The sequence below is a fragment of the Pinus tabuliformis genome, chromosome 5_1 (genome assembly GCF_031772625.1).
Source record: "Pinus tabuliformis cultivar Carrire ecotype Pingquan chromosome 5_1, CPIR1, whole genome shotgun sequence".
NCBI classification, from domain to species: domain Eukaryota; kingdom Viridiplantae; phylum Streptophyta; class Pinopsida; order Pinales; family Pinaceae; genus Pinus; species Pinus tabuliformis.
Window position 1 is genome coordinate 643,561,585 of NC_142305.1, and position 144,179 is coordinate 643,705,763.

At 39.5% G+C, this 144,179-nt stretch overlaps 2 pseudogenes across 1 annotated transcript; both read left to right on the forward strand.

Moving 5' to 3' along the window:
- Nucleotides 1-5,261: 5,261 nt before the first annotated feature.
- Nucleotides 5,262-5,821, forward strand: LOC149166635 (uncharacterized; annotated as a pseudogene).
- Nucleotides 5,822-7,862: 2,041 nt separating this feature from the next.
- On the forward strand, nt 7,863-94,431 carry LOC149166636 (protein COFACTOR ASSEMBLY OF COMPLEX C SUBUNIT B CCB1, chloroplastic-like; annotated as a pseudogene). Its single transcript, XR_016260891.1, has 4 exons — nt 7,863-8,286; nt 8,427-8,551; nt 93,866-94,018; nt 94,132-94,431. The product of XR_016260891.1 is annotated as a protein COFACTOR ASSEMBLY OF COMPLEX C SUBUNIT B CCB1, chloroplastic-like (transcript).
- The last annotated feature ends 49,748 nt before the right edge of the window (nt 94,432-144,179 follow it).

Below are 144,179 nucleotides of genomic sequence, written 5' to 3' on the forward strand. Positions count from 1 at the left end.
GATACCAAACTTGATCTGTATATGTATGTGCTTGAGGATTATGTAAATTGCAAGTGTATAAAATGAGTTTTTATGGCTCTTTAAGTTGAATTCATACACACATTAAAACATTAATTTAACTCATAAATTGCATAATATTGCAGACAATACCACCATAATAGTAAACACAAAACATCAAGTGATGAAGGAGTTCACCCCTCTTGTGCTACGTCTCCTGGGCCAGCTTCCAATGCTTGGGCCTATATCATCATGCTCATAAAAATAACGATTACATCAAGTTATAGTTCTCAAATGGATTCAATAACAACTCCAATGGCTTAAGAGTTATCAAAAACCCTTGTCTAGCCTATTTCTGCTCCCAAAAAGACCAAAAACCGAGAAATTTATGCCACTTTCTCTTTTTTACCCAATTCTGCAGTTAATCTCCCTACAATTCGTCCCAAACCCAACACGGGCGCCCCAAACGCGAAAATGCTCCTCCAAACTTCGCTCAATTCTCGCCCAACGGGCGAAATTGTAGGACCATAAATTTTGCGAATAAGCCCCGAAATCTGTGCTCTTGGTCACATGGACCCCCATACGGCCTGGGGCTAGCCCCTGCGGTTGGCGGCCAAACTAATGGTTTAGGATAACCGTCAAACCTGATCACATGAGGCAGTTAGGGCTCGATGGCTTCGGAGGTGGGTGATTAGTTGATAGTTTGGAAACCCGTTCACATAGGGTAGAGTATTAACACCGACGGTTTCAGTGTGGTGGTTACTGCCACGGGGCGAGAGTTATGATAACCATGCGGTTGTGGTGGTCACAAGCGGGGGTTACCGCCACGGGGGTGGGCCAGGGTCTAGTCATGGACCCCCCCTGCCCGCGGTACCGTGGCACGGGGGTGGCCAGGGGCTAGGCCCTAGCCCGATCTCGCCAACACAAATGCACCAATGTTAAATTCACGTAGTTGGAAAATATAATGAAAGGAGCTTGGGTTCAATAGTCCTTCATCAAGGTAAACTCAATCCAATACATGGATCTAAATGCATAGGGGGTAAATCGGGCCAATCTCAAAGAGAAATGTCTGGTTCTGGTGGCCGACACACAATAATAAGAAATTTAATATTGGAGTTGTAGTAAAATTGAAGAGGAGGAAAGAGAGGAGGGAATTTGATGCATAGGGCTGGAAACAAGACTGAATTATAAGCAACAATGTTCCGACAGAAGTATGGAAGACTGAAGAGGTGGAATGGCAGAAACAATGGAGCGCTAATTAAGGTCCCAAACTATATGCATCATGGATACATTTATCACCAAACAACAATTAGTAAATCTGTGTACATTACAGGTACTGCAGACTATCAAATAACACAAGTAAATATGTAACTATGCAAGTACTTCTCACTACTTAGAAGCAAACATACAACCATGAATAAGAGTGAAACCGACAACTTCATTACACTATTTCAGAGGGAGAAAGAACATACATGAAGTGATATACAGAGGAGAAAAACATACTGCGCATTGCTCTGATTGGAATCACCAAAGAGTTTCATTAATCCTCAAAATGAGTCCAATTCACCAGTCCATTACATTTAACAATACATAGCTCAAGTCCCTCCTGAACAGGCAAATAGAACCAAAAGTGGAATCACAGAATTCGGACCCCTCGGGTGCAGAATTCCAGAACCTCTATTAAGTGTTTCTTCCATATTTATAAGGAGAGGGGGAGCTTTGAATATTAGTTACAAAATATCTCAACTAAGGGCCAACTGTCTGATCAACTGGCTATCTCGGTGTGCGATAGCTCTGCTGCCTAAATGATTACAAAGGATTTGATTCCTTTCTTGAAAATACACAGAAATACAGAATAAGCAGAAATAAAGAAAACAGAAAGATGACTGAGGAAAATATCTCCCTATTGTTCTTGTGATCGCCCTTGATCAGGCCACGTCTTTGCCATGATGTGCCTCTCCTGCTGCTCGACCGGTCCCTGTCCCTTTCGCCTTAACTGATTGACTTCACCACTCTATAGAACTGGTAGTGATCAATGGTGGTTGCTTGTCACAGAGCAGAAGCAGAGATTGACCGGGAAGTCCTTCATTGTATGATCAAGTTGAGCTCCATGCTGAGCCATTAAGCCTTCCTGAGTCCCATACCTCCATTTACTCTCTAAAGACGTGCGAAGCAGTCAAATTCATTTCTGTGACCATTGTTGTCCTGACTTTCTTATGGCAGAGGCTTCCACAAGATTAGCCCATATCAATCTCCAACTGCTCCATGCCTCCATTCAATACCTCAGTTGCCAACGTATCCATCCCCTTTCCTTCCTTTATTAATCCACTGGAACTTAGTCTGCCCCGTGAAATGATCATAGAAGTGTATAGAATCTCAAGCTATTCGGGGACTTTAAACTGAACATACTTGACAAAATTGTGAACGTCGATTTCCTTTGGTCCCCTTACCTTAACCCCAGGGCCTTAGGTGGAAACTGCATGACAGAGGCCCAAGGACTCAGGGCCAAAGCCTTTAGGGGATTAAAACCCTTTAGCTGGGATGAGGGCCGATTCTTTGAAACATTACATCACTAACGGTCCCCATGTGTAACACATGGGACCACACACTTATGCGCTTGGGCCCCTTTGAAATATCAGAATTCAGAGATTGGGGATTTCACAACCTTGCCTTCGGTTGCACCCCCCAAAACTTGCGATATGCGACATGTGACATGGCTTGGTCCACATGGAAAGAGGATAAGGGAGGGCTAGTGCGAAAGCTTTAAACATATAAAACCTTTGCTCTGCTTTATAGAAACCTTTATTAACCGTTCGCACCCAACCATTGATCAAAATGCATAAAACACACATATTTATGTTGCTCGCCTCTTACCACTTGTCCACATCACCTTTGGGCCCACAATATCGGGATTTTCCCTGATATGTTGATTACATGTTGCTCCATTGTTGCGATCACCCTTTTACAATGCTCAACCCTGCCTTTGGTTCTTCAAACTATTTGTGACCATGGGCCAACCCCACATCAGAGCCCCTCAATCGGAGGTTTTAACTTGATGCAATGATATTCCTCAACCTGCAATCACCGATTTGTGACCTGACATCATCCTTAGCCACGTGTCACCCTGTGAGTGGTGACACGTGTCACCCTGTTTTTCCCTCTTTGGACCCTTGAAAATCCCAGATTTGCATATCACGTGTCCTCCGCACTGCCACATCATGATGACGTCAGATGCCACGTGGCTTTAATGGGACCAATAGTATTCCGCCACGTGGCCTTTAGAGGAGAGAGAAAAGGCCGGCTGCCCTTGGTTTTTTGCTAAAATCCTTTGTTAATTTGTATTAGGCCCTCCCCGGTGCTTTAACACTGAAGGCATAATATCAAAACCTTATGTGACATTGCAAATTTAAAAGGTTGTCACCTATTCGATCGCTAATTGCGATGCGCCGATCTCTTGGACCTTCGACATGCGGGACCTACAATATATCAGAGCTCTGATATTTGATGCATCGATATACCATGACCTCCGATATTGTGATCGCCGATGTGATGGGACTTCTAATTTGTGACATCTCCCTAACCTCTGATATTGCGATTGTCGATGTGCCGGGACCTTCGATATGCTCTTCTTTCTTCATTTCAAAGGCAACAAAACCCTTCAAATTCAACATGCCATATATTCTGATCTAGAGGTCCATTTTTGGACTTCCGCATACCATTGGAAAGATTATTTAGAGAACTATCGATGGAGAGGGTTCAATTTAGCTTTGAGTGCTTATGTGGCTTGGAAGATGGCTGCAAACCTCTCTGCTCTTTTGCACACTTTGGGCAGCTGAAAACACATTTTTCAGTAAGTGACAACATGTACAATGGTGGTATAATACTACCTATCACATATATATTAAATTGTCCCCATTTTAGATTCTTTATGGATATCTTGTTCCTATTATCTCGTACTTTTTGCAAGATAAGTCCAAAGTACATGTAATAGAGTCACATAAGGAGAAGCCTAAAGAAACTTTGACAATTCTTAAGGAAAACCTTCAAATGGCACAAAACAATGTGAAGCAAAAAGCGGATCAACATTGAAGTGAAAGACAATTTGAGGAGGATGATTGGGTATTTTTGAGACTAAAACCTTATATGCAATTTACTTTGAAGCAGAAAAAGGAGAATAAATTAGCTCTAAAATTTTGTGAATTATACAAGATTATTTATAGGATTGGACAAGCGGCACAAGAGTTATATTTTCCTTCCTCATGCATTCATAAGGATTATCATGTATCTTCACCTAACACAAGTTTTGGGACAAACTATGCTAGTGAAAATAGAACTACCACAAGTAGATAAAGGGAAGTTGAATCTTGAACCAGAAAAAGTTATATATCATTGTTCTCTATTTCTTTAGAATAGAATCATTATGAAGTACCTAATTAAGTGGAAGAATATGCCTCTAAAAGAAGCCACATGGAAAAATGAGCAGTTTGTGAAGAAACACTCTTAATTACAAGCTTTGAGGGAAAAACATTTTTAAAAAGTGGGGGGCCATGTTAAGGGCCTAATAAATGTTCATTATTAGTTTATTGTTATATTAGCAGATAAGCTAGAAGCATTCATTGTACCCTTTCATTATAATTGTATCATTTATTTCCTACATACACACACAAACACCATTGAGACCTAGTATTAGGATAATCATATCTTGCTTTATATTCGATTCATTGTAAAAGGAGGTTCCCCCCAAAGTGGGTTGTATTCATTGACATTTATCTATTTTAAGATGATTGGTTCGTAACAACGTAAGTTGAGACGAGTAGTAGGAAGATAAATTAAGCCATTGATCAATGATTCCTTGTAGAAGAACTAACTACTCTTTGAAAAATTTAATCTTAATTGAATTTATAACACCACCCACATTCATAATTTGATCGATGTCTTTTTACCTACATTTTTAAATTAAAAATAATGTTATTTAAAATTATACATTGAGCATAATTACAAATTTAAGGGAAAAATATAAACTTAATTATTTTCTTTATTATCAGATCATTGACTACACAGTGAATAGTTTAAAATTGCATAAATTTGAAAATAATGTGTGCCCTAATCATACCATTTCTTTTTTAATAGTTTAACATGAACATTTCCATTTTCAAAATTTCAAAATTAAGGCACCCACTGACAAAATATTGATATGATAGGGTCCTTACACAACATTTGTATTATTGATGTGAGAAGCTTTGAGTTAGGTTATACGCTTATTGATGGCTAAAACCTTACATCATCTCACCATTTCCATTCCGCTTGTTCTTCCCATTCCTTTGAACCACACTTAAAATGCATTCATCATTTTCATGCTCACCAAGCTAAATTCATACTCTAAATCTAATCTTAAGCACAATTCTTTCTTCTCGAATGCCATAGTTACGAATATCACAAGGAGTAGACCATGTTAGCCCAATGCCTCCTTGTCCAAAGTCGTCCACATTTTTACACTTTCAAAGAACATTGGATACTTCAGAGTGAGTTATTACAAGCATTCTACCAGGTCCAAGGTACTCTAATTTCATCATCCTTTAATTAGCAATACCTCTTATACAAATCTATGGATGGTTTATAATAGATCCACAAAATTGGGTAGAAAGGATAGTTGGTATATTGAAAATAGTTATCGGCATTTGCCATTCATTGCCAAATTGTGTAAAAGATATTTATGGTTACAAAGGAAGATGAGAAGCCACCAAATCAGATAGTTGGAGAGGTGATATTCTTCTTCGCACTAAATAATTTTGTGGTATCTAATAGAGGTGACATAATCACATAGCCATTTTTTTCCTTTAGCTTATTTCCAAGGTAAACGACAGACGTAGATAGAATAATTGATTTTTCAATGCTTATATTTCTTGTAAATCTTAGGCTAGTCAGGAAATTATTATTATTATATCATTACACATCTCTAGGGGTGTACTAGAAAGACCAAACTTTCTTTGATTTGGATGCCGCATTATATCTATTTTGCCAAAATTGCCCCAGACTTGAAGGGATAAACTATTGGAACATTAGGAATTCAGGGGAGATATACTTTGGTACAAGGGTAGAATATTTTTATGTCCTCAATCAAAATTGAAGCAACAAATATTAAACAAGTCCCATGACTATCCAATGACAAGACATGTAGGGTTCCATAAAACATATCAAAGGATAAAAATTTTTTTTTTTTGGGAAGGAATGAAAAAATATATTGAAAAATTTGTAAGAGAATGCCAAGTTTGCCAAAAAAATAAAGGAGAGATAATAAATCTCCAGGGTTACTTCAACCATTACACATACCTAATCAAATATGGGAACATATATAAGTGGGCTTCATTACAGGTTTGCCATAATATGATGGTAAGGATGGCATTTTTATGGCCAAAGATATATTCACAAAATATTCATATATTTGTGGAATTCAATGTACATATACAAACGAAGTGGCGGAGGTGTTCATGAAGGAAATTCATAGACTTCATGATTTTCCTAAATTAATAGTAAGTGACAGAGATTTAGAATTCATAGAAATTTTTTGGAAAGAATTATGTAAGATTAGTGTAACAACACTAGCTATGATTTTAACATATCATCCACAAATAAATGGTTAAACAGAAATAGTTAATAAATGTTTAGAGATTATCAATGATGTTATTTTTCTAACAAGAAATCTCAATGGATGAAGTGACTTCCTTGTGTTATAATACTACCTATCACACATCTACTAAAATGTCTCAATTTGAGGCCCTTTATAGATATCTAGTTCCTAATATCTCATACTTTTTGCAAGATAAATCCATAATATAGGCAATAGAGTCACATATGGAGAAGACTAAAGAAACTTTGTCAATTCTTAATGAAAACTTTCAAATGGCGCAAAATATGATGAAGCAAAAGCAAATCAACATCAAAGTGAAAGACAATTTGAGGAGGTGATTGGGTATTTTTGAGACTACAACCTTATATGCAATTTGCACTCAAGCAAAAAAAAAGAATCAAAATTTGGTTCTAAAATTTTATGAACCCCTTAAGATTATTCACAATAGTGGACAAGTGACATAAGGGTTAGATTTGTCTTCTTCTTGCATTTACAAGGATTTTCATGTATTTTGCCTAAAAAAGGTTTTCAGACAAACTATGCTAGTTCAAACAGAACTTCTAAAATTAGATGAAGAAAGGAGGTTGATTCTCAAGACTAAATAAGTTATAGATCACCATGCTTTATCTTCTTCAAAATATAACTATTATAGATTATGCTCTCCATAAAAAGCTATACTAGAAAATGAACAATTTATAAAGAAACATCATCAATTACAAGCTTTAAGAACAATTTTTTTTGAAAAAAAAGTGACTATATTAAAGTTATAATAAACATTTGTTATTACTTTATTATTATATTAATAAATATGCTTACCATTTCATTATAATTGTAACTTTTATCTCATATATATACCAATGAAATCTATTCTTAAGATCATTATATCTTATTTTTATATTGAATCCATCGTAAAATATTATTTGTAAAAATATTTTCTCCCATTTATTAGAAAATATACTTGATTCCTAACTTGAAAAAATAAATTTAGAACAATGCGAAGATAAATCTAAACCCAAATCAATCTTAATAAATGTTATAACACCACCCTCATTTTAAAACTAAAAAAATATCCTTTTATGTCAGAAACAAAACATTACAAATTCAAGGGGAAAAACTTGACTTAATCGTACTCTTTATCCTTGACTACACATAGTGAATAGTTTAAAATTGCAAAATAACGCGTCCTAATCACGTCATTTCCATCTTCAAAATTTCAAAATAAAGCCACACACTGACCGGATATTGATACGATAAGGTATTTACATTACGTCTGTATTGTTATGTGAGAAGCTTTGATTGAGTTGGGTTTTAAGCTTATCGATGGCTAAAACCTCACCTCGTCTCGCAATTTCCGTTCCCCTGGTTCCTCCCATTTCATTCAATTACACTTACAATGCACGCATTAATTTCACGCCACCAGGCTAAATTCATACTCCAAATCCAATCTTAAGCACAATTCTTTCTTCTCGAATGTCAGAGTTCCGAATCCCGCGAGGAGCAGACCATGTCAGCCCAATGCCTCCTTGGCCGACGTCGCCCCCATTTTCACACTTTCAGAGAACATTGGATATTCTGAAGCAAGTTACTACACCTCGCTGGGCCTTTTCCTTCTTTCTCTGCCCGGCCTATGGTCGCTCATCAAGCGTTCTACCAAGTCCAAGGTACTCTAATTCATCACCCCTTTAATTAACAATACCTCTTATGCAGACCAATGGGGGTTTTATTATAGATTCACAGAATTGGGCATTAAGTATATCTGGTATACTAAATATGGTTATCTGCATCTGCCATTGATCGACAGATTGTGCAGAAGACATTTATGGTTACAAAGGAAGAAGGGAAGCCACCAAATCTGATAGCTGGAGAGGTGATGTCCTTCTTCACGCGGAATAATTTTGTGGTAGCTGATAGAAGTGACACAATCACGTAAGCCATATTTTCCTTTTATGTTGATTATTGCCAAGGAAAACAACAATCTTAGATAGAATATTTGATTTCTGAATGCTTATATCGGTTGTAAGTCTTACGCTAGTCAGGAAATTATTATTGTTATAGTACTACACATCCCGAGGGATGCACTAGAAAGACCAGGCTTTCTCTGACTTAGGTGCCCCGGTTTATCTATTTTGCCAAAATTGCCCTGGGCTTGTGATGAGCCTTCCATTTAAAGACTGTTCTTACAACTCCAGAGGGATTTATTAGAGTCTGGTGTCAAGGAGGTGGCCTATTCTGGGAATACCTGCCAAGATACAAAGATCAACAACGATAGCTCAATCAGCTAACCACGATGGTAATAATGGGCAGAACAGGGAGCAGCAGATGTGAATTTCCAGCACACCAGCAATACAACCATGTCTTGTCAACACAGTGACTGTAACAGGAAACAGTGTGGTAAACTGGCATAAATAGAATCCCCAAAACAGGGCAGAACCAAGTTATGTCGTGTAAACCAATTAAAGAGTAAACTGGTTTTTCGGCGGATTCTAACAGTTCTCAAAGATTAATGCATGTTCAAAACCGCCTGCTACTCCCTACATCACTACCGGGGAAAAACTAATCTATGTTCATAGAAAAGCTGTGTGCTCATTATGGACATTCTGGACCTTTCATCTTCATGAAGAATGACTTGATGCGGCTCACTATGGCTGCCCGCTAATTTTTCAGAGCACAGAGCAATTGAAAATGGAAGCACACAACATGCGAATAAACCGAGCACACAATGGGGATAATAAAGAGCTTAACAGTCCATTAATTAGAACTTAAAAGCATTTACATACATGCCACAAAGGTCACTTTTGCTGATACAAACTGTAGGCCAAATTGCCACATCAAGATGTTAAAAGCTAGCCACTGGTCCGAGTCTCAGTTGGGTTTACAAAATAAAGGAAAATCAGCATTTACTCACTGGTTGCCTTCTCTTCTTCTCTGATTCCATTGCCTTCTTCCCAGACCTCCGTCTCTTCCTCCTTTTCCAAAATGAGAATGCCGTCCCCCCAAAAATGAGAATCCACAATGCCTTTGTGCTTCCCTCCAATATCTCCCTTTCACCATTAATATTTCCTGAATGGCTGACCAACCAAAATTTAAGACTTCATTCAATAATTTGTGAATGATTAGTGGTTTTTGTCCGGGGTTTCTCTACCACTCATCTTCCTCACTAATTATTTTATTCATTAATAAATATATTACCTTTATATTGTTTTAAAGGCTTCAGGAGCAGGGCCCTCACCTCCAAACTCGTTGCATTCTCACTTCTCCATAGCCGTATACTTCTCCAACCCGTACCATTGATTCAAAGGGAGATCAATGATCGATGGACTCCCAATGTTTTAACCCCCTATATGAACTTGAGAGATCGTGAGCTGTTGATCTGGAATGTGATTGGATGGCTCATGCATCTTTCCCTACCTCTTTCCTCCACACTTGAGTGCAACTGTCAAAGGATGCTCCTGCATCAGGTTCCTCACGTGAAAAACAAGACAGCTTTTGTTCACAAAACTGTTATAAGATTCAGGCAATGGCTGAATGACCTGGTCCAGCACTGCCTTTGAAATCCAAGTGACTTCTTCCATGCCCTTGACTCCCAATGAACTGGATATTCTTTGGTCTTGGCAGTTTGAGTTCTCCTGTAATTCTCTCTTCCAAGATCTTTGTGATATATTCTTGTTCCTGTTACCCGCCAAAAAGTGGGTAACCCCATAGGAGAAATGTTTTCCTTCTTTTTACAGCCAGCCAGCCAGCAGCCCTACATTGCTCAGTACATGATGTTATGCCATGATCTTCCACCATTTGCACCGTTCAACATGCAAAGAAAGCAAGCACACAATGGGGAAAATAATTTAATAAACAGCGTAACAGTCCATTAATTAAAACTTCAAAGCATACTCAAACTTGCCACAACGGGCACTTCCACTGATACAAACTCTAGGCCAAGTTGCATGAGTACAACTGCAGATGGAAGCCCTTACATGAGGCTGCTGAGATAAAAAGAAAGGTGATCTCCTGCTCATGAGATTGTTAAAAGATTTATGCAATGGACAAGTGACTCGAGCTTTGTCTTTGAAATCTGACTGGCTTCTTCTTATCCCTTGCCTTTTCAATGAATCAGATATTCATTGGTCTTCTTGACTTTGAGTTCCACCTGCAATTTTTGTTCTAAGGTCTCCACGATCTATTTTTGTTCCCTCTTTGGAATCTGCTCCTTCTGTTGGTTTTTGTAGCATCAGATAGGTGTTCTAGTCTCAGTTTGTGTCTAAGAGGCTAAGGAACACGAGATCTCCAAAACCCATAAAAGGTTTCAGAAGAATACACCTAGAGACCACTCAATTAAATTAATTGATCGATAATTAAAAATGCCCAAGTCTAACTTAGGGAAATCGATTAATTAAAGGGAATTAATTAAGGATGATCGAGAATGCTCTAGAGACTCACATGGATCGAGTCTAAGATGATCTTAGCCGTTGATGAGGATTTAATCATGGCCGTTGAAGCTCCAACGAGAGATTATAAGAGCAGATCGATGGGACGAGGAAGAGAAACAAGTGAGGGACCAACTTATCTAGGGAGTGCGAATTTCCCAGTGCACTATGATTCAGTGAGGAAAGAATTCAAGCCAATGGAGGAGCATCGATGATTGAGGGGTAGCAGAGAGAATTTCGAGGAAATTTTTAGCAGATTTCCAGTGCCGGAGAGGCAAGAAATAGGGAGGCTGAATTGTTCTGTAGAAAAGCCGTCTAGGCAGCACAAGTGAGCCAGAAACCCCAGTGCGAGTGCCAAGAGAAGTTCAGAGGCCAGATCTGAGCAAGGAAGGTGGCGTGAAAATTTTCTAGAGGCACAGGGATGCTAGATGGCCTATTGGGAGGCAGTGCGAGCAGTCAGTAGGCAGTGTGAGTAGGCCAAAAGGAGGTTAGTTAATTTGTAGAGGGAGAAATTTTTTTCACCCAGAAATTTTGTCAGTATATTTTCGGAGGATTGCCAGTAAGGCATCTAGATTTATTGTACTTGGATTTTTACTGTTGCATAATAAAACATAAACCCTCATTTGTTGCACTGGTTTTCCCTTTGGGGTTTGCATGCAATTTTGGTTTATTTTCCACAACATATTTATTTTATTGTGAAGATTGCAGTAGTGAACTATTCGTTATTTGCCATTAGTTAATTAGATGAAGATAAATAAACTGCATTAGTTAGAAGACTAGTTTCTAGTTATTGCATTAATTTTCACATAGTATTAAAGCGTGTCGATTAGATGTAAAGCTCAAAGGTGAAAGATCAGTAGATTGTGTAGTTTCAGAGGGAGATTTGAAGCACAGGGACCAAATCTGTGCAGTTTCCATTTAGGGGTGCGAGTTGCAGAGGCAAAGGGTTCGATTTCTAGATCCAGCTCGGGGAAAAGATTGAATAGTCTCAAAAACAAAGTTTACACGCAGTGGATTTGCCGATAAGCAATTCCCGTGAGCAGATCGTTTGATTCATTGAGCAGATCTATTAAATTTGGGTGCAAAAGGTTTGCAGTAAGGGTTGCAGCTGTAGATTTGCACAAGGGTGGAATAAAAAAAGCGAACTGAAGAGAGAAGATTTTTCAAATTTCCGGTTGTAGGAGGTAGTAACAGACTTGCCAGTCCAACTAGTGTGAGTTTCCTAGTTGAGGAGTTGTAGGAAGTAAGAGTGTTGGAGAAGGATTTTCGGAGGCAAGTAAGGCAAATTGCACATTCCAATGAGGGATGCGAGTAGTAGAAGGAAGGCCGAGCAGGAAGGAGAAGTTTTAGCCTCCAGATTACTTGAGCTTCACAGAGATGGCCACAAAAGGATTCAGGGATCAAAATAGGCTTGACAGGGCCTCTAACTTTGGTGTATGGAAGGCTAGAATGGCGTTCTTGTTAGATGAGCTTGGTCTGAAGGAGTATGCAGAGAACAATGTTGCCGAACCTACAAATCCTCAACAACAAGCAACATTCAATAAAGAAATGGCCAAGGCTAAGAGGATGATCCTTGATGGGGGTTGGTATCATATTGTTCTACATGTTGTCACATTAAAAACAACAAAGGAAATGTGGGATGCCGTAGTCAAGCTGTATGAGAATCCATCAGAGAATCGGAAGATGATTCTCAAGGAGAAGTTGAGGACCACCAAAATGCAGAAGGGAGAAGGCGTTACACCCTACCTCACCAGGATTTAGAATGTCAGAGATGAACTTGCAGCTGTTGGAGAAAAACCATCAGATAGCAAGCTAGTCAGAATAACTCTCAATGGTTTCACCAAGGAGTGGCATACTTTCGTCCAAGTTATTTCTGAGTGAGATATGCTACCTGCATGGGATCGTCTGTGGAGTGACTTCACTCTGGAGGAGATGAGACTCGGCCTTGGGAATGGTTCTACCAGTAACAACAACAACGGATCGAAGGAGGAGGAGGATGAGGAAAACGTGGTCCGTGCAAGTAAGGGAAAGGCGAAAAAAGGTCTTAGCCAGGGACCATGCTCAAGAGGAGGTGAGAGGAAGAAGAAGGATTTGTCGAAGATCAAATTCTTCGGGTGTGGTGAGTATGGCCACTATGTCACCCAATGTCCTCAAAGGAAGAAGGACAAGAAGGCGCAACAGGAGTAGACAACAACTTCAACAGATATTTTTGAACTAACCGCTTGATTGGAGGAGTTTGCATTGATACCAACAATACCTATAGGAGGAGGAGAAGCTTGATATCTATGCATATCAAGTAATGTAGGGTCTAGCGTAGGTGCAACAAGGAGATTAGTCATATTAGTTCCAGATTGTTGCAGCAGGACCATTACCTTTGCTACAGGGGCTCACAGTATCACATTAGCAGGATTCAGTGTTAGCAAAGCTAGTTGTAGTCAGATGCTCAGATAGACAGTTGCAAAGCTAGTTGTAGTAACGTAGTGTCAACAGATTGCAGTTAGATAGATAGTAGCAGAGCTAGTTGTAGTCAGATGATCGAGAGACAGTTGTAGAACTAGTTGCAATGACACAAGCAGTTGTAGGATGCAGGTGCAGTTCCAGAAGATTCCAAACGCAGAGCTACGTAGTCCAGTTTCTAGTACATGGGACAGTGCGAGTTGCCAAGAGGGAGGAGAGAGATTTCCCATAGGGAGATTGAGACTCAAAGGGAGTCTAGCTTCAGAAGGAGCAACCCTATGGAAGCTAGTGCTTCAGGATTTGGGGAGATCAGACTCATTATTATAGTAGTTGTAGGTTGTAGCAATAGTGCAGAGATAGTAACAGAGCAGTAGCAGCAACAATATGAGTGGATAAGAGTTTGTGCAGTAGCATGGTGGACATTATCCTCTTCATAGTGATTTCCAGTGATAGGGAGACTGGTCAACATGGAGAAGTGGAGAAGATCAGTTAGACATCAACACCGCGGGATTGTTAAGGTGTAGGAGAATAGTGTTGATGTGGAGAGAGAACACCTTCATTGCTAAGAGGGAGTGTTGGTTTTTGTAGCATCAGATAAGTGCTCTAGTCTCGATTTGTGTCTACGAGGCTAAGGAACACGGGATCTCCAAAACCTAGAAAAGGCTTTGGAAGAAAACACCTAGAGACCACTCAATTAAATTAATTGATCGATAATTAAAAAATACGTAAGTCTAATTTAGGGAAATTGATTAATTAGAGGGAATTAATTGAGGATGATCAAGAATGCTCTAGAGACTCACATGGTTCGAGTCTAAGATGATTTTAGCCATTGATGAGGATTTAATCATGGCCATTGAAGCTCTAATGAGAGATTATAAGAGCAGATCGATGGGATGTGGAGGATACACAAGTGAGGGAGAATTATCTAGGCAGTGCGAATTTCCTAGTGCACAATGATTAAGTGAGGGAAGAATTCGAGCCAATGGAGGAGGATCAATGATTGAGGGGCAACAGAGAGAATTCTGAGGAATTTCTCAGGAGATTTCTTGTGCCAGAGAGACCGAAAACAGGGAGGCCAAATTGTTTTGCAGAAAAGTCGTCCTGGTAGTGTGAGTGAGCCATAAACCCCAGTGCGAGTGCCAGGAGAAGTTTGGAGGTTAGATTTGAGTAGGGAAGGCAGATCGAAAATTTTCCAGAGGCACAAGAGACTAGACGACCCAGTTGGAGGCAGTTTCAGGGCCTGTTCAGGCTTGCGTAGGCCAGCAGTGCGAGCATGCCAAAAGGAGGCCAATTAATTTGCAGAGGGAGAAATTTTTTCTCCATAAAATTTTCCAATATATTTTCCAGAGGATTTCCAATAAGGCATCCAGATTATTGTACTCAGATTTTTACTGCTGCATAATAAAATATAAACCCTCATCTGCTGCATCAGTTTTCCCTTCGGGGTTTTTTTGGGGACATTAGTCCAAAATAACCATGTTAATTGTGTGCGTGAATTTCTCAGTTCCAGTTTATTTTCCGCAACATATTTATTTTATTGTGAAGATTGCAGTAGTGAAATATTCGTTATTTGTCATTAAATTAATTAACTGAAGACAAATAAATTGCATCAGTTAGAAGAATAATTTCCAGTTATTGCAATAGTGTATTGTTCACACCTTCCAGTGTATAGTTTTCTCAAGTTCATCCATAGTACCCTCATAGAACTCATACAAATCTAGTACATTGAAAGTGATGAGATATCCAAACTCTTCAGGGATTCCAACACATAAACATTATCAACATTGTTTCTTTAAGATCTTGTAAAGCTCAATCTTCTTCATTTGCAGCTTGTTATGTGCCTTGTTACCCACCATTTTGCGGGCGATATCGCTAGGAGAAATATTTTTCTCCAAGATGGTCCTCAGTTGGCAGCCAATAACCCCTTGTAACCACCAACTAGCTCATTGTGACATTTCTCAGCGACTTGAGCCAGCCATGTGGCCCCTCACCCATTTGCCATGATCGTATGTTTGAAGGTGGGCCTCCCGAACCTAAAGGTACGCCTTGTCATTTGGTAATTGAGTATTGTAGTTTGCTTCTCATGGACACATATGGGCATGGATTAATGGGGGGATTCGACGAAAAGAATGGGTCAGGTTTGTGCCCTTGTCCCCTAGACCCCTTCTAGATATTAACCTTGCATTCTAGTCTCGTGGAATCTCTTTTACTGACCATTTTGCTTTAGGGACGGTCTTTCATGGGAAACTTTGATTTTGGTTGCGTGGTCTCGCTCCCTTATCTGCTCATATTACCCCCTTTGCACTCATTATTTCCCCATTCATCATTTCTCCTGCCTGGGTCCACATTCCTCCACTAGGTCCACATAGGGTTAGCTCGCCCCTTCCCCTTGCCCACACCTTGGGCCAGGCTTGGAATGACGCCTTGGAGGTTGATGCAACTAAAAAGAAAGATAAAAGCATAGTTGACCACATTCAACAAGAAAATGTACCACAAAATGCAAAAGATGGTTGGGACAAACATATTTAGCATGTGGGCAAAATCCAATACATGAGCTCTACCCCATCCTCATGGCCATCACCCTGGTTCCTACAGGTTCTATGAACCTCCTTCATCATATAGGAACCCATGATTGTCCCAACCCCTGGTGGGCAATGAACCGCCCTACCTTTAAAGGGGGTATTCACTGTTATATCTTATACATCATGTTCTTACCCATTGAGTTTGAGCAGTTAATCAAAGAAAATCATAAAAGACAAAAGGAATATAAATAAGGGTGGAAGAATCAAGGCCGGGGCACCTCATGTACCACCATTGCTCCCTCCTATACATTATAAACCCAAGTGTGGGCTTCCCTTTTATTAGCTACCCTTGTACCCTAGCATGTGGCCTAGGGCTGCCCCTTCTCATCCCTTACTTCTTTCACCTATTTGTCACATGCCATCACCTTTTGAAAGATGTAGCTTGAATATATTATTCCCTTTAGAAGCAGAAACCACCTAATAGGATTCTTGGTTAACGCCATTTGGTGTTTAGGAGACATTGGCACATCCCGAAGCCCATTATGGAAGGGCAGACCATTGTGAAGTCCCCACCTATGGTCCATGATTGGTAAGCTCATTTATTTGATTTCTCTAATGACTTGAGATGGTCTCCATCTTGGGTTTGGTCTCCTTATATGGGGTCCTAATCCTCTAGAGGGATACATTGGCACATGTAGGGTGTGTGTTGAGAGCCATGGGCCTCCACAACAACAGATAACAATCCATGGATTCCCACAGCTATTCAGAGACTGCTCATGGTTCACTTATTGGATGAGGAATATGCACCTGATCCATCATGACCAGCTGGCCCTAGATTTGCACCATACACTTAGCAGATGATCCAAGACTTGCACGATGATGTGGCATCACCTACACCATCATCCTAGCCCTTGTAGGCGATCTACAAGCATCTTCGATTTGTTTGGAGACCCATGAGGACACTTGTGTGCCCCCACATGTAATTTGGGGCACCAAAAGTTATTACAAGGGGCCAACCTCTTGTGCATTGATTTTGAGGGTCCTACTCTTCATTATGGCACCCATGGACCTCATTAGGCCTCTTAGAGGGCCCTACGACATGCATAGATTATTATTTGACATCTTGAGAGGCTCATTCTTTCATTTATAATTTTATGAGGTAGTTTGGTGGGCTTGTCACCAAAAGTTGGATTATTAGAACATTATTTTATTTTTGGGGCTTATGTAGGCCAAAGAGGCTAATTTGAACTCCTCATTAGTGTATAAATACAAGTGAGATGAGTTCAATATCTTATCATCACTTTGGATTGGATCTCTTCTCTCTCTTGAGAATTTCACACTTTTTCTTAGTGGATGAATTGGAGCTTTATGGATGAATTTTGATGTGTGGAGTTGGTCTATCTTGTTTTGGAGCTTCTCTATTGTCAAATTGTTGATGGTTGGATATACTCTATTACATGTAAGTACACGCTCTTAATGATATTCTTGTTTTACTTTGTCATATACATTGTACTGGGATTTTTGCTATTTTAGGGCTAATTGCTGCATGCATTTACTGCTTCAATTATGGAATTTTGTTTCTATATAACATCTCCCAATGAATGGGCCATGTGATATGAATGAAATCTCCTAGGGTAATTCTCTCAACGAATTTATCTTGATAAGCCATCACCTTTTTCACATCGAAGTATAAAAGCTGCAGGATTGCTTCTCTTTGACCTAAAGGGCTAGCGAAGTAGTCTTGAGGCCTCCTTGATTGGGAATCAAAGGTTCTCACTCGTTTTCATCATAGACTCCATTCTCCCAAGACTAGGGCACTGATCTAGCAATAGGTAGTCACCTAAAATCATACCCTTTTCACCTTTTCCTAGGTATAGCCAAATTGGGTCACCTAGGGCATCATTTTCCTGGAAAACTATCCCTCCAAAAAGTTCGATCTCCTAGCCTCTCCTGCGCTGGTGTCTCCTCAAGACCTCCTCCAAATTTGAGGCCATTCCGACAGTGGAGTTGTGAGAAAATCCAAGCCCTAGCTCCGAGATCAAACTTTGCCCTAGCATCCCCAAGGCTAGTGCCTCATAGGATCAATTCAACACCTTTAAGTGAAAATTCTTTCTTTGATCCTTTCCCCCACCTTGTCTAGGGTAAGAACATCATTGGTTGCCATATTCTTTCCTCCTATCCTAGACTGGGTCCACTTGGTCCCGTGTGGTCCCATTCCTTTGAAAAGACAATTCTTCAAGAACCATCCAGGATACCAATTTCAATAAGGATTTTAGGGATTGGGAAACTTTTTCACGAATCATATCCCTTAAACCTAACCCTTAAATCCTCTCATTCCTCTCCTAGAAGTCATTGTACCTTGCTTAAAAAGCAAGCAAGCTCTATCCTTCAACCTCTTCTGGAAAGGAATCATTTGGGTCACAACACATCCATTCATTGATTTATCTTTCATTGGTGACTCCATAATATACCGGGTCTCCTCCCATCGGTGAAAGTTCGTAAATAGTAGGGAGCCTTAGTTGAGGTGACAATGGGCTAAGTCTCCATTTGTTGCCCTTGGTCTAGCATTTTCCATTTAGGGATCCCCTTTAGGTACCCTGCTAGTTTGAGTGGTAACATGCCCTTTGGGAACTTTTTCTTCCTCAATGGCACTTTGATGTACTAAGACAAGGTCTCCCTCCTTGAATTTCTTCATTTTTCTTATCAACCCCTTGCTTATACTCTTGGCTACTTAATTGTAATTGTTGCTGCGTTTGCTTGTGCACTTCCTTCATATGCTTTACAAATGAGTCTACATCTACACTCCTCTTGCTTGCTTCAGATGGACTTTCCAAATTTGTTACAACACTTGGTGACCTTCCATTTACAATTTGGAAAGGACTCTTTCCCATTGAGCTATTTACCAAGTTGTTGTGCTCAAATTTTGTGTGTGCCAATACCAAATCCCATTGCTTTTTCTTCTCTCGGACCAAACATCCTAATCGATTTCCTAGGTTTTTGTTCACTTCCTTAGTTTGCCCGTCATTTTATGGATGATATGCAGAACTGAATTGCAATCTCACCTCAAGCTTCTTGCACAAGGTCCTTCAAAAACAACCAATACACTTGCTATCCCTATTTGAGGTTATGCTCCGTGGAACCATGTAAGAGAACAATATCTCTAAAGAGAAAAACAACCATGTTTGTTGCATCATTAGTTTTTTTATAGGGATAAAGTAATCCAAGAATGCTCGATCACCAATCCATGGTTCTTTCATGGCTTTCCAAGTTTCAACAAAAAATGCATTAGTTTCATACAAATTTGTCATTCCTTCCATTGTACATGTTGAAGAATCTAGGGCAAAGTAGTGTAGTGTGATTCTTCGTTACTTTGATAACAATTTGTGGAGTATTTTTACTTTTCCTTATTAGCTTATTCTTCTTCTTCTTCTTATTAGTGCATTTGTGTGTACTTCATCAAACTGCTACCAATTCATAAAAACAAGAACACAAGATGTTGGCTTTCTGCCAGGGCCAAAACCTCTCTTCTCTTGAGAGGAAAACCCTTTAGTGAATTTCTCTTATTGAAGCTTCTATTGATAAATGCCAAACCCTAGACCCTTGACTAGAAGATCCTCCAAGCACAAGTCAAGTCCTTTCAAGATCACTTCCTCTTGCAGCTCTTCGTCCTCTTCCTTTCAGTGCTTTGTCTTCCTCTTTTCGACACTTCTTACGACAATTATAGAGACCTTAGATTGTGTGTTCTAGGCTGATTCTTGACCTCTTTTTCCTCCGTTTGAGATGGATTCTTTCTACCTTAGGATGATGACCTTCTAGCCTTCCAATCGAACCTTTTTCTCTTGAGTATTCACAACTATTGCAGACTTAGGGCAGCAGCAATGCAGCCCTAATTCTTCGCACGTGCGGAGGATTCTCTTCACTAAACCATGTTAGACTTGTCTTCTACCCTTCGCTTGCATATCCTTCTTCCACGCTTGAGAGAGAGGCCTTGTAGGCCTAGTTTGCACCCAAAACAATGAGATATGGTGAACTGTAATTTTCTACTGCTATGGCCACAGGCAGACCCTTCCCCTTTCGCACGTGTGGCTGTGAGTTTACCCTAGAGACAGTCCTTAATCTTCGGCTTCTTTCTTCCTTCCTTCGCTGCCCTAGGAGACTTCTTTCGTCCTTTTTTTGACCTCTTTTTTGCACTAATTTCAGAGTGAGTGAGTTCGTTGAATTGGAGTGGACAACCTCTATAAATAGAGGATTGTCCCTCCTCTTAGGCCGACTTGTAGAGTGGACTTTGAATGGTTCTTTGGTGGAGTTGTATGCTTGAATGAGCTCCTTGATGGTGCCATTGCTTGGAGGAGACTTGTGACTTTGTTTGGAGGTCTTCCTATGACCCTAATACAAATTCATAGAAGGTGTAACATGCCCTTAAGGTCTTCAACCTTTTCTTTTGACTATTTGTCTCAACTATAGCACATTAATTAGTGATAGACCTATTTCAATGAGCAAGAAACTCATTGACATATATTATAAAAATAATATTTCTTTTCTTGATTAAATACAAATATCAAAAGCACATTTATGAAGACCGATCCTAATTACATTTCCATCAAACTCCCTCTTAACTAGGGAGGTATTCATACAACATTACAAGGTGTTTGGTTATTATCAATCTTGAAGAATTCACATAAGAGAAAACGGATTAGCAATCCATCTGTTATAGCATCATATCCATCAGCATTGTCATAGTGCAAGGCCTTGACTAACAACTCCATCTCTTTACAAGACCATGAGCTACAATGCTAGCGAGACCAATGATTTATAGACACCTTCATCATTGTCTCTCAAGGTACATACCCACCCGAGTGTTCTCCGAGTATGACCTTCTAGGACTATTCTTATTTTGGGTTCCCAGCTGTCAAAGAATATCGGTCCTCTTGCCTACTCTTGTCTTGGATGCCCTACACATCCTCAAAGAGTATCAGATGCTAGATGATTACCTAATCCTCCCATTCTTTCTTCCCAAGTGAAGACAAGAATGTTGTGTCTACATTTCCATTCATGGCCTTCATCTAGACTTACGACTGTTAGTCCTAGTCTAGTGCATGACCCATGAAATGGAAAACACAATTGTCACTCCTTTGTGATCAAGGGTGATTCAAAACTCCCTCTTGGTCAGGGACCTATCAGAGCTCCCTCTTAACTGGGGACCCTTTCCTTCATTAACAACTTCTTCTTTGTAGGTCCTTCGATTGCTTGATCTCCTTCCTTTCTTGATGTCATGAAGTCTTTGTTCGGACTTCTTCTAGGTAGGGCACCATCCATCGATCACTTTCCTCCCTGGTTTGTCATGTCATGCTTCCTTCGTGGAAAGTGGCTTTCTTGTCATTCATTAGGTTTTCTTGTCATCTTGGCTACTCTTTTGTCATCTTGTCCATGCTTCAGAATATTCTTCTCATGGATGCTTCATTGTACTTGCATGTTTACATGCTTTGACCTAGTAGCCCATCATGACTTCATCCTGATATTGCTTCAACATTTCTTTTTCTTTTGTTGGATGGCTTCTTCATCACGACATCTCTGTAGAGTAGAATCAATTATCTGCACCTTTTATATCTCCAAGGCCTTCATAGGTGTCAAGGGTCCTTTCTTCCTTTATCAGAGTTGTCCTGCCTTCTTTCGGGAGATATCTTTAAAGTATATTGTGAGACAGTGATTCTCTGTGATCATGGTGTTCTTCCACATGCTTGATCTCTTTCTTCATTTGCTTCTTATCAGATAGATAGGTCAACCATCTAATGCTTCCTGTGAGAGCATTCCTTCATTGCTTCCTGGACTTGTCAGCATTTCTTCTTGCTTCTCAGTCAGCAGTCTTATGCTCCTTATGTGAGCATATTCTTTTGTTGACCTTCATTGCATTGTAGTACATGCCTTTGAGCATGTTCTTGGTGAAAGAGATTCTTTCATGCTTGATCATGTTATAGAACTATCCCATGACTCAATAATATACAAATGATAACATGACTAAACTTTAATGCATACATACCTCATCTTGATTCTCCTTTGATCATCCTTTGGTGTGGCCCTTCTTGCTTCATCTTAGCTTGCCTGCATATCATCCTTTTCTTGAATCCCATGAATGGGATTCCCAATGAGACATCTGCTTTGGTCCATGAACCTTCTTTTGAAGATTCCATCATAGGATCTTAAAGATCCTTGCCTTGCAAATGTTTCCTTTCTTTTGATGATGGAGGTCTTCTAAGATTCTTAATCATGATCAATTTTCCTTTCATTGTGGATGAGGTCCTATACTAGGTATGCTTCTTCTACATGAATATTTTGAGCTATAATTATCATTCTCCTATATCCTAGAAGATATTATACATGCATTTTGTTCTTATTATAAATGCTACATCTTCATGAGTATCTAGAACTCTATGTACATCATATTGCTAGATTCTAGGGGATGTTTCTAGCCATGCAATTTTAATTTATTCCTACATGCTCCTATCCTACTCAAAACTTTGAAAGAAGTCTAGAAGTAAAGAGTTTGACCTAGTCATAGTAGAGATCCGGAGGATCTTCCTTCTTTTGCTTCTTTCCTTCTTCTTTCATCTCTTGAGTTATGTGAGCTTCTTCCCTTTTTCTTTTGTGGTTGTTGCCCTTCTTAAGCTTAGGACAATTCCTTTTGTAGTGTCCATATTCTTGGCATCCAAAACATTGGATTTTGGACATGTCTTTGTTGTTTGTTCTTCGTGGACCAAACTTGCCAAATTTACCCTTTCTCTTGGCCATGGTAGCAAATGCTTGCTCCTTTGATCCCACATCTTCCTTTTCCTTAAGTCTGGTTTCCTCTGTTCTGCATAGAGACCACATTTCACTGAGAGTGGTTGCTTCCTTCTTGGCATATATGCTTGAAGTTGCCCCAATCCTTAGGTAGAGCATTGAGTACTATAGTTGTCATCTCTCTGTCAGACATGACTTCCCCAAGCTCTTGAAGTTGATCTCTCATTTCAGAGATTTTCATGAAGTAGGGAGCTATTCCTTCCTCTGTTATCTTCATCTTGTATAATTCATTCCTTAGAGATATTACTTCTCTGGTTGTAGATACCGAGAATAGCTCTACTAGCTTATCATAAATTTCTTTTGATGTCTCAAACTTGGAGACATAAGGAATGAGAGAGTCTTTGATTGATTCTATCAGAATCCTTTGAGCTCTTGTCTCATCCTTATTGTACTTGGCTAAGGCTTGAGTCTGTTCCTTAGCAGGGATAGTGATATTCCCTTTGACATGCTCTAGGAGTTCATTCTCCTTGAGTAGTAGATCAATCCTCTTCTTTCATGCAAGAAAGTTATTGGTACCTACCAATTTATTGCTTTCCTTGCAAAAAGACATTGATATATATTCAGAAGGGGACATGTACTTACTTGATAGATTTTGAGATGTAATGGATTTGCTTCCTCCTTGAAGGCTTGATGGCTTGTCTTCCTTGGATCTTGATGTTCTTCAAGTGGACTTGCTTGATGACTTGGAGCTTGATGTAGGTCCTGCTTTAATTAGCTCTTCTTTGTAGGTGCCTTTATGTAAGGCTCTTCTTCTAGCTTTGTAGACCTCCTTGATGAATGATGGATTGTAGACCCCTCTTGTCCTTGAAGTGATTGAGACTTCTAGGCTTGATGCTTCAACATTGCATATGTCCTTCCTTGATAAGTGTTCTTGAGTTGCCCTTTCCTTGATGTGTCACCTTAGCTCTGATATCATGTTGAAGAATCTAGGGCAAATTAGTGTAGTGTGATTCTTCGTTACTTTGATAACAATTTGTGGAGTATTTTTACTTTTCCTTATTAGCTTATTTTTCTTCTTCTTCTTATTAGTGCATATGTGTGTACTTCATCAAACTGCTACCAAAACATAAAAACAAGAACACAAGATGTTGGCTCTCTGCCAAGGCCAAAACCTCTCTTCTCTTGAGAGGAAAACCCTTTAGTGAATTTCTCTTATTGAAGCTTCTATTGATCAATGCCAAACCCTAGACCCTTGACTAGAAGATCTTCCAAGCACAAGTCAAGTCCTTTCAAGATCACTTCCTCTTGCAACACTTCGTCCTCTTCCTTCCAACACTTTGTCTTCCTCTTTTCGACACTTCTTCTGGCAATTGTAGAGACCTTAGATTGTGTGTTCTAGGATGATTCTTGACCTCTTCTTCCTTTGCTTGAGATGGAGTCTTTCTACCTTAGGATGATGACCTTCTAGCCTTCCAACCGAACCTTTTTCTCTTGACAACTATTGCAGACTTAGGGCAGCAGCAATGCAGCCCTAATTCTTCGCACGTGTGGAGGATTCTCTTCACTAAACCATGTTAGACTTGTCTTCTACCTTTCGCTTGCATATCCTTCTTCCACGCTTGAGAGAGAGGTCTTGTAGGCCTAGTTTGCACCCAAAACAATGAGATACAATGAACTATAATTTTCTGCTGCTATGGCCGCAGGCAGACCCTTCCCCTTTCACATGTGTGGCTGTGAGTTTACCCTAGAGACAGTCCTTAATCTTCGGCTTCTTTCTTCCTTCCTTCGCTGCCCTAGGAGACTTCTTTTGTCCTTTTGTTGACCTCTTTTCTGCACTAATTTCAGAGTGAGTGAGTTCGTTGAATTGGAGTGGAAAACCTCTATAAATAGAGGACTGTCCCTCCTCTTAGGCCGACTTGTAGGCCGACTTGATTGTCTGTTTGTAGGCTGACTTGTAGAGTGGACTTCAGATGGTTCTTTGGAGGAGTTGTATGCTTGAATGAGCTCCCTGATGGTGCCCTTGCTTGGAGGAGACTTGTGACTTTGGTTGGAGGACTTCTTATGACCCTAATACATATTCATACAGGGTGTAACATGCCCTTAAGGCCTTCAACCTTTTCTTTTGACTATTTGACTCACCTATAGCACTTTAAATAGTGCTAGACCTATTTCAATGAGCAAGAAACTCATTGACATATATTATAAAAATAATATTTCTTTTCTTGATTAAATACAAATATCAAAAGTACATTTATGAAGACCGATCCTAGTTACATTTCCTTCAACAGTACAAGCTCCACTATCCTAATAATCAATAATGTTGTCCTTCTACTCAATGTGTCAACAACTATATTGGATCGCTCATACCTGTGCTTCAACATGAATGAGTAACTTTTTTAGAATTCCATCTGCTTCGTATGCCATTGATGTAATTTTGCATTTTTTATATATATTATTGTACTTGATGGTTGTTGTAAAGGACAAATTCTTTGGGCAACAAGTATTGCCTCTATTGCGTTAATGCTTGAATGATGGCATAAATTCCTTGTCATAAACTAACTATTTCTTCTTTGCATATTTCAACTTCTCATTGAAGAATGTAATGGGCTTGTCCTCTTTGTTGGAATTTCCACGCACTCTAGGTTAGGTTTATGCCCTTGCTAGGAACACAAATGCACTAGAGATGCCCAACTTTAAACTACTTTTCACAACATAATATAACAACAATAAGATCAATAAAAATACACAAGATTTATGGCCCAAACGTGTTCCTTATTTGTCCATTAATAAGAAAACCTCAGGGCTCCCTTAGGCCCTTTACAAACCGCAATACAATACTAATATAATATCAATCCTTTGACCAATACAACTAGGGTTGAGGCCTAGTCGATCAGGCTCTCATCTGTCGAACATACAAATAAAATTAGTTGTCCTTTTCCTACAAAACACAGCCAACAAGATACTTACTCAACTGGGCTAGTTCCTTTCGACCACAGACCTCAATATCACGTGATGTCCTTGCTGTAGCCCTCTTCCTTCATTGCTATAGTCTTCTTTTATCCCCATGGTCTTCTCCTTTAGACCTTTGTCACCTACAGTATTTGATCAGACCTTTTCTAGGCCTGTTACAGTCCTCGACTTGCCTTTACCAACCCTTCGCTAGGCCCTACCAACACTTGCTTAGCCCTCCTGTAGCCTCAGCCTCCTTGATCTCACTAGTTGATGCTACTGTGGCCTTGCGGTTACTCAAACTGCCCTAAACCACCCTTGATTAGCTTCCTTAGTAGCCCTACAACCCTCGGTCTCCTTCTTATAACCCTCTGCGGCCCTAACCGAGCCACCCTGTGCCCTCGGTCATCCTGCACAACCTCTAGTCCAACCTCGACCTACCTATCCTTGGATACTGAGGTCCTAACCAGCTTAAACTTCTTTCTAGCTTGCGGCCTTTCCCTAACCATGCTATGACCTTCACAAAATAGACCTTTCACACTGCGACCAACTCTAAACAGTCTTGAAGGCACTCGATCCTACTTAAATCACCTTCAACTTGTTTTACAAAACACAGAACAGATCTCTTTGCTGCCTAAACCAAACTTGTCCCTTCAGATCTAGGCCTTGGCCTCTTCTTTCAACCTCAAATAGCTGTGGCTAGGTCTTTTACTCGACCTCCTTCTCCCTTTTGGCAACAACTCCTTTAGCTAACTAGATCATAGAGAAGCTTGATCCTTCTTAGTTGAACAAAATTCCAGAACACGACCTCCCTCTCTTGGCTGTGGCTTCATTGGGGCTAATCTTCTCCGTAGATGAAGTCCTTCTTATTGAATTTCCATGGCACATGAGAATCTGGTTTTGGTCTTAGAATCTCAGACACAAACACACTCAATTGCCTCAACCATCCTACTTTGCACAACAGAAAAATACGCATCAGTGAATCAACTAGCGCACATGATTTTTTTAACTTTTTCAAACCCTTTTTTGTTATATTTGACAAACTATAATACAACAACCTAGGGCTCTTGTACCAGGGATCATGACCCTGATATAATCACTGATACAAGAATACAAACTAGGGCTTGGAGTCAATCACTTTGACTGCCAATCTAACTTGAACAAAACAACATTTGACCTACTTGCTCATATGGCCACACACAACCCTTTCAGTCCATGTGTCAAGAACACATCTGCTAGTCCTTCTGCTCCCAATCTGCAACAACACCAATCTACCTCTATTAATGAATCTTGCTCCTTTAGGTCACTGAACATGGCTCACCAACTGTTTGCCCTCTAGCTGATCATTAGTCCATCAATGAGTCAACACATAGGGACTTCTGTGAGTTGTTCACAACTCCTTTTGTGAACAACTCCTAAGCTACCCACCTGTTGCTCCGTCTTTCAAGAACACAACACTTTGGGACTTCTTCCCACTATTTCCTTCTTGTGCTGCTCCAATGAAGAAAAACTTAGGGCATGGAGGGTTGCCCACTATCATTGTCAAACATCCTTCTCCAACAATCAACTTAGGGCTGATTCGTAAACCTACTTGGTTTCCTTTATTCCTTCAAGAGACAAGCCCTTAGGCTACTCCACTTCTTCCTCTCCTACCAGATTTGAGTCCTTTACAAATATGGACTTAGGGTACACAAGGACACTTACTTGTTGCCCTCCAAACAGTCCACAAGTTGTACTTCCAAAATTGTCCAAACTAGGAACTCATCTAGTAGTAACAAAATCAACTTGAAAATATCATTATACATACCTTTTTATACTTTTCTAGGTCTATGCACCTGCTGTAGGTTCTCGGCTTGGTTAGGGCTTCTATCAATCCACTTCAGCCCTATCGTCTTGCTCCCAAAAACTCTCCTCAGGTTGTGGTCTTACTCTGCCTACAAGCTCCTCTCATGCACTGGCTTCTAGGGCTGCTTTGAGCCCACTGTTAAGCCTTTCGGCCCTCTTCAATCCTGAAGTTACAGGGCTCGACACTCCTTCCAGAAATCATAGTGAGTGCAACTTGATTTCGGGGAAATATACCACCCAAGAACTCACACAAATCTGCCCAAAACTTCCTTCAAGTACTCAACTTGCTCCTCTATTTGAATCTGCCTAAACAATCACAAAAAATAACCAAAGCGAGGTCTCCTTTTCTTCTTCGCTAGGCTTCAAATGTTTGCGACCTATTTCAGATATGTCTTCCTTATGTTTCGTTGCACTTGAATGTATTTTGCCCAGAACTAGGGCTTTAGGATCTGCTGTTCCAAAGCCCTTCAAAACAACTCCATTTGTTATACTAGTTAGACCAACATGAGGCACACAATTATGCCTTCTTGGATCCCAATTATGGCTCCAAGAATCCATAGATGTAGATTGATGCAGACTGGGTAGGTAATGCGGTGGACTGGAAAAGCACTTCAGGGTGCTTCTTCAACATGGGATCAGGGGTTGTCTGTTGGTACAACATGAAGCAAAAGTCTGTTGCATTAAGCTCTGCAAAAGCAGAGTACATGGAAACATGTGAGGCGATATGGTTTCGGAAGTTGCTAGTGGCACTGTTTGGTCATGAGATAGAGTCAACTATCATTCACTGTGACAATTAGAGTTACATCAAACTATTTGAGAATCCAGTATTTCATGATCGGTTGAAACATATCGACACACGATACCATTTCATTAAGAATTGTGTACAACGTGGATCAATTCAACTACAATATGTGCCTATAGATCAACAAGTGGTAGACATTCTATCAAAGGCCTTGACAAAAGGCAAGTTTGTTTTCTTCAGGGACAAGTTGGGTGTTGTGGAAAACACCTTCCTCGCTAAGAGGGAGTGTTAAATATTGTATCTCGGATAGGTGTTCTGGACTGGAGAACACAGAGAAATGAATTATCTCCAAGCCCATGTAATTTTTCCTAAGTTTCACCTAGGAAAAATGTCTTAATTAAGTTAATGATTTTTAATTATTTCCTAAGTTAAAACTTAGAAAAATTGGTTAATTAATTGACATTAGTTGAGATAAGGTCGATTTGCCTCTAGAAGCTTCTTGAAAGTTTCTAAGATGATCTTAGCCATTGATTGGGACAAGATAACTTCTAATCTTGGTCATTCATTTGTGAATGAGAGATTATAAAGGGAAATCGATGGGCAACATTAGAGCACATTGAGTTGAGTATTATTGGGTGAGTTTTCAAAGAGACACTAGGAGGGTTTCAACAACAATAATTGAGAATTTTTTTGGGGTTTATTCTTTATCCAAGAGATTTCTAACTTCTGAGTTTCATAGGGAGGTTTTGCTGGCCGAATTATTTTTTGCAGAGGAGGTTGAGATTTCCTCTAGGCCGTGAAGGGGCTGTGCAATTTGCTAGAGGAGTCCAAGTTCTTCTAGGTTGCACGTGTGGTCCAAGAGAGGGTCGTGTTGCTTCTAGAGGGCCATGTGGTTTTCCTAGCCGATTTGATCAACAGGGGTGAAGATCGATTTGCCAGTATTAGGCAAGTAGTAAATGTAATTTCCCATTAGCAGATTTGCTGAAGATTTAATAATAAAACCCTCATCTTGAAAATTGGTTTTCCCCACCTTGGGGTTTTTCCAGGGACATTTGTCCAAAAATATTTGTTATTTGTGTGATTGGTTTCTCATATGTTCTGCTGCATTTTAATTTGGTGAATGGTGTTCATGTTTTTTATTCATTACTTTTAGCTGAAAATTTATTTTTGCTATGCATAAGTAATTAGAATAATTTTAGTGGAAATTTCACATCTACAACTTGACTCCAAAAAATGGGCATCTCCATCAAGCGAGTGACAAGATGGGTCCAAGAGTGCTCCTCACTCCAAGGGACATCATCAAAATGCATGGGTACATCTCTAATTAACATCTCCTCCACCAAGACATCATCATTAAGAAGGATCACATCACCCTCCTAGGCATGCAAAGGTGACGTGTCAAGTTGCAACCTGAGGATCAAGCATCGAAATCAAAATAGGGTGTGCTAGCCCTCCCAAACTATCTCAAGTGGTCTCCATCATCATCTAGGCTTTGGAATAGGGAAACATCCATCAAACATGTACAAGGCAAGCTTGGGGTCATCCTAGGTCCATCTAGGCGCATCATCAATCAAACTAATGCCTTGGCTTCTTGGCCCAACATTTTAGCATATGGAGGTATAGCAAGGGGAATACAACCATGTGGAGGCTCCTCAAAGCCCGTTTCTCATCTTAGGAGGGCATACAACCATGTGGAGGCTCCTCAAAGCCCGTTGCTCATCTTAGGAGGGCATACAACCATGTGGAGGCTTGTCAAATACCAATGCTCATCTCAGGAGGGCGACATTGGGGCTGCGGTGTCACATGTGTCCTCTTCACTGTGCTAGATGTCCTCTTCATTGTGTTAGAAAGGTGTCAAGTCATCCCTTAAGGGATGTTTGCTGCATGAGTGATGAACCACTTGAAACATATTATCAAGATCACTGAGATCAACATCATTAGGGACAAAAACCATTAAAGCATCATAGTGGACTATATTCAATGTTAGGGGCACAAAAATACTTCAGAGAAACCTTTCGTTCGAATGTCTTTCTAGCTCATGATTTGTAAACAAGTTGCCACACATATTTTAGAGATGATTATAAAATTAGCCCTATTAGGTGGTTCTAGCCCCAAATGGGAAGGACATTTCACAAGTAGGCCCATCAATCCATAGTTGCATGTGATAATTGTGGTCATGGAATGGGAAAGACTTCAAGGAAGATGGTCATAGCCATGTTACCAGCTTAAGGAGGTCGAACATCTCGAGTATAATGATGATAAGGGGGATCAATCATGGAGGCATGAGTTACTTCTTTCCTTGGCTTGCTTTTTCCACCCCTCTTGTGCGCCTTTTACTTTAATGATTTGTCTTTCTTTCTTGCATATTAGCATAACTTAGGTGACCCACCTTGCTTTATGCTTTTCCAATACCCCTTAAAGATGTAGCATTTTATCACTCATCGGGGTTGCAGAGGCTTGGATTTTGTCCATGTGGTTATACATGTCCTAGCCATCTTTTGCATTTTTCATTTTCTTTTGTTTGTGGCTTTATATGCTTTTACATTTCTATTGTTTGCATCAACCTCATAGGGCAAATTTTCGGGCCTTGACTCAAGGATGAGGATACAAGTGCCAATCCCAATGACTAATGACAATCAACCCAAAGAATGGAAGTGGATATAAGGGAGAAGTGGAGAGTGGTAAGAATGGATTATCTTGGGCACGCTATATCAATCAATGCCTCTCCTAATGGTAGAAGAAAAAGGGCCTTAGGGGGGTCACTAGACTAGGGGCAAATGATAACCTCCCAGGTGAAGTATGGATACAAGGGTACAATCAGGAGTGATCAATCATCCATCTTGGCTTGTGATTCATATTAGTATGCTGTAAACATTAAATGAAAACACATGATTACAAAAATGGCTAGTGAACCCTTCAATGGATGACCCATCTTTCTTCAAGAAATATGCTAGATGGGAAAGAACATTGACCAAAGCATAGCTGGAGAGATCTGAAGTAAAGTTATTTGTGGATCGTCATGGGGTTGCTGGTTCGTTGACTAATTAATAGGAAGAAATTTTTTCTCGTAGGGGTTACCCACTTTTAGTGGGTAATAGCTCCCAAAGGCACCATTATCACTGATGCAGTGGCTCATTTGGCTTTATATAGTATCGTACTCCTCATCAGGGACGAATTTGTCTAATGCTTGCATATAAACAGCTTGAACCTTTAGATCTTGGTGTGGTTTTCTATTCGCCCCACCACTAGGTGTTGGTGCGGAATTTCTGAGTTTTGTCTTAGTTTTTAGTGTGTCATTTCATCAATCACTTTGCATATGTATGGTTGTAGGTGCACTTTTATATATTTTTATCTCAAACAGAACGTATACAGTGCCAAATAAATCCCCAAATGATACTTCAAACAACATTCTGATATTTTTATTATACTCAGAAAGGTACATACCATTGATTGACGCTAACAACAACCATATGCTCACTTTTTCTCCTCTGAAAATAGCTCAGAAACATAACAGCAACAGAAGTTTACCTCCAGGTCTGATAACAGTATGGGTTCAGCCTTTTAAACAGGTACATATAGTTCAGAAATATATTCCCCTTCTACAGCAGTCACCCCCAGTGCTTCAACGTTGGATATCAGGCTTCCCACAGCAAATACACTCAGGAAAAATAACCAGAACTCAACCTCTTTATTGGCACAACTCGGCCTCTGAAATAACAGTGATTTTGTCCTCAATAAATGACAGACTCAACACCTCTTTTTAATTCTGCTTGCAGACTGTATGAGGATGCATCATGCATTTCTTTCAGCCATATGTCCTAGATCTTGTGGGGCATACTGATCCCTCTTATCAGAACTCAGTTCTCAGCCCTATAAATATACAGAACTCGGCCTCTTTCACTATTCAGCCCCCTCAAACTTGGGCTGTCACCAAATCGACCAGCAAGCAAGATGTAGAACTTGGCCCTTTTTCCTTCAGATCTCAGTCCTCTTGGAATATGGAAGTTCAACCTGAATAAGAATTGCAGAACACCAAAGATTAGTCCATAAAATCAAATGATAACACTATGGACTTCTTTGCCAGAAATTTTCTTCTCCATTGAAGCACAATGCCAGAATCCGAGTGATCCCACTCCCAAACTAGCTAGAGATCACTCCCAAACTAACCAGGGTGTATAGTTTCAACACCAAAACTAGCAACCAACAAAGAGGGTTTCCAAAAATCCTAGACTCTTTCTCAAGAGTTCTCCGAAATTCTAATTTTCAAGTGAGCAAATGCAAGAATGAGGAGAGACCCCCTCATTTCCCTTTTTTATAACTCTCTTAACTCTTTTTCCTCCACTTAAATAATAAAGTGACTATTATTAACTAATTAAAGCCACTTTTAACCCCGGAAAATGCTTATTCACCTCCATGATCACACCAACCACCCAAATCCCATTTCATCATCCTTCCATGTAGATCTTTTCGCCCCGATTCCAACGAGCTATTACACTAAGGTGTTTCTCCAAGTAATCAGCCCGAGACAACGCTTTAAGCGTAACTAATTAAAATATGCCTGTTAATAACTCTGTTTTTCGGTAATCATCGAAATGCAGCAGAACCAAGATCAAACTATGCGGCACTAATCCTGATGATGAAAAATGGCAAGCAATCCTAGTCGACCCCCATAAAACTCAAAATCCTCCAGGCCTACCAATAATATAATCCTGCTCCCATGACCTCGCTGACATAAGTTTTGAGAATTCCTCCTAATCTCACCACAAGGAAATCCAAAAATGGGGACATTTCATGAAAACCATGATGTATGATATATTCCTCCTAATCTCACCACAAGGCAATCCAAAAATTGGGGACATTACATGAAAACCATGATGTATGATATATTTTGGTGTAAGCTCATATGCTATGGGATATACTGAAATATTTATCTTTTCCGACTGTTCCTCCTCTACACAATAATGATTATATAATTTCACATCTCTAGGTTGAGCAATGTTCTTAGTTTTCCCTAGCATGGTGTCTATCTACTCATACACCTTCCCAATGATTAGCTGATTTGAATTTGGAAATGGAATCATGTTATAAAATAGCATGGAGTATTGAAAACATATCTAGCCTGTGACCAAAAGTGACTGTCAAGAATAGTCTACTTCAATGCATTAACTTCATCTCTATTAGTGCTCAAGTATCCCAATCATTACTCATCACCATAACATCCAAAATTTGTTTCACCTTTAATAATAGGCACCTAAAGGTGAGCAAAAAGCTACAAAATCTAGTCTTTGTAATCTTAAGTGGTTTTAACCTAGACTGAGGGCCTTAAAAGTAATTGACCCTTGTATGCCTGGTGACAAATTTGATTAGTTTCTCCCCTCTCTTGTATAAGTCATTAATCTATCCACAGTGTTTATACTTGACATATTATACGTCACAAAGTTCAATGTGTGCACCAAATACTAGACCAAAACATGTGAGGATGGACTCATTCGATGATTTTTCTTGCTTCCTTACAAATTGCCACATTATCAGTGATTACTTGAATCACATTAGATGGGCTAGCATCTTTAATGGTTTTCACTAGGAGCTCTAAAATGTTTTGAGTAGACGAAGTGATTGACGAGTAGTCATGCACTACAAGAAACGTTGCATCACTAGACGAAACACCAAGAACATTTATCAAATGTTGGTTTCTAACAATTGTCGAACTGTTAGATACAATGTATACCCAACAATCTTCCCACTCATCTATAAATCGTGTCAAAGATCTCTGAATTTGTGCTCTTTCCTTGTCTAGTAACATAGTTCTAGCTTTCTCATACCAGGAACTCTTGTATCCTTTAGGGGCTTTGTTGATTGTTTGAACCATATCATGCTAATAAAGGAGCCAAGAACATTGAATGGTACACCGCACGCATAGAGAAGCTCCACCACTTTTACATCCACCTCATCCGTATCACCAATATTAAGGAAATCTACTATTGTTCTTTTAGATCCATCCCTTGCATGCGTTTAGTTTCCATTAGCATGAGGGGATGCAAATTTGTTGACATTGAATCTAGACGATATATTAGATTGAAGATTTTGTAGTTCACCATGCATTCTTTGTGCAACTTCCTGTATCTTGATGTATTTTTGTCTTTCTTCATTTGAGACCTTAGGGAAAATTGAGATCCCAATGGCCTCCTTATTCTCATCACTCTCCAATATCCACAAACATGCCTTTTCACAAAGGTATATAAATAAATATAAGATTTTCCTTGATGATAATCATCATTACGTAAAAATTTAGTGGTTCCACCCCCTCCCCCTTCAAAATTTTTCACAAACTTCCACAAGGGTGTCAATGAAGTTTTTCCACCTTCATTGCCACTATCATCTCCTTCAAAACTTTCCTCATCTTCATATAATAGTCACTATGAGAATCACCACTCTCTTCTTCTTCTCTCTCATGCCTATTCTCCACAAACAACATGAAATAAAAAATGGAACCATAAACCACAATAAGATCATTTTCTAAAAGTCCTAGATGATCAACTTGCAATAAAATGAGGGAGGAGTGGGAAAGAGTAGGAGAAGAGGAAAAATCCACTAACAAACAACATGAGGATATGTAAAAATCTATAGAGAGTGGGTTATGGGCTTTTTTTTTTTTTTTTTTTCTCGGCAATACTAACTACTAATATATTAATATGTACAGCAAATACTTTACATCCAAGGAAGCTGGCTGCCCATGGCCCAAAGTGACTCCATGGGTGGCATTGACCGTCTCATAAAATTGCCACGCAGGGCAATGTTAGCAAAAAGAGCAAAATGCATGACACTGAGAACTATCCGACTCACACTATGATAACCCACGCAGGGGCATCTTGAAACAGATTTGTGACAAAGACAAACAGTGACATTAACCAGATCTGCATGGCCTGAAGGCATAACCATGAATTGACAAAAGACAAACAGTAACATAAACCAGATACCAAACACACCACTTCGCGCCCACTGCGTCCGTGATGACCGCGAGTAGGACTTAGTTACAAGACGCACACCTATCATAAGAAAAACACGAAATTGACAAGTAACCAGACCCCAAAACCCGACATGAAAGGACCCAACCTGATAAAAGAAGGCAAAAGCACGAGAGCGTTGATGGGAGCTAGTCCTCGGACTCTTCCTCCATGATTCTGCGCCCGCCTTCTCCTTCAGAAGCGCCTTCCCCCGTAGCCAGTGGATTCTGCGAAGGGGATGGCTGGTCATGGCCTCGAAATTGGGGGTGAGGCTGAAGACGTTCTCCTCCAGAAGTGCCCACAACAGTGGACGGTTCCCCCAAATGGAGCTTACCTTTGCCTCTCTCGGAGCTGGCCACCGAATTCGACCACTCCCCCAGTGGGAGTTTCCCCTTACCATGCTCTGTGCCGTCCTCCGCCAGAACCAGTGATGACCCCTCATCATCCTCCGCGGGAATTTTGGTGAAAAGCACAGAGATATGTGCGTTAATCCCTTCATTGTCCTCAGAGCTGCCCAGTGAGAAGGTAACCGAGCCAAATGCTGGAAGCCTGGGCTCCCCCTCAACGGAGCTGCCAACTTCCATGACTTGGCTTGCAGGAATTGGGTTAGCTCCCATTCTTCTATAGCAATAAACACAACAACAGTGGTGATGAATGTCTGCTGCAGGTGGGCGGGAGGATTGTCCACGCCCAGAACCTCTCCTGCAAGGCATTCTTTCGCGCACCATGATAACCTCCCTTCCCTTGAGCTGAACACCGGAGCTTCGATAAAGATTGCGGAACCCTTCCGCCGCTTGCTGCCTCCCAGATACAGCCAGACGGAGCTCCAAAGAGCGTAAACACAGGCCAAGAGGTGCAGGGATGAAACCAAACTCACCCCAGCTCTCCACCACCCAATTGAAACATAGACTATGAACATTCCCTGAACCGAATTGTGCTGCCATCGCCAGCCAACGTTTGCTTTTATTCTCATCGCCAATTCTTGAGAAGTGACCCGCATTGAATGCGTTACTCAGGCCTACCATCATCTCCAGCGGCTCCATTAAGGATGCCCTGAAGCCTCCCTTAATCCTATATTTCGACGGCCCGGGGCGTTAATAGCCCAGTCCTCGTCACGTGGCAGCGTGTGCTTGTCATGTGGCACCGCTCCCTTCACTCCAAAGACACCCGCATCCGGGAGAGTGGGTTATGGGCTTACCCCTTTAGCTGTCTAACTATTTGCAATAGTGGATGGCAACCATTGCTCTCTCCTCTAGGCTCCCACAATTTTCTCTTCCTCAAAAACAAACAAGAAGGGTAAATTGCCCACTTCAAGCTCAAGTAGACAAAGATGAATCTAATGAGGACAATAGTGGGTGAGAAGTGTTTTTATTTCTTCCTTGTCTTTGCCCTAAACGCTATGGCTCCCGTAAGTGCCACCTCTAAGGAAAAAATTAAGAAAAAGGAGCATCTAAATGATCTAGGGAGTGTGCATGGAGCATCCTAGGTGCATCTTGGGAGCATGCTTCCTACTTCGAAAGTGTCCCATGGGAGTGCCACACTCCCTACTACAATAGGGAGCGCACTAAGGAACTATGGAGCATGTTCCATGTTGTTGCAAAATCTAGTAGGTCTAGTGCAAAGCCTCACTAGGTGAATCCAAATCTCAGGGCAACAAGTGATCGAACACCATTGTTAACTCAACAATCTTTCTCTAGTTGTTTAGTGGTTTTTCAGCCATAATGGAGGCTTCCCTAAGATGATCATCGAAATGATATTCAATAATAATGGCTTAAGGTGATGGAGGAGGTCTAATGATTTGGATATAATATTGACAGAGCCTAGAGGGCTTATATATTGTTTACTAAAGTTCAGGTACTCTATCCTTAGACCAAGTAAATGAAATATTGGGGTGTTATAATAGCTGGAGGGAAAGGTCCTTTCAATGATAAATCAACAAAGGAACAAGACCTTCAGTTAGATATTGAGGAAAAAGGGGTTACAATGGAGTTTCTTTGGTTAAAACACGCATAAACGATAAAAAGATGATGATGTTAGCCCAAAAATTGGGGTCTAACACACAAAGAATATCGGATTTTGCTTTTAAACTATTATTCAATGCAATTCATCTAAAGAGCAATGACATATCAAATATAACTTACTTTTTAGCAATATTTCACATAAAACCCTAACCCTAACTCTAAATATCTAGAGTTTAAGAGAGAAGAAGGAGAAATTTATTAAAGAATAGGGTTTAATCAACACCACTATGATTGGTGCCTTGTTCTAATTTCTAAATGTGCAAATGGAGTCTTCTAGGGAAAATCCAATGAGAACGGTTTGTTGATGTGGGTGTAATGATTAGGGCATCTACTCTAAAACTTAGCGACTTCATTATGAGGGGAGATTTTAATTTTAGGAGATGCACACTTGACGTTATTTTAAAGGATTCTAGGAATATAATTTTACATATCATAGAGGAGCAAGATTTCAAGATAAATTCAACAATTTATATCATGGCACATGTAGAAACCCTATTACACAAATACAACATGCAAAACCTAGAAAATATGTGGTAAATTTACAAAATTTTACACATGAATCACTTCAATCAATCCCAGGAAAGCATCCTCAAGCAAGTTACCATCTCCAAGAGCAACTCACACCACAAAAGATCACATTTTGGCCAAATAGAGACCCAAAGGACTAATGTGCACTCCCCAAGAGAGGAGAGTGTGATGAGTGATGATGATGATCAAATGAAATAAGGCCGCCTCTATTTATATGAGGTCTAACATGCCTTATTTTCGTAATTTGACAAGCAAATCCCTAAAACAAGTTTGCTTAAGTGTTCAACAAGTCTAAGGTCACAAGCTGAGCTTAGGATAGCTAAAAAACTTAACATAATTGCCAAAAATAGCCCACACCTGTGGGAGATAATAATCTTCACCTTGACGTGCTCAAGGTGAGCCAAGCAAGTGACAAAATAGATCATGAGTGTTCCTCACTCCAAGAAAAGCTCAATGTACTTGGGTATGCCTCCATAAAGTGCCTCCTCAACCATGATGTCATCCAAACTATGCCCTATGTAACCCTTTTAGGGTTAAGAGGAATGACATGGCATCATAATGAGCAAGCATTGGAGTACAAGGGAGACATGCAAGCCCTCGTAAATCATCTCAGTCATAACCAGTCCTCATCTGGGATCTGGAACAAGCAACATCCATCAAACAATTTCAAGGCTAGCCTGGGAGCATCCTGGGTACATCTTGTAACATCACCAAGTAGTCCAACACCTAAGCCCAAGCCCATTGGCTCAAAATTTCAGCATCTAGGGGTCAGGTACCATTTGAAATCATCTCATAGCCCAATGCTCATTTCTGGAGGGGTTGTTGAAAAATATAACTAGTATCGGTCTTCATAATTGTGTTTGAGTCATGATGTAATGTATTTGTCAAAAGAAAGAAAAATACATTTTATTATAAAAGAAATTTACTTATTAAAGCATGGGTTTTATGCTTGGGTCAATAGTTAATAGGTCAAAGCCTCCATTGTAGGCTTCTAGGGTTTATGTCAAGTGTCCTTGTCTATGTCATAATGTAAAAGACCCTTCTTAGGCTTCATCTATCAAGAAAGAAATTTATTTTAATGTAAAATAGGTCTTTTAGGTCTCCTCCACCAAGTCGGCCTCATCAAGGGAATTCAACCTCACACAAACACTATATAAAGGCAACAATTCGACCTCATTTGGAGCATCAACTCAAGAAGTTTGATCTGCAGTTGCTGGAGGCAGAAAAAGGGTGCGAAGTTCAAGGAAGAGGAAGAAAACCCTAGTGAAGAAGAAGGAAGGCTTTGTTAAGCAAAAGGAAGTAAAATTTTCTCTCTCCTTGTCTCACACGTGCAAAGTTGTTGGATTGTTGCTAGGTCGAAATTTTGGAGTAGCTGGGGGTCGAAATTCTGGATTGTTGCTCGACTTGAATTTTGGAGTAGCTGTGGGTCAAAATTTTAGGTTGTTGTTGGACTGTAGCTACTAGACAAGAGGAGACTACTGAAATTAGCTGAATCATATTGGAAGGTTGACTTGGTGGAGGAGGAATGTCTTTTGGTCAGGTCTAAGGTCTTGGTCTATCTCAATTTGATTAGTGGAAGAGTTTGACTAGGTTTTCCCTTAGAGAGGGGTTTTAGCCTTGGCTGAGTGCCTACATTTGGTGTCATTGATCTTCATGTTTTGATTGATGATTGCTTGATGAAAATGAAATAAAAGAAGAACATAAAGAAGATAATAAGAATGCAAGAATAACACAAGTAATTATCAACATAGGAAAATATTTTTGCCTTTCTAATTTTCTAATAGGGGCAACATTGCATCATGAAGGTCAAAATTACTCTTAGAATAAGGTACAATGATCTATGGAGTGTTGTTGAAGGGGATAAAGCTCATCTCTCAAGGGGTCTCTGTTGTTGTGATAACACCACCTGAGAAAAGGGTTTCAAGATCAAGGGATATCAATAATTATTAAGGATAGAAACCATTAAAGCAACACTTCACACAAAACTCAGCTTCAAATGTCTAACTAGATTAGGACGTGTAAACAACTTACCTTACTTGTATTAGGGATGATTAGGTCCACAACCCTATTAGGTCTTTCCAACCCCCAAGGGGAGTGACATGTGCCAGGTTAGCCCATCAATCCATAGGTGTGTGTGATAATGATGGCTATGGAGTGGGAAAAACTTCTAGGCAGGTGCCATATCCATGAAGCCAATGAATGGGGGTCCAACATCTTAAGGGTATAAATGTATGGAGGGAGCAATCATAGAGGCATGAGTTACCCCTTTTCTTGGCTTGCTTTTTTCACCCCTTTGGTGTACCTTTTACTTTAATGTTTTATCTTTATTTGGGTGCATAGCTTTGGAGCACAAGATTGCTTTTACATTTTTCCAAAACCCCTTTAAAATGAAGCAATTTCTTGCTCATCAGGGTTGTGACTTTCAAGATTTCCTTTCATTGAGATGAAGCATTAAAATGCTTGAGGAATTGGGTGATGGCTAATGAGGGGGATAGGGCTCATGCTAGGCTTTTGCCCATGTGCTAAATATAGTCCCAACCATCTTTTAGATTTTACATTTTCTTTCATTGTGGCTTTATATGATTTTATCTTTCTTCGAGCTGCATCAACCTATGGGGCCAAGTTTTTAGGCCCAAATTCAAGGATGTGGATGAAGGGTGCCAATTCAAATGACCCATGACTACCAACCTAAAAGATGGAGATGTATAATAGGGAGATATGGAAAATGGTAAGTATGGATTATCTTAGACACACTATATCAATCAATGCTTCACTAGTAGTGCCCTTCCTAAACCCTAAGACCTTAGAGGAGTTCCCATTGAAATAGGGTCAAAGACTAACTTTCCTAGTGTAGTGTTGGAACAAGAATACAATCGAAGATCATTTAATTGTCCAATTTGCCCCATGATCTATACTAGCATGCCCATAATGTTAAATGAAAGCACGTGATTCTAAGAATGGTTAAAGTACCTGTTGATAGATGACCCACCTTCCCTCAAGAAGAAATGCTAGATGGGAAAGAGATGTAAGCGGAGAATCCTAGCATACTATTATGTGTTGATCATCATAGGGATGTTTGTTGGCTATCTAATGAGGAGAAGTTTTTTTACTAGGAGTTAACGCACTTTCTGGTGGGTAACACTCCCAACGACACTCTTGGTCAAAGCATGGTTGTGGGTGGGAGCAACTTCTCGAAGGACGTTCTTGGTAACATGGCCATACAACCCATTGCAAAGGTGTCCATGAATCATCATTGTTGAATGATCAAGATGGACCAAGGAGAAGTCCAACTGCATCCTAAATGTGTTCACAAACAATACTTCAAGTTAACATTTGAATTTACCAAGGGTAAATTTGGTGTTAGCACTCCAATGGAACTTTTATCTTATTAGGCCAGATGCTTAGGTCTAGTTACATACATAGCTACCACCAAACTTACTGAAAATGTGTGTTGGGCTAAATGTATGATCAAACACATTAACCAATAAAATAGACAATTAAAGAAAAACATAAAAAAACTACCTAGCCATAAATTACATGCATATGCACAAAAGAATCATAACATATGATATAAAATACATGTCTCGTAATGCCCATTAGAAATTTTTTGTTATTGTGTGATGTGTTTTATTGTTGATTTTTGTGTAGCATTGGGAGGTTTTCCCTTATTCCAAGAGCCCTCCTAAGTCGGCTTAGAAAAATTATGGAAAATAAAATAAAATAAAATTTATTTTTGGGTTTTGTTGTCGCCCGGATTATACAGGCACCGTGACAATGCTTAGGACGGGGGGCTGTCACTTTGATCCCCGCCCACTCCGTTCTAGCTGTCTCCCAACAACAGGCTATGGGGGGTAGTCCCTATGGAATGAGATGAAGGAAAACAAGTTGAAAACCAACTTGTTTGGGAGACACGGATGAGTGGCCTAGCCAATTGGTTAAATTCGAGCAAGATTATTGACTGGATTAGATTTTAAAGTATGAGACCAGTGCCTCAATGGAGCCACAAATTCTTGCTTATAATAAATTGGACCCAAATGAACGGATAGACACCTGCTACTTAAGATGATTGACTAACCTGAATGATATGCAAACCTATGACCTATGTGTGATGCAGAGATCTTGGTTATTTTTTAGTTAAATTCTTAATCTAGATGTAACCTTCCCTTAACTATTTTGAAGTTAGGCTCCAAGGTAGGTTGTGGGAAGGAGGCCAACAGGAAGCAGTCTAGGACTTGATTAACTATACCTTCTATTGTGCTCCCATCACCCGATGCCTCCGGTGTTCACGACACTGTGGCTCTGATGACTGTAAGGTCACCGTGTTGACCACTGAAGAGTTATCAAGGCCCCTCAGGCTAAGTGAGAAGGGTTGTCCTATGTTTCTGTCCTCCTAGGAGGTAAATTATTAGTGCAATCTAGACTTAGTATGCTAATGCAAGAGATTATGAGTGAGATTTGTCTTGAGTTAAGATTGTTTGAGTTATTTAAGTACTTAGTGAGAATCTTCTTATAGCACGAGTACTCAACAATATTAAAATGACAATCCTTAAACGAGACAAGTGTAAACTTCAACAATATTCCACAAGATGCTTAATCAATTAAATCAACTTATCCACTTATTAATCAAGATGTCAATCACAGTTCAACAAGATTATACGTGATAATGCCAAAGAGATGTGAAACTTAAATTCTCAAGAAACCAACAATGTTAGTCACTTTAATAATGTAAATGCTAGGAACAAGTAACAAGATATGAAGACACTTAGGCATTTTATGTTCCAATGATCATTTTTATGAGCAGTAAGTGACTAATATGACCATTGTAAACAATTTATGACAGCAGTAAATAAATCGCAAATCGGCAAGCTAATGAGGCCCAAGACAACGACCAATATTTCAAAAAATAGTAATATTTCGCCAAACTTGAAAAAATCAATTTTTGGAGCTATTTAAAGGATGTGATTCAAAAATTTCAGAACTGACATGTTTATTACAACAGTGCAACAGTGACAAATCAGCGAACCAACAATGCTTAAGACAAGCCCTAATATTTCCAAAAATAGTAAAATTTTGCCGAAAATTGAAAATTCAAATTTCTTAGCTCTTTTTAAGTATTTGATTCAAAAAATTTAGATCTGAATTTTTCAGTTATACAGTAAATTCCATCAAGCTTGACAGTTAGATCTAGGCCAAATTCAAGATGCCCAAGTGGCCAAAATTCACGAAAATGAAGATTCTGCAAATCTAAACAATTTTGACCATGTAGCATGTGATTTTAGGGCTTAAAAATTAGTGATTTGATAACTGTAATAAAACAGAGATAAACTAGGGTTTAGAGATCAAACCCTAGGCCTTAAGCCTTGAAGATCTCATGGTTGAAATTCGTTGAAACTTTGGGATCACGTTGCCGCTTGAAAAATATGAATTTTGAGACCTTAAGCCTACAAAACTGCTAAGTATTTAGCCTTAAAACTTCAGATAAGGGTTTAGTGCAGATTAGGGCAAAAGAGGCCAAGAAAAGACAAAACAAGGTGAAGGAAAGCCAATTTGTGGGGATAAAAGGGCTGAAATTATAGATTGAGAACTAAAATGACAAGAGGAGGCCAAAAACCGAAAATTCGTATCATGATTTTTTTTGTAATTTTCCATATTTGAAATTTGCCGTCAAATCTTCAGTAACTGTCCCAGGGAAATTGTCTAGAGACTAGATCTTACCCTTAAGGGCCTACATCTAGCTCTTCTCTCACTTGATTCCTTGATCCAACCTGTAAAAATGAAAATAAAAACACTCAAACCCCAAATATATACAAAATACGAAAAATCCCCAAAACTCAAGTTAGAAAAAATAATTTACAAGTTAGATCTACAAAATTATTCACAAGATCGACGAATATACAAGGGTTTTAAAAATTTTAGATTTTTGAGAAAAATATTTTTATGGAGTTTTTTTCTTTGAAGAATGGCTAGAAATACTTTAAAAACCCCAATGTATACTATATAGCTTTAGTGAAGATTTAATCCACCATATAAATATTTGGAATCCAAACAACGGTGATTCTTGCCCAAGTTTGTGAACTTGGAGGCCAAGGACTGAAGTATCTGCAAACACTACGAATTTATCTCAAAATATTTTGTTAGATCTCATGGGGAATCAAACCACCTAAGATTAACCCAAAACTATGAATAGTATGGTTCTATCTCCATCTAATGGAAAAAGAAAATCTCACCAATATTCAACACAACATAAAGATGCCCGTAGTCGGGACATACCACAAATCAATAAGCAAGAACACCTTGAATTGCACCCCAAAGTCTTTATTATGATTGAAAAAATAGTTCCTAGCAGGACAATAGTTACAAAGTTGCTTAGCAAAAATTTTCTAGCCAGAGATCAAGATGACTAGAGACTCAAATGACTCTAATTTATAGATAAATCCTCCAAATGGAAAAATAACTGTTAGTTTCTTTGATCCTTGTGAAAATAATCTTGGTTGTTGATAAATACTTCAAGATCTTTTAATCTTGGTCCTTGATTTCTTATTTTTTGAAGAATTTTCAAATTTATCATTTAATTCCATTTTAATTAGCTCAAAATTAATTATTTAGAGCTAATTTCCTCAAAAAATTGACTTTGACTTAACCACCAAGGTCCCAAGGTCTAAATTTTCTTGAAAAAAGACAATATTCTGTTGGTGGAGGACCTTTAAAAATTGATTCTTTCAAGACCAACGAATTTTTTCATTTGGAGAATTTATTTTCCTAGACAATTTAATTTTGACTCTAATTAATTAATTTTCTGGCGTAAGATTTAATTTTATTTCCCAGGAAAATTAATTAATTTACACATAAGGGGATTAATTATTTTTCCAACCCTCTAATACATATGATTTTTCATTTACAAGGCTCAAAGAGGGAATACACATTCATCTTAAACCCTCAAGACACATAATCCATTCGCGACTTAATATGATCTAGTAAAGCAAGTGATTTGTAATAAAATAATTTAGTGAATGGGCTTAAATTATTCCCAAAACACTTTTACTTCAGACTCAACTAAAACACTAGGACTCACCTAATAATTCGACAATAAATTTCACCCTAGCTTTGGGGGATTAAGCTAGAGGGGAAAAACTCTTCTGATTAGTTGTGTCAGAAAACACAGGTAATCAGTGAGTTTAAAAAACCTCCTAGGAAAAATGTGTTGAGAAATGATGCACTGTTGATATGTGATCTGATCCTTGTTGAAAAATGTGTTGAGAAATCTAGGGTATCAATAGTTAGGTAATTTCTCTTGATTAAGGACTGCTTGTGAGAGACTTTTACTTCATTAGATTAGGATCTTTTAGTTGCTTAAGTTATTAATATTCTTCTTCATCAAACAACTACTAATGCTTGAACATAAATAGACGAGAGACACAGAATGTAGGCTATGAGCCAAGGCCAAAACCTCTCACTCTTTGAGAGGAAAACCCGCACAAAATTCTTCTTAGAGAGATTCCAATTTACAGATACCAAGACCATGACCCTTGACCTATTAGCCACTCCAAGACCAAGACACTAGTTCTCTGTCTTCTGCTCCTTTCTTCTTCTTGACTCCTCTTCCTCTTTGACCTTCTTAACACTAAGATCATCTACTCAACGAATTGTAGATACACTAGAGATGGCATCGAAGCATGTCAATGTAATGACACCAAAGTTTAACAACTGTAGCAATACCGAAACACTGTGGTCTATCACTGAATTTTAGTTCCTTTATGGCACCAAGCTACATTCTTATTATTGCAATGAACTGTAGTATATATACCCTTGACCGAATATTGTTCCTCTGCTGAAGTACCGAGACCTTCTCTCAAAAATCCGAACTGTTATTTCTGTGATTAGCCCTAGACAAAACTTCGTTGTCCCTTCATCTCTCCTCGCTGTCCCTTCCATCCAAACTGTGTCTTTTCTGTGATCCGAATTTCAGAGGGATCCAAACTTCCTTGACTAAGAGACAGCATTGAATTGCAGTCTCCTTTCCTTTCCGAACTGTGCCACTATAATTCCCCACAGAGATATCCGAACTAGGCCACCCGAATTCAGAGAGAGATCAAACTTGATTACTGCCACTGCCCATTCGAAAATCTCAGAGATGTATCCGAACTTCACTGTGGAAATGCGAAGACCCCAACCATGTATATATAGTTGTTGATCCATATAAATAAGCTGACTTGGGATCTCGAACCGTTGTGTCTCCAAATAGGTGAGCCGACATGAGTTTGTTACTTCATCTTGAAGTCAACTTGCAGAGGAGAAACAAGTGCTTGTCTTTGGAGGGCTACTAGACTATTCTATTGATTCATATACATTTCATATATGACATTAACTCTTTGACAATTCCTAAAGGCTCACAATGGGAGCCATCTAAAAATAAAATCCCTTGCTCATGAAACCCATGAAGCAGGTCTTACAATATTAATTTTATTTTCCTTCTCTACATCATTTCCTAAAGTCACAGTTACATGTCATTATGAAGACCGAACCTAGTTACACTTTTTCAACACTCCCTCTTAACTAGGGAGGTATACATAATGGTACTTAGTCATTGTCAATTTGAAGAATTTCTCATAAGAAGAGTCTAATTGGTAACTCATCTATCCATCATCATATTTAACCAGCATTGTCACATAGCAAGGTCTTGACTAACAACTCTATGCACACGATCAGAGCACAATGCTGGCGAGACCAATGATTTAAAGACACCATAATCATTGTCTCTCAAGGTACATACTCCACCCCGGTGTTCACGGGGTATGACCTTCTTTGGACTATTCTTTATCTTGGATAGCTAGTCCTCAAAGAATATCGGTCCACGACTACCCTTGTCTTGAGTGCCCTACCACATTCTCAAAGAGTATTGAATGCCAGATGGTTACCCAATCCTCCATTCTTTCTTCCCAAGTGAAGACGAATGATGTGTCTGTCAATCCCCCTCAATTAGGGAGGTCATATCTATTCCAATAAAGGAACGTACTCATTCCTACAAAAGGAATGTACCTAAGCTCCCTCTTGGATTAAGAATTTTCAAGTTTCTTCCAAGTAAGAAACTAGTTTTCAGGCTCCCTCTTGATTACGGGCCTACAACAACTCCTCAACTACCTGAAGAACTCTTTCCCTCGATGTCATGAATTCCTTCGTCACAGAGTCTTCATCTTATGGGACTTCAACATAGGGCACAAACCATTCATCACTTTCATCCATGAGTCAGTCATGTCATCACTCCTTTCATCAGAAAGTGATTCATCAGTCTACATCTAGCCTTGCTTCATGTCATGCTGCCTTCTTCATACCATTTTCTTTGGAAGAATCTTACATCCTTCTACATGGTCCTCTAAGAAGACATCCACAGTTATTCCTTTGGCAGTTTTGCATAAGCCTATCCAAATATTTGTTCAAAAATAAGAAATGAACACTTAAATCAAAATTACCTTTGTGATGGCCTTTCGTCATGAAATCTTCTAGTTTGTATCAACATCTTGCATACATGTTGACATATCTCGCAAAGATATCCATTGTCAAGGGTGTCCATCTTTTTCAGACTTCCATCAAAGTCTTCATATCTTTTCGGGAGATTTCCTAGTCAAGTCTTCTTGGTCTTTTGGATGTTGATTGCCTTTACCATGGTTGCATATCTCACGATATCTTCCTTCCTTTATCCACACATTTTATTCCCAGGAGTTTCCAATCAGAGTTCCTCAAATTGTAGTCAACCGCCTCATACTTCATGTGAGGACATATCATGTTGATTTCATTTAGTGTGACCCATGCCTCCCGACATCCTTTCATAGGAGGAGATTCCTTTCCTTTGATCATGCTTCTTAAGATAGAGCAGTGATCCATGTTACCTGCAACCATACAACATGACTTTATAAAATTGAATACAAGCATACATACCTCATTTACCTTTAGGTCATCTAGGCTTCTTTCAACAACTTCTTTGATTGAAAAGAGCTTCAACCCCTTGATCTGCTTCATTTTCTTATGTCATCATACCATCATCCCATGAATTCCACAAGTTGGAGTTCCTAATGAAACACTTGATTCTTCTCTAGATCGGTGAAACTTCCAATGAAGATTCCATCAAAGAATCTTGAGGATCTTGCATATCCCTATCCAACAGATGTTACCCTTTAGATGTATGATGAGCCTTGTCTTGAATGACTTATTCCTTTCCTTAAATTTCCCATGAGGTTCCCAAGAGCTATATCCTTCATATTTCACTGCCATAGATTTTGTTCCCGCTGCCTTGTCATGAGCTCTTGCTTCTAATGCTTTTCCTCTTTTAGCTTCCTCCACTTCTTTGGTGAAATGGAATTCTTCTCTATCTTCCTCGTTATTTCCCTTCTTAAGCTTAGGACAATCTTTCCTGTAACGCTCATAGCATTGAATCTTAGCTATGTTCTTCTTTCCTTTTGACAAATGTCTGAATTCTTTTTGCCCTCAACCTGTCTTCTCCTATCTTGCATAGAGACTACACGTTGTTGAATGGGATAGCCTTCTTATACTCAGACATTTGTTACCTTGTTCATCAGTTAGTGTATTTAGAACAATGAGGATAATCTCTCCCAGATCTTGCAATTGAGATCTTATGAAGATAACCCTTTATCCTTTGATACCTTCAATTTGTATAGATCAGATCTAAGTGATGTGACCTTCTTTATTGCATCTTTAGAGAATAGTTCTACCAGCTTATCATATATCTCTTTTGATGTCTCCAATCTTGCTATGAGGGGACCTTTGAATGATTTCATAAGAATCCCTTGAGCCCTTTGATCCCTTTCCATGTATTCAGATAATGCTTGACCTTCAGATGGTTTGGAAACTTTTCCATTGATATGATTTATGATTTCACTTTCTTCGAGGACTATGTCTATCCTCCTTTTTTATGCAAGGAAGTTCGATGACCCAACCAACTTATAGATATCCTTGCAAAGCAAAGTCATTTTACTAGATTAGATTTATAGAATAAAATATACTTACTTGACAAGTGAAGATGAAATCTGCAACTTGATCCCTTTGATGATGGTGATTGATGAGGATGTCTTGATGCTTCCTTGGATGATCTTCTTCACGGATAAGGAGGGGATCCTTGCTTCAATGAGAGGGAACTTGCCTTATAGATTTTGAAGATGATGACAATGCCTTCTAGCCTTCAAGATACTTCGACTTCTTGGTGGTGAATGAGTGCAGATCAGAAATGCTTCTAGGATTTCGACTCTCTCCAAGATGATGTGATCTTAGTCCTAGAAATGTTTCTTTAGGATGTCTATACTTTGGGCTGCCTTTGCTTTGTATATCTCTTCAACTTGATGAGGGTCTTTGAGGTCTTTTAATGATGACGTAGAGGATTCAAAACTTTTGCTGGTGTATACTTCTTCTTCGATCTAGTGTTTGATATTTCGATGTAGATCTTGACTTTCGCTTTGATATCCTTCGACTTGCTTTGATGCCTTTCTTGAAACTCGATCCTTGAGTGTCTCTTTGATTGCATGCCCATTTCTTTGACTTAGTCACCTTAGCTCTGATACCATGTTGAGAAATCTAGGGCATCAATAGTTACAATAGTTAGGTAATTTGTAGTGTTGAATTTCTCTTGATTAGGAACTACTTGTGAGAGACTTTTACTTCATTAGATTATGATCTTCTAGTTGCTTAAGTTATTAGTATTCTTCTTGATCAAACAATTATTAATGCATGAACATAAATAGACAAGATACACAATGTAGGCTATGAGCCAGGGCCAAAACCTCTCACTCTTTGAGAGGAAAACCGAAAACCCACACAAAATTCTTCTTATATAGATTCCAATTGACGAATACCAAGACCAAAACCCTTGACCTATTAGCCACTCCAAGACCAAGACACTAGTTCTCTGTCTTCTGCTCCTTTATTTTTCTTGACTCGTCTTCCTCTTCGACCTTCTTAACCCTGAGATCATCTCCTCAATGAACTGTAGATACACTAGAGATGGCACCAAAGCATGTCAATGTAATGACACCAAAATGTAACCACTGTAGCAACACTGAAACACTGAACTGTAGTTCCTTTATGGAACCAAGCTACATTCTTATTATTGCACCGAACTGTGTTCTCTTCATAGCATCAATTTGTAGCATATACCCTTAACCGAATATTTTCCTCTGCTGAAGTATTGAGACCTTCTTTCAAAAATCCAAACTGTTATTTCTGTGATTAACCCTAGACAAAACTTCGTTGTCCCTTCATCTCTCCTCGCTGTCCCTTCCATCCGAACTGTGTCTTTTCTATGATTCGAATTTAAGAGGGATCCAAACTCCCTTGACTAAGAGACAACACCGAATTGCAGTCTCCTTTCCTTTCCAAATTCTGTCACTGTAATTCTCCACAGAGATATCCGAACTAGGCCACCCGAAGATCAAACTTGATTATTGTCACTGAACATCCGAAAATCTCAGAGATGTATTCAAACTTCACTGTGGAAATGCGAAGACCCCAACCATGTATATATAGTTGTTGATCCATATAAATAAGCCGACCTGTGATCTCGAACCGGTGTGTCTCCAAAAGGGTGAGCCGACATGAGTTTGTTGCTTCATCTTGAAGCCGACTTGCAAAGGAGAAACACGTGCTTGTCTTTGGAGGGATACTAGACTATTCTATTGATTCATATACATTTCATACATGACATTAACTCTTTGACAATTCCTAAAGACCCACAATGGGAGCCATCTAAAAATAAAATCCCTTGCTCATGAAACCCATGAAGCAAGTCTTACAATATTAATTTTATTTTCCTTATTTACATCATTTACAAAAGTCATAGTTACATGTCATTATGAAGACCGAACCTAGTTACAATTTTTCAACAGTTGGCACTTCCGCTTCCTGGGTACTTTGATAATTTGAGTGCAACATCTGGCTCCATATGGGGACACGTTACTTCGTAATGTGAGAATCCTAGAATCTGCATCCAAGGAAACAAAAGTCCATCAAATAGATATCTATTCAACATCGAAATCATCATGCATATATAGAAAATATCGCTGAATAGGAAATCTACCCTAACAAACTGAAATATAAAAGACATAATATAAATGTGTGAAATAAACTCTCTAATGACATGAAATAAAAAGGGAATAGGGTTAGAGATACTATACAAAACAATGCCCATGGCACCAGAGGTTTTCAACATAGTGCATACTGAGCATCTGTCGACTTACCGACAAGTCTGTGGGCTGCTTTTCGGATGCACCATGCTGAATTCTGACAATGCTAGGACTCTGTCTTATCCGAACATCGAGCTGCTCCCGAGCATTAGATGCATCAAACTTTTTCCTTCTTCTCTTTCAACTTTTATGCTTTCTCTGGGCGGGATGCGACGTTGATGTTGATGCGATCGACATGCAACTTTCTATTGGATTTGGATAACGCTCCTTCAGAAATTTTGGAATATCCATGATTTTTATGACTTGATCTTCATTATTTTCATGACCTTATTCTGTTAAAGCTGCTGGATCGGTGTTGCAATCATCGATATAATTTCCTTCAGTTTCCTTCTTGCCTGGATCATCTTCGTTTAACCATTTCTCAATGGAATCGATGACTTCTTCATAAGATGAAGGCTGCTTGGGTGGGCTGGGAGGTTCTTGTACTGGATCCTTTGGTCTTGGCTGGAGCTGTGATTTTTCCAACATTTGTAGCTTACTTTGAAGAGTGACCTGCTCAGTTCTTATGGCATTCATTTCGTCTGCATGTATTGATTCCATAATTTTCATTTGTTGTATGTGATCAACCTTCATGTCATTAATCAAGCTTTGCAGCCTATCCTCAATGGCATTGATTTCCTTGGCATGATTTTCCTCCATGGTGATCAAATGGTCTTGCATGGTGGTCATCTGATTAGAATGATTAGTTTCCATGATTTTCAGCTCCTCAGTATGCTTTTCTTCTCTAGCTAATAACTTGTTCTGAAGAGATATTTGATTAGCTTCCATGTCCTTTATCATTCTATTATGATCTTCTTGAATAGAATTCATTTCTTTCTTAAGATTTGCTTTTATGGAACTTAGCTCCTCAACATGTTCCTCTTCTATGGTATCCACCATGTTCTGAAAGTTGATCCTTTGATTATATTGAGCAACTTCCATTGCCTGTAACCTATTTCCCATGGAATTTATTTCTCTGGTGTGATCTGCTATTAGTTTTGCTTGACTAGACTGCATGTCTTTGATCATTTGAGTTAATTCCTTAACAAGATGCTTATCATTTTCCTTTTCATTGTCAAAATGATTAATCTGGTTCTGTACTATTGAAAATTCTTCTTGTGACGACATAAGTGGATTCATCATGACAATGATTACAATATCTACAATATGGCACATCCTCTTGATCACTAACATGGTGTGATTGATTCTCTTGCATCTTCTTTATGAGATTTTGCATATTAGCAAATTGATTATCCTCCTTAACTTTTATTCTGTTAACGATCTCTATTAATTCTTTAATCCCATATTCCTCTTCTGGGAGGTCACGAGGATAACCTTGAGTGTTAGTACAACGAAAAGCGATGGACAAGTCGTCGATTATGACTTGCTTAAGGGGAAAGGGAATCTAATGGATGTCAGAGAGAGAGATTTGTGTTCAAGAAAATCAAGAGATCCACAAGAAGCGAGCCTCTAGCAGAAATTCTTGCAAAAAATGAAAGAAGTGGAGTCGCCACTTGAACATGAATCTGTCTCCAAAATCTAGAAGGCAAAAAACCGAAAAGTTAGTCAGGGAAAAAGTAGGTGGATATCAAGGAAGGCTTCATGTCTGAGAAAAATGAATGCTTACTAGAATGTAATTTGTTTAACCGAGCTCTGAGAGTAGGGTTAAGGAAGCTATCGAGATTCTTTCTAATGTAAGCTTTTGTGAATGGATGAAACAATGGAGTCGCCACCCAAATAGGAAACTGACCCAAATGTCCAGGTGCTAAAGTGCAAATAGAGGAGTGAATAAGGCGATAAGGAGATTAGTGAATGCGGTGTCAAGAAGATGAAAATGGATCAGAGGATTACAAAGATTAATGAGAATGTCGTCAACACCAAGGTCCAATAAATTGGCCTTGATAATGACACCAAAAAATTTGTTCGCCTGGATTGTACAAGCACCGTGACAACGCTAAGGACGGGGGCTGTCACTCTGATCCCCGCCCACTCCGTTCTAGCCGTCTCCCAACAACAGGCTATGGGGGGTAGTCCCTATGGAATGAGATGAAGGAAAACAAGTTGAAAACCAACTTGTTTGGGAGAAACGGATGAGTGGCCTAGCCAATTGAAACCAACTTGTTTGGGAGAAACGGATGAGTGGCCTAGTCAATTAGTTAAATTCGAGCAAGATTATTGATTAGATTAGATTTTAAAGTATGAGACCAGTGCCTTAATGGAGTCATAAATTCTTGCTTATAATAAATTGGACCCAAATGACTGGATGGACACCCGCTACTTAAGACGATTGACTACCCTGAATGATATGAAAACCTATGACCTATGTGTGATGTAGATATCTTGGTTATTTTTTAGTTAAATGCCTAATCTAGATGTAACCTTCCCTTAACTATTTTGAAGCTAGGCTCCAAGGTAGGTTGTGGGAAGGAGGCCAACAGGAAGCAGGCTAGGGCTTGATTAACGATATCTTTTGTTGTGCTCCTATCACCCTGATGCCTCTGGTGTTGCAGAGACTATGGATATGATGATTGCAAGGTCACCGTGTTAACCACCGAAGAGTCGTTGAGGCCCCTCAAGCTAAGTGAGAAGGGTTGTCCTATGTTTCTATCAACCTAGCTTATGCTAGGAGGTAAATTATTAGTGCAATCTAGACTTAGTATGCTAATGCAAGAGATTATGAGTGAGATTTGTCTTGAGTTAAGATTGTTTGATTTATTTAAGTACTTAGTGAGAATCTTCTTATAGCACGAGTACTCAACAATATTAAAATGACAATCCCTAAATGAGACAAGTGTAAACTTCAACAATATTCCACAAGATGCTTAATCAATTAAATCAACTTATCCACTTATTAATCAAGATGCTAATCACAATTCAACAAGATTATATGTGTGATAATTCCAAAGAGATGTGAAACTTAAATTCTCAAGAAACCAACAATGTTAATCACTTTAATCATGTAAATGCTAGGAACAAGTAACAAGATATGAAGACACTTAGGCACTTTATGTTCCAATGATAATTTTTATGAGTAGTAGGTGACTAATATGACAACTGTAAACAATTTATAGCAGTAGTAAATAAATCACATATTGGCAAGCTAATGAGGCCCAAGATAATGTCCAAGATGTCAAAAAATAGTAATATTTCGCCAAACTTGAAAAAATCAATTTTTGGAGCTATTTAGGGAATGTGATTCAGAAATTTCAGAACTAACATGTTTATTACAGCAGTGCAACAATGACAAATCAGCAACCCAACAATGCTCAAGACAAACCCAAATATTTCCAAAAATAGTAAAATTTTGTTGGAAATTGAAAATTCAATTTTCTTAGCCCTTTTTAAGTATTTGATTCAGAAAATTTAGATCTGAATTTTTCAATTATACAGTGAATTCCATCAAGCTTGAAAGTTAGATCTAGGCCAAAATTCACGAAACTGAAGATTCTGAAAATCTAAACAATTTTGACCATATAGCATGTGATTTTAGGGCTTAAAAGTTAGTGATTTGATAGCTATAATAAAACATAGATAAACTATGGTTTAGAAATCAAACCCTAGGCCTTAAGCCTTGAAGATCCCGTGGTTGAAATTTGTTGAAACTTTGGGATCACGTTGCGGCTTGAAAAATATGAATTTTGAGACCTTAAGCTTGCAAAACCGTAAAGTATTTAGCCTTAAAACTTCAGGTAAGGGTTTAGGGCAGATTAGGGCAAACGAGGCCAAGAAAAGACAAAACCAGGCCAAGGAAAGCCAATTTGTGGGGATAAAAGGGTTGAAATGATAGATCGGGGGCTGAAATGGCAAGAGGAGACCAAAAACTGAAAGCCCATGTCTCAAAATATATATATATATTTTTAAATTTTCCAGATTTGAATTTTGCTGTCAAATCTTCAGCAAATATCCTTGCAAAATTGTCTAGAGACTAGATCTTACCCTCAAGGGCCTAGATCTAGCTCTTCTCTCACTTGATTCCTTGATCCAACCTGCAAAAATGAAAATAAAAGCACCCAAACCCGAAATATATACGAAACACTAAAAATCCCGAAAACTCAAATTAGAAAAAATAATTTACAAGTTAGATCTACAAAATTATTCACAAGATCTACAAATATACAAGGGTTTTAAAAATTTTAATTTTTTGAGAAAAATATTTTTATGGAGTTTTTTCCTTTGAAGAATGACTAAAAATACTTTAGAAACCCCAATGTATATTATAACTTTAGCGAAGATTTAATCCACTATATAAATATTTGGAATCTAAACAACAATGGTTCTTGCCCAAGTTTGTGAACTTGGAGGCCAAGGACTGAAATACCTTTAAACACTATGAATTTATCTCAAAATAATTTGTTAGATTTCATGGGGAATCAAACCACCTAAGATTAGCCCAAAATTATCAATAATATGGTTCTATCTCCATCTAGTGAAAAAAACAAATCTTACCAATATTCGTAAAGATGCCCATAGTTAGCACATACCACAAATCAATAAGAAAGAACACCTTGAATTGCACCCCAAAGTCTTTATTATGATTGAAAAAATAGTTCCCAACGAAACAATAGTTACAAAGCTGCTTAGTAGAAATTTTCTAGCTAGAGATCAAGATGACTAGAGACTCAAATGGCTGTTTAATTTATAGATAAATCTTCCAAATAGAAAAATAATGGTTAGTTTCTTTGATCCTTGTCAAAATAATCTTGGCCATTGATAAATACTTCAAGATCTTTTAATCTTGGCCCTTGATTTCTTATTTTTTGAGGAATTTTCAAATTTATCATTTAATTCCATTTTAATTATAACTAAAAACTTATTTAGAGCTAATTTCCTCAAAAAATTGACTTTGACTTAACTACCAAGGTCTAAGGGGTCAAATTTTCTTGAAAAAGACAATATTCTCTTGGTGGAGGACCTTTAAAAATTAATTTTTTTAAAAGCCACGAATTTTTCATTTGGAGAATTTATTTTCCTAGACAATTTGATTTGACTCTCATTAATTAATTAATTTTCTGGTTTAAGATTTAATTTTATTTTGCCAGAAAAAGTAATTAATTTACACATAAGGGGATTAATTACTTTTCCAACCCTTTAATACATATGATTTTTCATTTACAAGACTCAAAGAGGGAATACACATTCGTCTTAAACCCTTAAGACATGTAACCCATCTGCAACTCAATATGATCTAGTAAGCCAAGTGATTTGTAATAAAATAATTTAGCGAATTAGCTTAAATTATTCCCAAAACACTTTTACATCAGACTTGACTAAAATACTAGGACTCACTTAATAATTCGACAATAAATTTCACCCTAGCTTTGGGGGTTTAAGCTAGAGGGAAAAAACTCTTATGATTAGATGTGTCGAAGTCGAAAAACACAAGTAATCGGTGAGGTTAAAAAGCCTCCTAGGATGGAATTCGTCATCAAATTATAGGCTTACCTAGGTTGTTACATAGATTCAAGGTTTTACTAAGATCATTTACAATATATAACTTGCAGAAAGGGATGACTATGACACATGGACTGTTGATATGTGATCCGATCCTTGTTGAAAAAAGTTGGCACTTCCGCTTGCCTGGTACTTTGATAATTTGAGTGCAACAGGTTTCAGGTAGGCTCAAAAGGGACAAGTCGGCCCCACCATGAAAGGGTATATCCCTTGGGAAAATGCACCCATTCGACTTGTATAGATATAGATGATGTGACACTTCGTTTGAACACACACATCATCATATCTCTTCTATATTAGCCACATGTGGGAGCAGAAAAAATGATGAAGTGACTAAAGTTTGGATTTGTTTTTTGGCATAGATTTCTATACAATATATAATAAACATTGTTGAATAAGAATTTCTCCAAGAAGTTGTCAGGTTTTCTCCCTAGTGTGGGTTTCCCAGGGAAAATTTGTTGTCTCTATTATGCATGGTTGTCTCTTTATGATCTTTATTGATTCTATTGTTTTCGTTGCATTAATGTTGAGATTTTTTGTGTATAATTGCTTAATGATATTAGTGGCATAAGAAGAATTAGTTGTAGATCATTAGAAGTAATTATCAGACCAGAAAATTGGTTTCTACTGTTTATAATTGTAGAAAATTCAACATGGTATGAAAGCCTTGTTGATAAGAGCAGCCATAGAAGAGACAATTATGATGAAGTCTGGGCTACAATAAAATTAAGACCTATGTAAGTCTATCTGAAGAAAGACTGCGCTTAGCGCTTTGATCTGTCTAAGATTTTTGGTTGTTTGAAGGAGGCCAAGTAGCCGTCCTAGAATAGGACATGGGTTTTGTTGTTTGTGTCTACTGGAAGAGGTATGAGGCCTCAAGGAGGAGGCTACATTGAGTACTGTCTTGGCTATAAATGGCTACAGAGGGTTGCAGTCATCCTGAGATCAATTGAGAGTGTGCTTTGAAGTTTGTACATTTATTAATGGGCATAGTAATGAATCTAGTGCGAACTTTGTCTGATTGAATTTACCCAATGCGTGATCAATTGTGAAGTGCGATCGATGGCATTTTTGTTGTGCTCCCGTGTGTGAAGGAATGATCAAGCTTATGGTTTGATGATGAGACTGAGTGCAATGATGACTAGTCGAAACTGTGATGTGTTTGGTTCCATAAGTGCGACTTGATTGCTCTTGTGCAAGATCTTGAATGGAGTAATGGTGCGATTTGATTTGGTGTGATGAATGTTTGCCAATTTGAAGCGTTGGTCTTGTTACCGCTCAAACTAGCAGGTGACCTAAGGGGGAACCCTCAAGGGAAAATGCTAGGCCAAGGACAACGATGGAGACCCAACCCACTGTCACCTCAACTAAGGCTCCCTTCTATTTATGGACTTTCATTGATGGGAGTGTTGAAGAAAGTGTAACTAGGTTCGATATTTACAGAAGTAATTTTGATCTTTGTACTTGTCAAGAAAAAGAAATATTATGTTTGTAAATTATAAGAATGAGTTTCTTGCTCATTTCATAGGTCTAGGAAAGTCAAAGAGTCAAAGAGCTATTCTTGAGCATATATTGTTGATTTGGGGTAGCATCGGATGTGCACTAGCCATGAAAATTGGTGGAGAGGCTAAAGCACATGAGATCTCCAAGACCTAGAAATGGTTTGGAAAGATTGTACCCGGTTTGGGAGATATTAAAATAATAAATATTTTTAATGGGTTCCTAAGTCTAAACTTAGGAAAATAAAAATATTAATGGGTATTAATATAAAACTGGGTTAGAAGGTTCCAAAAGTCATGGATCAAGCCAAATCTAATCTCAGCCATTGATTAGAGATTTAATCTCGGCCGTTGAAGGACCAACGAGAAAAGTATAAGAGGAGGCTTGAGGGTTAGTTGGAAAAACACACCAGAGTGATCAATCATTCGATTTGCTAGAGCGAGGTTGCTAAGCAAAGTCGAATCAGTGATCAACAACGAGGGGCAGTGAGTACTGGATAGAGAGGCAGAGATAGTGCCAAGAGACCAACGCAGAGGTAGAGAGCGAGAAGCAGCAGCCAGAGCAGGCCACACAGAGCCCAGCAGAGACAACGCAGAGGCCAGAGGGCCTGTGTCATCCACGCAGAAGGCAACATGAGTGACACAGAGGGTCCTAGAGGCTGCGCAGTGCCTCAAAGGGTTGACGCAGAGGGTTCTGAGGCTGACGCAAAGCAATAGGAGGTTGGCGCAGTGCTTCAGAGTTGCTGGAGAGGGTTTCGTGGGATAGGTTTTCTGAATACCTGTTTCCAAATAGAGAGGTATTACTGCTGGTTGTTTTTCTCTGTCGGGTGAGCCAATTTGGCACCCAGTTGTACTCAAGGAAATATTGCATAATAATAAACCCTCAAAATAGTTGCACCGATTTTCCCACATTGGGTTTTTCTGGGGACATTTGTCCAAAAATAACGATGTCACTTGTGTGTTTGTTTTCTTTCAGCTGATGATCTGTAGATGTTGAGACTGTATTGTGTTTATTTCGTTATTTATATGTTTTAAATAACTTGTTTGAATTTAAACAAGTAGAAGAAATAAACCAAAAGAATACAGATTAAATTTCTAACGGATAGACCTAGAAATTTCAACATATATGTATTGTATACGAGTCTACGTAGTGACTAGATTAACCCTCCAAGACCAAGCACAATCCTCCAAGACAAGCACAAAGAAGTTTGCAAGCAAAATGATAAGGAGAACAATCATGTCGGCCTCAAAATATATATATAATTGTCATGTCGGCTCAATAAATAGACACAACGTTTCACACTGTAATGTCGGCTTATTTATGGAGACGTGACAACTATAAATACCCTGCTGGGGTCACCACAGGAAGCACAGAACTTCGGATTACTCTGAAATCTCGGATGGCACAGTAAGTACAGATCTCAGACAAACACAGTGACACATAATCTCAGATTCTTGTGTGATGAAGAACTTCAGATGCCTCTCCTATCTTCGGTGATGATTACAATGAATTACAACAACCTCATGACCACAATCTCTTCACAGTTTCAATGACTACAGTCTCAGCTACCTCAAAAGTTACAGTCTTGGCATACATGCAATAAGGAGGATCTATGATTTATCTATGATGAAGAGGATTATACAGTTTTGGCATACCTTCTAGATACAGTCTCGGTAATGTTCTAAGGAAGATCTATGTGGTAGTAATGATGGTGTTGTTGAGAAGATGCAACAATGATCTATGTGAAGATGGAACAATGGTGCATCAACAATGATCTTGTCGTTATGATGAAGTCCTCCATGAAGGTGCAACAATGATGGTGCAGCAATGTAAATCTCGATAGTGCAGTAATGATGATCTCAATGGTGTAGCAATGATGATGATCTCAATAGTGACAAAGAAGAGGATTGATGTCTTGGTCTTGGAGTGGCATAGTAGGTCAAGGGTCATGGTCTTGGTGTTCGTCAATTGGAATCTCTATAAGAAGAATTTTGTGCGGGTTTTCCTCTCCAAGAGGGAGAGGTTTTGGCCCTGGCAGAATGCCAACATTTTGTGTTCTTGTCTCTTTGTTTTGGTAGCTATTTGATGAACTAAGAAGACATACTCTAATAATAACAAGTGAAAACTATGATAAGAAGAAAAGTTAAAAACACCTCACAAATAGTTATCAAGCTAAGAAGAATCACATTAACTCTAATTGCCCTAGATTCTTCAACAGGGAGGAGACCCGATATGTATGGAGCCACTAATGAATTATAAGTCAATGGATATGAATAACCCAAACTAACCCTTTCCCAGGAATGCTTAAAAGACTGAGCTTGCTTGCTCACTAAGCAAGGTACTATGTATTCTAGGGAAAGGAAGAGACGATTTTGAGGATTAGGTTTATGGGATAAAGAATTGTGAAGGAGTTCCCCAATCCCTAAAATCCTTGTTAGAATATCCCAGATGGTTCTTGAAGAATGGTCTTTCAAAGGGATGGGACCACACGGGGCCAAATAGACCCAATCTAGGGTATGAGGAAGGAATGTAGCAACCAATGATATTCCTACCCTGGACAAGGTGGGGAAAGGATCGAAGAAAGAATTTTCATTCAAAGATGTTGGTTTGACCCTGGGAAGTGCTAGCCTTCGAGATGGCAGGGCAAGTTTTGGTCCCAAAGCTAGGGCTTGGCTTTTCTCCCAACTCCACTGTCGGAATGTCTTCAAATTTGGAGGGCTAGAGGAAAGGCCAATGTAGGAGACCCTAGGAGATTGAATTTTTTTAGTGGCTAACTTGTCGGGAAATTGATGCCCTAGGCACCCCAATGTGGCTAGACTTGGGAGAAGGTGAAAGAATAAGAGTTTTGGTGACCACCCTTGGTAGATCAATGCCTTAATCCTTGGTTGAATGGAGTCTATGTTGATTATGTGTAAGATTTCTTGGTCCGCAGTTTAGGAAGCCTCAAAAGTACTTCACAAACCCCTCTAGGTCAAGTGAAAGCAATCTTGCAGCTTTTATACTTCAAATGCACAAGTGGAATGAATTATCAAGGTCAAATTTTACCCCTAGGAGATTTCGCTCACACTACATGGCCCATACATGGGGAGAACTTTATCATAGATACAATTCCACAATATTAAGCAATAATTGCATGTAACAATTAGCCCTAAAACAATGAAAATCCGAGTCCAACATATATGACAAAAGGTAACACGAATAACATCAAAATTTCGTAATTACATGTAGTAGAGTATATACAACCATTCACAAATGACAATAGAGAAGGTCCAAGAGAAGATAGACCAACAACCATACATCAAAATTCATCCTTAAAAGCTCCATTTCATCCTCCAGAAAAAAGTGCGAAATTCTCTAACGAAGAGAGAGATCCAATCCAAAGTGATGATGAGAAATGATCTCACCTCACTTGTATTTATACACAACTCAGGAGTTCGAATTAGCCTCCTTGGCCTACCTAAGCCCCAAAAATAAACTAATGTTCTAATAATACAACTTTTTGGTGACAAGCCCACCAAACTAGCTCATAAATGAAAAGATAAGCCTCTCAAGAGGTCAAATAATAATCTATGCATGTTGTAGGGCCCTCTAAGAGGCCTAATGAGGTCCATGGGTGGTAAAATGAAGAGAAGGACCCTCAAAAGCAGTGGACAAGGGGGTGGCCTCTTGTAATAACTTGTGGTGCTCCAAATGACATCTGGGGGCACACAAGTATCCTCATGGGTCTCCAAACAAATCGAAGATGCTTGTACGTCGCCCTCAAGGGCTAGGATGATGGTGTAAGTGATGCCACATCATCGTGGAAGTCCTGGATCATCTGCCAAGTGTATGGTGTAGATCTGGGGCCGACTGGGCATGATGGATCAGGTGCATCCTCCTCGTCCAATAAGTGAACCACGAGCAATATCTGAATGGTTGTGGGGATCCATGGAGTGCAATATGCTGCTGTGGAGGCCCATGGCTCTCAATGCTCACCCTACATGTGCCAATGTATCTCTCTGGAGGATTAGGACCCTGTATAAGGAGACCAAATTCAAATGGAAACCATCTGCGATCCTACATAAGATTCAATGCGTCCCCTAGGCTTCCAGTACAACAAGTCATTAGAGAAATCGAGTAAATGAGCTTACCTAACCATGGACCACAGGTGGGAACTTCATAATGGCCTGCTCTTCCATAACGGGCTTCGGGATGTGCCAATGTCTCTAAACTCCAAATGGGGTTAGCCAAGCACCTTATTACGTGGTTTCTTCTTCTAAAGGGGACAATATTCAAGGTACATCCTTCAAAAGGTGGTGGCATATGACGGATATGGTGAATGAAGTAGGGGATGAAAATGGGTAGCCATGGGTCACACGTCGGGGTGCAAGGGTAGTTAATAAGAGAGAAACCCACACTTGGGTTTATAATGTATAGGAGGGAGCAATCATGGTACGTGAGGTGCCCCAAGTTCCAACCTTGATTTTTCCACCCTTTTTCTATGCCTTATGCCTTTTTATGATTTTCTTTGATTAACTGCTCGGGGCTCTAGGGGTTAGAGCATGATGTGTAAGATATAGCAGTGGAATCCCCTTTTTAAGGTGGTGTGGTTCATCGCTCACTAGGAGTTGAGACAATCATGGGTTCCTATATGATGAAGAAGGCTCATAGAACCTGTAGGAACTAGGGTGATGGCCATAATAATGGGGTAGAGCTCATGTATTAGCTTTCGCCCACATGCTAAAATGTTTTTGTCTCGACCATCTTTTGCATTTTGTGGTACCTTTCCTGTTGAATGTGGCCATATATGCTTTTAACTTTCTTTTTAGTTGCATCAACCTTCGGGCTTCATTCCAAGCATGACCCAAGGTGTGGGGCAAAGGGAAGGGACAAGCTAACCTTATGTGGACCTAATGGAGGAATGTGGACCCAGGCGGGTGTTGTAGCGGCTACAACCACCCTCCAAAATTTTGCCTTAGCCTCGTTTTGGAGCCTCCCTTTCAAATTTCACAGCAGCTTGCCTTGCTTCGTCAAGTTCACAAGCTTCAGTGTCTTTCTTGCACAAAGGCAACCTGTCGGTCACAGCTTGATCCATTCCCCTCACAGGCTGTTCACTTGGACTTGGTCCAGCTGTAGGCTGAGCAGCTTCCCCTTGAAAATTGCGCATTTCTGGAGGGCAACCAGCTTTCCCTCTAGAAATTGCGCAATCCTCTTTGGCAGCTTGTTGGGCTCCAGGGTTGCACAATCCTGCTTGCCAACATTGCCAGCAGGATTTGTGTAAATTTCCCCAGCAAGGCTGCTCAGCCCAGAATTTGCAGAAATCTGGGCAGCAGTCAGCTGCTCTGCCCAAAAATTGCGCAAATCTCCTGGGCAGGCAGCCCAACTCCCAGCCAGAAATGCGCATTTTTCTACAGCAGTCGAGCAGTCTCTTGCATGTGCAGCTGAGTTGACTGGTTCCCTTCGGGACTGACCAAAACAAACTTGCATGCATGCGCTGTTTCTCCCAAGGCAGCATGCAAAGGCATCCCTTGTTTCAGGGATCTATGTTTAGCAATTGGAAGTTACATGCAAGGAGCAATTTCGAAACCTCCCACCAAGTGTTGCTTCCCTTAGATTTGTGGCATGCGCGTCACATCCTTGATGTTATCAAAACTCATCAACCGGACACTACAGAGCTCATTCCTCACATCAACCTTGCAGCTCTGACATTCCACATCACATCTAGGAGCAGTCGGCACATTCAACTCAGCTATTTTGGGGTAAGCCTGCTTCCCATGCCTTGTGCTGCATTTATGTCGCTTTTTTTGTTTTCGCTTGTGGGAGTACTGTTTGCTTGATTTCTTTGAACGCTTGCTGTCGTTTACATGTATACTAGCTTGTCCTAGCTTTGTTTCAGTTTTCGTTGCTATCTCACTGCTGTCGCATGCATGAAACTGTTTTGCACGGACGTTCGCCCAACCGACGAACTGCCTCACCCACATGCATGTTGATCTGTTTGCTGAATCTTTCATTCATGTTTTGCATGCACTGTCAATCACTTTTGCTATCACTTAGTGTCGCCATGCATTTACTGTCTTAGTTGCTTTCAGTTGCTCGTCGGCGAGTCGGGCCAACCTTGGCCTGGACTCTGCCTTCACCAAGGCTGCATTGCGCAATCTGGGGAAGGAAGGCTCACCTTCCTCTCCAGATTTGCGCATTCCTGCCCAACACTGGCCTCTAGGACTGTTTTGTGCATTTTTGGAGGACAGTGGCTGCTTGGCCCAAGAAATTGCGCAAATCTGTCCCTAGGCCAGCAGTCCTTCCCAGCTGGAATTGTGCATTGCGCAATCCCAACAGTCAGCAGCCAGACTGGACTGTGCATTGTGCAGTTCTAGCAGTCAACCAGTCTCCCAACAACCCAGACTGTGCCTTGTGCAGTCTTGGCAGTTGGTCTCCCGACCTCCTGGTCGAAATTGCGCAACCTTCATGATCATGCACACAGGTATGTTGCAAGTCAGTTCTCGATTTCATTTTGGTTTTCGACTAACAGATTGCTTGCCATGAGTGGTGCCATGTCCCCAGGTATTGCAGGTTCTCATCTGCCTCTCAGTAGTGCAGGTACAATGGTTTCCAAGAGAGAAGAGTCGAAGACACCGTTCAGAGCACACCTGGAGATGCAGTCGATCAAGTGTCTATGAGCTTGCCTACTCACGAAGACATCAAGTTGTTCGTAGACAAGGACATCAAGATATGACAACAGCAACATCACAACAAGCAACATCATGAACAACAACTGAAGGCAGCATATTGAATGCAGCGAACGTAGTGAATGCAACGAATACAAGAGGAAGGTTGTTGACAACATAGAGGCGGGACAAAGTTGCAAGATCAAGCATATCCACTGATAATGAAAGCAACTTTGGAGACTCAGGCTATGAGGTGACGGCGCAACATGAAGGTTGCGCGAAGATAGAGAATGGAACAAAGAAGGAGTTACATGTGCTGAAGCAGCAACTTAAGGAAGAATATGAAGCTGCACAGGCAGATGAATGAGTTGTAGCAGGATCAGGAACAACAATAGGCGCAACGTGCACTCACGGATGAAATTGCACCCCTACAAGTTAAAGATCCATCCCAGCAGTTAACATAGAGCAAACATGGTGAGCAGTGGTGTTGATGGCATGCAAGGGAGTCAACAGCATGCATGTCATTGTGCGCACGCATGCAATCCAACCCATTTAGCACACTCACCACGACGAAGACAAGAGGCAAGTCCAACTGGAGCTAAACATGTACTTCGGCAAGTTGATGCGCATGACCACCAGTACACACTTTAAGATCAGCATGGACACTATGCATCAGTGTGCTGTCGGTTCAGCTACACCCAAAAAGACCATGCACATGTTAGCAGACGAGTTGGATGAAGGGGCCGAACCAATGCATCGGTTACAACAGAAGCAAGATTTCGCTTCAGCAAGATGTCACCATGAGGTGCATGCACACCATCATTCCTCACATCAACCTTGCAGCTCTGACATCCCACATCACATCTAGGAGCAGTCGGCACATTCAACTCAGCTGTTTTGGGGTAAGCCCGCTTCCCATGCCTTGTGTTGCATTTATGTCGCTTTTTGTGTTTTCGCTTGTGGGAGTACTGTTTGCTTGATTGCTTTGAACGTTTGCTGTCGTTTACATGTATACTAGCTTGTGCTAGTTCCGTTTCAGTTTTCGTTGCTATCTCACTGCTGTCGCATGCATGAAACTGTTTTGCACAGACGTTCGCCCAACCAACGAACTGCCTCACCCACATGCATGTTGATCTGTTTGCTGAATATTTCATTCATGTTTTGCATGCACTGTTAATCACTTTTTCTATCACTTAGTGTCGCCATGCATTTATTGTCTTAGTTGCTTTCAGTTGCCCGTCGGCGAGTCGGGCCAACCTTGGCCTGGACTCTGCCTTCACCAAGGCTGCATTATGCAATCTAGGGAAGCAAGGCTCACCTTCCTCTCTAGATTTGCGCATTCCTGCCCAGCATTGGCCTCTAGGACTGTTTTGCGCATTTTTGGAGGACAGTGGCTGCTTGGCCCAAGAAATTGCGCAAATCTGTCCCTAGGCCAGCAGTCCTTCCGAGCTGGAATTGTGCATTGCACAATCCCAACAGTCAGTAGCCAGACTGAACTGTGCATTGCGCAGTTCCAGTAGTCAGCCAGTCTCCTAACAACCCAGACTGTGCCTTGTGCAGTCTTGGCAGTCGGTCTCCCGACCTCCTGTCTGAAATTGCGCAACCTTCATGATCATGCACACAGGTATGTTGCAAGTTAGTTCTCGATTTCATTTTGGTTTTCGACTGACAGATTGCTTTCCATGAGTGTTGCCACGTCCCCAGGTATTGCTGGTGCTCATCTGCCTCTCAGTAATGCATGTACAATGGTTTCCAAGAGAGCAGAGACAAAGACATTGTTTAGAGCACACCTGGAGATGCAGTTGATCAAGTGTCTATGAGCTTGCCTAGTCACGAAGACATCAAGTCGTTCATAGACAAGGACATTAAGATATAACAACAACAATGTTACAGCGAGCAGCATCATGAACAACAGCTGAAGGCAGCATACCAAATGCAGTGAATGTAGCGAATGCAGTGAACGCAACGAATGCAGCGAATGCAAGAGAAAGGTTGTTGACAACACAGAGGCGGGACAAAGTTGCAAGATCAAGCAGATCCATTGATAATGAAAGCAACTTTGGAGACTCAGGCTATGAGGTGACGACGTGACATGAAGGTCGCTAAAAGACAGAGAATGGAAAAAAGGAGGAGCTGCATGTGCTGAAGCAACAACTCAAGGAAGAATATGAAGCTGCATAGGCAGATGAATGAGTTGCAGTAAGATTAGGAACAACAGTAGGCACAACGTGGACTCATGGATGAAACTGCGCCTGTACAAGTTAAAGATTCATCCCAACAACTAACACAGAGCAAACATGGTGAGCAGTGGTGTTGATTGCATGCAAGGGAGTCAGCATCATGCATGCCATTGTGCGCATGCATGCAACCCAACCCATTCAGCACACTCACCAAGGCGAAGACAAGAGGCAAGTCCAACTGGAGCTAAACATGTACTTCGGCAAGTTGATGCGCATGACCACCAGTACACACTTGAAGATCAACACGGGCATTATGCATCAGTGTGCTACCGGTTCAACCGCACCTAAGAAGACCATGCACATGTTAGAAGACGAGTTGGATGAAGGGGCCGAACCAATGCACCAATTGCAACGGAGGCAAGAGTTCGCTTCAGCAAGATGTCACCATGAGGTGCATGCACTCCATCACGGACGACCAAGCTTGGCATCATCTCACCATCTTCACCATCACAAGCATGTCAAAGAGTTGGTCTCATCATAGCAGTCCGAGTGTCAGTGATGTCTTGCTCAAGCCATGTTGTCTCACATGAGTACATGTGCATTGTAATGTTGAGTCATGTCAAGTGTAAGTCAAGTGTCAATAGTTGGATGTAACAGTCATAGAGTAGGTGAAGAGTCATGAGGGTAGTTGAACGGTCACAAAGGGGAATGTCAAGGGTCACCCCACTCTTTGCTATAAATATTTCCTCATAACTCATTGTAAGGGCTTTTGGTCAGGGAAGCTTCTATTAAAACTATCTTGAAGAAAGCTTGGATAGTATTGTAACACGCCTTGGCTTCTCCACTGCACGGAGCTAGTACATCTCTTTGGAGGAGCTGGCGGATGTAGCTGTAACGTTTTGCTGATGGGGCTAGTATGTTTACATGGATGTATTGTATGATTGGAACTTACACTTTTATATAATAAGAGCCGACACATTTTCATGCATATGTTGTTATTGTAGTTGGACTGCTCTGGTTTCCTTAATGATATATGTTGTTTAACTTACGTATTTGCATATGAACTGATTCACATGCAATTATATGAATCTTGTTGCAAATGTGTTGTATATGTTGTTAATGCCGTCACCGTCCGTGTCGATTGCTCTGTTGGACACCAAACAAACCTTTCACATGAACCTTGCTATAACAACTGTTGCGCTCGTTCAGACTGATCCGTGAGTGCTATACGTGTTATCTTACCTTGCATGTTGTGACTACTGCATCCGAGTGGACTACTCCGCCGGAAGCTGTGTATGTTCTTTTGTGTTGTGTGTTCCTAGTCAAGTTGGGATTGATCCCTTTCAACCTGGTACTCACCTTCACCCTTTCTCCCCCTTATGTTAGAACCTCTCATACATCTTCTTTGACTCACTGCAGTAGTCACACCCTTGCTACCGACAGAGTTATCTTACTCGCCTCTGTGTGACATCGCGGTCAAGGCATTACCTTACGACCCATTGCTGGGACTCCTACACCAAATGGTCTGAGGTCTAATTGGGACTTCTTACCGGGGTGATCCCCTTGACATGTTGGTGGGTCTAGCACCGTCAACATTTCCGGCGCTAGAAGGAGGGCCTGATGACAAGCTGCGTCCTCTCATCCAGTTTTGAACCTTTGCATATCTTTCATGGAGTCTTGCACTTTTCTTCCCTCGAGGTATTTTTCGAATCGTGAAAATGTCTTCATCTCGGGGAAGCTTTTCGATCTCTTGTCCACTCACACGTATGATGGTGAAGGCGAAGTGGCCTGGCGTAAGCACTTACATAACTTTCTTTCCATGATTCATGAAGAAGATGAGTTTTCTGATGAACAGGGCATTTTGCTGCTTGCATACACACTTCGTGAATCTCCATTTCGTTGGGTGCTCAGCCTACTGGCTGACACCGTGCACTCATTTGAGCACTTTTGTGATCTTATTGGAGACACGTTCTATCATTTTGATCCAGACCAACTTGACCGGAATTATTACAGCAACGGAGGGCTCTGCATGAATCCGTTATTGATTTTTGGCAGCGCTTCCGTGACTTGCAGTTTCAAGCTCCGAGGAGCCAGATGAAATTTGCTTATCTTTGGGACCAGTTCGAGTACTTCCTTAAGAAATCTTCCTGTCCCAAGAGTTTGAGATCAAGCCTCGCTCAACATTCTTCGTTGATGGAGCTGCGCAATCTCATGTGGAAGTGGGCACTGTCTCAACTGACTGTCCGCCTTCCTCTTATTCAACAACTCCACCACTGCCCAGTGATGTTGAGGATCATGCTCACACACCTGTTCATCCTTCACACCCTCCCAACATCACTTCACTCAATTTTCACACAGATTTGGTTGTGAGTCCTTCGAGTTCTCATATGCATTCTTTTCTACGACCTCCGTCTTTGCACCCGGGTGTTCCTCCGGATGATGCTGTCTTGTGTTTGTCCATTCTGGACTCTTCACTTGTTGTGAACGAGGAATAACCCACTGACGGAGTTGGTATGAGTGGGACTGGGCAATTGCGCAAATCTGTCCCTAGGCCAGCAGTCCTTCCCAGCTGGAATTGTGCATTGCCCAATCCCCAACTTCCTGAATAATGTTATCCAAAAGCTCAAATAGAAGGGCTGCATCCTTCACCTTATCAAATGCATCAACTGATTTCAAAAACATGGTTCCTTGAGGGCAAGAAACAAGGAAATTAATGATAGTGCGGTTCTTTCCATCGGTCCATCCATCTGACATGATGGAACAACCTGTTTTGAGCCATGAATCTTTAAACTCAACCAAATACTCATCAATGGAAGATATCTCTTTTTGCAAAAGAGCTCCCCTCAAGTCATGCAGACTAGGGCCTTTGAAGCCTTTTCCTGCAGCTATAACAGAGTCCCACATAGCTTGGTAATAAGGTGAGCGAGCAGCATTAAATGGGATATCTGAATCATACCACCATCTAGCAATGTATTGATGAGAAGTTTCTTTGCATTGTTTTTCCAATGTTGATCCAAAGTGGGTTGACAACTTGGCTGGGAGGAAGTGGGATTAGAAGAGGCAATGTTGGCAGAAGATGAGAAAAAACTTTGGATGTTTGTTCTCTTTGTTCCTTTTGATGGTTGGCCAAAAGAAGGATGAACATAGTGAAAGGGGTCATTGGTGGAAGGGATAGAAGAGGAGTCTTGAATCTCATGATCATCATACCCACTCTCTTTCATGGCTTCTAATAATTCCCTCTTCCTTGCAATGTCATCTTGGATGGCCTTCTCCCTAGCCTTATCCTCATAAAACTTTTCAAGCTTGGAAATGTGTTCTGCCCTAATAGGACCTAACATTGCATTTGGTGCATCACATGGCTTTACTTGGCCTCTTATCCCAGCCAAGTGTTGTTTCAATCTAAGAATACCCCCACCTCCAATAGATTTATGGCATAATTTGCATATCATTTTTCCATCAATTACATCACAATGAGCCCATGCACTGTCCTTTCCTTTTGGAGCCATGTTTGCTTGAAATAATAACAATTTGCAAAGAAATCTACCATTTAAAAAAAAATTTGCAGCTAAGCAACATGGAAAACCAAAGCTAAATGTAGGAAAACAAATGCACATGCAAGCTACAAAATTTGATAGCATAGAGCTAGAGATTTGATAACATAGATGATAGAAGTGAGAAGTTTATAAATTTGTAACACAAAAAAATTAATTCATGGACAACAGTCAAATGAGGAATTTTCAAGTGAAAATCCTTACCTGGAAATGCAAACTAGCTTCCTTAGCCTCCTTTTGGAGATGGCAACTCCACTGACAGCTACAAACTATCTCCAAAATAGCTCCAACTCCAACTCCAAGATGACTACTCCAGCAAAAACTCAACACTCTCCAAGCTCACAAACATTCGTAGACACTCCAAATCAGATGTGAGACAAATGAGAGGGAGAGGGGCCTCTTAAAGGCTTGGACAGGGTGTTTATGGAGGGAAAGCACCCTTAGTTTCCCTCCAAAACCCCTAAAACACATTGAAAAATGCGTTGACTGGGCTCATGGTGGGCTTGCCTCCTAATCGGATGGTTTAGGACCGAACCGACCAGTTATGACCGGTTCGCTGCCTTTTTTTGCCACAGAGGGCGTCTGACCGGGTTTTTTGACCGGTTCCAACCGGTGGGCTTGCTAATCGGCTGGTTAGACCGGTAACCGATTAGCTAGGTTGGTTTTGAATACTATGATTTATTCTACCACTACCTCTTACCATTAAGTTCATAAATCACTGCAATAATATTGTCAACAAACTTTGAATCCTATTGCCACACAAAATTACTTGCCAATCTTAACAATTAATTACCAGTCTCAATTATATTGAATTTGATAAGAAGATTACTATTCTGAAGAAAATCTGTCTATTCCATATAATAAACAGTGTTCAGGAAATCACAAACTTTAGCTATGAAAATAGATGTGTATCAGACAAGAATTTATACAAACTGTGCCAATCATTCTGAAAATATCTCTACTGTAGGAATATTATTTTTGGTTGTCTTGAAATAACATGTTCTACTACAGGTTTATTGTTAAAATTGGCAACTAGGGCCAAACTCCATATGGATCATCTTATTTATTGTAGTTGATATTTTTCTTGGATTCCTCTCATCGAGAGGTGTAGGATTGATTTAAAGATCATCCGATTCCGATAAGTATTCATAGAGATATGAATTTATTTGTGTTATGGGACAATTCGTCAAGGTCGGCCAGCAACTAAACTGCCCCACTTGTGCTCCATGTTTTGGTATAAATACAAGTGTCTTGCAAGTCATTTGTACACACAACTCTCTTGAGATTTCTTCTTCTCCACTTGTTTTGGGTTTTAGTGGAAAGAAGAATCTCTAAGGGAAAAACGCAGGTTTAGAAGGAGACCCTATATGCAGTAAAACAAGGATGCCCTAGCCGTTGTCATAATGAAGCCTAGCCGTAGGTATTGTGAAGGTTTGGCCACAGTTCAAAGGGAGATCTGTCCACTGTTTAAGGGAGCTTCAATAGCCCTAACTTTGGAGCCCTAGCCGCAGTCTATGCATAGACTAACGCAGTCCTATCATGCCCTAACTGCAGGTCATATCAAGCCCTAGCTAAACGCAGTCATGCCCTAATCTATACGCTGTTTTGGAAGGGTTTGAGACAGCCCTTAGATGCAGCAAAAGGGATGCCCTGGCCGCAGTAAAGAGGCTCATATACACAGCCCAAAGAGGCTCCTATACGCTGCCCATACCTGCTCCTATACGCTGCCCTAATCTATACATAGCAAGGCAACCCTAACCATAGCAAGAGAAGAACCCTAGCCGCAACAGAAGGGACCCTATGACAGCGTGAAGAATGAATGTTTTTGGGTGCTGGCATGTGCTGTTAGTTAGGCATTTGGATGCCGCAATTGTGTTAGGGAGATAGGTAAAAGCGTTGGGCTTGAAACTACCTCAAAGGGGCAGCATGGAGGGCAACAATAGTCATTAAGAGCAATTCTGGGCCAGTTTTGATGGGCTGTTAGGGACTGTGGTTAGTACCCTAACCAGTCCCAGAATTGCAACAGTGCACAGTAAGTACAACAACATAATGATGTGATAGGTGGCAGCATGATGAAGGAAACATGGTGCAGTATGGTGCAACAATGGGACAACATGGTAATGATGGGCATATAGCAGCAACAAGAATGTATTGCAGCAGTAGGATGATGAGGTATTGCAGCATGCATTTGGGTGTAACATAGTGCAATGAAGAGCTCAGCATAGTGCAGCATGAGGAGATGGAGTACAGTGATGGGTACAGTCATGATTACTGAAGCATGATGAGATGCAACATAGTGATGATGAATGCAACATGGTGCAGCACAGTGAGGTGCAATATGATGATGAGGTGCAACACAATGATAGGTGCAGCATGGTGATGGAGTCACCTTGGAGAATCAGTTGAAGCAGCATGTCTTCAACTGAGTTCAACTAGGTGGCATCATGATGAAGGCAACATGGTGCAACAATGGGAAAACATGGTAATGATGGGTATATAGCAGCAACAAGAATGTATTGCAGCAGTAGGATGATGAGGTATTGCAGCATGCATTTGGGTGTAACATAGTGCAATGAAGAGCTCAGCATAGTGCAGCATGAGGAGATGGAGTACAGTGATGGGTACAGTCATGATTACTGAAGCATGATGAGATGCAACATAGTGATGATGAGTGCAACATGGTGCAGCATAGTGAGGTGCAATATGATGATGAGGTGCAACACAATGATAGGTGCAGCATGGTGATGGAGTCACCTTGGAGAATCAGTTGAAGCAGCATGTCTTCAACTGAGTTCAACTACCTCATGTATCATCCTCTTAGAGATAATCTATGCTCTTATTTAGATAAGTCAAAGTGTTGACTTCTGTTGTATATGTACTATCTCTCTCTCTCTGCTGAACTATTGAAGAATATATAAGAAGAATTGATCAAGGGTTTCCTCACATTGGGGTTTGATCCTGGCTAGCGCCACATCTTGTGTCCTCTTGTCTTGGCTTGTCTTCTGCGATTTATGTTCATGTTCTATCTGCAATTTACTATTATGCTGATGTGATTGCTAATTTGGAAAAGATATTGAGCTAACTGTGAAGATTGAAATAAATTGCTCTAAGTGTAGAACATACCTAAAATTAACATGGTATCAGAGATGTGGTGAAGACGAAGCCCAAGCAAGAGTGAGAGCAATCACCGAAGACAGTTGGAAAAGGACAAAAGGGTCAATGGATTCTTCACCCCTTTTCAAATTCACCAAGGGTGAAGTCGAAGCAGAGAATATTATTAGAATGGTGCAACGGAAGCTTCTGATGGCCTACTTTAAGATCACTTCAATGGGAAGTCTGGAACTAAGGGTCAAAGGAAAGGCAGATGCCTTGCTTGCAATTAGTTTGACCATTATGCGAAGGAGTGTCCGAATGGTAGGGACACATCACTTGATGATGATAACAATCATTCCAGGAACATCTTCAATGATCGGAGGAATGACAGGTAATGCAGGTCATCAAGGAAATAACCGACTCTTCAAAGAAAGCAAGGAACCCTAGGTATGAAGAATCAAATGTTGTTTCTGATAAGATAAAGAAGCATTATCTTATATTGGCCCTCTCCTCTAGACTCTTTGGGAATCTGGCTTATTGATTGTAGTGCTTCAAGGCACTTCATCGGATAGAAGGGTGCTCTCTCTAATTTGGTAGAGATGGAAACAATCATGGGATTATACTTGGAGTCAATGCCACCTATCCCGGAAAGGGTGTAGGGAATGTGATCCAGGTGGATATTGGTGGCCACCTGCCAAGTCCACTTGGACCCCCACCATTGTTTCTTTCAACTTTTTAGTTTCCTTAATTGTAGCACAATTTATTATGTTTAGCAGTTTTTCGGTTCTTAAACTTGTGGGGCCGTTTTGAGGCCCTAAACGGCGTTTTTTGGGAAAATTAGGAACAACATGGTTCAGTAGACCGATGTTGCTCTTCCCAAAGTTGTAGTTCTCGGATAGATCTTTCTAACGAGATACTGTGCGCGTCAAACGAAGATTGTATGCCAAAGTTACGACCCCGGGAAGTTGATGTACCAATTTACCCAAATGGGGCCCATAGTTTGGCGTTTCATCTTCTAGGGTTAGGTTTTTGGATGTTTAGGGTTTTCCATTGTTTCTCAACAATAAATAGGCTTTCGAGCCTCATTGTAACATAGTTCAGAGGCATGTAGCTGCCACATCTCTTCTTAGAGATAAACTACCATCGCCCTAGCTGGTTTATTTCCATCGCTGTTTGTAAGCATATTTCAGTATTTTACATTAATGAAATGAAGTATTATTTCTGCTGCATTTCTGTGTTTATGGTTATCTCTGTAATTTGTTGCATTCCTGTTTAAATCCGAATCAGTGGTATCAGAGCGGTCTGCTTTTTCTCTGTTTTTCTTTGCATGTCCCCAACAAGGTTGGGATATAAGGAGTTAGGGCTTGAACTGGTTGAACCTTTGCAAGACCAACCTCACAAATCTCGACGACATCCCATGGCAGATGAAAAGAAAGACGAGGGGGCAGGAGATCCTATCAAAATCTTGCTCGAAGAAGCCCTTGAGTGACAAAGGAACCCGATGATGGACAACTTTGCCCAGATCCTTCAGTGGCTACCTAGGGGCGATGCATCGACTTCCAATAGCTACTTTGGAAACGCCACACCGTTTAAGGTACAAGTTAATTTTGAAATCCCCATATTCGAGGGTCAGATAGACACAGATGCTGTCGATAAATGGTTAATTCTGCTAGAGGGTTCTTTTTCTGTACATGATTTTTCCAGTCGGGAAAAGATTATTTTCGTTCTTCTCAAAGCAACCCTCCACGTCAAGCACTGGTGGGAAACCTACTGCGAGCAGAAGGATGAAAGTACAAGCTCACTATTTTCAGCCACACCCACTTGGGATCCATTCTGGGATGCCATTAAGGAGCAGTACTACCTTGTCGGAAGCTATGAGGATCAATACATAAAATGGACCACGCTGCGGCAAGGAAGGGACCAAGATGTGCGGAGTTTACCAATATTTTCCATACCCTTCGCACAAAGTTGGGTATCAAGGATTCAGAGCAGCATTTGGTACTCAAATACCGCGGCTACCTGCAAAAGTACATCCAGGAAGAAATAGAATTCCTGAACATCCCCTCGTTCGGCACGGCATATCGATATGCCATCAAGGTTGAGCAAAAGTTTAAACAGAAGAAGCGAGACTTTGGATCTGCGAATTCGAAGCAAGGGAAAGATGCCCCCAAACCGCAGAACAAAGGACAAAGCCAAGGCGGGGTGGCCCAAGACAACCTGCCAAAGCTGCAAGCAAAGAACAACACCGTGAAGCCGAAAAGGACACAGGATAGTGGTGTGAGTTCCATAAGAGCTCTACTCACAACACAAGTGAGTGTCGGGCCAAGTAGTCACTGGTGGCCGAGCTAAAGGTTTCAGAATCAGATGCATGTTCCGACTCTGAGTCAGAACCCGACAAGGGGAATGACAAAGGGAAGCAGATTATCGATGTGGAGCCCAACGTAGCCATTGCCACCACGAAGATCCAAAAGGAGGAACCTGAAGATCCAGAGGAGGAGCATCTCTTCCACTACCAGATGTGGGTAAAGGGCTCCCCACTACAGTTCATTGTCGACAACGGGAGCCAAAAGTACCTCATTTCGGCAGAGGTTGTGAAGTGGCTAGGCTTACCGACCACAGCACATCCACAACCGTACACCATTGGGTGGCTTCACCAAGGACGAGATCTTCGCGTGAGCCAACAATGTCGCCTTCCATACAACATCAAGCCCTTCACGGATGAGGTATTGTGTGACATTGCTCCCCTTGAAGTTTGTGATGTATTATCAGGGCAACCATACTTGTGGAAGCGACATGCTGTGTATGAATCAAGGCCTCGTGCTGTTATTGTTACTTTGGGAAATAAGTTGTACAGGATACCAGAGGTAGCACCGCCTACTGCCATCTCTTTGATTACTACAAAACAACGCAGTAAGCTCGTTTCCAAAACCGGGAAATTTGTTTTCCTGATGATACGTCCTCGAGGAAAGAAGAAGACGGTGGCCACAACCTCTAGACAAGGTCCCTTCGCATGACAACTATAGATGGACAAGGTCGTGGAGGAGTACGAGGACATCTTCACCTCCCCCGCAGGGGTTTCTCTGTACTGTCAGGTCAAGCACTCCATCGATTTGACCCTAGGTGCGCCGCTGCCCAATGGACCAATCTATTGGCGCTCCGTTATGGAGAATGATGAAATCAAGAGGCAGATTCAGGCGCTGCTGTAGAAAGGTCACATCTGTCCAAGTTCATCGCCCTGTGGGAGCCCGATCGTGTTGGTACAGAAGAAGGATGGGACTTGGAGACTCTGTATTGACTATCGGGCGCTAAACAAAATCACTATCCGTAATAGGTACCCGATCCCACGGATTGATGACCTCTTGGACCAACTGAAGGGGGCAAAATATTTCAGCAAGATCGATTTGAAGTCAGGATATCACAAGGTACCTAAGTCACCTGACACGGGGATTCGGGACACGTAGGATTCGGGATTCATGGTGTCGGATTCGGGACACGCTGACCCCCCGGAACAGGACACGTTATATATTATTTTATTAAAAAATATATATATATATATATATATATATAATATATTTAAAAATATATATATATATATATATATATATATATATATATATATATATTAAAAATTAGATATTATCATATTTCTTACACAAATTTTAATTAATGATACAAATTTATTGATTTCAAACATAGATCTTCATCTATAGCTATTAGCATGCATAGTACATACAAAATTCAAATAAATGTCAGTGGTACTGGTCACATAAATGATAAATCTATTAAAAATTTAAATCATGATTCATAATTCATAACTGAAAGACAACTTACAACTAGAAGATAGTAAGATAAACACACTGACAACTGTAGTTTTCTCATTAAGTCATCAAATCAAAATGTGTTACATAGGTAGTGTTGGTGCAATGCCAATGGCAAATAGAAATAGAAAATATAAAACAACTACAGGTATACAAGCCTCAAGGCATCAATTAGCATCAGAATCAGCATCACTGTCCCCATCATCATGGTCCCCACTGCTCTCCTCTACATCCTCCTCCTCCCCTGTATCCATAGTCGCCTTTGCATCTGCTGGTATGGAGGCTGACCCCTCTAAGTCATCAAATCTAACAGGCTCTAGCACTCGATCATTGAGATCCATGTTGGCCAATGCCAACTCAACAATGGTGTCCAGACCCATATCATCAGGAACAGTGTTACTTGGGAGCGGGAGCGAAAGCGGGGAGCGGGAGCGAAAACGGGAGCGGGAGCGACATATTCAGAAGCTCTTGGTTTGGTGCTCTTGATTAAATACGAGTTCCATACCCTAATACATGAAAAAATTCAATGGAAACATTGCAATCCCCCAATCCTAAAATCCTAAAAAACTGATAAGTCTACTGGATTTTGAATGAAATCTAAAATTCTACTTTCTCCATATGAAATCCAATGAGGTCGGAACCACTCTCAAACATCCTGAGTCATTTCATGGTAATGTTAAAGATTTAAGTAAAAGGATGAAAATGAAGATTAAGGAGAATGTCACTTTTACTTTAAGAATTTAACATTACCATGAATAGCATATCAATACTAGGGCCTAGACTTGATTATGAAGCTGCCAAAATGCTCTACTCCTTGCTGCAACAGCACAAATCACTTACCAAATGAAAATATTAATGAGCAAACACACCCTTTTCATACCCGCGCTGAGCTTAGCAAGTCCTGGAAATCGGACACGTGTCCTAAAATCGCGACACGCCCCTGAAAATCGCGACATGCCCTCGGACACGACGTGTCCTGTGATTTGGACACGAATCCAGACCGAATCGTGTCGGATTCGCCGGATTCGGGATTCGCAGGGGGTTTAGGACGAATCCAGTTTCCTAACAAGGTACCAATCGAACCCTCCAATGTGTGTAAGACTGCCTTCAAAGCCAAGGAGGGCCTTTTCGAATGGTTGGTTATGCCTTTTAGATTGACGAATGCTCCTGCAACCTTCATGAGGTTAATGGATGACATCTTGCGTCCATTCACCAACTCATTTGTAGTGGTATACTTGGATGACATCCTAATCTTCAGCCAGAGAAGAGCACCACCACCGCATCCGACAGGTTCTCCAAACACTGTGGCAACACAAGTTATGTGCCAATTTGGAGAAATGCACTTTTGGGATGACCTAGGTTCAGTATCTGGGATACATTATTGATGAACAGGGGGTGCATGTGGATCCAACCAAGATCCAAGTCATTCGAGATTGGCCATCTCCAACCACTTTGACAAAGCTCTGCAGCTTTCTAGGTCTTGCCAACTTCTACCGCAGGTTCTTGTTGGGGTTTTCTCATATCACTTGGCCCTTAAGTCAAGTCACCAAGGGAGGAGCGAAAGAAAAATTCTTTTGGTCTGAATCTCAACAGAAGGCATTCACAGAGTTGAAAGATCGCCTCTGCATGGCACCAGTGCTCGCATTACCAGACTTGCAACAACCATTTGAGGTCGAGACAAATGCCTCTGACTATGTTATTGGGGCAGTCCTTACTCAACACGGGCATCCAATGGCATATCACAGTGAGACACTTTCAGACACAGTCCGGAAGTATCCCACTTATGACAAAGAGATGTATTCCATTGTGCAAGCCTGCCGAAAATGGAAGCATTACATTTTGGGGAAGGAAAAGATCATCCACACAGACCATCAACCCCTGCAGTTCATACAGACCCAAGGGAAATTGCAGAATGATCGCCATCAGAAGTGGTCCACATACTTGCAACAATTCCATTTGAATATCAAGTATAAGAAGGGTAGCACCAATAATGTTGTAGATTGCCTCAATCGACCACCGATCATGGCGTTAACCATTGTGCTCAACTCTTCTGGGCAAGAGACTTCTGATTGGCCACTTTTTTAGAAAAGCGACCCAGAATTCGGCCACACATACTAGACACTCTTGGAGGGTTAGCATGTTCCAGATTTTCACCTCCAGGGTGCTCTGTTATGCCACCTGGGTCACCTTTGTGTTCCTTCAAGCGAGCGTGCCAAGATGATTTGGGAAGCACACTACAGTTGGGCTGCTGGACATTTCGTGGTCGAGAAAACGGTGGCAGTACTACAAAAGTATTTCTATTGGCCGAATCTTCAATAGGATGTTGGGAAGTACATCAGATTATGCACTGCCTGCGCCATTGCCAAACCGACCATCAAGAAGCAAGGCCTCTATACCCTGCTTCCTACCCCTAGTCGACCTTCGGAATCCATCTCCATGGATTACATGTCAGGCCTTCCTTCCACTAAGCATGGAAACGACTGTGTTTTTGTGGTCGTCGATAGGTTCTCGAAGATGGCCATTATGGTTGCCTGCAAGAAGAATATCACAGCAGAAGCCACTGCTAAACTCTTCTTTGAACGAGTGTGGGTACACTTTGGGATCCCACAGTCTATCATCTCAGATCGGGACAGCAGGTTCCTCAGTACATTTTGGTCCAGTCTCTGGTCGATGCTCGACACCAAACTCACTAAGTCCACAACCTTCCATCCTCAAACTGATGGCCAGATAGAGGTTGTCAACAAGATGATCGTACACATTCTGCACATGTACAACTCAAAGCATCCATGCACATGGGACGAGAGCCTCCCCTATGTTCAGCACAGCTACAACTGGGCTCTCCACAGCTCGACTGGCCACATCCCTTTTCAGGTGGGCTTGGGATTCCAGCCACTATGTCCCATTGATGTGGCCATGCCATTTGCAACTGCTCATGCAAATTCGGCTCATGTCCAGTCCGAAACAGATAAGGCAAACAACTTCATTGAGCACATCCAACATATTATGGAGAAATCAAATGCCAAGTACAAGCAGCGACATGATCAACATCGGGTGCCACTGCCACACAAGTTTCAGGTGGGCGACAAAGTCTGGTTGCATTTGCAAAAGGAACGCCTTACCGGAGCCTATCGGAAACTCAGACCACTCCGATATGGTCCTTACACCATTACCAAGGTTGTGGGAGACATTGCATTTGAGCTCAACATTCCCCCATTACTTGGCTTGCACCCAGTGTTCAATTTGGACCACCTTCGGCCATACTTTCCACCATTACTAGACACATCCGACATTGCAGAACAACTCACACCCACAGAGTTAAATCCAGATTGCATGGAACAAGCTGCAACTAATCGGATCATGGACACACAGATTAAGCACACTCGCCAACAGAATATCCAATTGTATCGAGTTGTCAAAGTAGGCCAACTCCTTCACCAGGGCAAGTGGCTCACCAGGGACCAAGTTCAGCATAAGTTTCCTCATCTCATGGAGGAACTCAACGCAATGGGGACCATTGCTTCCTAAGGGGGAGGAATGATCCAGGTGGATATTGGTGGCCACCTGCCAAGTCCACTTGGATCCCCACCATTGTTTCTTTCAGCTTTTCAGTTTCCTTAATTGTAGCACAGTTTACTATTTTTAGCAATTTTTCAGGTCTTGAACTTTCGGAGCCATTTTGAGGCCCTAAACGACGTTTTTTTGGGAAAACTAGGAGCAACATGGTTCCATGGACCAATGTTGCTCTTCCCAAAGTTGTAGTTCTTGGATAGATCTTTCTAACGAGATACTGTGCGCGTCAAACGAAGATTGTATGCCAAAGTTACGACCTTGGGAAGTTGATGTACCAATTTAACCCAAACGGGGCCCATAGTTTGGCGTTTCATCTTCTAGGGTTAGGTTTTTGGATGTTTAGGGTTTTCCATTGTTTCTCAATAATAAATAGGCTTTCGAGCCTCATTGTAACACAGTTTAGAGGCATGTAGCCGCCACATCTCTTCTCAGAGATAAGCTACTATCGCCCTAGTTGGTTTATTTCCGTTGCTATTTGTAAGCATATTTCAGTGTTTTACATTAATGAAATGAAGTATTATTTCCGCTGCATCTCTGTGTTTATGGTTATCTCTGTAATTTGTTGCGTTCCTGTTTAAATCAGGATTAGAATGTTACCCCTAAATTGAATGAGGGTAACTCGATTCATTTAAAAGAAGCTCTTTATGTACCTGATCGCAAGAAGAACCTGGTGTCCATTTTGGCAATGGAAGTCAAAGGTTTCAGGGTGGCATTCATCGATGGAAAGGTATGTGTTTGAAAATGGAATTTTCAAAGATGCTTTTATTCAGGGTTGGCAATTTGTATCAAGTTGCAGGAAGTCCATTGGGGACCATGTCAGTTGACACATCTCATCTATAGCACCGAAGGTATGCTTATTATGGGGCCCTACCCGATGTGAGTCAGATGGTGACAAGGATGCCTGAATTCAAGAAGAGCATGAAGGTACATGTCCGAGATGTACCGAAGGAAAATCTTACAAGGGGACCATTCCCCTCATGTAGCAGGTCCACAGGTTTGGAACAACCTGAGGGGTTTGAGATTCATGATCAGGAATCTCATGTATGCAGGTTGAAGAAAGCTCTCTATGATTTAGAGCTAACATCCCGGGCTTGATATGAGAGGATTGATAGCTGTTTGATGAAGCTGAGATTCACTAGGAGTGAAGTCGATCCAAACCTTTGCTTGAAGGTTGTGGATGATAGACCTCTCATACTGGCACCTTCTGAGGACGACCTCTTTCTGACAGGTGTAGACCCTCTCATTTGCAAAAGTAAGAGGGAGTTGAATTCTGGATTTGGAATGGTGAACTGCAAGCCTGTGACTACCTCGATGGAGCTTAACTTTTAGAAGTTATGTGGTAGGGATGCCGGACCTGATTTGGGAAATGCCTCTGAGTTTCATAAACTCATTCTAGCATTGATGTTCTTGGTGAACTTCCGTCCGGATATATGTTTTGCAGTTAGCATGTTGAGCTCATATATGGTTGAGCCTCGCTGGATTGGTGCCAAGAATCTTCTGAGATATTTTTGGGCACAATCTCTCATGGATTGAGATTACACTGCCGGAAATGTGAAGCTGCATGATTATTCGAATGTTAACTGGGCAGGTGGTGTGGAGGATCGCAAGAGCACTTCTGAGTGCTAGTTCTCTTTGGGTTCTGCTTCGATATCCTGGATGAGCAGGAAGTAGAAGTCGGTTGCTTTAAGCACCGTTGAGACCGAATACATAGCTACGAGTATGACCTCGTGTGAAGCTGCCTGGTTGAGGAAGCTCTTCAGTGAGCTGTTTGACACATGATGGATACCACTGTGATCTTCTGTGACAACCAGAGGGGATTCGATTGTTGAGGAATCATGTGTATTATGATCGCTCCAAGCTTATAGACATTCGGTACGACTTTATCTGGGATATGGTACATCGATGAGCAAGAAGGCTCCATCGCATTGGGACTGATGTGTAGGTCGCCGACATTCTGTCGAAGCCCCTGGGAAAGGTCAAATTTGTGACTTTCTAAGAACGACTAGGAGTCGTGGAGAGATTCTCTCCTAAGGGTCCTATATGATATGGACATTGAGCTCTAGGAGCTCCGGGGGGCTTGGGGGTACATTGTGGAGCGATGAGCAACCATAGGGTGTGTGGTTTAGCCTTCCCCTAGTGGTTTGTTATGTAGGCAAGATGAGTGGTTCATCCTTCTCCTGCCGAGACACGATCATAGGGTGAGTGGTTTAGCCTTCCCTTAGTGATTTGTTGTGTACAGGGTAAGTGGTTCAACCTTACCCTGGGATACCCCTTGCGACATGTAGGTAGGATGAGTGGTTCATCCTTCTCATGTTGAGACATCCTACCCCTGCAATCTGGGACTCATGGGAAGTACCTCTCATCTGACCAATGAGCAGGGAAATGAGGATAGGGACCATAGTAGTACCAATGGACGCATCGTGTTACTACCGTACTCCCTATGCTAGGATGATATTGATCTAGATCAATGAAAGTGACTTTGGGTCAGTATGAGTGGTTTGAGACACTCTTTTTTGATATTGATCTAGGATCAATGAAATTGACTTCGGGTCAGTATGAGTGGTTTGAGACACTCTCTTGTGATATTGATCTGGGATCAATGAAACTGACTTCGGGTCAGTAAGAGTGATATAACTCACTCTCTTTTGGAACTAATTTGGGATCAGTAAGAGTGGTATGAAACACTCTCTTCATATGGGACTAACTTCGGGTCAGTAGAGAATGGCATGAGACATTCTCAATCAATTCTTCTTCTTCATGGTTCAACAGAGCAGAGTAGTGCAGGGCACTGATGGCAGAGATAGTACAATCTGGCAAATGGATCAGCGGATGGAGTTCTCCCTAGTTGAGAGGGAGTGTTAAAATTGGCAACTAGGGCCAAACTCCATGTGAATCATCTTATTTATGGCAGCTGATATTTTTCTCAGATTCCTCTCATCGAGAGGTGTAGGATTGATCTAAAGATCATCCGATTCCAATAAGTGTTCATGGAGATATGAATTTATTTGTGTTATGGGACAATTCGTCAAGGTCGGCCAGCAACTAAACTACCCCCACTTGTGCTCCACGTTTTGGTATAAATACAAGTGCCTTGCAAGTCATTTGTACACACAACTCTCTTGAGATTTCTTCTTCTCCGCTTGTTTTGAGTTTTAGTGGAAAGAAGAATCTCTAAGGGAAAAACGCAGGTCTAGAAGGAGATCCTATATGTAGCAAAACAAGGATGCCCTAGCCAATGCCATAATGAAGCCTAGCCGCAGGTCTTGTGAAGGTTTGATTGCAATTCAATGGGAGATCTGTCCATTGTTTAAGGGAGCTTCAATAGCCCTAATCTTGGAGCCCTAGCCACAGTCTATTCATAGACTAACGCAATCCTATCATGCCCTAACCATAGGTCATATCAAGCCCTAGCTAAACGTAGTCATGCCCTAATCTATACGATGTTTTGGAAGGGTTTGAGACAGCCCTTAGACGCAGCAAAAGGGATGCCCTAGCTGCAGTAAAGAGGCTCATATACACAGCCTAAAGAGGCTCCTATACGCTGTCCATACCTGCTCCTATACGCTGCCGTAATCTATACGCAACAAGGCAGCTCTAACCACAGCAAGAGAAGAGCCCTAGCCGCAGCAGAAGGGACCCTATGACAGCGTGAAGAATGAATGTGTTTGGGTGCTGGCATGTGCTGTTAGTTAGGCATTTGGATGCCGCAGCTGTGTTAGGGAGATAGGTAAAAGCGTTGGGCTTGAAACTACCTCAAAGGGGCAACATGGAGGGCAGGATCTCTGTGGAGGACAGCAATAGTCATTATAAGCAATTCTGGGCCAGTTTTGATGGGCTGTTAGGGACTATGGTTAGTACCCTAACTAGTCCCAGAATTGCAACAGTGCACAGTAAGTACAACAACATAATGATGTGAAAGGTGGCAGCATGATGAAGGCAACATGCTGCAGTATGGTGCAGCAATGGGACAACATGGTAATGATGGGTATATAGCAGCAACAAGAATGTATTGCAACAGCAGGATGATGAGGTATTGCAGCATGCATTTGGGTGCAACATAGTGCAATGAAGAGCTCAACATAGTGCAACATGAGGAGATGCAGTACAGTGATGGGTATAGTCATGATTAGTGAAGCATGATGAGATGCAGCATAGTGATGATGGGTGCAACATGGTTCAACACAATGAGGTGCAGTGTGATGATGAGGTGCAACACAATGATAGGTGCAGCGTGGTGATGGAGTCACCTTGGAAAATCAATTGAAGCAACATGTCTTCGACTGAGTTCAGCTACCTGATGTATCATCCTTTTAGAGATGATTTATGCTCTTATTTAGATAAGTCAAAGTGTTGACTTCTGTTGTATATGTACTATCTCTCTCTCTCTCTCTGCTGAACTATTGAAGAACATATAAGAAGAATTGATCAAGGGTTTCCCCACATTGGGGTTTGTCCCTGGCTAGCGCCACATCTTGTGTCCTCTTGTCTTGGCTTGTCTTCTGCGATTTATGTTTGTGTTCTATCTGCAATTTACTATTATGCTGATGTGATTGTTAATCTGGAAAAGATATTGAGCTAACTTTGAAAATTGAAATAAATTGCTCTAAGCATAGAACATACCTAAAATTAACATTTATTCATCGAAATTCAATCAGCAGATTGTGTATGGGCATTTTCAATCTATCTATCGCTTTGTTCTATTTCATGTTTGCAACATCTTATCTTCACCATCATATGCCCAAACTAATACTTTTCTTAAAATACAATGCACAAGGCTGTCTGCTATAGATTGACTTTGCCTCTGTAGCCTCTTCTCTAGGTCGACTAGTACAAGGATGTATCAACCCTATTCATACATCTACTTGCCTCTATATTTTTGTGCACTTGATTGTATTATCTACAGATAATTGATCCTATTGCCACATGTCAGCCAAGGTTGTCTTAGCCCAGCAAAACTATCTCGACTCCCATAGGTTCCAATAGACAGGTCGACTCTGCACCTGATCGTCATTGCTTAGAATTTCCCATTAAAATAGTGATTGCTCTTTTTCATTTGATGGCTTTGTTCCCCTTTTCAATTTCTCATTGGAACCTTTTTCAAGCGGTGATGGATAAAACACAAAACAACTCAATTCCTGTCGACTGGTGGCTTAATTCCTGTGACTCAATTCCTGGTGGCTGGTGGCGCCGTTCCTTTTTACTTTGTACTTCAGTCATCCCCACAATGGAATATGGGCACGATTTCTTCAATCACAGGTTGTCGCAGGCATTACAAACATCAAATCTATCAGACCACACGTGTAAACACTTCTTCACCCTCCTTCATGTATCCTGGGCTCTTCAATTAATTTACAATCAACTTTTCTCCATGACTCCTACTTTCTTTGGCAGCTATTTGATCCTGAGACTCTTACGGGCATCTTTATTCAATCAATGGCTTCCTTGATTTCTTCTGTAGTGGTTAAACAATTCAGAAAATGATGGAACACACCACACCTTTCTCATGCAGGTTATCTTCTCCAATTGTCTTCTCTTCTCACACTGTTATTTATACTTACACAGGTCGGTAGAACCCATTACGGCAACACGCAACTGATGAGGGATTCCTCAATGAAATATAATATTAACACAGAGTCACAGACAGCTCAAAATTACCAACTAGAAGCACCAGTGACTCTACATTCGACATTATTCTTCTTTCCATGATTTGCTTTTTAATTTTTCCAACATAAGAACCATTGATCATTAAAAAATATCACCCCTCTTTAAGTCGGGTTGAAACTCATCTTCAACTTGGATTTCGCTTGCTCTAATCATTTGTATAACCTCTTCTTGTATGGGAGCAGTAACTCAGTCCATCTCTGATCTCCAGCAATCCCTAAATCCTTCACTCTTTTCCTCTCAACCTTGACTTCTCTCTACTGTGGCTCCGATACCATGTGAATTTATACACAAGAATGTGGTTGAAGAATGCAAATGATTATATACTAAAAAAGAGTGATAGGATTAGTTCATCTACCATATGGTGTAGACGTCAATGTATACAAGGGAGAAAATTGTCCCATACCAAAATGCCATCCAGCCACTATTATTATTTATATGTCTAACCTAATTTAACATTACTCTAGTTATGAGATGTTACATAAGTCACTTAATTACCAACTTTCTACATTACAACGTTATTAGATAACCATTATGCTAACTCTTAACATATGGAAAGGTCTTGATATCAGGAATTTTTTTTTGGTGACCCCTAAATATTTCTAGCAGAATGTCAACTGCCCTAGGGTATTCAAAATCAAAGATTTAAAAATGTGGAGCGGCATTTGTCATTTATTCTATACAATACCTACTCATTTATTATTCTGTTAGGGTTTACTTTTTACCCTGTTTTCCCTATGATGTGATTATCTAGGATTGTTGCTTTATTTTTGCTTTTGCATTAGCATTATTTCTGATCTGATGCATGCTGAGGGTCAGTCTATATAATTAACAGTGGTAAATGCTGTTAGCAATATATACTACCTTTAACTTTAGGACCAACCATGAAAAGCAGGGTATAAATTCCAGAACAAAGTTTGCTAGCCAGCTGCCAATTAATAGACTATTCATCCATAGAGTAAAGAAAGATTTAGCGATGAACAGAAGTGTCCTAGCCCTCAGAGATCTGACTTATGAGTTGCACAAGGTCAAATCCAAAGTTACAAATAGGATATTTTTGTCTATCCCACTTACCTAATGAACTTAATTAAGTAGTTAAATATTGTTTGGATAGTGAGGGACATCTATGTCCGGCATATGCTGATTATGAGACCTTGTTGTTGAAATATGTAACTAGTTTCGGTCTTCATAATGACATATTAATCCTGATTTGATGTATTTATTGTAAAGAGGAAAATAAATTTATTATTATCATTCTTGAGGCATGGGTTTCATGCTCAAGGGAAATTTATTTTTAGGTCAATCACCCATTGAGTGCTTCTAGGGCTTGTATTTGGGTCAACAAGTCATAAGAGTCATTGTCATGTATGAAAAACCTTTTTGGGCATGTTAGATATTGTAATTTTATTTTTTATTTGAGTCAAATTAGAGTCAAAGACCCTCCAAGACCTTGTCATGGTGCCTCAAGCAAGTCGCCTACATGAAAATCAAGTCAGCCTCAAGGACGCAATTCGTACCCCTAGAAAGCCTATATATAAGAAGGAACTCGACATCATTTGGACATACCACAAGGAAATTTGGTCTCCTCAAGAAAGAAGCTGGAAAAAGACGAAAAATCAAGGATAAGAAGAAGAAAAGCAAGATTGAAGTTTTTGGATCTCTCTCTCTCTCTCTTGTGCTAGGGTTTCTAAAGTTTTTAAATAATGAATCCATATAGGTGGAGAGAATTTTAATAAGAGAGGAATAATCTGTTTATAGAGTTTATTTAACCCAACATTTCAGACTTCCAAGTGAGTCCATCCTCAGGGGATATGCCAATTGTTTAAGAGGAGATTAATGATGTATCACAGAGCTAAAATTATGTATGTATATAGTTTCTAAAGTTGTTGGGCAAAGTCGAGTTGCTGGAAAGTTGTTGGGCAAGTCAAGGTGCTTGAAAGTCGCTAGGTAAGTCAAAGTGTTGGAAAGTTGTTGGGCAAGTCGAAGTGCTGGGGTCGAAGTTGCAGAAGAAACTGTTGGGGTTGAAGTTGCAAAAGAAACTGTTGGGGTTGAAGTTGCAAAAGAAACTGTTGGGGTCGAAATTATAGAAGAAATTGCTGGGGTCGAAGTTGCTGGGGTCGAAATTGCTGGAAAGAAAGCTCATCAAGGAGAAAGGTTGACTTGGTCTTGGAGGGGTCTTTGTCAAGGGTCTTAGGTCTTGGAATTCGTCATTTGAAGATTCTATAAGAAGAGAAGAATTCTTGTGGGTTTTCCTCTCAAGAGGAGAGGTTTTGGCCCTGGCTGATCGCCTACATCTTGTGTCCTCTTGTCTCATTGTTCTTTATGATTTGGTAGTTGTTTGATGATAAGAACACTAAATATAATCAAGAGAAAGAAGAAGCTAATTAAGTTAAGTAAAAATACATCACAAACAATTATCAAAGTAAGAGAAATCACCTAATCTAGCTGCCCTAGATTTCTCAATGCTTGTGACCAAATCAAGAAAGAGTTTCCATGGTATTGTGTATCCTCTTTATTCTATCTCAAGTAGAGAATGATACAATATTTATAGTTGTTAGTTTTTGTAGCATCGGAGGCGTTCTAGTCTCGAAACTTTGTGGATAGGCTAAAACACAGGAGTTCTCCATAACCCAAAAAACATTTCTGGAAATTCCACCTAGAAGTGTCTCAATTAAATTATTAGCCTATTTTTAATTATTTCCTAAGTCTAAACTTAGGAAAAGAGGTTAATTAATCATAATTAATTGAGAGAAGGTGTGAATCATCTAGAAACTCATACAAATCAATCTAGAAATGGTCTCAGGTATCGATTATGTTTTAATGTTGGCCGTTGGAGTCCCAATTGGAGAATATAAGAGGAAGTCGATGTGTAGATGGAGAACACACAAGTACCGATACTCAGTTGCCTAGACAATTCAATTTTCTCAGAAGCAAAGACCTAGTAGAGAGGATTGAGCCAGAGGGTGAGTAACAGGTGAGAAAGGAGGTCAACAACATTTTTGGAGGAAGTCTTCCAGTTCCAGAAGACGCAAAGAGAGGGAGTGCGAAATTCCCAGAGCGTTTGTGCAAGGACTGCACAGGCATAACAGTAGAACAATTCAATCTAGTTAGAGGAGCTAGAGATTCAGCAGTTGGAGGTCGATATTTTGGTCATATGATCCAGTGAGTCAGTTCCAGAGCCAGAGAGAGACAAAGCTGTTGATTTCAGAGTTTCCCGGAGGCAGCTACAACAAAGTCTGCACAAGCTCTGCGCAGAAGTTGACGCAGAAGGATCAACATGTGGCTTGGGAGGCAGTTCCACTTCTGGGTACAAAAATCAACTATGGGGTGAGGACAAATCCTCACAATAATTTTGCTAGTATTTCTCTCAGATTGGATTGCCAATAGAGCATTCAAATTATTGTACACAGAAATCTGCTGCTGCATGATAAAATAAACCCTCCTACTACTACACCGGTTTTCCCACATTGGTTTTTTCCGGGAACATCTGTCCAAAATAACGGTGTCAATTTTTATGTGTGCTATATTATTTCTCAGTTCCTATTTTTACTTCCGTAGTATTTTATTTGGTGAAGAAATTGTAGTGAGAATATTTCATTATTTTGCCGTAAACAAAATAAACTGCATAATTAATTTTTCAGTTAGGAGAAATATTTCGAGTTGCTGCATTTCAAGGAATTTTTACATGGTGTCAGTGCCTGATTGATCAGACAGGGAAGCTCAAAAGCGGAGACAGAAGAATTCGTTGTTCAGAGGGAGCAGCATGGCGATTTTTTCTGGGGGCTGCGCAGAGCCTAAGCCAGGTAGATTGAATTGCTTGTGGAAGTTCTATTTTTCAGTGCAGGTTGGCAGAAAAATTAGGCTTGCTAGTTGACTGATTCCGACAGGTAGAGGGAGCAGCAACAAGTCAGATTTTCACAGAGTAGATTCCTTGTTTGGGTGCAAAAGAGTTTTGCAGCAGAATCAGCGCTGGGTGGAAGAGAAATATCACACACAGAGGAAAAATTTCTCTATGGGGATCTCGAGTTTTAGAGATCTATTTTTTCTTGTTGTAGATTGGCAATAGCTGTGAGCATATTTCCTCGCTCCAGAAGGGAGTGCGTGTAGTAGATCCAACAATCGAGCAGAGGGAGAGAGGGAGATTTTCGACTAGATCTAGAGATGGCCACAACTGGGCTTAGAGATTAGGATAGGTTGGAGGGAGCCTCCAACTATGTCATCTGGAAGGCTAGGATGTCCTTCTTTCTGAATGAATATGGCCTAAAAGCCTATGTGGAGAATGTGGTAGCAGTACCCCAGCATGTCAATCAACTCAAGGAGTACAAAAAAGAAATTGTAAAGGTGAAGCAAATGATATTGGATGGAGTCCGAGATCATCTAGTCTCACATGTGGCAGACAAAGGTATGACCAAGGAGATGTGGGATGCTCTCTCCGAGCTATTTCAGAGTTCTTTCGAGTAGCGGAAGATGTTTCTCCAGTAGAAGCTGAGGAGCATAAGGATGCGGACGGGCTCCCAGGGCATGGTATGGTCGGATTGACGCAAATCGCAACCTTTACTATTTGATGGTAGAGGGTGAGCCACTCATCCTATATTGTATGTGGATGATCTCTTTCTGACAGGATCATCAGGGCTCATAGAGGACTGCAAGAGGAACCTGACAACAGAGTTTGATATGAAGGATTTGGGGTTGATGCACTATTTCCTATGATTGGAAGTGTGGTAGAAGGATAGGGAGATATTCCTTGGGCAAGGAAGATATGCTACAAATATTCTAAAGAGATTCAGAATGTAGGATTGTAGACCCATGTCTACGCCCATGATCACCAACTGGAAGAAAATAGATGCATCAAATGACAAGGATGTTAAACCCACCTTGTATATACTATAGACAACTCATTGGTTCTTTCATGTATCTGGTCAACATTAGGTCAGATATCTGCTTCGCGGTCAATACCCTCAGTCAGTTCATGGTGGAACCAAAGAGGGTACATTGGGCAACAACGAGGCACATTTTGAGGTATGTGTGCAGCACAATCGAGTATGGGTTGAGATATACCCGAGGGGATGACGACAGGCTATGTGGAAAGCAGTTCAATGGACAGCAAAAGTACCTCTGGGTACTGCTTCAATGTTGGATTAGGAATGGTTTCTTCATGTAGCAGGAAGTAGAAGTCAGTAGCACTGAGCTCTGCAGAAGCAGAGTATATGGCAACAAACACAACTACGTGCGAAGCTATATGGCTTCAGAAGCTGCGGGTAAGTTTGTTTAGGCAGAGGATGGGGCGACCAATGTCTACTGCGATAATCAGAGTTGCATCAAGCTCTTTGAGAATCCAATGTTTCATGACAGGTCAAAACACAAATATTCGGTTTCATTTCATCAGAGATTTTGTGCAGCATGGAGCGGTCTAGCTACAGTATGTTCCTACATATGAGCAGTTTGCGGATATACTCACGAAAGCTCTAGGAAGAGATAAGTTTGTCTATTTCAGAGAACAAATGGGTATGGTGGAGAACCCGTTTCAGTAGCAGGGATAGTTTATTTAGGATGCTTCTCAGTTGTAGTTGTGCCAGTGGCAACAACAACAGATGAGAGGGAGTTGCAATGTAGATGCAAAGTTGGCAGCAATATAGTAGTGTCAGCAGCAACACAGATGCAACATCAGAGATGCGCAGTGGTTGTTGGGCAGTGGCTAGACATCAACGACGTGACAGAGTGATACAGAGATAGGGTGTTGTAGCTTTAGTGCGACACTAGAACACCTTCCTCGCTAAGAGGGAGTGTTAGTTTTTGTAGCAACACAGGAGTCATCCATAACCCATAAATCGTTTCTGGAAATTCCTGGAAGTGCCTCAATTAGATCTTTAGCCTATTTTTAATTATTTCCTAAAACTAAACTTAGGAAAAGGGGTTAATTAATCAAAATTAATTAAGATAAGGTGTGAATCATATATAAACTCACACAGATCAATACAAAAATGATATCAACCATCGATTATGTTTTAATCTTGGCCATTGGAGTCCCAACTAGAGATTATAAGAGGAGGTCGATGGGTAGATGGAGAACACACAAGTGCAGATACTCAGTTGCCCAGGCAGTTCACTTTTCTCAGAAGCAGAGACCTAGAAGAGAAGATTGAGCCAAAGACTTGGCATTTATGGAGGAAGTCTTCTAGTTCCGGAAGAGGCAGAGAGAGGGAGTGCGAAATTCCCAGAGGCTCTACGCAAGGACTGCCCATGCATAGCAGCATAACAGTTCGATCTAGCTGGAGGAGCTAAAGATTCAGCAATTGGAGGCTGGGATTTTGGTCAGATGATCCAGTGAGTTAGTTCCAGAGCTAGAGAGAGACAAAGCTGTTGATTTCAAAGTTTCCCGGAGGCAGCTACAACAGAGTCTGTGCAGAAGGATCTGCGTGTGGTGGTTGGGGAAGCAGTTCCGGGGACAGAAATCTGCTGTAGGGTGAGGAAAAATCCTCACAATAATTTTGCTAGTATTTCTCTCAGATTGGATTGCCAGTAGAGCATTCAAATTATTGTACTCAGAAATTTGCTACTGCATAATAAAATAAACCCTCATACTGCTGCACTGGTTTTCCCACATTGGGTTTTTCCGGGGACTTTTGTTCAAAATAACAGTGTCAATTTTTATGTGTGTGTGCTAGGCTGCTAGCATATTTCTCAGTTCCTATTTTTACTTCTGCAACATTTTATTTGTTGGAGAAATTGCAGTGAGACTATTTTGTTATTTTGCCGTAAACAAAATAAACTGCATAATTAATTTTCCAGTTAGGAGAAATAATTCTGGTTGCTGCATTTCAAGGAATTTTTACAACAACTTCATGCATCTTACAGATATGCGGACTGCCTTGTTTCAATCTGATAATGCCACTTGTTCCTTAATAGGATTCTGATTTGTCATCTAATAGTAGCTAACTCGTACCTTTATTCCAGAACAAAAGTGTGTTTATAAAAAGATCATGAACAATTCTATCAACACCATAGCTAATTACATAAGCCAAGTCGTGTCAATTGTGGACACAATTGTGTTATAATAAATCCTAATATTAAGATAATGGGATCGTGACATTTCCTTTTGGTGATCTTCCTGTGTTGTTATTTTTGTTTTGCAAATTAGGCTTTTGTAATTGGAACATTAAGCAGTTGTAACTTATTCTCAGTCTCTCTTTTGTTCATAATTTTTCTGACGTTTCAATATTTATGCCTTTGGTGTTATTTGAAACTGCATTTCTGTCTTAAACACACACTTCCCTTGTACTTATCAGGTTTGAGGGTATGATGGTCCCAAGTCGAGGACAAGCAGTCTTTTTAACCTTTTGCACCTGCATCAGTCTTGCAAGTGTTGCACTTGTTCTTACAATTACCTTCCCCGATGTAGGAGAAAAATGGTACTGGATAACGGCTTTAAGTCCTCTTGCGTAAGTGAACAGTCATATTGAAACTTCTTCTGAGAGGATTTTGGACATAGTTGAAAGTTACAGTGAGAGTTTCTAATAAATCATTGTGTTACATATTGCTCTTTCATTTTCAGAGGAGTATACTATTGGAGACGAGCTTCTCGCAAGGAGCAGATCAAGGTTAAGATGGTAGTAGCTGATGATGAGTCTTCTACAGATGTTATTGTGCAAGGTGATGATGAACAAATTAATGAGCTCCGTAAAGAGCTCAAGCTTATGGAGAAGGGAATGGTGTATGTGAAAGGAATTCTGGAAAGATGAGCTTTCAATTCTATCTGCTTACATTACATTGTCATCTTTCCCTTTTTGTATTGGTATGCATCTTCATAGATAATCAAAATTATAATTATTTACATGTCTTAGTTTTCCTTCAAGACTCGTTTTCTCTTTTCAGTTTGACTCACAACTGCTCCAGCGTATCGTAAAATTGTTATATATGTTAACAGGACTAAGCACTGAATAACATATTGTACACCCCTTAGCAAACTAGACTATACTTAAATCTAATTCAGGCATGAAGTGGCCAACCAATGCCACAAGGATGGTAAACATCAGAGCATTCAGCAGACAAGAGGCCACAAGGTCACTAATGAAGGCAGTTTGGTATCTGCCTTTTAGACAACAATGCAGTTATAGAGGACAACAGGGAATAAATAAGAACACTAGAAGACAGTGAATGGAGATCTGCAATCACTGTTAATTATACTTTGGTCCACTGCAGAGGTTTTCCTTGCAACTAGCCATTGATTGCCATCAATATAGCACATATTGTTCACCTGAGCGCAAGACAACTCGGTATCTATGTAAAGTATATGTTTAAACTTTATATAACATAATGTTCAGCCTTTGCCAGGTGATACTGTCTGAGCGGATGAAATTGTCTTTACTGGAAATAAGGGTATACACAGCAAGGTGATAAGATGAAATCTAGCCATTGTCAAGTGTGGTGTGGTGCTTTTTTTTCAACTGAAGAAATCACGCCTGGAGTAGCTCTCAAGCATACATAGTCCTTCCCGGGATTGGACCACGAGACCTGTAGGGACCAAACCTCCCCACCTAACCATTGGACCACAGCCACGGGACTAAGTGTGGTGTGGTGCTTAGCAGGGTCAACAAACAAACGTGTTTGGGATGAATCTTGGAAACTGTATTAAGAGTCAAGACAGCAGTTTTCAGGAGGATTGGCTTGGGAAGAGGTCAGAGCTTGCTCAATGCGATATAATGATCAGAAAATCTACTATCAGAGATCCATTCCCACAAAAAACTTATAGAGTAACAATCGTAGATGCCAAAGAAAAAGTAAACATGTTTAAAAATCAACACTAAAGCCCTCGGATTGAAGGCCAACAAACTGAGCCCTAATGCAAACCATAAGCCTTCTCGGTCCTAGTGTTCGTGCATTTGGTCTGCTAGTATTAAGATATGATGAAAATAATTTATCTGTCCCCTCTTTGTTACAATTGCCTTTTTGATATCCAAAATAGATAAATTTTTGAACTGCAAGGGTGTGCTATATGAACTTTGAAGTCAAGCTGTGAATTTTGTAAGATATCAAAATTAGGCAAGTTTTCTCAAGGATACTTGTACCAGATGTGTAACCATAGAATAACAATGTGTTCGGAGTAGGCTTTTTGAATTCATTGACTTTATTAAGTAGATAACTATACTAATATAAGCTCATGCAAGCATATACTGTGTTTGTTCTTGCACCGAGTATATATTATAACTGACAATACTTTTTTGGATACAATACATACATATCGATATGCATAAAATAACAAAGAAGTTTATAACTTGGTCTTTTATAAAAATTTCTACAAGGTTGCCATTCAGATTCATTAAGTATATTCTTGTTTATCCAGCTCCTGTCTGGGTCAAGGGTCCTTTTTCTCCCTAGGAAATTTTATCAATACTTTCAAGTTTTAGCAGAGACAGATGCAGGCCTCTAATTTCTTGATATTTAAGCAGTAAGTTCATGTGAAGTTTCATCAAGTAGGCTCATTAATGGTTACATCATTGAAGTAATAACTTGTACTTTTGAAGGATATGCTTATTACTGTCATTTTTTATAATACAGTAAGTCCAACCTCTTGTTCACTTTGAAATAATCAAAGCATTAAAAATTCTACATTTTGATGATTGTAATATTTTCCATTTATAAGTAAATTGTTAATTTTGGAAATGGCGGTCCTTAATATTGAGGTGGTTAATAGCATTAATGAGTTAGTTATGCTCGATTTCTATATAATGGGGTCTTGTGCTATTGCAGGGTAGCATATGGAATTGCTATGTTATTAGATTGTAGCATCCTCAAACGCCTTTCCTTGGTCATTTGGAACTACCCACTAATTTATTTTGCCTCATGAAAATTTTGTGAGGTTGAATTTTAACTTCGAACAACAATAAAACATGTACTCAAATTTCAAACATAAAACATCAATTGAAATAAGATTGCATAATTAAATTCTTTTATTATCCATTAAGGTTAATGCATGAGGAAAACATAAAACATTTCACAATAAAATAGTCGTGAATACATATTAACAAGTGGAGCCATGTCCACCAAATTGGTTTCCAAAGGAGTGATTTTCCAGTCAACCAAAAGAATCAACTATAAATTACATCCCCTAGCTTGATCATGATACCAACAGGGTGAAGGGGCCTCCTATGGGACTCTACTCAACCCAATCCATTGCTCACTTGACAAACCAGTGTGCTCACTACAAAATTTGTTAGGCCCTCTTCCTATATATAGACTAGTGATGGAACCTTTTGTAGAAAATTTTGCAAGTCTGCTGTAGCCCTCCCAGTTTCAAGTTTTTAGCATATAGTTTAATTCCCTCACCCCAAACAGTTAGTTGATTTAAACTCAATGCAAATTAGCTTGAAACAATTAGGACTATATAATTTATTTTCAGCTGATATGAAAACAAAGACAAGCACACACCAATAGAAGAGACTTATTTTTGGTCCAATGACCCTAGAAAAACCCATAAGGGGAAAACCAATATTCAAGGAGGATTTAATTGCTTCTAAAGGAAAATAATTACATAGAAAATAACAATAGACTTATCTCCCTTTTGTTGATGAGATATTACAACCCTTTTCGCATGAAAAGAATCTGCCATACAGTTGAAAATCCCAGTCATTGATTCTACCTTTGTACTCGTGTAGAAGATGCCTTGGAACTCGGGTTAAACTGAACAAATTCTCCTCAGAAAATTCATGCCTTTGTTTAGACCCTTTTACCTTGAGATTCATGTTGAAGATGCCTTGAAATTTGTGCTTTCAGTCCACAAATTTACAACAGAGAGTCCTCAGAATTCATACCTCGAAATTCATAGCAGATGACCTCTTGTAGCTGCCTCGAAAATCGAGCCAACAGTTTGATTTCTTTGCCTGGAAAATCAGGCTGTCTAGAAATGTGTGCCAGCTGAATAAAGTCTCCCACTTCCTTGGCATTTGAGCTCCTTGTTTGTTGAAAATTCTCCTTTTGCAAATGCTGTAGTAGACGACTCCTTTTTATCTCCTTCTCCTCTCCAAAACTCTCATGTGAAGAATGAATGAGAGAATCCCCTTTCTTTTCCTTTTTGTCTTCTCAAATTGAAGAGAACCCTAACCCTTGAGATCTAATGCTGAGATTAAATCTCAGCTCATTAGATCAAGGGTGGAGATCATTCTCTCTCTTGACCCCTTCTTACATGTATCCCCCTCAATTAATGAGACTCCTAGTCACTTTTAATGTATTTGTACCATGTGCACTTTTCTCTCATAAAGTCACTTTATAACACTAGTGACATTAATATATTAAAGTACATGGTACATAAGCCATGAAAAGTAATTTTCCTCCATGACATTAATATATCTCATAATGTCACATGATGAAAAGACATTAATGTGTCTTCCTAGGCCATAAGGATAAATGCACTAGGAAACACCTCCTTGGTACCCTTATTTTCAACACTCACTCTTATCAAAGAATGTGTTTCTCACCACTCCCATATTGTCTCTGAAATATACATGCTTGCCCCTTCACAATGATTTGGTGAGAATATATGCTACCTGTTCATCAATGGATATATACTGAAGCCTCATTTCTCCCCTCTGAACCCAAACTCCGATGAAGTAGTACTTGATCTCTATGTGCTTTGACTGGTCATGAAATACTGGATTCTCCGCGAGCTTGATATAATGATTATCACAATATATTGTAGTTGGTCTTAGCCTATGACCAAATAAGCTACATATCATCTTGCAAAGCCAAATAGTTTCGTTGTTGGCTTGACTAGCTACTATATACTCAACTTTTGTTGAGCTCAGTGCCACTGATGGCTGCTTCCTGCTGAACCATGACACGACTGTCGAACCTAACATGAAACAACATCTGAAAGTACTCTTCTGGTCACTAGCACTGCTTGCCCAGTCTGAGTTTGTACAACTTGTCAACCTGACTCCATATCCTCAGATATAATCCGGACCATAGTCCATTGTGCCCTGTAGGTACCTCAACACATGTTTCGTATCCACCTAATGCACTCTCCTGGGCACCATCATAAATTGACTCAATGTGTTGATTGCGAAACAAATATTTGGTCTAGTGTTGACCAGATACATCAAAGAACCGATCAACAAATGATAAAAGGTGGGGTTCACCAACTCGGCATCTGAAGCATGCAACTTCTTCCAATTGGTGATCATAAGGGTAGCCATAGGCCTGCAATCTTCCATACGAAATCTCCTCAATATATCACCTACATACCTGCCCTAGCCCACGAATATATGCATATCCTCCTGCCAAACCTCCAACCCCAAAAAGTAATGCATCAATCCCATATCGGTCATGTCAAGCTTTGAAGCAAGGTCTCTCTTGCAGTGTTGGATGCATTTGTCCTCTCTTGTAATAAACATGTCATCCACATAAAAAACCAGAATGAGTGGATTGTCACCAACCATGATAAAGTATACGTTCGGATCTACATCACTCTTTTGGAAACCCAAAATGAGTGGATTGTCACCAACCATGATAAAGTATACGTTCGGATCTACATCACTCTTTTGGAAACCCATCAGTTGCAAGTAGACATCTATCGTCTCATACCATGCCCTTTACGCCTGCTTCAGTCCATATAAGGCTTTCTTAAGCTTACACACATGGGACTTCCTCCCATGCACCTCAAAGCCCTATGGTTGCTCAATGTACACCTTCTCCTATATAACCCCACTGAGAAAGGTGGTCTTCCCATCCATTTGGTGAATCTTCCAACCCATCTCAACTGCTATAGATATCAATGCTTTAATGGAGGTATAACAAGCAATTAGTGTGAAGGTCTCCTCATAATTAATGCTCTCTACTTGTGAGAATCCCCACGCCATAAAACGAGCTTTGAACTTCTCCACACTGTCATTCACAACATGTTTAATCTTGTAGAGCCGCCTAGAAGTCACCATTGACTTCCCCTAAGGTCTCGACACCATCACCGACACATCATTCTTCATGATGGAGGCATACTCCCCCACCATGGCATACCTCTAGATTTGCTAATTAGCAGCCTCTTGATAACTAGTTGTCTATGTCTGCACAACATCCGCCACATAGCCACCCAACCTTTCTGGTGGTCTGCTCTCCCTCATTGACCACTTGGGCTTCCCCACTGCCTCCTGTGCTTCCTTTAGGGTCTCATGAATCCATTTTGGCTTACTCTTCCTTGTAGTAGCGTCCTCAACCGGTATGGGAAAATCCTCAACTGGAACCTCTCCTCTTGATGAGGAAGGCCCTCCTATGATTTGTGGTAAACCTGTACTCTGAGATCCCGTGTTTAGTGATACTGGACTATGTGAACTTGTCACCCCTGAAGTAGGTGATCCTCCTACCCTTGGTGTACCACCTGAAGATCCTGATACATGTGGTGTGGCCCCTTGTTGAGGAGCCTGCTGCTATACATGATCAAACCTTCTGAGACCTCCTTAGGGCCCTCTTCTCCTCAAATCTCACATCCCGCTTCAGGATAACTTTCCTATGCGCGAGAATGCATATACGATAGGCTCTGTTGGTCTCACTATAACCCACAAAGTTACCCTTCACTATAGTGGGTTCCAACTTTGTCCTCTTCTCCTTAGGGATGTGTGAATATGTAAGGCACCAAAAAATCTTGATGTGCCCAATCTCAAGCTTCTTCCCAGAAAAAGCCTCCTTGGGAGTCTTTCTCCCCAAGACTCTATGTGGGCTCCTATTCTACGGATACACTGTAGTGTTACATGCCTTGACCCATAAAAAAAAGTAGCCTCTGATCATGCAACCTAGCTCTAGCTGCACCCACTATGGCCCTGTTCTTCCTCTTTGTCATCCCATTCTGCTGGGGTTTATAAGGCACTATATACTCCCTCTTGATGCTTGCACTACCACAAAACTCCTTCATCTCCTTGGAGGTATACTCACCCCCTTAGTCTGATCTCAACACCTTGATCTTCTTCCCTGTCTGGTTCTCCACAAGAGCCTTAAACTCTTGGAACCTCTTAAAGACCTCATCCTTGGTCTTCACAAAGAAAATCTAGGTCTTCCTAGTGTAATCATCAATGAAGGTCACATAGTACTTGCATTTGCTCAATGATACATGAGACATAGGACCACAAACATCAGAGTGTACCAAGTCTAGGATACCTGCCACCCTACTATCACTACTTGGGAAAGGTGTCTTGGTGTACTTTCCTAAAGTACACCCCCTACACACATCATGATGCTCTGTGTTGAACTTAGGTAAACCTATAACCATCTCCCTCAACATCTTGAATGCTCCATGGTGCAAGTGGGCCATCCTCTCGTGCCATATCTTGCACAACTCATTGTTGTTGGTCTGCCCCATCAAGGCTCTAGTAGGCTAAAGCATAAACCCATATAGCCTCTCACTACAACTCCAATCACTTGTGCAAACTTGATATTGGATCCCTTGCGATATATGAGCACTTATCCTCCTCAGAAGAACCTTACATACCCCATGTCCTTAATGTTGGAGACTAAAATCAAGTTCTTCTTCATGCAATCAACACATCATCATATCAATATACATATGCTTGCTAATATGAATGCCCATGTAACAAAGCCTAAAGCAAATGCGAACCCAAACACATGGAGGATGCTGTGGGCGGGGGTGGGAACATATGATGCCCACACATGGATGATTATGTGAGAAGAGGTGAGAAAAGAATGTGATCTAGTTCGTGAGATCTTCTCTTGCAACCAAAATATAGAGATGTCAACAACCAAGCTCATAAACTTTTGATGGATGGCAACCTCTGGCATATCACTTCCACCATTGTCCTTATTATTTATGTCATGGCTTATAGCCTTCATTGGGTTATGATTAGTGCGAAAGGGAGGTCAACAAGATGGAGGAACACGAGTAGGTTGCATATGATGATTACACTAGAGAAGGGAGACTATGGAGTGATCAAAACCTTGAGGGTGCGTCCAAGGAGGAAAAGTATAATCGATGAAGGGATTTTCCTTGACACTATACTCGGGCGGGGGAAAGGGCTCACAATTACTTGACATCATATGACCAGGGTGAGGGAATCACTTGACGAAGACTCAAGATGATGATCAATAGGAAAAAGGGATAAAGAAATATTGCATTCAACAGGTTGTGCTTTCCCAAAATCATAATCTAAAGGCTCAAGTGATTTGAACATAGAATCATATTCAGGAGAAGTGGGAGCCTTATCAATTTCCTTAGTATCAAAGATCGGGTCTCTCCTAAAAGGAAAATTGATCACTTCCAACTGTCCCTCTTTATGTAAAGGAAAATGAAGATTCTCTTTCCCAAGGGTATCAATGGGTATGTCATCATAAATCGTGCCTGAGGGGAAGGTAAGACCAATCTCATCCTCATCCGCCTTGTCGATGTCGTAAATGGGAGCACAATCAAATTGAGGACCAAAAATTTCCCATTTCTCCTCTTCAATGCATAAATAATATTCAATGTCATTTTTCAAGGGGCTAATGGGATCATCTCTCTCAAGGTTTTCAAAGGAGGATTCATCGGGAGTAATATCCTTGAACAAGGTAGGGTTGGTCTCAATTTCACTTTCCATAAGCTCATCCTTCCCAACACGTGCGTCCTCAAAATCATGATTTTCATCAAATGGACCCAAGGATGACTCATCTTCTTGCTCATTACCTAGACTCTCAATGTTTTGATGATGCTCAATGAAATCTTCCTCTTGGATGTTTTATGCGGGGTGTAATTGAAAATGCTTAAGAAATCCCTCAACAAACTCTTCAATAGATGAGATGCTCCTAGGTTCATGATCATGCAACCATGAGTTATGACCATCGAGAGATCCCATAAACAATAACATGAGGACATCTTGGTGGAAAACCTTCTCTCTTGAAGCATATGCATAAAATCTTTCTACGTGGTCAATCACGGAGAATGGATTGCCATCAAACACAGGCATGCCACATACCATCCTTCCCACAACATGATTAGGATGTCTAGGGATGCTAGCAATGTCTAAAGCGAGAAATTTACAAAAGAATGACAACCTATTTAAGGTATACATGAAACATATGTAGGGGTCGTTGGGGTGAAATTAAAGACACCTAGAAAAAGACTTGCTTCACCCTAAAAGCATTGACCTTACAGTTCAATGAAGAAATAGGGCTTCGTTCTTCCAACGGAGTCGCCAATAATGATATGTCAGTATGTCGTATGGGGAACAAAACACATGTTTCGTGTCCCCGACAACGACACCAAATGTTAGTACTCAAACTAGTAGGGTACCTAAAGGGCAAATTTTGGGCCAAGGGCAACAAATGGAGACTTAGCCCACTGTCACCTCAGCTAAAACTCCCTTCTATTTACAAACTTTCACCGATGGGAGGAGACCTGGTATATTATGGAGTCGTCGATGAAGGATAAGTTAATGAAATGATGTCGAGTGACCCTAATAATCCCTTTCCTACAAGAATTAGAAGGATAAGGCTTGCTTTCTTTCTAAGAAAGGTACACTGTCTTCTAGGGAAAGGAAGGGAGGATTTAAGGGGTAGGTTTATGGGGTATGACTTATGAAGGAACTTCCCAATCCCTAAAATCCTTATTGTAATTGGTATCTCGAATGGTTCTTGAAGAATGATCTTCCAAAGGAGCGGGACCACACAGGGCCAAGTGGACTTGGTCTAGGGTATGAAGAAAATATGTAGCGACCAATGATATTCTTACCCTAGACAAGGTGGGGAAAAGATCAAAGAAATATTTTTTACTTGAAGATGTTGTTTTGATCATATGAGGTACTAGCCTTGGGGATGGCAGGGAAAGTTTTGATCCCAAATCTAGGGCTTGGCTTTTCTCCCAAATCCACCGTCATAATGGCTTCAAAATTGGAGGAGATCTAGAGGAAAGGCCAACGCAGGAGACCCTAGGAGATCAATATTTTAGATGGCTAGACTTGGAAGGAGGTGAAAGAATATGATTTTTAGTGACCACTCTTGGTAGATTAGTCCCTGAATCTTTGAGAGAATGAAGTCTATGATGAATATGAATAAGATTTCTTGGTTCCCAGGCAAGGAGGTCTCAAGATCACTTCGCTAGCCTTCTAGGTCAAGAAGAAGCAACCTTGTAGATTTTATACTTTGATTTGCAAAGGAAATGGCTTATCAGGGTCAACTTCTTTGATAGAATTACCCCTAGGAGATTTGGCTCATATTACAAGGCCCACACATTGAGAGATGCTATAATAGAGACAAATTCCACAAATTTAAGCAGTAAATGCATGCAACAATTAGCCCTAGAACAACGAAAATCCCAGTCCAACGTATATGACAAAAGTAAACAAGAATAACATTAAAATCATGTACTTACATGTAACAGATTATATCCAACCATCCAAAATTGACCAAAGAGAAGCTCCTAGATAAGATAGACCAATATCCACACATCAAAATTCATCCATAAAGCTCCAATTCATCCTCTAGAAAAAGTGCGAAATTCTCAAGAGAGAGAAGTGATCCAATCCAAAGTGATGATGAGAAATGAACTCATCTCACTTGTATTTATACACAACTTAGGAGTTTGAATTAGCCTACTTGGCCTACATAAGCCCCAAAAATAAAATAATGTTCTAATAATCCAACTTTTGGTGACACGCCCACCAAACTAGCTCATAAATGAAAAAGTAAGCCTCGTAAGAGGTCAAATGATAATCTATGCATGTCGTAGGGCCCTCTAAGAGGCCTAATGAGGTCCATGGGTGCCACAATGAAGAATATGACCTTCAACAATAGTGGACAAGGGGTCGGTCCCTTGTAATAACCTGTGGTGCTCCAAATGACATGTGGGGGCACACAAGTGTCCTCATGGGTCTCCAAACAAATCGAAGATGCATGTAGATCACCTGTAAGGGCTAGGATGATGGTGTAGGTGATACCACATCATCGTGCAAGTCCTGGATCATCTGCCAAGTGTATGGTGAAAATCTGGGGCCAGCTGGGCACGATGGGTCAGATGCATCTTCCTCATCCAACAAGTGAACTACAAGCAATCTCTGAATGGTTGTGGGGGTCCATGGAGTGCAATTTGCTGCTGTGGAGGCCCATGGCTCTCAACACTCACCCTACATGTGCCAATGTAGCCCTCTGGAGGATTATGACCCCGTATAGGGAGACCAAACCCAAGATGGAAACCATCTGCAATCCTGCATAAGATCCAATGCGTCCCCTAGCCTTATAGCATAACAAGTCATTAGAGAAATCGAGTAAATGAGCTTACCAATCATGGACCACAGGTGGGGACTTCATAATGGCATGCCCTTCCATAATGGACTTTGGGATGTGCCAATGTCTCCTAAACTCCAAATGGGGTTAACCCATGATCGTATTAGGTGGTTTCTACTTCTAAAGGGGATAATATAATCAAGGTACACCCTTCAAAAGGTGGTGGAATGTGACAAATATGTGAATGAAGTAGGGAATGAGAGGGTCATCTTTGGGTCACATATCAGGGTACAAGGGTAGCTAATAAGAGGGAAGCCCACACTTGGGTTTATAATGTGTAGGAGGGAGAAATTGTGGTACATGAGGTGCGTCGAACTTGATTTTCGACCCTTCTTTATATACCTTTTACCTTTTTATGATTTTCTTTTATTAATTGTTTGGGGCTCAAGGGGTTAGAGCATGATGTATAAGATATAATAGTGAACTCCCCCTTTTAAGGCGGGGCAATTCATCGCCCACTAGGCGTTGGGACAATTATGGGTTCCTATATGATGAAGAAGGCTCATAGAACCGGTAGGAACCAGGGTGATGGCCATGATGATGGGGTAGAACTCATGTATTGGCTTTTTCCCACGTGCTAAATATGTTTGTCCTGACCATATTTTGCATTTTGTGGTACATTTCCCTGTTGAACGTGATCATATATGATTTTATCTTTCTTTTGAGCTGCATCAACCTCTAGGCTTCATTTCAGGTCATGACCCAAGGTGTGGGCAAGAGGAAGGGGCATGCCAACCCTATTTGGACCTAATGGGGGAATGCGGACCCAGGTGGGAGAAAGTGGACCCAGGTGGGAGAAATGATGAATGGAGTAATAATGAATGGAAAGAGGGTAATATAAGCGGATAAGGGAGTGGGACCACACAACCAAAATCAGGGTTTCCCATGAAATACCATCCCTTGGTATCACAGACAAACAATCAATCAATAAATGAAAAATATTACAATCTCTTGGTACCACAGACCTGTTACATGCACATATCAAAGACCAAGCACACAGAGAAACATGTTTTTGCAGTGTCTTATGATCACCCATGCTTATTATTAAGCCTTAAAATCAACATGAAAACAAAATTGATTTTAACTGTAGTTTAAATGTAGCTAGTCTACCATGAAAATATCATTTGATGTTAGTTTTAATGAGAAAATCATAATGCAATGCATTATACCCTAACATGCATATTACATCACCGAAATACTAAGTATAATCATAAACCTAATGCAACCAACATATCATCCAATCAATATGAAAACAACTGCCCTTTTTCTTACTCATGCAACATATCCATAGGCAAGGGCAGGGATAACAACATGGAAGGTCACAAGGGCGGGAAGCGGAAAAATCAAGTAACCACTCATGGGGTATCATTAGGCAAGAGAGAGCAAAGGGATGTAATCTATTATACATGATCCTTTCTTCCAACCAAAATATAGAGATATCAATAATCAAGCTCATAAACTTCCGATGGATGGAAACCTCAGGCATATCATCCCCATCATGGTCCTTATCATTAATATCATGCTTCATGGCCACCATAAGGTCATGATTGGGAGGAAAGAGAGACTGATGACATGGGATGACACAAGAGGCAGGTTGCTCATGATGATCATATTCACAATCCTGAAGGTATGAGGGGGAAGGAAGGGTACATCTAATGGATAACTCCTCCTCAGCATCATGCCTAGGAGAGGGAAAGGGATCATCAATAGTTGTGACAATGTGAGAATGGCCAAGGTGAGGGTTCGTCGATAATGTAGCTATGCCATCGGGACCCTGGAGAAGGCATGGGAAAACAAAGCCTTTGTCAGTGTCATCATCAATATCATAAATGGGCTCCGCTATTTCCAATAAACCTTCTTCATGCATGGGAAAACAATGACCCTCCCTTTTAATGGTGTGAGTAGTCATATCATTATGAGTAATGTCCTAGAGAAAAGGAGAGTCAATTTCAACCTCATTTTCCATCTCAATATCATAAATAGGATCATTGTCAAAATGACAGCTACCCATATCTCATCTTCCCTCATTAATGCACAAGAAATTAGAAATGCCATCTTCAGAGGTAGCTACAATATCCATATCTTCAAACCCTCTTTCCTAAATGAAGGTACCTACTTCATCGTGTTCATCCTCATGGACTTCAATAGGGATTTCACTCATGTCATGGACATTCTCAATCCTTAAATTTGTAGCCTTAAGGTATCCATTATGATCTTCCTTATATTGATCCCATTCGTCCATATATTCCTCACTTTCATGACGATCCTTCACACTTGAATTTTCTTCAAGATCACCATGATCACCAAATTAATTACATTCTATTGGGCTTTGTGATTGATTGTAATATTTTTCATTTATAAGGTCAGTGAAAATGTTATGTTGTCGCTGCGGCAAACACCCTCCCAAATTTTGCTTAAACTTGGATTTTGGAGCCTACTGTGGATCTTACGATCAGCCATTCCATGGTCACTTCTTGATCGATTGAAGTCACTTGCTCACGCATGCTCAGTTTGCAACGAGTTCATGAACTTATTCCACGCAAGTTTGAACAAGCATAAGCACATTCTGTCAAGGCAATGTCTGTGCAATGTTCAACCCATGTCAACAGTCAGTGCGCACTGTCATTGACAGTTCCTCACTTTTGGTTGTCGCGAGTGCCTTTTTCATTTTTCGTGAGTGCCTTTTTCATTGTCACGAGTGCATTTTTCATTTTCGTGAGTGCCTTTTTCATGCTTTCGACTGTCGCTCTTGCTTGGTTTCACTTTAATTAGTGTCATTTTCATGTTACCTTCGTTATGGCATGTGTCGCTTTCAATATCATTCGCATATCGCAAGTGTCACTCTCTCTTTTTTCTTCATACAATATATGACGTCTTTAGACATGCTAGATGTCACACAATGTGTATAAGCTCATTTTGTTGGTTTCAAGGGTTTATCTTCGTGAAAATGAGTTGATATTACCATGTAAACACATGTCGCACTCATTTCCAAAGTTTTAAGCATTGTCGCACAAGTGTCATCACCGTCGTCGCAAATTGTATATTTAGTGTCGCACTTGTCATAAAGTCGTCACAAAGTTTTCGCATTGAGGGAAATATGTTGTTAACGTGTTTTGGATGATCTATATTGTTATGTCGTCAAGTGTTCTAAGTATGTGATCACAGTCAAGTCATATCACTGTTCACATCAATCTCATTAATCCCACACACAACCATTTTTCGGAAACTTCTCTGCAACCTAGCCTCATCCGACCTTCCTCAACTATGCATTTCATAGTTCCAACCCTCAAGCTACAACCCTGTCCCTTGACACTACGAAATGCATAGTTCCTTCCTCCTAGGGCTGTGCACTACGCAGTTCCATTGCTCAAGTCCAGACCTTGGCCCCCATAATTGCACAATCCAACCCTCTAGCCTAGCCCCAACTGCGCATTGCGCAGTGTCTAATCTTAAGCCCAAACCCTGAGCTCTTTGATGGGCCTCTAAATTAGACATAAATTAAGGCCTATGCTTATAAATTAAACATAAATTAAGGTCCATCTAACCATCCTTCAGCTTATTAAACCTCTCTTCTTGCATTAGATAATTTATTTTTAACTTTAATATATTCATTATGAAGATTTATGAATAATTGGATATTTGTGTCTAATATTAATTTTTTTTTTGGAATATTATGAGAATATTAGGCAGATTATGAAGATTTAGAGGAGGAGATAATTTAGGGACTTGTTCCCTACTACAGGAGGATCAATAATAAAAAGTAAATCAACAAGATATTATGGAATTATGGCATAGATTGTGGAACTCCAATGATTGAGAAAATCTAGGAATGTGTTCCACTAATCAAGGGACCAGATCCACTAATCAAGGGATTTTGGTGGGGAAAACTTCCTCCATTCATGGGGAATGATTCCTAATCATTTTGTATAAGTACCAAGTCAAATTTGCCTCTAGAAAGATTTTCATTAGTGTTCTTGTGGAGAGAACCCGTATTTTTGCAGCTCCATTGTATTTTCTTACCAAGATGTCATTGTATTGATGAAAATAATGAAGATTAGTGTCATATTCAACTTCTAAATCTTGTTCTCCTCCATAGGTCTTTGAGTTTCCTTGGGCTTGGCCATCCCAGGAGCCTCAACGCCCTTTTGTATCATTTTCTTTCCTTATTTTCACTGCTTATTCATATGCATTTCTTGTTTTTATTTCCTTCTACTTCTGCATTTAGTATTAATGATTTCTTGTTGTAGGATTGAATTAAATGGTTGATATAAGTTTTTTTGCAGAATCACAAGCATTATTTCATCATTGGAAAAGCTTTGGAAATTCATAGTAATCATTGAGCTGCTTGGATTAGTCTTCTCATTCCCAAATCTAGATTGTTGGACCTCCTTTTTAGCAAAAAGAACAATAAATTTCTGCTATTTTTTAGAGCATGCTAACGAGCTTCAATCGAGTTGGTTCCACTTGCATTAGATCACAAAAACATTCTAGTTCATAACAAAAATTACCCCATTGCATTTGCACTTGATTTGGTTAGACATTTTTTAGATTTACTAGCTCACTAGTTCTCAAATTTCTAGATTTTTGACTAGTAATATTTTTCTATTATTTAGCATGGGTTAACAAAGATTTTTTTGAGTGATTCGACTTGGAATGAGGACCTAAGACATCCCAGTTAATAAAAAAAAATGTCCCATCCAATTTGGATTTGATTTGCTTGGTCATTCGATGAATTATAGTAAATCTGTACATCCTGTAGTAAATCATTGTAGCATCTTGTAGGAAAGCCTGTTTTGAGCCCGAATTGAGAAAAATCATCATTGAAGTTGGGATTAGGCCTCTACTTGACCTCCATGCCATCAAGAACATGTTAACCCTCTTGCTCCCCACTTAGGTCAGCATTTTTCTAGTTTCAAGGGTAGGATTTGATTTCCATTTCTTCTATCTTCAATCATTAGATCTCATCAATGTTTCATATCATTCTACAAAGTTTTCCTCATGCATGAAGTAGATAGCTAGCTCATGAAATTTTGTTTCCTTTAGATAATTGAAATTCTTCTTATTTGCATGATTTTTGGGTAAATGTCAATGTTTGATGCAGTGCAGGTGTTTCAGGATATAGAGAGATTTCATAGTCAACAACCTCATCCACCCATGGTTCTCACTTTTTTTCACTAAACCCTCACCAATTTCATCATTTCACAAGGAAACTTCTCCAAGCTTTTTGAGCAAATCCATCCATCTCCCAACTTTGGTTTTGAGTTATGAAGTGGTCCTAGGCACTCCCTTGCCTCATTCCATCCACCAACCACCTTCCCTAAGCTTTCCATCACCTTCAACATCCATCCTTTTGCTCTCGGCTGTATCCTGTAGGTTTTTAGGGGATCCTGTAGGTTTTCAGGACATCTTGTAGGAAATCCTGTAGCATCCTGTAGGAAACCCTGTTTTGAGGCCAAATTGAGGAAAAAGCCTCTAGGAAGCTAGCAAAGGGTCCCTACTTGTCTCCCAAGCCTTCTGACCATTCACCATCATCTCCAAGCCACCTGCCACATCACCAAAAGAGATTAGTTTTCACACTCTCACATGAAAAAAGACAAAAAGCAAAAAAAATATTTTATTCATTTACATGCACAACAGTAGAAGGTTTGATGGTTTGAATCTGCATGCTGAGGACAATAGGATTGCATACGTGTTCATTTAACATTCTTTTGAAGCAAAACCTCTTAGCAGTTAGTTAGAAAATGGTGTGTTTTATCATTTGATTTCAGTGTCTTTCCTTGTACTTTCGTTCCTGCAATAGGTTAAGGTTCAATTTCGAACATTTCATTTTCTACAATTAGTTTAGGATTTGACTTCAGTGCATGCACTCCATTACATCATGACAACAAAGGAAGGACACACTATATGCTGCACATATAGTGTCGATACCTCTTAAGTTTGTACGAAACCCGGGTTGATAATTAAAGTCGGTAGCCTTGGGAGTTGCAACATTCTTGTTGCAATACCGAGGCTCATCACTCTTGAACTGTGCAACTGCGCAATCACTTGGGATCCTCTGTCTTCAAGAATTGTGCAATGGGAAAAATCAATGTTCAAGCACTCAGTCTGACTCTCTGAGCTCCCGAACTACACAATCTTTTTTTCTCAGTCCAAGCCTAAACTGCACATTGCGCAATCTCAAGGCTCAAGCCTGACCCCTGACTTCCTGATCTGCACAATTGCATAGTCATTGAGCCTCTCCCTCAGCTTGCTACTCGGTTCCAGCTCAGTCAATGGATCATCATGCAACGTATTAGATAGGGGTTTATTGGACTGATGTCGTCTTGTCATGAGTGGATTGCAGATGCAGGAACTCTGTCATGTTATGGCAAGATGATGAAGAAGGAGATGGAGGAGGACATGCTAGGAGAAACATATGGACCCTGAAAAGATAAGATGGTCATTAGGGGAGGAGATGAAGGAACATTGGATTACAACAGAAGACCAAAGATTAGGGCCGCATGAAGACTCCATCCGATTCACAACCCTTTGGAGGGTAAATATGAAGCAAAAAACATATCTCTCATGAAGATGAAGCATTGGTACATCCCTTATTGAAGATGAAAAGAAAGAAGCAACGAAAAGATAGTTTGACACTACGACATCAACATGAAGTGCATGTTGTGTTCGATCATGAGTCTTCATATGCCACATCATTATTGTGGATTATGCAATTATGTATTCAAAATATATTGTAAAGTGGAAGTCCAAATGACACATTCAAAATATGAAGAGTCATGTAAAAGTTGAAAATTCATAGGAAGTCAAACAGTCATGAGGGTAGTCAAAGAGTCACAAGGAAGGTGAAGCATCACCTCATTGGTTATATATACACCCTCATTGTATGAGCAAATGACTTTTCACCTTGGCTCCTCCCACAAGGCATTAGAGAGACCAACAAATTCTTTTGAGGAGCAAGGAGTGGCTCCAATGCTCCACTATTGGAGCTAGTGGTGTTCATTGTATACATGTGTCTTGGAACTTTTACTTAATATCAAAATTCTTATGGCCATCACGTTCTTCATGCATGGATTATGAATATTTGTAACATTGTTCAGTGAATGTTTGCCATTTATGTTTGCTTTCATCTAGTTGAACTATTTTGGTTATTTTGGTACTTATCATATTGAGAATGTGTTGTAATGGTTATTGTCACTGTCACATCTTCATGGACTATTCTGCTCAATATTAGACAGATCTTTCTTGTTGTATTGGTTGCAATGACCGTCACATATTTGTGGACTATTTTGCTAGATGGTGAATGGATTCTTCTTGATTATGTGTGTCTCAACTATAATGGTACTACTATCTCTTTCTTAGAGGTTCTCTTCTCTTCCCCCCTATGCAGTAAAATAACTTTGACACACATACGACTGAACACTCACTAGGCACACCCCCTTGCTTTTTGAAGGCACATTTGCACTCCTCTCTCTTGTTGATAGTTAGAGTCAAGGAAAATTTGTAAGAATACATGGAAACTGGGTCAATACTTTGGATGGGGCTCCTAAACCAAACGGTGTGAAGTGTAATTGGGACTTCATATCGGGGAGACCCCTTGGTTGACGAAATTCCAGCAGCATCAACAATGGTGCTAGAAGGAGGGTCAGATGACAAGCTGATCCCTTTGAGTCTGTTTTGAATTTCTTATCGTAAATGGATCATCCTCAAATCATACTCTTGGGGTGTTTTTCTAACTTGTCCCTTGGTGAAATTTCAATCCTTGATGAGTCTCTCCATGACTTGTCTCAACTCAAGTTTGATGGTGAGGGTGATACGTCCTTTGCCGAGCATGCATCTCTTTTTCTTAAGTTCTATGAATATTATGAAATTGATTGTGAATATGTGGCTTGTATTGTTTTCTGCCTCACCCTTGAAGGTCGAGTTAGTCGATGGTGTCACACTCTACCACCTACTTCCATTCATTCTCTTAACCATCTCGTCAAGGAGCTTCATTTAGCATTTGATAGGTATGATTACCAAGATGTTTATAAAATAATCGATCAACTTAGAATGGAGCCTGATGAATCAGTTGAGGATTTCTCTAATTGATTCCTTCACCTTTGTTATGAATTTCCTGAAGAAGATATGGATCAAGATTTCTTGAAACAAAAGTTTGAGCATTTGGTTCATATCTCTTTGCATGATGAATCCAGACCACCTGATATTTCTTCGTCCCCAACTATTGTAAACCAAGAGACACCCCTAATTTTAGAGGAGGAACCTGCTATTCCTTTTGTTCCTTGTCCTCCTCCTTTTTCAATTTCGGGTGCCTCCTTGCGATGATCGTAAAGTTGGGAAATATGCACATCAAATTCCTAATCCATCTTCTCATCCTCCTTCCACTTTTCATGATTCAAATCCAATAGAGGAAATCCCGGAATGGCTCATGAAGCCTACGGTGAAAACCAATTTTTCTATTCCTCAAGATGGTATTAACACTCATAACTCTAGTCTTGAATATGATTCAGATTTTTGTCATCCTCTATCATCTACATGCCATGACTCTTTGTACCATGATTCGCTTGATCAATTTGCTCCATCAACTAGTTTTGCACTCTCCTAATTTTCAAGTTGTTGGTCCAAATTACGATCGGGTTCAAGATAGTCACATTACACGGGCAGAGGAGCAAGAAGGTTAAGATTCATTAGGGGAATTTTGAGGTCTAAAATGGGCCTCCTAAGAAAAATGTACAACCAAAATAAACTTTATAAGAACCAATAGGATTCAAGATGATGATGTCAACCATGGGGGATGATTCACCATTTTTGGAGTAAAAATGTAAAAATATTAAAAAATAATAAAATAATAAAATAATAAAACTACTTTTTCAACTTATCTACCTAAGGTTTTACTCAAATTTCGAGTGGGAGTATTTATTGGATGCAAAATTTAATTCCTCATCAAAGGACTATCCATGTTGCATACTTTCGATAGACCCTGCTACACGAAAAATGAGAAATACATGAAAAATCGTGATTGCAATCATGATTTTTCATGTATTTCTCATTTTTCGTGTAGCAGGGTCCATTGAAAATACACAACATGGGTACTCCTTGGATAAGGAATCAAATTATGCATTCAACGAGTGTTGTCGGTCGAAATTTGAGTAAACCCATTGGGAGATAATTTGAAAATACGAGTTGAAAAAATAGTTTTTTTTTTTTTTTTTCCTCTAAAATTTGATGATGTAATCTAATCTTATTTTATTATTTCCACTATTATTTTATAATTTCCATAGAAGGTCCATTTTAGACCTCAAAATTCCCCTAATGCTTTCAATCTTTCTTCTCTTTTTCAAAATCCTCCGTGTGAAGATGGTGTCTCCTCATTCTTGACTAATATTGAATATGTTAATCTCGGTAATGAATCAAATGAAATCAGTTTGTTTAGATTTGTAGTATTGGGCAACAATCATTCTGATGATGATGATTTTGTTGATGTATGCGATGATGAATTCCCAAGTGCACCAGTTGATCTTTCAGTTTCTCATGAAAATTTTAATTTGAAAGATTTAGATCTGGAATCTGTTTCGGTCAAAGAAAATGCTCTTATCGAAACTTCCTCTTTGTCCCACTATCCCTTGTGCTCTCCTGTTTGTGATGCATCTACATGCGATGAAGATACTCCATGCTCTTCAAATTCTTCATCGCATGAGCTCACTTCTCAATTGACACAAGGTAGTGAGGTTTTCCATGATGAAAGAGAAAATAATCAGATCATTGAGTATCCTTTCCATCCTGTATTATCTCTTGTTTTGCATGAAGACAACTCTTCAAATCAACTTGCTCATGAAATTTTTCCATCTCAAGATTTGCGATTAGAAGAATCTTTCGGCTTGAGTAATTTGGTTGTCGAAGTTGTAAAAACTGATCAAATAAATGACAGAGATGGTTTCCATTCGATTAATAGTGATCTCATCAAAATCAGTGAAAGCAACTATTCTCACACCATGCATGATCTGATTCAATCATCCGTATGCGATTTTACAATCCTTGAAAGTTTCAGGATTTGCTAGAGAGTTGAGACACTTAAACTTCCGTTGATGGTTATGTCAAGATCTCGCAACTCTGGTAAGACCCCCATTAGGGGAGTTTTGAGGTTTAAAATGGGCGTTCAAAGGAAATTATAAAATAATAGTGGAAATAATAAAATAAAATTAGATTACATCATCAAATTTTAGAGGGAAAGAAGAAAAAACTATTTTTTCAACTCATATTTTGAACTTATCTCCTTATGGGTTTACTCAAATTTCGAGCAGAAACACTCGTTGGATGAAAAATTTGATTCCTCATCTAAGGGTACCCATGTTGCATACATTTGATGGACCTTGCTACACGAAAAATGAGAAATACATGAAAAACGTGATTGCAATCACATTTTCTCATGTATTTCTCATTTTTCGTGTAGTAAGGTCCATCGAAAGTATGCAACATTGGTACTCCTTGGATGAGGAATCAAAATTTTCATCCAATGAGTGCTCCCACTCGAAATATGAGTAAAACCTTAGGAATATAAGTTGAAAATACGAGTTGAAAAAGTAATTTTATTATTTTATTATTTTTACTTTTTTACTCCAAAAATGGTGAATCATCCCCCATGGTTGAAATCATCATCTTGAATCCTATTGGTTCTTATAAAGTTTATTTTGGTTGTACATTTTTCTTAGGAGGCCCATTTTAGACCTCAAAACTCCCTTAATGGCACTGAGCCAGCTCTGGTTTTCTTCACAAAACTCTTCTTTCAACATGGTTTCACTCGATGTAAATTATTTCTTGAAATATATTTGGCATCGCGGATACGATCTTTCCAACTTTCAAGATTCAATTTTTGATCAGATTCAAGATGATTCATCTTCATGCAAATCTCCTATATCAAAATTAGGTTTGGAATGTGTATCTCTCATAGAATCATGGAACTATGAAGTTGATTATTTTAAATATTATCTTTGGCCAAAGGAGTCATACCTGTCACACTCTTTTGAAAACAATCAGCTCCTGATCCTTCTTGTGAATATTCTGATGCTAATATTTTTCTTCATCGCACCTGAAATCCTCTTAAGTGTCAGTGAATGCATGGATTATTTGACCAATCAAATTCTTCTTCACTCATTTTACCTTGAATGGTTTCATGTGTTTACTATACTAGCACTCGCTTTTTTATTTCGACGATTACGATGCTAGTGTAGTGTGTAACCAGTTACAAGAAAATGGTTTGTTACACTCATCATGCGAGGAAGATGATTCTATTATGCTGATCATTTGCAAAATTGTTCAAGTTGATTTATCTTTGGTAATTACAAACTGGGAATCTCATGCTTTAATCAACCCATCTGATCATGATTCTTTCTCTGATGACTGTCGTTCAACTTACTATTTTCCCATCAACACATCCAATGACAGTTGTTTTACACCCTTTGATCTTCATCTCACCACCCGGGTACTTGTCAAGCAGTTGAGACACTTCTGCACTCGCAGATTGTTATGTCAAATCCTCATTGTCTTGACATGTCTCCTAAATATGATCATATCTATTTTCCCTCGCAAGATTCTCATCGTAATCCCATGCCTTTAATTGAAAATTCATCTTTCCAAATATTTCAGGGTTTTCAAGAGGATTGTCACGAATTTTATGATCCAATTGTTGAATGGTTGGAGCAATCTTACTTGGCAATATCTGTCACAAATAACAAGTTTCAGTATTTCCTCGTGCTTGCTAAGGAGTTCGGTGTAGTTGAAGACACATTCGCAAGAAGCTTTTGAGGTTTGTTGAATGATGGTTTTCATAAAAAGATAAGAATGTGAACTTGTTAGAAGTAGTGGCTATGGCTTATCTTTTTGCTGACAGGAAATACCTTCAAATTTTTGTGCAAGTTATTCAATTTTTTATTTGTTCTGTTGCACATTGCTCTATATTAGTTTTAATTGCGTGTATCTTTGTGAATGCAGGTCAAAAGCAGTTACATTAGTTTCATTGGAAATTTCATTATATGTGACCCCGACCTTCTATATGATTAGGTTATGAATAGGTCTAGTTGCATATTAGTTTACTTGCACATTCATCCTGCGTTTGTTTCCTGTAGTCTGTCTTGTGTTTTTGATTTTGCGTCATGTTTTCATTTAACCACTTTCTGTCTTTTTTTTTCTGGTTTTGTTTCCTTGTTGTGTGTTGTTTTTCCTTTCGTTTGGTGAGACATTGCATGAAGATGCTTTGTTGGCTTAAAAGGGAATGTGGCAAAATAGAAAAGGACTTTGTGACATTGCAACATTTGGCTAACTCTTTGTCCTTCTTCCTTGTCTTGGTTACATATTTTGGCCAATGATGTTCCGACGGAAAATACGATCCTTGCGCTAGGAAAGCCTTGTGTCAAACCATGATCTCCATGTTTATTCTGGAAACCTCATGCCTACACTCGGGTTTTTATGTTTCGGTGTTTTCAGGCTGATCCAATCAAGTAGAGAAAGACAAGGGGAAAATATAAACGAGAAAACCAATATCATAGGTCTTATATATGCTTCTTTGCAAGGACAACCTCTCCTACTCTTAATAAGTTGGGATCCCTCTTCCACTCATGAAATAAATAAATGTCTATGCACAGTGCTATATAAAATAAATAAATAAAGGTGAAATAAGAGAAAGGCTTCCTGTGTAGAGAGGTGAAGCAAACAACTCCGTTGGGGACTATCTAGGCTCATTGGTAGCGGTGAAATGTTTGTGTTCCTGAAGTGACTCTGCCGGGATACTGTCCAGACCTAATGGAAGCGGAGAAACACCAGAGATGAAAAACTACACTCTAAAAATATAAAGCTCGTGAAATTCATTACCCTATCTTGATTCAAAACATTGTATGATCGCTGATCTTATGTTTGTATTTAATCGAGTAAAGGAATTAAGGGGGCTATGTTTATGCATGAGGTAAGTGGGGAACCATGGTCATCTGAACGATGAATCAATACTTATCGAAGAATTAGACCCTTCACGAAAGAATTGACCAAGGCAGAGAAGCTGGAGTTCTACCAGTGTGTCGCCAAGTGTTGTCGATGCGACAAACAACGTCCAAATTTTTTCCTATACTTGAATTTTGGAGCCTACTGTGGATCTTGCGATCTGTCATTCCGTGGTCACTTCTTGATTTATCGAATTCACTTGCTCACGCATGCTTAGTTTGCAACAAGTTCATGAACACATTCTTCCACGCAAGCTTGAACAAGCATAAGCACAGTCCGTCAAGACAATGTCTGTGCAATTTTCAACCCATGTCGATAGTCAGTGTGCATTGTCATTGACAATCCCTCACTTTTGGTTGTGTTTGTACTTCTATTTTGGTGAGTTTTTCAAACTGTCGCTTTTGCACACCTTCGCTTTCGCGAGTGTCATTTTCATGCTTTTAACTGTCGCTCTTTCTTTCTTTCACTTTAATTAGTGTCGTTTTCATGTTATCTTCGCTATGTCATGTGTCACTTTCAATATCGTTCGCATATCGCAAGTGTCGTTCTCCCTTTTCTCTTCATATAGTAAATGTCGTCTTTACGCATTTTAGCTGTTGCACAATGTGTATAAGCTCATTTTGGTGGTTTCAACGGTTTATCTTCGTGAAAATGAGTTGATCTTACCATGTAAACACATGTCGCACTCATTTCTAAAGTTTTAAGCATTGTCGCACAAGTGTTGTCACGGTCGTCGCAAAGTGTATCTTTAGTGTCGCACTTGTCGTAAAGTCATCACAAAGTTGTCGTATTGAGGGGAATATATTTTTAACGTGTTTTGGATGATCTATGTTGTTGTGTCGTCAAGTGTTCTAAGTATGTGATCACAGTCAAGTCATATCAGTGTTCACTCATTGGTCCCACACTTAGCCACTTTTCGGAAACTTCCCTGGAATCTTGTTACACCAGACAAATCCCTCTTGCGGACAAGAGTGATCTCCCTAGATCCTTGACGAAAATGAGAAACAAGCAAAACAATTGAATTGACTCTTTCCCTAAGTTGGACTTGTTTGAATTATAAGAATTAAAGCTAATGGATGAGCCTCTTACCTATTTCACGAAATGCTCGATGAAGATCCCTTGTTGTGACTTGATGCAGCTCCTCAATGCTTGACAAGACCTGCAACCATAAACCATAAAAGGATCAAAAGCATATGCGATATAATAATCCAAACAAAACTTAACCTAATGATCAAGGAGATTAGGAATTGAATTTTCCTTAATAAACATTGTAAACAATTATAAACCATTCATCATTCCAATAAGACAAATCAATGGGAGAAAGTGTTCATTTGTATTAATCAAAGATAAAGAGGTGCCTTACAACCTTTGTCTTGATTCCGTGAGGTTCCTCCCAAATGTCTTCAATCTCCTCCTTAGATGACAAGTTTTCCAATCTCAAACTAGTAGCATAAGTTTATCTTCTCTGAGTTCTGACCTCTTCTAACCCTCTACCCTCTAGTCATTTTATAGGCCAAGAGGAAGAAGTTTCAGATCCAAAAGAGGAGGGTGAGATCCCCTAATTGAGGGATTAGGTTTCCATGAGGAAAGGGATTAAGATGCATCATCTGAGGGTTATAGTTCGAATAATCATCACTTGGAAGCTTTCAGTTGGGAAATATTCGACCAACTACGTTTCTAGAATGTACTTTTTATTTTTACTTTCTTGAATTTAGCTTCGCGGGTTTATAGTGGTAGACAGAGCGCACCTTTGCGCTATTTTCAGAGATGATTCCAGTGAATGCGCGGGAAAAGCTAGGAAAATCAGCGTAGGTGAAACTTGACAAGGTGTGACAGCCATTATTCACAAATTTCTCATCTTCTTCAAGATATTTTGGTTGTTTGACTTCTAAGGGAGTTCAATCAAACATGTTCACGGATGGTAAAAAAACCCACAAACTGATCAAGTGTCACGACGACAAATTGACATGTAACAGATTCCCCCTAAAGTGCGAAGTCTGTAAAATAAGTTTAAAAGATTGAAGTGCTTTATCATTCCAAGGATCGGATCAGAGACAATGGTTGGAAACCTGCAGGGAACATTCAAGGATTACAATGCAAATGTATATCAATAATCATCACTGAGGTAGGCATTCCCATACTTAGAGTAAAGCGAAATCAATGAACAAGTACGGAAAAACCAAAATCATATAGATAGTAGACATAATATGGATGCAACCATCTGTCATAAATGGGTCTACATAATCATGAATATAAAATCTCCTCGCAACCTAGATTGATGAAACTAGATCCAGGGTCTTGATCTCCATCTCTCGATCCACAGTACGAATCTAACCATGCGAGTGAATGTTTCGAAGTCGAACATGGCATAAACCACTTGATTACCGGTCAATGATGTGAACCATTAACAAGTGCAAGAGAAACCACCAATAATGACAATGGTTCTCAAGGTACTTCCAATACAATCTATGAAGTGCGAATAAGTGATTTGAAGTCGAACACTCATAGAATCGTTTGATTGAAGGTTAATGATGAAAACCTATCATTGAAGGCGAGAAAGCTGCCATTAAGGCATGCAAGCCTCAATGTACTGAAGGTTTCTAGATCAAATTTCTAGATAATGAGCTGAAGTCGATAGGAAGCAACCCGTTGTAGGAAATCCTACCACACGAAACACAATTTCAAGTTTTGAAAATAGTTTGCAAGGACTGACTCAAGGATGCAAGCCTCAATGTACTGAAGGTTTCTATATCAACTTCCTAGATAATGAGCTAAAGTCGATAGGAAAAAACCCGTTGTAGGAGATCCTACGACACGAAACACAATTTCAAGTTTTCAAAATAGTTTGCAAGCACTGACTCAAGGATGGGCGATGCGATTGGACGCTAAAATTTGCAAATGAACTTGAATTGAGGTTGAGATTCTCTTGAACACATAACAACACGACACTTGACTTGGCAAAATTTAACTTAATGATAATATCGAAAACCATGGAGACTTTCAATGAGGTTCGATTAATTGTAAGACAAATGGATTTCCCAACATGGATATGAATGAGAAAGAGTGTCGTGCTCAAAAGCGACATGCTATCTTTAGAAATAAAATATAAAATGGACACCTTTTCCCAATTCCCCCCCACCATTACTTGAAAGTACCTCTTTATTTTTTACAAGCTTGAGGAGGATAACATATGCTTGGATTGTAAGCTCATCCTTCGGATGAGTGCATCGAAGTATTTTTAACGAACCCTAAGAAGGAATGGTTCGGTCCCATTATACTTAACGAGTCCTATATTGTTTAGTTTTTACAAGTTCAGTGAAGGAGTAACTCGATGTCGTTTTCTTTTAAAGAGTTTGAAAAAGACAAAAAGGAAACTCGTTCAGTTCTTTTACCGTAAAATTTTAACGAGTCTAGAGAAAGTAAAGCGCGGTGTTTTTTAGTTTTAGAGAGTCAGAAGAAAAGCATAAGGAGACACCATCAGGTTTTTTCGTAAGTTTTAGTTCCCCGGGTCTGAAAAAGGATAAAATAATACAAGAAATAACTTTATTGACCATGTTTGATCAACATATACCTTTTTCGTAAATAGTCCTAACTCAGTCCGTAAAAGGGGTAAACTTATACTAAGTGGACGATTGTTCATTTACTTTTACGAGTTCGAACAAACAAGTACTCGACAATCTTTTCATTTTTAAAGAGTCTGAAAAGGGCTTAAAAGAGGACTCTATGATTTTCGCTTTTCGTAATTTTTTAAGAGCATGAAAAGTGATAAAAGTCTGCTAAATAGTCAAAATGATTTATTCTCACTTTGTAACCTATCCTGCACATTTAAACTCAATAAATCATTATAACTGCTCAAAAATATAAAATTTTCCCTCCTAAAAGGTTTTAAATATAAAAATAATATTTATTTTTAGCTCAAAAACCCTATAAAAGTGGAAAAAGTAAATTATTTTTCACCATTTGCATTTTTACCATTTGAGAGCAGAGAAAGGAGTTTTTTACCACCAGATTTCTAGGAATGATTTCGAGCTAATCAGTGGACGAAATCGAAAACCGCTTCTTCCAGGTAGAAGATCTCTCCCTAACTTAGCTTTTCATCCGTTCAAATTTCCATTTTAAGCTTTCAGTTAATTTTTTGGGGCAAGGATTTGTCAAAAATGCGCCCTCGACCCTACGCTGATTTCCTTCAATCGGGCCCGCGCAGTCGGGTAAAATTTTCCATATGGAAAATCGCGGCCAGCGCAAATAGTTTCGAGAAAAATCCTCATAGTTGTGCCTTGTCTGTAAAACAACAATAACACAGGTGGTGAGGGTTTATTTTTTGAAAGATTTGGACCCCAAAAAATATGAGATCGACCTTAAAAATGATTCTAATCTTTTTAAAATGGTCATTTCAGGTTAATTGATTGCTCAAAATGGAGTGGAGGGAAAGAGAGCACGAAGCTAATGATTTGGCAGCTTTGGCAGATCCAGCTACCATGTAGGCTCTAAGAACTTGTGGCCTCCTAAAATACTGGCTCATTCTTGGGATGAAAGCTCAGGTAGATCTGATGACATGGATGGTAAGAACCTGGAATGTCCAGGAATAATGTTTTAGTGATAGGAGATCGTCACGTTACCATTGACTCCAATGATGTTTATTTCTTGACTAGGCTTTCTCATCGAGGCGCTGATATTTCATTGTTTGGACAAAGGACAGGAGGAGATACTACAAATGGGTATGTACAACGCTTTTGTAGAGGTACACCACCCAAGGATGGTAGAATTGATATTCAAAGCATCGAGCTCTTGCCCCTAAGGACCATTAATTTCATCATTAGCAAGTTGTGTGGCAGCGCTGCCCTTCATTTAGCCACACGGGCACATATGTAGACTGCCGTGGAATGTTGGGAATCCACAATGTTCAATTGGTGCGAGGCAGTTGTTATAAACATGAAGGGACCACTGATTAGATGTAAGAACGAGAAACTAAAGAACTTCGGTTATGGTGCCATTCTTATTGCTTTCACCCTAGAGAGGATTCATGTTCTCTGACCACAACAGATTCTAACAGATGAGGGGGAACCTAGGGATCTGCATGATGAGGTGGGTTGCACTGATGGCACATCAAGGAGGCGATGGATCGGTAGTGAGGTATACTCCTGATTTTTTCAACTGGTTAGGCTAGAAGATCGTTTCGATCAAGGACTTCCCGTATGTCGGTATGGATTATAGAGGTGATCTCGATATCCCACTTCCAGCTAGAGCTCAGTGGGGTGACCTAGGTGAGAATTTCTCATTTTGACATGTTTTCAATTTTTAAAATTTTTATGTGTTTTTTGTCTTCAAAGGCTAATTATCCGAAATGAATGCACAAATGTGGACCAGAACCGACCAGCAGGGCTGAGGCGATTTGACAGATGAGGCGAGCAGCCTACAATGGCTACGACAGCTAATCCAGAGGCAATAGAGATTTTGACAGAGCTGGAACACAACCTAGAGAGGTTGACTTTGGATATCCCAGAGACTAGGATGGATGACATTCCTCTCCGATATCAGAGACATGTAGTTGGGGTTCTAGGGCCACTTAGACGTTTACTGCGTCGAGTTTCTTGTGTTGTTATTTTTTATCATGAGCATCATCATGCTTAGCTATTCTAGTTTCTAGGACCACATTTTTTTTTTTTTAATTTTTGGTGCCAACATATTCGGAAAATAAAGGCCATGAGGCCTTATGTCCTTGGATGACATATTTTGTAGACACACGGTTATGCAAACTCTATTTTAATGAAAAAATACTACTTTTGCCTACAATTTATCTTGATCAATATGAATGAATATTGTTTTAATTTACAAATGTCTATTCAACACATGATTAGCCAATGCATCTATTAATGTGTTTAAATATCTTGGAATGTGTTGATATTCGATATAATCAAATTTCCTTTCCAAAAGACGGACCCGTAAAAACATTCTTAACATTGTTGGACTTCTTACTGCATAGACATTGTTTAAATGTAATACTATGAGCTGCGAATCTAACCTAACAATTAAACGCCGAATACCAAATGTGATGGCATCAGATAATAACTCAATGACTGCACTATATTCTGCAATGTTATTTGTTGTTTGACTGAGGCATATTCCATGAATAAAGACTAGCTCATCACTGGGTGAATAGATAACCCAGATTGCGGAAGATAAATTCTGAGTACTACGACTAGCGCCATCTGCAAAGCCAATGTAAGTCTGAGGGAATGTCGACATATTTAAATCAAGTGCAAAACAAGATAAGTAGGAGAAGTAATAGAAAATGTAAAAAACATTAATTATCACACATACCTAAAAAAAGGTAAATAATGTACAAATCTCCACTAAAATTTTATGCATAATATTTCTTTAGGTAAAAACCATTTCTAGGCTTTCTTAAAGGAATATCATCATAATTAACGAGCTCATAGGCTCCTTTAGCTAATACGCGTTTTACGATGTAAGGGCCATGCCACATGGGTTTGAAATTTCCTGCGCCTAACTTGTCATGATCTTGATCATAAACCAAGACTAGTTCACCTTCTGAATATGAACGAGGATTGACGTTTTGATCGAATTGAGCTTTGACTCGTTTTTTGTGAGATTTGCTAGCCAATGTGACATCACAACGATTTTCATCTAAACATGCTAAATGTACAAAATGTTCTTCGTCTACAGAGATAACATGCAGTCATTCGATAACTAGTTTTAGAGATGGGATTTCACATTTAATGGATAATACTGCGTCCAAACCATAAATAAGTTGGAAAGGAGTAAAACATGTCGATCTTTTCGCAGTAGTACAGTAAGCCCACAATGCTGAAAAGAGAATGGAATGCCAATTTCTTTTATGAATACCAACTATCCATTTAATCATATTGGTTAAAACTTTATTGACGACTTCAACTTGACCATTAGCTTGTGGATAGTAAGGAGTAGATCTATCATGGCATAGGTCGAGCTGTGATGATAGTTCAACCATCATAAAGTTACGAAAATGACTACCATGGTCCGTAACAATAGCTTGCGGGACACCAAACCGAGCAATCACATGATTGAAAATGAAAATTGCTGCAGTTTCACCGTTGTCTTTATATGTAGGCATTGCCTTGGCCCATTTCGTAAAGTAATTGACTGTAAGGATAATATACCCATGCCCCTTGATCGAGTGAGGGTTACAGGTGATGAAATCGATGCCCCATTTGGAAAAAGGACCGAAAACTATGATAGGGTGAAGAGGAGCTGGAGGTGCTCGCATTTTGCGATCGTAGATTTGGCAATTATGGAATTTGCGGATTGCAATAATGCAATCTTTAAACATTGAAGGCCAAAAATAACCGACACATAATATCTTTTGGGCAGTAGCATACCCAGACATATGACTGCCACATGCTCCAGAATGACAGTCATTTAATGTTTTTTTGGCCTCTTGGAGAGTCAAACAATGCCGAAAGATAGAATCGGTACTGCGACGGTAAAGAGTGTCACCAACAATATTGTATTGTTGGGATTGGTATCGGATTCGACGACGATCAGTTTTAGATAACTCGGGCCTAAAAGTTTGGGTTTGGAGATATATAATGATATCTCCATACCATGGATTTGACATACTAATAAGAAAGAGAGATTCATCAACAAAGGAATCTTCTGCTACAGTTTCTATATCAGTATGAGGAAAGTCACACAATAGTTCGACGAAAACCAAAGATTTCTTTGATTTAGATCTTTCAAATTCTAAATCAAACTCTTGTAATATAACTATCCATTTGGAGTATTTGACCCCTAGAAATTGTTTAGTAAGAATATACATTATAGGGTTGCAATCTGAAATGACAATTAATTTTCAGAGAAGTATACAGTGATGGAATCGTTGAACAATTTGAACAGATGCCAAGGCTAGCTTCTCCACATGTGCGTATTTAATCTCAATTTTAGTGAGATTTCTACTCAAATAATAAATCACATGTTCGCTGCTAGAATCATCCTCTTGGACTAACACCATGCCAATAGTGGCATCAGACGTAGCTAGGTACAAAAAGTAATCTCGATGATAATCAGGTGGATGCAGTAACGATGCATTGGTCAGTGCATGTTTTAATGCATCAAAAGCTTTATCGACAAGCTCATCCCAAAAAAATGGAATGCCCTTTTTCAACAGTTGAGTAAAACCTTGGGTTAGTTTGGCATAATTGTGGATGAATCTACGCAAAAAGTTTGCTTTCCCTTACAAAATCTAGAGTTGTGGAAGGCTAGAAGGAGTAGGCAAATTCAAAATTTCCTCTACCTTAAGGGGGTCAACACGAATTCCCTCTTTCGAAATGATGAAACCTAGAAGCTGACCCGATTGTACACAAAAAACACATTTGTGCGGATTCAAGCGAATATTGTAATGCCTGCACCTAATGAAAATTGCTTTTAAGTGCAATGGGTGATCTTTCCTTTTCATTGAATGAGCTGGCAGGTCATCCAAATAAGGCTGAACAATATGCTTGATATCATGGAATGCATAAGACATTGCTCACTGAAAAGTTGTGCCAACATTTTTCAGGCCAAATGGGAGTTTGCGATAAGCAAAAGTCCCCCATGGGCATATAAACGTGGTTTTGTACTGATCAACAGGGAGTATGTTTATCTGATTGTAGCCGGAAAATCCATCCATGAATGAAAAAATTTCATTCCCAACACAGTCATCAACAATCTGGTCGATATACGGAGTTGGATAATTGTCCTTGGGACAAGCTTTATTGATATCTTTGTAATCAACACATACTCGAATAGTTCCTTTTTTTATTAACAGGTACAATGTTTGATACCAAATCAGTCAAAGGAACGGGGTAAATGAATCTTGCTTTCAACAATTTTTCAACCTCAGTTTTGATAGCGACAACTTTTCGTGGATGTATAGGACGTAATCATTGTCTAACATGCTTAGCATCCAAATAAGTTTTTATCTCATGTACAACTATGCTAGGGTCGATTCCTAACATTTCTTCATATGACTAGGTAAAGATGTCGCGAAATTCCTGAAATAAGGCTTTATAAGTTTGAATCTCTTCTAAAGAACAAGAAGCTCTTATATGAATATTTTCATTTATCCCTGATTTCACTGAGATGTCTATGTGTATCGTTGCCAATATGTTCCCTAAATTCTGTTCAGAATCGGAAGAAAGGGTAGATATTGGATATTGAGGATCATTAAGAGTCTTAGATGAAAACATAGATGATAAATTATTCTCAATTTTGTCAGAAGATGACAAGAAGGTTGAACGATGATGAGTATCATCCCATGGCATTTCATCCAAGGTCATAACTTCCATAATCCTTTCATCAATTAAAAAATCTGTGTTAAAAGGATCAGACATAGAGATTGGTTGCAAACGCGACAAATGAGAATATTCATCAATCATCGTATTCATTCGATTGTTTTAAGATGTTGATAAGTTGGAAAAGCACTGAATTGCCTCATAACCCAACTCAAAAGGGCTGCGATGCATCTCGTTCTAATAAGACTAATTCTTATTTTGAAGGTACTTTCACGGGATCTCCTGATTCAAAAGTACTTAATGTAATCATGTTAATCTAGGCATCATTATGAGGGAAATTGGGTGGAGGGAATGCGAAATTTCCCATCAAAGACGAGTCTTTGAGAAGACCAACACAAACTTCTTCATACGGAGTCGTTGATTTTCCAACAAAAGGCACACTACCAATGGAATTAGGATCTGAGGTATAGTAGGACAATTGGTCTACCTTCATAGTTATTCCTTTGTGAAGAAACATGATCATCCTAAAATATGACGAGACTACTGCCACCATGGCATAAGTCCATCTCTGATCAAGCAAAAGGTTTTAGTCAAGTTGAGCATCAACAACCTCAACTTTGATTATAATTGTTTTACCCTCTAATTCGATTGGTAAATCATTTAAAATACCATAAGGACGAAAACCTCTTCCATCAAAGGATTTAAAAGTTGTGGGAGATTGATTGATTGTCGGAGAACCTAAAGCTCTCCAATAGGAAATGGACATAATACATGTCGATGCTCCTTCGTCACTCGCTGTTCGAAAAACTTGTTGAGTTTTGATATGGACTGGTATAGCCAGTTGGTGTGGGAGACATGGGACATGATTCTCAAGATCGAAAACAATCAAATTAGAGTCATGAGGATCTACTGCTCCAATGGTTGATAATAATAACTTCCTTTGTGTTGGAAAAGTCTACAGCACTTTAAGAGCCGACATTGCCGAAGGTGACATAGCCAAATCTTTGACGATGTTATAGTTCTGAGCAACCCTAGCATGAGGGTTAAAGGCTGACTTTCGAAGCATACCCTTAGGAGGCAGATGAATTATCATATCAAGGTTTTTTTTTTCAATATGTAATGGTTCAGAAGAAGGAGGAGTAGATGTGGAAGTTTGACCAGCTGGACTGGAGTCATCTCCATCTTCAACATGACTCTTTGATGCATAATATTTGGATCTTGTTGCTACCATAACTTTGGAAGACATCATCATGATATCTGCCGATGTGGATGAGGAGGATTGGTCATGAGAAACCATTTTGTTGTCTTGAGGAGGAAAGGGGTCCTTCAAAACAACAGAAGTGGGTGAACCTTTGATAAATTTAGAAACTTTGGCATGATGTGGTTACTCTTTAGTGTAATGATCTTCATCACAAATTAGGCAAGGATAACGAGGTTTCTTCTTTTCATCAGACGATTCGTTCTTGTTCGATTTCTCCTTAGAATGAGTGTCTTGTTTAGCTTTCCCTTTTCCATTTTTCTTATTTCTGGATTGCTTAACTTTGACGGTAGTGATTCTATGGCGTTAATATCCGAAGTAATTTTAGGAGAAGGATCTTGTTCAGGTGAATCAGATAGAGCCAAAATCCGAGTTTTCTTAGAAATATTTTTATTCTTAGATTTTTGGCTCACAGAACCAATCATAGCATCAACAACATGTGATCCTTTAAGGGCTGGATTAGTTTGACTAGTGCGGGGTAAATCTGGGATGTTTTCGTACAAAGTACTGGACTGACTATAAACAAGATCAAGATAGAGCACGAGCAATTACTTGCTCCTCAGTTACAACACCTCCTTTGGAAACATCTTCAATTATTACTGGTAAAAGAGATTTTATGAACCATTCGGCCAAAATATAGTCTGGAATGTAAACTTTAACCAAATGACGTCTTCGTTTCCATTCATGAATGTGATCTAAGATATGGGTTGACGTTGACTGTTTTAAAGAGGTTAAAAGTTTAGTTCCATTATCATATCGAATGGGCTATTGAAAATGGGTCAAAAAAGTTGTAGCAAGAGCGTTAAATGTACTAAAGGAAGCTCGCGACAATTCTACATACCATTTGGCTGCTGAACCAGTTAAGGTTCGTTGAAAAAGTCGTAATCTAATAGAATCATCGATTAATGAGTTGGACACGCACCAAAGATGATAGGTCATAACATGGTTTGATGGGTCTTTGCCCGACTTACCTTCAAACTTAGGATGTCACTGGGAAACTTAGTAGGAATGGCTAGCCAAAACGGTAAATAAAGAAGAGGATCATTAGTTAATCGAGAGAGATCAAGCAAATCCAAAGTTGCAATGAATGGAAATTGGCGGTTAGGATCCTGAGGTGTACACTGATAACCCTGAGGGATGAGTCCTATACCGGGAAGAGGATACCCAAGATATCCTAGAATAGCCTAGGTAGTTGGAATTTGCATACCTCCTGGTTATCCAGGATGAGCCATACCGTATTGCGGTTTCATAGGTACTTGAAACGTATGACCTAGGTACGGTTGATTCTAAAACAAAGGACTCTGACCTATTTGACATTGAATGAATTGTCCTTGAAAGGGTTGATTTTGCAAAGGTTGACCTTGGAGAAATTGAGTTTGAAAAGGTGGACCTTGAACAAACTGACTCTGGGGTTGACCTTGTAAAGGTTTCCCTTGAAACGACACTTGCATATATGGAAAATTAGGCTGTACGACAGGTATTTGGGGTATGGATGGAATTGTAGGAATAGATTGAACACCAGATACCTGAGGGATAGATTGAACAAGTGGTTGCACCATTACTTGTGATGTAAGTGGGACAGTTACTTGCGATAATCCTGGAATGGGAGTTTGAGGTGAACCTGAACCTGGATTCTGAATAGTTGTTGGTACAACAGACTGAACCAATGTTTGAGGAGTACTCGGGACATGATGCTGGAGTGGTTGTTGGGTAGGTGTCAATGGATTAACCTGGGAAGTTGGTTGGACTTGAAAAGGCATACCTTGAAAAGGTAATTGTTGTGTAGGTTGTCCAATAGGTTGAACATGTTGATACATGGTTACTTGAGAACCAACTGGAATTGACTGTTGATTTAAGGAAGGGTTCCGAATTGTATTCATTCCAGGGTAAGGCATTCCAATGGCGGGTTGAGGCATAACAAGTTGACCAAAACCGATTTGAGGCATTCGAGCATAATTAAGATAATTTCTGGTAGGGGGTTGCCTCGCAGCTGTAGGGTAGGATCCATCTAAAGGTTGTCCTCTAGGTGGAGGATACGATGGTTCCCCCCGGGCGGGTAATAACCACCTGTTATGTTGATTTGAGGATTACCAACATTATTGGAAATCATATTAATAAATTGTTCAAATGTTAAAGCTTCATTAGTAGGATTAATTACACTAGTTGACATGTTTGAAGATTGATTTGAGGAAGAAGCTTCTGAATAATCTCCAACAAGAGAGTGATATCTAGGAAGTAGAAAACTACCATATAATGTTGACTCTGGAGAAGTAAAAAACATGGATGTGTCTGATGAGGTACTTCCAGAAGCCATTATAGACCAGTGAAAACTTGGTACAATAGAGTAAGGAGTCATTTATCATGGAATCCTTTGTCCTAAAAAGTTCAAGGGTGTGAAATACCAAGGGTCAGGGTGAAGAGATCTAAACAAAAGATCTGAAATATTTGTTGGTTCACTGGTAGAAACTATTGGTTCTTCCTCTTCGTCTGAAACAATTTCTTCGATGCTAATGAGACCAGGAGGGAGACTATCGGTAATAATGAGTTTCACACACGGTGAATGTGGAGGATCCAAAACATGTGTTATAGCAAGTTTATAAGATTTAGGTTCAGAAATATCAGACTCAGCTTCATCAATATCTGGTTCAGAAATGGGATTTGTATATGAAACGTCTCCTGTATCTGATTTAGTTTGAATGAGTTTAGTAATTTGTAAATCAGTTCCTCCTGAGTGTGATACTAATTTCTGAGTTTGATCAAGTTCAGTTTCTGTCACTTCAAGGCCTAAGATAGTAGATGTTTCTGGTTGATTAACTTAAGTTCCTTTTAAATTAAAGTCTATAATAGTAGAAGTTTCAGTTTTTGTTGCAGTTCCGGATGCCGATGATTTAGACTTTTTGACTTCTATCTTTTCTAACTGAATTGGTGTATACTCAGGGGGGTCACTGAGTATCCTATGTGATTGTCTTGGTAATTCCACCACAATGAAAAAATTTCAATTAATAACTCACACAATATCTAAATTACACCTAAAGTCTCTAAAAAGTAAAAACAACACAGAAAGTAACACACGCTAAAAATCTAGGAGTTCAGACCATACAAACTAACTCTTCACATATATCAATAATTATTAGTTGGTGATGAAATCTAACGTCACAATGATCAAGGTGAAAAGATTTTAAGAAATGAACATTTGGAAACAGTTACCCTGACAACCTGTTTAATGAAATAATCTTGTGCAAGTAACTTTGCTATAAACCATCTCGAGCAAAGATTAAAGTCCAAGTGAGTCTAGTCAATGTCTGTTCTAGGTACAACATGACCTTCCCTCTATCGTCACCTTAGGTAGAGCCCTAGGATTATAGTCACTAAGTTTACCAAATACAACGATTTTACCTGGGGGGACAATCGTAGATAGGATGTACATGCAAGGGTAGAGTAACAAGCGCAATCCGCTTGAAGGCTCCTCCACAAGATCAATTGGAGGTTTACTTCCAAGTAACCCCAAGTACATTTCGGTATTGTTGTAATACATGAACATCACTATATCTAGGCTGATGACGCGGGTATGGTCACTTCACCAGATTCGACATGATCTCGTGCTTAACTCATGTACAAGAAGAGCTTCCTAGAGTAAAACTGAAATAATTGGATTTTCTCTCCCTAACTCAAGATTCTATTATTTGTTTGTAGCTTTGGAAAGTTTACTTCCTTCCTTATTTCAAAGCCCTACACTTAAGCTCCTGTAAGTGGCAAGAGCCCTAAAAAATGTAAAATTCTAGATGAACTTTAATTAACATTGTATTATTAAGTTGTTCTTTACTCAATAGGTAATGAAGGTGAAACTCATGATGTTATGACATGACTCAAAATCTTAATGCACTCAAAAATGCAATTTGCAACTTTCAAATTCGATGAAATTCTATTTAGAGGAAAGAAAGAGTTTCTTTGATTTTTCCGAAATGAAATGCAAAACTCACAACTTTTCCAACTTTCCTAAAACAACCAATTCCATCTTAATGCAATGAAAACGCAAAAAATAAACCAAGTTCCAGATTTCCCTAAATATCAAATAAACCAAAAATACTCTTTATCATTTATCACTCAAAACTTTCAAGCACACATAAATCAATCAAGAGAGTTGGAGGAAAAATACATTTTCCCTATGAATGCTTTGATTTAATGATAACAACAGTGTAATTGTGAGAAATTCCCAAAATTGAAAGCAACAATTTCTTCACAAAAGCACTAGATCTCAAGAAACCCTAATTTGCAATTCAATATGAGTTTGATCACAAATAAGCAAAAAATTAAGGTCAACTGGTGTATTTGATAGAACAAAATAAGGATATCACAAGCAGAAGGACAACCTATCTTGTTTTGATCAATCGACAAACCAACCAGGCAAAACCCTAACCAGTTTCTTCAAAGAGACCTAATTCTCAAAAAATATTAACAAAGCACTCAAACGAGTTTAGAAGAGACATAAGACAATCCAAACAAAGATAATGACACTTCCAAAAAATCAAACTCAGGTATGGGTTGAAGCAAAAGCCAAATTTTCAAAAATTCCTAAGGCCTGCGCAGGTCAGCAATACAAAACAAAGTGCATGTGTCCGGTTGCTAAGGAAAAATTGGTGCAGAACTATGCTCTATTGGTGAACGAAAACAACACAAATCTCATAAACCCAAGAAAAAATAAAAATTCAAGAAATCAACCACACAGATCTGAAAGGTCATTAGTTCATAAAGACTCAGGTCGAGATAAATAAGAAGGATTAGAAAGCAAAACTAAGGAAAAGTAAAAGAACAGAGACGTTCCCAAGTGGAGTTTCCAGTTTGTTACATCGGACAAATCCCACTTGCAGACAAGAGTGATCTCCCTAGATCCTTGATAGAAACTAGAAACAAGCTAGACAATTGAATCGACTCTTTCCCTAAGTTTGACTTGTTTGAATTATAAGAATTAAAGCTAATGGATGAGCCTCTTACCTATTTCACGAACTGCTTGATGAAGATCTCTGGTTGTGACTTGACGCAACTCCTCAATGCTTGAAAAGACCTGCAACCATAAACCATAAAATGATCAAAAGCATATGCGATATAATAATCCAAACAAAACTTAACCTAATGATCAAGGAGATTAGGAATTGAATTTTCCTTAATAAACATTGTAAACAATTATAAACCATTCATCGTTCCAATAAGACAAATCAATAGGAGAAAGTGTCCATTTGTGTTAATCAAAGATAAATAGGAGCCTTACAAACTTCGCCTTGATGTCGTGAGGTTCCTCCCAAATGCCTTCAATCTCCTTAAATGACAAAATTTCCAATCTCAAACTAGCAGCGTAATTTTATCTTCTCTGAGTTCTCACCTCCTCTAACCCCCTATCCTCTAGTCATTTTATAAGCCAAGAGGAAGAAGTTTCAGATCCAAAAGAGGAGGGTGAGATCCCCTAATTTAGGGATTGGGTTTCCATGAGGAAAGGGATTAATATGCATCATCTGAGGGTTATAATTCAAATAGTCATCACTTGGAAGCTTTCAGTTGGGAAATATTCAACTAACTATGTTTCTAGAATGTACTTTCTATTTTTACTTTCTAGAATTCACTTGCACGGGTTTATAGTGGCAGACAGAGCGCACCTCTGCACTGTTCTCAGAGTTAATTCCAGCGAATGCGCGAGAAAAGCTAGGAAAATCAGTGTAGGTGAAACTTGACAAGGTGTGACAACTATTATTCCCAAATTTCTCATCTTCTTCAAGATATTTTTGGTTGTTTGACTTCTAAGGGAGTTCAATCAAACATGTTCATGGATGGTAAAAAGACACATAAATTGATCAAGTGTGATGGTGTGAGTACCATATCTAGACTGTAGGACCATACCCAGACTGTATACATTTTTTTTTTTTTTTTTTTTAAACAGCAATGACAACCAGAGAGAAACGCATTGAAATTCAAATTTATTTAGCATACATATTCCTGCCACTCATTTCAGGAAACATACCATAACATTTTCATACCTTTAACTAAGATCAATAATAATGAAATACATATGTACCGTTCACCAGAAGACGAGACTCCGCTTGCTCTGCTGTTGCTGGTATTCCCTTGTAGCTGGTCACATCCGTGAGTGAATGATGACGCACTTGATCCGAATGCGAAGACTCACCGGTTAACCTCCCAGCCTACTCCTTGGGTACTCTTCTTCCCCGCGGACCCTCGAGCTGCAATGGGGTTGTACAATGGAGACAAGCACTAGCTAGTAGAGGAGAGCACACCTTGGCTCAAGAGTCCTCTCTCTAAATCCTCTACCTCACCAAACTCACTATAGCTTCGTAATCACTGCTCTCACAACATCTCATCCATCCAACAATAGGGTTCCCCAAAAAGTCCCTTCTTCTATGGCTTGCCCCTTCTTTTATAGGAGTCCTCATAGGTGACACTTGTCATGTCATGCATAATTAATTTTTTTTTTTTTTATTTTATAATTCAATAGCTTGATTATTCACCCACCCATGTGTCATTCTCATATCAAGGGTCTCCCAAAATTATTTACTTAAATTTTTATTTAAAACTAATATTTTCCTCACCTCAACAAGATTCCTATTTCTTCTCCTAGTTGTCTCTTTATTCCCCCCTTTTATTCCTTAATTTGTGTTCATTACTTGAAGTCAATTAATGAGTCAAGATTTTATCCCCAATCTACTCCCTAATTTAACTCAGGTTATCTCCTAGATGGATATTCTTATGCTGATTGTTGACACATGGAGCTTCTCTACATTTCTCTAAATTTAATTTATTATTCTCATTTTAATTCACCTTCCCCTTTTCTTAATTAGATTTAAATTAGTTTAGGATTAATCTTTATCCTTACCATTATGTTTGTCTTTCACCTTTTTTCCTAATTAAACCACCTAATCTTCCTAGTATTTTCCAAAATGGGAAGGGTAGAGTTTTTAAGGTACTCTATTTTAATTCTTCCTATGATCCTCCTTATTCCAAGTTTTATTTTTTATTTAATTGCATTGGTTTCTAATCATCATTTATCCTTGATGTAAATTTACCTAGTTTTCATTCCTTGCTTATATTTATTTATTATTATTTATTTTTAATGATTCCAAGGATGCCAACTTTGGTTGTGCCCTTCAAGAACTTCCCTAGAAGTTCCAAGGGTGCCAAGTTGGTCGTGCCCTTCAAGAAATTCCCCTGAAGTTCCAAGGGTGCCACACCACTTGCCCTTCAAGCATCCAGTGATTACGAGGGGAAAGTATAATGCAACGTCATAGATCACTATCATCTCTTATGTTGCCTGCTATAGTGAGACTAATGGTGTCGGGGATCAAGGAATCCGCCTTGATGCGTGCCCCCCGATAAAGTCTTCATGAGCGAACGAACTTTGGAACCTGCCCTCATGGCATCGTGATCTTCAAGGCGAAGGTGCTTCAACCCTTCCAGCCCAAGTCACGGCGGGAGTGCTAGTGGGTGAGATCAGGGACTCTGTCCCACCCCTCCCATGTAGTTCCATCCACTTGTACAACCCCATCACCCATATGTGAGTCATTCGGTCAAGCAACTAATCTGTGCCTGCAACCATTAATATATCATCAGAATATAGTTAAACATATATGCAGATTCCAAGATCGACTTAGACTTTCAAAGATAAAGTAATATAAATTTTCATCAAACTAGGTGTCATCGACATGTCATATGCGAGTGCCTCTGATGGTTTCCTGCCATACTCAATAATCATTAGTAACAAGGTTTCTCAATGTTAGTCAATTATCATAATAGCATCATTAACAATTCCTGGTCATTCACATCATTGTCCATTGTAAGTCTGAACTAAAGGAAGTAGGTAACATAGGGGACACCTCCCTCATGGCTATCATCAATAATCATCAATGGAAACATACATATTCATTAAGCTATCAACATCGTAACATCGTCGAAATATACCTATCCATAAAATTTATCCTCATTATGCTTTTAGTAGAGCGCATACATATTCTTTACTACCCTCATCATAATTTCAAATAGAGACCAACTTAACTATTTAATATGGCAATCATCAGAATACTGATAGATAAGATACATAACCATTCATGCTACCATAATATCAATGGAAAGCATTCATAAACATCACAATCATGAATGTCTCAATCGCTAATAATAGTGTCATGGGTCCAGATCCTCAATCTGAGGTCCTCGAAGAATAAAGTGTCTAAGATAATGTCATATTAGGGTCAGGAAACTAGAGTGGGCACTACATACACCCCCTCTTAACAATGGACTTCGTCCCGAAGTCCTTAGAACATAAAGGAGAAACGACGACACATAAACTTAGGAACCCTTCCTGAAACTCTTGCCAACCTTCTGGTAACAGTTATCTCTGATTTTTATTTATTTATTTATTTAAGCACATAGTTTAAGTAAAATGTCAATATGTGGATTTACTAGCACAAAAATGCAATTAACAAAGCACCAATGAAGAGAATAACATGCCTTAGTTTCCACTAGATTAAAACTTATTAGACTGTCATATATCCAGGAACATGATATCAAGGTCGACACAAACTAATTGCTTTGAATTTACAACTAACTGAATTATCATCGCATTACACCTCTTACTTACTACACAAGTCCATGCTGACACTGATCATTTCAAAAGAAGCACGTGCATGTTCTTCCTATATTCTCAATTTGCAAAATGTAACATAAAATACAGATTCCTTCACAAGCACATTAATAGTCTCATCTCAAAAATTCCATTATTCATACCTTCAACACCATTCTTGAATTACTTCAGCAATTTCAAACGTATAGCTACTTCTTGTATTTTATAAGAAGACACTCATGAGTTATACAATCTTTTTTGGAGTCTTTCCTATCCTCTATAAGAACAAACACATAAGTTAAATGCAATCTCTCTTGGAGCTTTTCCTTTACTTAGAAGAAAACGTACATGAGTTAAATAAATACGATCTCACTTGGAGGTGTTATTCATTCACCTTTGTTTCTCCCCGTTTTTTTTCATTTTTCCGTTATTTTTTTTTTTTTTTTCAATTTTCGTAATGGTATTAGAGCTATTAGAATCTTAGAAGACACTAAGGTTAAGAGCAATTGAAAACCTAGATACTAACTTTTTTGTTTTTTTTTTTTTTGGTGACAATTTGAGGCTAGACATTAGCTTTTCAATGAGAATTCGAGGAAATGTTATTTCTTTGACACTTGAAGTTGCTTTTTAATTTGCAGTCCATATAGTTTTTAAGATAGAGTTAGTATGGATTGTTTGGTATAGATTTGAAGGTAACTATATATATTTTAAAATGATTTGCAATACAAATTTGTTTTTTTGTTTTTTTTTTATTTGTTTATGTGTTTCATGCAATGACAATTATCCCTTTTGCAGTCCAAGTCAATCAATGAATATAAGCATCTGGCTTACCAAGATCATTGTCGTTTGATTTTTGTGATATCTTAAAATTCCAGTAGAGAACTTAACATAGCGACTGGGTTTAGACGAATCAGAAGTCTTGTTATCTAATGGTGCAGAGCCATTATTGCAAATGCAATTCTAATTGATTGATTTGTGGTAATCACATAAATTGTATAAAGTGATCGCTTCAAAGATGGAATAGAATCTCGAGCTATTGGATTGACGGATTGCATAATGCATTTGATGGATTTCAACTTGGGTGTGGTATCACAACTTATATAATACATAAATGTTTCCCATATTAGGCTGCAGTTTTAATGACTGGCAGTGTTCCAATTATTGAAACAATATTTTGTACTGTCCATGCATGTGTAACAGGGGTTGTAGTGCATGATGGATGCAGCCTATTTTTTTTACTAATGCTCGTCTTTGTCAACTACCATTTTTGAACATTGAAGGTTATTAACTTGAATAGTTTGGTGCTTGGTTTTCCTCCTAGTGTTGGAAGTGTACACTAGCATAAAAAAAAGACACTGCCAGGACAACAAAGTTTTCTGCCTAATCTTGCTCTGATACCAAGTGTGAGTACCATATCTAGACTGTAGGACCATACCCAGATTGTATACATTTTTTTTTTAAACAACAATGACAACCAGAGAGAAACGCATTGAAATTCAAATTTATTTAGCATACATATTCCTGCCACTCATTTCAGGAAACATACCATAACATTTTCATACCTTTAACTAAGATCAATAATAATGAAATACATATGTACCATTCACCAGAAGGCGAGACTCCGCTTGCTCTGTTGTTGCTGGTATTCCCTTGTAGCTGGTCACATCTGCGAGTGAATGATGACGCACTTGATCCGAATGCGAAGGCTCACCGGTTAACCTCCCAGCCTACTCCTTGGGTACTCTTCTTCCCCGCGGACCCTCGAGCTGCAATGGGGTTGTACAATGGAGACAAGCACTAGCTAGTAGAGAAGAGCACACCTTGGCTCAAGAGTCCCCTCTCTAAATCCTCTACCTCACCAAATTCACTATAGCTTCGTAATCACTGCTCTCACAACATCTCATCCATCCAACAATAGGGTTCCCCAAAAAGTCCCTTCTTCTATGGCTTGCCCCTTCTTTTATAGGAGTCCTCATAGGTGACACTTGTCATGTCATGCATAATTAATTTTTTTTTTTTTTTTTTTATAATTCAATAGCTTGATTATTCACCCACCCATGTGTCATTCTCATATCAAGGGTCTCCCAAAATTATTTACTTAAATTTTTATTTAAAACTAATATTTTCCTCACCTCAACAAGATTCCTATTTCTTCTCCTAGTTGTCTCTTTATTCCCCCCTTTTATTCCTTAATTTGTGTTCATTACTTGAAGTCAATTAATGAGTCAAGATTTTATCCCCAATCTACTCCCTAATTTAACTCAGGTTATCTCCTAGATGGATATTCTTATGCTGGTTGTTGACACATGGAGCTTCTCTACATTTCTCTAAATTTAATTTATTATTCTCATTTTAATTCACCTTCCCCTTTTCTTAATTAGATTTAAATTAGTTTAGGATTAATCTTTATCCTTACCATTATGTTTGTCTTTCACCTTTTTTCCTAATTAAACCACCTAATCTTCCTAGTATTTTCTAAAATGGGAAGGGTAGAGTTTTTAAGGTACTCTATTTTAATTCTTCCTATGATCTTCCTTATTCCAAGTTTTATTTTTTATTTAATTGCATTGGTTTCTAATCATCATTTACCCTTGATGTAAATTTACCTAGTTTTCATTCCTTGCTTATATTTATTTATTATTATTTATTTTTAATGATTCCAAGGATGCCAACTTTGGTTGTGCCCTTCAAGAACTTCCCTAGAAGTTCCAAGGGTGCCACACCTAATAGTTTATTTGTGATGTCAAGGGTGCCAGTCTGGTTGTGCCCTTCAAGAACTTCCCTAGAAGTTCCAAGGGTGCCACACCTAATAGTTTATTTGTGATGCCAAGGGTGCCAAGTTGGTCGTGCCCTTCAAGAAATTACCCTGAAGTTCCAAGGGTGCCACACCACTTGCCCTTCAAGCATCCAGTGATTACGAGGGGAAAGTATAATGCAACGTCATAGACCACTATCATCTCTTATGTTGCCTGCTATAGTGAGACTAATGGTGTCGGGGATCAAGGAATCCGCCTTGATGCGCGCCCCCCGATAAAGTCCTCATGAGCGAACCAACTTTGGAACCTACCCTCATGGCATCGTGATCTTCAAGGCGAAGGTGCTTCAACCCTTCCAGCCCAAGTCACGGCGGGAGTGCTAGTGGGTGAGATCAGGGACTCTGTCCCACCCCTCCCATGTAGTTCCATCCACTTGTACAACCCCATCACCCATATGTGAGTCATTCGGTCAAGCAACTAATCTGTGCCTGCAACCATTAATATATCATCAGAATATAGTTAAACATATATGCAGATTCCAAGATCGACTTAGACTTTCAAAGATAAAGTAATATAAATTTTCATCAAACCAGGTGTCATCGACATGTCATATGCGAGTGCCTCTGATGGTTTCCTGCCATACTCAATAATCATCAGTAACAAGGTTTCTCAATGTTAGTCAATTATCATAATAGCATCATTAACAATTCCTGGTCATTCACATCATTGTCCATTGTAAGTCTGAACTAAAGGAAGTAGGTAACATAGGGGACACCTCCCTCATGGCTATCATCAATAATCATCAATGGAAACATACATATTCATTAAGCTATCAACATCGTAACATCGTCGAAATATACCTATCCATAAAATTTATCCTCATTATGCTTTTAGTAGAGCGCATACATATTCTTTACTACCCTCATCATAATTTCAAATAGAGACCAACTTAACTATTTAATATGACAATCATCAGAATACTGATAGATAAGATACATAACCATTCATGCTACCATAATATCAATGGAAAGCATTCATAAACATCACAATCATGAATGTCTCAATCGCTAATAATAGTGTCATGGTTCCAGATCCTCAATCTGAGGTCCTCGAAGAATAAAGTGTCTAAGATAATGTCGTATTAGGGTCAGGAAACTAGAGTGGGCACTACAGATGGTGACAAATTGAAATGTAACAAATCTAGCCTCATCCAACCTTACTCAACTAAGCATTGTGTAGTTCCAACCCTCAAGCTGCAACCTTGTCCCTTGACACTGCACAATGCACAATTCTTTCCTCCCAAGACTATGCGCTGCGAAATTCCAATGCTCAAGCCCAAACCTTGGCCCCCAGAGTTGTGCAATCCAACCCTCCACCCTGGCCCCAACTACGCATTGTGCAGTCTTTGAGTTCAAGCCCAAACCATGAACTCTTGAACTGCACAATCACCTGGGCTCCTCTGTCTTCCAGAACTGCATAATGGGAGAATTTAGTGTTCAAGCCCTCAGCCTAGCTCCCTGAGATCCCCAATTGCGTAATATTTTTTTCTTGGTCCAAGCTTGAACTGCGCATTGCATAGTCCTAAGGCTCAAGCCTGAACCTTGACTGCCTGAGTTACATAATTGCATAGTCACTGAGCTTCTCCCTCAGCCTGCTACTCGGTTCTGACTCATTCAGTGGATCATCATGCAACATCTTAGATAGGGGTTTATCAGACTGATGTCGTCTTGTCATGAGTGCATTTCAAATGTAGGAACTCTATCATGCTATGGGAAGATGATGAATAAGGAGATGGAGAAGGAGGATATGCTAGAAGACACATATGGAGTTGAAAAGATAATATGATCATCAGACGAGAAGACGAAGGAACACTAGATTACAACAAAAGACCAAAGATCAAGGCCGCATGAAGATTCCATCTGATTCACAACCCTTTGGAGGGTAGATATGAAGAGCAAAGCATATCTCTCCTGAAGATGAAGCATTGGATAAATCTCTTATTGAAGATGGAAAGAAAGAAGCAGTAAAAGTGTTGGATCTCCTTTTTTATGCCTATAATACTCTATATTGTCCTCTATTTTTGACCAACTTTACCCCAAACCTATTCACCACTTGCCTATCTTCTTCAAGAACATAACGTTTAGCGTCCTTATCTATATATGAGGTAATTTATATTCAAAGCTTGATTTTTATGATTTCTTGTTAGTAGAAATGAAATAATTGATTCTTTATACTCTTTAATTATTTGGAATGTCTCAAATAGATTTTAAGACCTTGTTCTTGCTCATCTGGCACCAGTATTATCCATCTAGTACCAATGCTGCTCATTCAATAGCCGTGTTCCTACTCATTCGGTACCGACGTTCATCTGGTACTTGTTTTCCTGCGTTCATCTAGTACCTGTGCTAGTCTGGTACCTGCATTCATCCGGTACCTATGCTTGTTCGGTACCTGCGTTTGTCTTGTATTGACTGTGTTCATCCGGTACCAAACCCGACTTTTCAGATTCGATGGTTCGAGTGAACTACTTCCAATGAGACCAAGGGAACTGATGGTCAAAGCCTTACCTTTTTATGGCAATTCGAGATACGCTTCATCCTCATGCACTGCGTGTCATGAGGATGAAGCCAAATATGTGAAGGAAAGCGAATTGTAATATTTTTATGATGATTTGATGATATCTTTTAAGCTTTGTATGTAACGACCATTCCTCTATAAGAGAAGGCTCATAGATGATAGGTGTTAGATGGAGTTAGAGAGTTAAAGACAAAGATATAAAGTTTTAAACAATATTGTTATGCTGGAGATTTGACTGAACAATTAAGCTTTGTAAACATTTTTTTTTTAATCAATGATAGGAGCAACGACTGATGAGTTCGATGTGTTAATAGATTCTTTAGTTATGTAAGTTCTTTTAGGTTTCTTTGGTAGCTCGGAAAGGGCCCACCGAAGCCATCAAGGCAAGTTTTTATTATAGTTATTGTGAATATAGTTTGGTTTATGTGTGAAGAGTGACTTAGTGTTATAATTCAATTTCAAAGCATTTGATGTGATTTCTATTCTGTTCTATGCGAGTAATATGTTTGAGAGTGTGTGATATAAGTCTGGAGCTGTTAGTTTTTGAATGAGGATTCATTAGTTTCGTGAATGCAAAATTTATTTCTCAAGTTGTATTTTTAATTGTTGATTTCTAGTTTGAAGAACAAGAAAAGTTAAGATAAGAGATCTCACCATTCACCTACATGTGCTATTAAGTAAAGAATCTTGTTACACCTAACATTTCCTGTATGAGAATGCATAACTTCCTTTAGAATTAGTTAATTAAGAATGCTTGTTTTGCTTGATTGTAGTAAGTTGATTGAAACCGGTTGCTACAGGAAAACAAAGTTGAATCTATATTTTTATTGCATGAGCCTGTAAATGGATAAAATTATTACCTTAGAAAAAACCTTTAGATCACATGCTTGTTAAGATTTTATTTCTATGTTTTTCTTTTTGATCTTTAGATTATGTGAGGAAGTTAGATCGAAACTTGTGAAATGGAGTATTGGTTTTGAATTCTTCTTATCTAGGCTATACTCATCAGATATAGGAACTTATCTGTTATCGGCACATATAGTGTATCAACTCTACTGATTATGATTCCTTGGTTGATAATTTAATTTGTGGCGATATAGAATTCATACAATCGCCCCAACATTTTTGGCACCTTTCCCGGGGAGTTGTAAACGATAATCGGTAATGTTTTGGGTTTTTTTATTATTATTGTTTTTGAGTGATATTGAGGATGACCTAAGGGCAGAGAAAAGACGGTAAGACGTGAGTGAAGAGCCATAGGTCCACTATGGTCGGGTCGCTTTAAAGTCTGGTTGTCTCTAATTGGTTTTCTAGTTTCTTTTTCATATGCATAGAATTAAAGGTAGGATCTAAAGCCTCATTTTTCTTTATTTTTTTTTGCAAGTGTGTTTTCCTTTAGATTGATTCATGAAAAGAAGAGAAGCCTAACTTGTGTGAACATATAACTTGGTGACAACAAGATCCTAGTAGCACGATGGCGCTTCGAGTACATGATTGGTTTTCTTGCATTTGTTTTAAGTATGTTTTCTTCTTATTTATTTAGGGTTTTTAATAAGAAATCCATACACTAATCCATGTGCATGACATGGATTAGCAACCAAAAAAGTATCATTCAAGGGTGATCAATATTTTGGGAGAACTCTCTCAAATACTAGCAATAACTGGGATCTCTTCTTCTCAGGAAGAACAAATCTTGACAACAGTCAAGAAATTATCTGCGTTCCCAAAAGCAATAGAAGAACAACAACTCCATGAATCACTTCCCCATGAAGATCTTTATTCTTGCAAACTTGTTGAGGAAACTAAAGAACCATGGACTGCATTCAATGTACAGCAAGAATTAGAACATGAGATTAAATAATTTTTGACATGCCTATCTACAGATCC